The sequence below is a fragment of the Centruroides sculpturatus genome, unplaced genomic scaffold (assembly GCF_000671375.1).
Source record: "Centruroides sculpturatus isolate CEXI.00-Female unplaced genomic scaffold, Cexi_2.0 scaffold231, whole genome shotgun sequence".
NCBI classification, from domain to species: Eukaryota; Metazoa; Arthropoda; class Arachnida; order Scorpiones; family Buthidae; genus Centruroides; species Centruroides sculpturatus.
The window spans coordinates 499,744-612,799 of NW_019384443.1; the positions used below are offsets into that span (position 1 = coordinate 499,744).

The 113,056-nt window shown below is 32.5% G+C and overlaps 10 protein-coding genes and 3 long non-coding RNA genes across 13 annotated transcripts; 5 read left to right on the plus strand and 8 right to left on the minus strand.

Moving 5' to 3' along the window:
* The first annotated feature begins 2,126 nt into the window (after positions 1 to 2,126).
* On the plus strand, positions 2,127 to 4,873 carry LOC111620205. Its single transcript, XM_023362104.1, has 2 exons — positions 2,127 to 2,364; positions 3,695 to 4,873. The coding sequence occupies exons 1-2, from the start codon at positions 2,198 to 2,200 to the stop codon at positions 4,743 to 4,745; spliced, it is 1,218 nt and encodes a 405-aa protein (XP_023217872.1). The 5' UTR covers positions 2,127 to 2,197; the 3' UTR covers positions 4,746 to 4,873.
* Positions 4,874 to 8,851: 3,978 nt separating this feature from the next.
* On the minus strand, positions 8,852 to 9,669 carry LOC111620206. Its single transcript, XR_002755872.1, has 3 exons — positions 9,558 to 9,669; positions 9,302 to 9,450; positions 8,852 to 9,216 (listed from the first exon to the last, which is right to left on the minus strand). It is a non-coding gene; the product is annotated as an uncharacterized LOC111620206 (long non-coding RNA).
* Positions 9,670 to 15,755: 6,086 nt separating this feature from the next.
* LOC111620207 lies at positions 15,756 to 16,979 on the minus strand. Its single transcript, XM_023362105.1, has 3 exons — positions 16,770 to 16,979; positions 16,514 to 16,662; positions 15,756 to 16,428 (listed from the first exon to the last, which is right to left on the minus strand). Exons 1-3 carry the CDS (start codon positions 16,842 to 16,844, stop codon positions 16,275 to 16,277), a joined length of 378 nt encoding a protein of 125 aa, XP_023217873.1. The 5' UTR covers positions 16,845 to 16,979; the 3' UTR covers positions 15,756 to 16,274.
* A 20,892-nt stretch (positions 16,980 to 37,871) lies between these two features.
* LOC111620208 lies at positions 37,872 to 39,458 on the minus strand. The gene is made up of 2 exons (XM_023362108.1): positions 39,329 to 39,458; positions 37,872 to 39,228 (listed from the first exon to the last, which is right to left on the minus strand). Exons 1-2 carry the CDS (start codon positions 39,409 to 39,411, stop codon positions 38,523 to 38,525), a joined length of 789 nt encoding a protein of 262 aa, XP_023217876.1. The 5' UTR covers positions 39,412 to 39,458; the 3' UTR covers positions 37,872 to 38,522.
* A 543-nt stretch (positions 39,459 to 40,001) lies between these two features.
* Positions 40,002 to 40,730, plus strand: LOC111620209. The gene is made up of 3 exons (XM_023362109.1): positions 40,002 to 40,130; positions 40,207 to 40,370; positions 40,443 to 40,730. The coding sequence occupies exons 1-3, from the start codon at positions 40,041 to 40,043 to the stop codon at positions 40,612 to 40,614; spliced, it is 426 nt and encodes a 141-aa protein (XP_023217877.1). The 5' UTR covers positions 40,002 to 40,040; the 3' UTR covers positions 40,615 to 40,730.
* Positions 40,731 to 44,412: 3,682 nt separating this feature from the next.
* Positions 44,413 to 45,693, plus strand: LOC111620210. The gene is made up of 3 exons (XM_023362110.1): positions 44,413 to 44,672; positions 44,792 to 44,955; positions 45,026 to 45,693. The coding sequence occupies exons 1-3, from the start codon at positions 44,589 to 44,591 to the stop codon at positions 45,189 to 45,191; spliced, it is 414 nt and encodes a 137-aa protein (XP_023217878.1). The 5' UTR covers positions 44,413 to 44,588; the 3' UTR covers positions 45,192 to 45,693.
* A 3,224-nt stretch (positions 45,694 to 48,917) lies between these two features.
* LOC111620211 lies at positions 48,918 to 53,436 on the plus strand. Its single transcript, XR_002755873.1, has 4 exons — positions 48,918 to 49,179; positions 49,421 to 49,886; positions 52,546 to 52,767; positions 52,921 to 53,436. It is a non-coding gene; the product is annotated as an uncharacterized LOC111620211 (long non-coding RNA).
* A 1,426-nt stretch (positions 53,437 to 54,862) lies between these two features.
* Positions 54,863 to 56,528, minus strand: LOC111620212. Its single transcript, XM_023362111.1, has 2 exons — positions 56,080 to 56,528; positions 54,863 to 55,984 (listed from the first exon to the last, which is right to left on the minus strand). The coding sequence occupies exons 1-2, from the start codon at positions 56,259 to 56,261 to the stop codon at positions 54,886 to 54,888; spliced, it is 1,281 nt and encodes a 426-aa protein (XP_023217879.1). The 5' UTR covers positions 56,262 to 56,528; the 3' UTR covers positions 54,863 to 54,885.
* Positions 56,529 to 66,895: 10,367 nt separating this feature from the next.
* On the minus strand, positions 66,896 to 68,234 carry LOC111620213. The gene is made up of 2 exons (XM_023362112.1): positions 68,012 to 68,234; positions 66,896 to 67,917 (listed from the first exon to the last, which is right to left on the minus strand). Exon 2 carries the CDS (start codon positions 67,869 to 67,871, stop codon positions 67,278 to 67,280), a length of 594 nt encoding a protein of 197 aa, XP_023217880.1. The 5' UTR covers positions 67,872 to 67,917; positions 68,012 to 68,234; the 3' UTR covers positions 66,896 to 67,277.
* Positions 68,235 to 68,373: 139 nt separating this feature from the next.
* Positions 68,374 to 70,017, plus strand: LOC111620214. The gene is made up of 2 exons (XM_023362113.1): positions 68,374 to 68,451; positions 68,543 to 70,017. Exon 2 carries the CDS (start codon positions 68,589 to 68,591, stop codon positions 69,630 to 69,632), a length of 1,044 nt encoding a protein of 347 aa, XP_023217881.1. The 5' UTR covers positions 68,374 to 68,451; positions 68,543 to 68,588; the 3' UTR covers positions 69,633 to 70,017.
* A 496-nt stretch (positions 70,018 to 70,513) lies between these two features.
* On the minus strand, positions 70,514 to 71,370 carry LOC111620215. Its single transcript, XM_023362115.1, has 3 exons — positions 71,201 to 71,370; positions 70,919 to 71,082; positions 70,514 to 70,852 (listed from the first exon to the last, which is right to left on the minus strand). The coding sequence occupies exons 1-3, from the start codon at positions 71,294 to 71,296 to the stop codon at positions 70,672 to 70,674; spliced, it is 441 nt and encodes a 146-aa protein (XP_023217883.1). The 5' UTR covers positions 71,297 to 71,370; the 3' UTR covers positions 70,514 to 70,671.
* A 19,800-nt stretch (positions 71,371 to 91,170) lies between these two features.
* Positions 91,171 to 111,336, minus strand: LOC111620244 (zinc finger protein 883-like). Its single transcript, XM_023362141.1, has 7 exons — positions 111,281 to 111,336; positions 107,454 to 107,729; positions 106,057 to 106,272; positions 100,251 to 100,325; positions 94,537 to 94,812; positions 92,726 to 92,941; positions 91,171 to 91,773 (listed from the first exon to the last, which is right to left on the minus strand). The coding sequence occupies exons 1-7, from the start codon at positions 111,281 to 111,283 to the stop codon at positions 91,456 to 91,458; spliced, it is 1,380 nt and encodes a 459-aa protein (XP_023217909.1). The 5' UTR covers positions 111,284 to 111,336; the 3' UTR covers positions 91,171 to 91,455.
* LOC111620216 lies at positions 99,904 to 102,976 on the minus strand. The gene is made up of 3 exons (XR_002755874.1): positions 102,940 to 102,976; positions 102,797 to 102,866; positions 99,904 to 100,325 (listed from the first exon to the last, which is right to left on the minus strand). It is a non-coding gene; the product is annotated as an uncharacterized LOC111620216 (long non-coding RNA).
* Positions 111,337 to 113,056: the final 1,720 nt, after the last annotated feature.

Below are 113,056 nucleotides of genomic sequence, written 5' to 3' on the forward strand. Positions count from 1 at the left end.
CCAAGTTCATCTGCTAGTAGAATATAAATGTAAGGTCATGGAAGGTTATTTAAAAGAATAAGTTTACAGACATAGTGAAATCTCTGTATGAAGAAACTTTTATAAATTTAAACCGTTTTATAAACTAGCTGCAAGGATCCGCTTCGCTGGGTTTTTATTTGTGGGCAAAAAGTAACGATAGTGAAGATTAAGATAATTACATTATGGCCAATCTCACCCGTTTTCACAGAATGCAAGAATTAGGTCCACCGTTTCCAGACTAATTAGAGACCTGATTCCGATTCTATTTATGAACTTCTCTCGTTCACGTCCAGTCAAACGAACTATTTTCAACGTTTCTGGAACGTTTACAATCGTTTTATAATCGAACCAATATTCGAATTTTTGTTCGAATTCAAATTCGAATATTGTTCGAATTAAATTCGAACAAATTCGAACATAAAATTCGAAATAGAAAACCACTTTCAACCACTTTCAAGCCCATATCTCCCGCACCCTTATAGCTATCGAGACGCGACCACCATAGTGCACGAATGGAGACTTGGGGCTACTATCACATACAAACACCATTCATGTGTAGTTTTTGCTGAGAAGTGAAATATAGTGACACACACGTCCATATATATATATATATATATATATATAGAGAGAGAGAGAGAGAGAGATTTATCGCAGTTGTATTTCATTCTCTGCCGCAGCACTGATGAAATAAGACGATGTTTGTTTATTTTTTAATAAATTTTATGTATTCTAAGAAATTAAATGAAAAAATTGCTCAGAAGTGTTGATGTCTGTTTAATAACAATAATAATAGGTTAGTGGCATTACGTAGTTCTATTCTATTAATAGTATCATATCATACGTTTTTGAGGGGAATAATATTTTGATGTGCCGTGTTGAGTCATGGGTGTGCCGCGAGTAGTAAAAAGTAGCGAAACACTGCTCTAGAGCAGTGATTCTGTGTGTGGAGGTCGTGAAAAATATTTGGAAGGTCGCAGAAAAATTGATGACAGATCAATTTTTTTAAAGTATTTTATAAATTTACTATGGATTCATGTTTAGAAATAGTAGATTCTTTTTGGTTTAGTGTGAAAGCTGAGTATTCACTACACTCTGAATTATAAACCAGCGATGGCAGTTCTCTTATCAATTGCAACCATTTATTTATGCGGAATGGCATTTTTAGTAACGAGCAACACCAAAACAAAGCAGCGCTCTCGTCTTTGCAACATAGAAATCGCTATGAGACCTGCACTAACTGATATTATACCCTGGTTTAATTTATTGTGCCAAAATAAGTAGGCTCACCCATTTCATTAAATTTAATTTAAAATATGTTTAAATTAATTAATGATACTAAAAATAAATCTGCTATTAAAATTATAAGTGTTTCAATGCAATTAAACTAAATAAATTAACTCCTAAATTTAAATTAATCCCCTCCTTTGCGATGTTTTTCTACACATACCCATACTTCAGGGGTCCTTTGAAATTTTTAAGTGCAAAACATGGGTCGCGGACCAAAAACTTTGAGAAACACTGCTCTAGAGAACGTTTCGTATACGTTAGTATCTTACTAAAATCACTATAGTATTGATGTGACTACTAAAATGCAACAACTACTTAACTGTGACATTTATGTCCTTGAAACAGGATACACAGAACAAACTGAATATGAATAATTCCTGATATATACGGAGCTGGAGTCTGTGTACGTCAGGAACCTTAATTCAAGTCAGTTCAGAATTTCTCATATCTTTTCCGTTCTTAATATTTTGGAGTCCATTCCTCACCTCTATTAAACACATCACACTAATAATAGATATTCCCGTGTCTACACGGTCGAAAAAATGCAACACAAAAGAGATTTAAATATATTAATTCATAACTCATTGGATCTTTGATGACACGTGGTTGCACCCCAAAATTGAACTCGAAAAATTCCACGTGACAAGCGCGTGTTTAGGGACCAACCACCAGTATTTAGTGATTTCGTCCGCTCCACTCATAAGTTGAAATCATTAAATCTGAGTGATTCAAAAGATTCGTATTTCAGTTAATAATAATATTAATTGAAATATGATTCAATCTAACAATAACTTGGATTTTTTATTACTAAATAATAATCGAGTAATAATAATTTCTTCCCCGTTTTGATTGTTAATAATTAAAATTTCATGTGTTTTCAAAATTTTTAATGAATCCAGTTAATATACAGTGTTACAATGGAGAATTGAATGTCAATCTAAGGTACTTTTCTAAGATGGGCCGTGTGTTCAGATCATTTAAAAGTTCTTATCCAGGAAAAGGAACAGTCAAAATTTTCTTATCGTATTCATTTGAAATGATGGAAAAAGTTCATAAGTAAGTTGATCTAAAGTTTTATTACAGCTAGAAAACAAAATAAATACAGTAGAGCGTCGTTTATCCGAAAGTCGGTTATCCGAAAGAATTCCAGTCGGCTTAAAGTATAATTTTTATTTGTTTTTATATTTTTCAATGTATTTATTTCGTTTGTAAAACATAAAGAAATCATTTTTAACGATACAATAGTCTTCGTTAGGCTTAACAACGACGAAAATTCAACGCGAAGCGACACGCAACGGAGAAAAATTTCAACACGGGATAGGTTAATATATTTTTTCGTACATATTCGGTTATCCGAAAAATTAGTCATCTGAACAACCCCAGTCCTCAATTGATTCGGATAAACGACGCTCTACTGTATAAATTTTCTGCAAGTTTCTTCGCTTTTACTTTTCTCTTTTGATTCTTTCCGCCCTGTGGTAGAGAGAGGGCCTTTTTACAAGCTCACTGGCCTACTGTTAGTCGACCAGACCACGACATATTTGGAACTGATCCACGAAAGCTTTCTGGGATTTTTCGACCGCCCGAATTTGATCCCGGGTTCTCCAGATTGGTGTTCACCAGTGGTCGAATTGCTTTTGGATTCTCCCGGGTTCTCCAGATTGGTGTTCGAAACCACAGGTCGTGAGTTATACATGTGGAATTTTCTGGGTATTATTCACATGTAACACACAAATACGGGTCAGTTTCCTTTAGAAATTCTAGAGAGGCACCATTTTGGCAGATCGTCTATGCTTTGCGTTACCTTCACTCAACAATTGAGATCCTCCAGAGCGGTAGTCGGACTCCTTAACCATCTCGGCCTGTTTTATTGTTTCCATTGTATGTTAATATCTATTAAGTAACACTATCTATGTGTTGTTAGACCGACGGATGATCAAGGTGGTTAAGGAATCAGTCTACTGCTCTGAGGATCCAAAATTCAATCCGAAGGCCAAAATTATTTTTCTTTAGGACTGTGATATGGGTCGTCCGGCACTACCCGATTGCCCATTTTTGTCCTGTCATAACTCAAGATGGATATGAAAATTTGGATTGGATGGATGTGGATAACAAAACGAAACATATGGACAGTCTTCCAAGATGAGAATGTTTCCTAGGAGTATTTTAATATGAAAAATCACCCCTTTTACATGCGTGGCCCGAAAAAACACTTAGAAAACTTCATGGGGTCAGACCATTGGTAAGGCATGTTCATGCAACTATCGATTTTATCCGCTTAACCACTGATAGGCCAGATGTAAAAAAAAGGTCCTCTCACTCCCCAAGACTAGAAAACACCAAATATGTATAAGTTTATATAAAAACATTCAATGTTGTTTCTCAGATTTTTAAGAAACAAACTTTCTCGTATAACTTCAATAGAAGAGGCAATAGAACTGTATCAATTTGCATTAAAGCACGGTATTCCTGATTTAAAAAGGTTTTGTTACGGAAGTATTTTAAACACAGTAAACGTTCAAAATATTTTTATGGTTTACGAATTTGCCTGGGAAACGATGGATTGCAATATAGTATATTATTGCTGGAAACGTTTTGAAGATAAATGGAAAGAAATATTTGATCGTAGAGAGTATCTGAATTGTAGCGAGACCACAATAAACACTCTTCTTTCTCGCCCTATATACGAGAAATTACAGGAAATTGATTTGTTCAGTGTTCTGTACAATTGGGCTCTCAACAATGTCAATGCAAACACCACTCTACGGGGTGTAATTGAGCCATTACTTCACAAAATAAGGTTCCTTTCTATGGGAAAGGAATGTTTCGAGACTAACATATGTACTATTGCAAATGTCTTAACAACTGATGAAATTGATTCTATTAGAAATTACTATTCCAGCGAAAACCAAGACACGTCATTGATTCATCCAAACATAAACAAGGAAGAAAGAGGGAGAGATCCTCGCTTCTATAAAACTTTATTTTCTTGGAAAAATCGAATTCCAAGTAATATTCGTGAATACATTGCAGTGAATAGAAATACGGAATTTACTTGCGAAATTTCTTCGGCAGAAGATTGTTTTATTTATAAAACTCGTCTTCCCATAACCCATAAGGTAAAGGAAAGTATAAAGGTTTGCATGATTGTAAGAGTATTGGACAGTGATAAGAATTACAAGACATGCTTGAAATGTAATGGAATGGGACATGCAGAATTAAAGAAATGTATACATGTGAGGAAATATTCATCGATTCTACTTAATGCTAACATCGACGATTCAGAAATAATTCCAGAAAATCAGATACTAATTAATCCATGCACAGATTATTTCGATTTTCCTGAAGACAAAGAAAGTTTGTTTTCTAAATATGAACAGAGAAAAGAAGAGAAGGACACTCGAAATTTTTATTTTGAAGTTGACCTGTATTTTTGATAATTCAACCATTAAAGTGGATCCGCATTATATTCTTAAATCCCGAAATTTTTCAATTGTTTAATTATATAAAAAAGCTGGAAATTGTCTTGGGGAAGTTAGTACCAGAGTGGTTCCCCGTTGCCTGCTCTGGATAGTGGTGTTACGCGAGGGAAATAATGCCTTCCGGGAGGTCTTTTAAGGGGAACTGACCCCTATTCTGGTGGTTACAGACGTGGAGAAAACCCGCAAAACTCCACGTGGTCAGCCCACGACCTAACTCCCAGTGTTCAGGGAACGAAACCGCTTGACCACTGGTGGTCCGTAAAAATACTACCGTACATTAAAAAACAAAATATCTGGTTGTTGCAATAGAGATTTTCTTTGTACCAGAGGAAATCTCTGAAACACTGAGGTCGCCTCTGTCTTACACAAAACTGTGTTAACAGATCCTCGGAGGTAGTTTAGTGGATGAAACCACAAAATACTGGTAATTGATAGCAGGTTTGCGTCTGAACTGGCTGCAAAAAATTTTCTGGGTTTTCTTCACGTGTCTAATATATAAACAAGAGGCAGTTTTGCATAGAAAATCCACCCGGGAGGATTTCCGTGGCAGAAAGCAAGTGTGTGGCGTTACCTTATTCCGTCAATCCAATCCAAGATCCCTAGAAATTTGAAGACACTCAGGGAATTACAGACTCTGTTCAGAAGGTATCTAGTAATATCATTTATTTTTGTAAAAAATATACTGATAGAATCACATTAATATGTTTAATTCTTTATGAAACACAATAAGCATTTCTCCCATTCGTTTTTTATTTCATTAACTTTACAAAACGAAAATATATAGATTTTCTAAGGAAAAATGGTCGTATTTACATTTTGTTTTTCATTTTCGACACATTCCTCCTTGTATACTGAGGCCTTATTTTCATATACGAAGCCCAAGATATCTGGACTTTCTATGGGAAAGTGGTTCCTATTTAAGTGTTACACTTATAAAAAAAACCCATAAAACTTCACCTTGGCATGAGATCCAAGAGGCACGAACCCATAGAATTTATCATGGAAGAAATCGAAATGTTTCTTTGTGGCATCTCTGCTAGAAATTAGGGGCAAGCATGGACGGGAAAAGTTAGAAAGAATGGAAGCTGCTCTGATTTTTTGACTATGGAAGCTTGTCGTTCTCCTGCTAGTTTCTCATATTATTTTCTCTTGTAAATTTGTAGTTTCTTGGTGTGAAAATAAAATAAGGTAAGAGAATGGACTGAATTTTACGCAGTTGTTTCAAATTTAACAGGATTCCCAGTGTGTTTAATATGTCAAGAAAAGTTTTCTAATAACAAAAAATCAAATGTACAAAGGCATTTTTTAAATATCTGTATAAACGGCCAAAGAAAGTAGAAACTGTCATGAATATTGCACTTATTTAGAACGTTTTAATTTACAATACAAAAGCAAATAATATTATGTTAATTGCAAATTTCATAAGTTAAAAGAGAAGAATAATATAAATTAAATAATTTTCACAATTGGGAAAACTAAGAAAGGAAAATTAAGAGGAGGAATCAGGTTCACTGTTATTACAACGTTAGAAAACAGTGTATCACAAACACTAAAAGGAAAGCTCGCGGTTCCATACGATTCTTGGCTTAAAACTTGCATTCTCCTGAAGGATATATCCTTATATCATGGTTCTGCATTTACTTGTTTATCTACATTTCTGTTCCTCAAATATTTAAAAATTTTCTCACCAATATATACTAAACAGTATACACCCCAGACAACGATTACAACAGATGTAAGTGTAACTGTAGCCGCATAGATAACAAACATCGTATAAGATTTCAAGACTCTTGGATCGCGCCGAGGAGGGAAAAAATATGCCAATATAACAAAAATGGATAACGCAACAGGAAAGCCAATAATTGTAACTTTGCTATCGATCCTGCTAACGAAATGTAAACATTTTCCTAGACACAAAATACTGTCCTCGTCGACTGTAGTAGTAGTAGTATTGAGAGAAGAAATTTCCGCGTAAGTTCCCGAAGCAGTATATTGAGAAGATATTGAACGAATTTCTTCAGAAATTCCTGAAGCAACACTCTGATTGACCTGAGATATAGGTACTTCAATATCGTTTTCGTTAACAATAGATTGTCTTCGTACAGGTATTAGTTGAACATAGATTTCTTCAGATGTTGTATCACTAGTTGGGGTATCTAAATATCGACCAATAGGTGTTAATCGTATAAAGCTATCATCGGAATTTGAACTTCCGTTCGACATAACTTCTAAAGAATCACTCAGAACACGTAAAGAATCACTCAGAACACGATTAGAAAGTGCTTGAGCCATCCTACTGGATGAAAGTTATGATATTTCTATATAATGCTTCCTCTATTCTCAATCAATTCACCAGCTTTGAAATGAAAACACCTCGTAGACACACTTTATAATTGTATAATTTGAATTACAACTATTAATTACAATTTTGATTTATTTAAAATAAATTGTTTAATTTATATAAATGAAAAATGTAAATTATAAAATACCTAGTTTTACATAGAACATAGAGGAACAGGTTATAATTTACATAATACAACGAGTGCATCAAAATGTATCTTCTTTCCTCTGTTACTTCTTGTGTATTCTTATACAGCAGGCCTTTCTCATACTCGCAAATGGCGAATAGATAGCTTAACCCATTCCTAGTATCGGAATTAAAACAGAAATCCACGTTTTCCCAGCTTCTGTCCCTAGAGAACAATTGAACGTTACTCATTGTGGCGAATATTCTGGTTTATTTTATTTTTCTAGCTTGCTCTTTACATGAACGAAAATCATACCGCAGTTCATCAGAAGACTTGAAAATCATTTCTTTATCAAACGGTAGCTTATAATTAGTTTCTGCACCATATTTTATTGTAATATGCATTTTAGACATTCGAACCATTGTCAGTTGTCTTATTATTGTTCATACTAGGAAGAAATGGCACGGTAATAAACGAGTGATATCAGGAGATTGCCAATCTGATAGGTTTAACCTAAGCCGCAATATCCACCAATGCTAATTTCCCGGCAGATATCCAGGATTATAAAGCGCAAGACGAGAAGTAGATTTTAAAGTTCTATTCTTTTACTACTGAAGATTACAATGGAATTAAAGGCAACTCTAACCCATTAAGAAAACGCTGCTATAAGTCCAGATCATATTCATTGTAGCCTGCTGAGAAATTCGGTACGTCTGGAAACAAGCATACATAAAGTATTTGTAAGAAGAATCACCTAGTATACGATTTCTTTGATTGACCCATAAATTCCTCTGTCGTCTGTCCGTCCGTCCAGCTGTCTTTCACTGAAAGCTATTTGTTCACTGGTGATTTTCGGATCTTCACTCTTCGCAGCCTGAATATTGATGGTTACGAGTCTAATCTCTCGATAAGACGTTCCTCTTTTATTACGTGTAAATAAAATTTCTGTCGAATATTTTAAGCTTTCAATTTTTATACTCCCGATTAGCTTAAGTACAATATTTTAAAATGTAAATTAATTTGTAAATCCCTGAAGATCCAATTGTATATACACAATATTTTCAGAGTTACTAATGATCATCATAATCACGCAAGAGTTTTTCAATGATTGACGTTAAATTACAATTTTAATATGGAAACTAATAGTAAATTATAATAAGTTCTAGAGAATGTTTTACAGGATTGTATAGTAACTTCATTGCCCTGTTGACACCTTATATAATTTTATCTTGAGGGAAACAGTCAATAAGAACATTTATTACTGTGAGAAAATATTATTCTTTAATATTCAGAAATACAATTTATTTTATTACAATAAGTAACAATTCTTTTTGATTAAGCTTCTAACAATGTTAATTTAATTGGGAGGATTCTAACCTATTTATGTAAAGTTTCTTCATTAAATCATGAATTTAACAGATTCTTTTCTCCATGCTTATGTTGTAGCGTGTGTTCGTTATAATAGAACATTATTCTGTCTTATAATTCACACAATTCTAATGTTTCTACATAAAACTTTCTCATATAATGAAATCAATTTGTTTATAAACGAGAAGAGAGAATATTGATAAAATGTGTTTAATTTTCTATTCTCAAACTTTAAACATGGTAAAAAAATATATATATTTATACAAATGATACATAAATCTACAAAAACAGTTAACGATAAAGTATAAAACAAATTTAAATATTCGTCACGTAAAACAATACTTGTAAAAATAAAAGATTCCCGAAGCAGTTACATTCACCCGTTTGCAATAACAATGAAATTAAAGTCGTAACAATATAACGAGAATGTCTGACGTTCAAAAGGGAAAATTAAGTAGATTATCAGTTAAAATTATCAATTGCATTATAGGACAAACGAGAACATCGAAGAGCAATATTTCAAACAGCGCTATCGATACGTTAACTGGGTCGAAGAGATACGTTCGTCGGGCAAGTAGAAGATTGTAGATCTGGAAAAAAAACCATTACGTTTCGGGATTAATTTAGAAAATTCACTTAAGAATTAGAGGAGGAAAAAGTAAATATCCTACTTACAATATAATTTTAAAAAGTCTAGACATTCCCGATGATACGGTAAATATTAGAATCGCGTAAACCGTAACTGCCGTTAACTGAATCGGAATATGTTCGTTTATATTTACAAAACGTTCATTAAAATAGACGAAAATCGACAAGATGCCAAGCTGTATTGACAGAAAATTTACAGATTAAAAATCATTGTATTCATTATCATCAAATTCGGCTTTTAGTTATAAAATAATTCATTTAAATTGCTAAAAAATAATCTTACCTCTCGAGGTGATATACCGCATAAACTTAACATTAAAAACAATACGGTATTCAACGTCCAGTTAAAAACGACCATGTTAAAAGATTAAGAATCACGTAATCATATTATAAATATGTAGTTCTGAACGTCGTTGCTTCTTCCTTCTGTTCTTTATATTGTGATGTAGAATTTAGACCTTTTCTCAATCTACGAAGTGCGGATTACCCCGCTCGTTAAGGAATTAAACTTCCATGAATAGACGACCAATCAAACATTATAAAATTAATTAAATATTTATGAGACTTATGAGTACTTAAATGATGCTGTTATAACAGAACATTGTGTAATTTTCGCAGAAGAAATATTGTAATTAGAGCTAAGTATATTTAAATGAAATTATAGTAAATGGAAGCTTTAATGAAATTTGGATTAACTATAAATTCTTAAATGGTAAAAAATAAATTTAGAAAATTAATTGGAATTATTCTTGAAAGTTTGCATTTTTCCCTTATTCATGCAAATTAGTTATTGGATAAATTATAATAAATTCTGTTTTTACAAGATAATTATAACTGAAACTGAAATTTTTTAGATATTAAACAACATTAAAGTAAATATTTGTGAATATTTAAGAAATAAAAGCCAAGTTAAACTAGAAATCTACATAACTATAGCCTATATTGGGATAGAATCCGAATCAGTTTCTTTAATAATACTGTAATAATGCAATTTTTAATATTTATTGCAAGTCTAGTCCGTATTATTCCTCAAACAGACCTTACTGTAGGGTGAAGAGATAAAATATGTGATCGCGTTGTTAAAAAACAAAGGAACAACTAGTAAAAATGACACCGATAATTAGAACAATAATTAATTAAATCGTAACCGGAGAATATGCATTCAGGTCGGGAATCAGAAATTTACATTGGCTATCAATCCCGGATATGTTAATCTTTATCCTTTGTCATTAATCACTTACATTAAAACCTCAGCCGCACTCATGAAGGAAAATAAAAACACTTTTTAGCGTTCAGACGACGGAAAACTTAAAAGGAATTTATTAATCTGAATTTTTATAAATTGACATTTCAGAAAATGGATGCCAACGAGTAGTCGGATGGATAAAACTACAAAACGCAAACAAACTGTCTGGCCACGTTGAGTTTTCTGGATGTCATTTACGCGTTTTATATCAAAATAGGAACCACTTTCTCATAGAGTGACATCTTCCTTGGCACATCGCCCACGTATTACGTTGCCGCATTCCTCTTACGTATTCAAACCGATTCAAAAATTTATTAGAGTGTAATTGATTATAGGAAAAAATATCATGATTCATAAATTAGAAACACTACGAAACATTAATAATTTTAATGTTTTACATAATTTAAATCTTAAGAAGTATTTAAGTAGGGAAGATTTCATTTCAGCTAAACATTTTTCAACTCTTAGGGAAGATTTCAACTTAAAAGAATAGCTAATAGAAAGATCCAAACGAGTTGCATAACTTTCCCGGCAACGTTTGGTGGCATCGTCTGTTATTATATGTCATTTTAAAAATATGTTATATTTTTAACAATTATAAAATGGCAAAAAGATTAATTCAAGGGGTAGGGATGTGTATTACAAACAATTGTAATACACATCCCGAATAAATAACGAATAAAATAACGAATAAAATCATCATTACGTCCGACACTACTGAAGATAAACACGACTCCTTTATTTCCCCACCTCCTCGACCTTTAATCACCAAAATTTAATATCATCAGTCTCCGCAGCAATCATATTTTCAACAGAAAGCATATGAGTAATAATTCAACATTAGTAATAATAAGAAAAGAATATTTGGTTTAAAAATGTAAACTTTCAGCTGCATAACTAGAATAATTCATTCCAGAACTGGCTATTAGTTTGGTTAATGGGAAAAGGTATTGTAACACTAGATGATTTATTACGGATTCTTCTATGTTACGGGCTTACTAGGAAAACTTTCAAGGAAATACGCCCTGTCTAGGAGTTAAACGTGTGAAGAAAACCCATTACACTTAATACCTTTGTCAGACGCAAATTCTGGAGCAATCAGCAGCTGAATTCACTCACTTGCTGGTGAGATTTGCTAGTTTCTTATTCGTTGGGACAGTGTAAATTATGCGCAACCTCCAATCTGTAAATAAGAGAGAATAGCTGAAATATTAAAGCGTGATGAAAGACTACTTATAGCATAGCTATGAAACCAACTAAACAGAAGAATATTAATTTGTAAATAATATATTTTTTATCAAAGAAGAATAGATATTATTATGTTTATGCAATTGACAATTGAGTAGTTATGGATTGATATTGCTATTGTGTATTGTCCAGGGCTGTGGAGTCGTGTAAAAATCTATCGACTTCGACCAGGGGCGGACTTGTTACCGAAAGAGACCCGGAAATTCTGATGTCATTACGTGACCTTAGAATAAAAGATTCAATAAATAGAGTTCTAATAAAGATAGAACGTAGAAACTTTTTATTCCAAAGAGCTAAAAGACTCCTCTAAATAATATATAAATGTGTATGCGATAACTTTCACTTTTCCGGCTGTTATATATAACAGAGGGAAAGTTTAACGCTCGGTCAAAAAATGACCCTTTCCTAATTTTTACCTTTTTCGACTCAGGACACCTTGAAATTTCAAGATATGCAAAAGATTCGAGGTTTCCTTTCTATATGTGTTGATGTTAGGCTGTGTGGGGGGGCACGATATTGTTCACCCTGTTTGAAGCCTAATAATTTCTGTGGTCAGAGTGGTCGGAATCGGAGTCGGATGGTTTAACACAGGAGTTAATTATTAAGCATCAAATTGGTTGAACTAAATCATGTCCCCATATACATTCTAACGTCTTAGGTGAGAACATCTTAACGTGTTTTACTGTACTATCATAAAATGGCAAACAAGCTTACTTTGAGGGTAGTTTATTTTATTTTTTTTTAAATTATGAACGCTAATAACGAGTAAAATATTCATTAATTAAGAGATATGACACATGACCACTTTTATGTCTTCACTCTGTCGACATTTAATTAAGTTTTAATTAAGTTAAAATTTAATAGTATTAATGCCCCTTTATACGCAAGCCACAGTGCCACATTTCGCTTCTTGAACTTTACCCATTCTGACATATTGTTTAATATCTCAGAACAGAAAATAAAGAATTTAAACAAATTAGACGCCAACACAATACACGCACGCGAATTTTTCCCCTAAATTTTTATTGACTTTTTGAAGGGTTCGAGAGCACTTCAAACGTGTAGATTTGCAAAAAATAACCTGGAGGGTCAAATTTGACAAAATTCCAATACTTTTCCGTTTTATATACATAAGAAGTTGGAAAGTAAAAAGGAGTCGGAATCGGAGGATTTTTTTGACGACTCCGACCCCGGCTAAAACACCAAAACTCCACGACTCCGACTCCACAGCCCTGGTATTGTCTTATGTAGATCTATTGATATAATGTACTGTATTAAAATGATTGGTAAATGTGAGAACTTCTTCAGATCTTGGATTTTTCTCTTCGAAAACAGCTTAACTTAGACAATACTTTAATATAAATAGTGAAAAGACTGTTGGTTTTTCATGGGTCTAATATGTCCTAGTTTCCTATAGAAAGTCTTCTTGGAAGGCTTTTCACTTCACGCATCTCCCATAGTTTGAATATCCTTATTTAACCAAATCCAATCTAAATCGTACCTGTGAGTCTGCTTGGAAGACTTCAGTCACGGATTTAAAAGTAAAAATTAATATTAAATTTAAGATAATATCATATCATATTATGCTATGTTACATTCTGTTACAAAAATAATGAAAGTAAGAATACCAGCCGGATGGCCGAGGAATCGGACTTATCACTATGGTGGTTAGGGTTTGATTCCGGGCGGTTTGAAACACTACAGGAATTTTCAGAAAAAGATCTGTCCCGGATTAATCGGGCTCCATTTCTCATCAACTGGCCGTGTGCTTGACCCATTCATGGATTAAAAAACCCCTTTTAATGCCCAAGAGTGTAAAAAGTCCATAAAAGTAAAATTTTGAATATTCTAGATCAGTTAACAGTAAAAAGTTTTCAACAATTAACAATGATTTTATTATTAGTAATTAAATATTAATAATTATCTTGAAACTGCCTATAATCCAGATGAATTGGCCATCTGCAATATAGGTAGAAACTTCTTATTTTATTGCAAATTTTATGATATTTTATACATAAGTGCACATTAATCATATTTTAAGTATAGATTAAAGTGAATATGAGGAAAATATTTATTGACCAAACTTTTTATGAGATATAATCTTGCTTTTAACCGAGGAATAATATTTTTTAGTATTTACTGATCGTTATGGCAGTCCAATGAAATAAATCTTCCATCTGTTAATACATTCTGTACTTCAATGAACATTTCAAAATAAAATACATCCGAATATTAATCTATTGAGTTATGTATAAATTTTGAAGTTTGTAAATTTGTTTTAGTATATTCACTACGCCCTGTCTAGGAGTTAAACGTGTGAAGAAAATTCATTAAACTTAATATAGTACTGTATCTATATTTTGTACAAGCAGAAATATAATAACATTTCAACTGAATACTTGTTTTAAATCTATTGTAAAAAATACAAATAGTAAAGAGTAATACAAATAAAGATATTGACATCTTCCTTGTATCATTGCTGGAAAAATGAACCACATTAGCGGAGTCTTTACTATTTGTATTGTTTACAATACATTTAAAAGTGTATTGCGTCCTGAATTCTCTTTTTTGCAATTTATTTACAGAATGTTCATTTGTATAAATTTCTTTGCAAGTGTAGCAGTTAGCGGTGTAGAACAGGTTCATCTTACAATCGAGAATAAACAGTAGTGGCCAATGTAATTAAAAAAACTTCCGAAAATTTAGTAACAGATGGAAACTCTGCTACTAGTAACTTCGTTATCGCTATGATAAGAACAGAAGCACATATCCTAGCAGAAGTTTTATCAATAAAACTGTTCATCGTCCTATTTCATTCGCAATTAAAATNAGGCCTTTCTCATACTCGCAAATGGCGAATAGATAGCTTAACCCATTCCTAGTATCGGAATTAAAACAGAAATCCACGTTTTCCCAGCTTCTGTCCCTAGAGAACAATTGAACGTTACTCATTGTGGCGAATATTCTGGTTTATTTTATTTTTCTAGCTTGCTCTTTACATGAACGAAAATCATACCGCAGTTCATCAGAAGACTTGAAAATCATTTCTTTATCAAACGGTAGCTTATAATTAGTTTCTGCACCATATTTTATTGTAATATGCATTTTAGACATTCGAACCATTGTCAGTTGTCTTATTATTGTTCATACTAGGAAGAAATGGCACGGTAATAAACGAGTGATATCAGGAGATTGCCAATCTGATAGGTTTAACCTAAGCCGCAATATCCACCAATGCTAATTTCCCGGCAGATATCCAGGATTATAAAGCGCAAGACGAGAAGTAGATTTTAAAGTTCTATTCTTTTACTACTGAAGATTACAATGGAATTAAAGGCAACTCTAACCCATTAAGAAAACGCTGCTATAAGTCCAGATCATATTCATTGTAGCCTGCTGAGAAATTCGGTACGTCTGGAAACAAGCATACATAAAGTATTTGTAAGAAGAATCACCTAGTATACGATTTCTTTGATTGACCCATAAATTCCTCTGTCGTCTGTCCGTCCGTCCAGCTGTCTTTCACTGAAAGCTATTTGTTCACTGGTGATTTTCGGATCTTCACTCTTCGCAGCCTGAATATTGATGGTTACGAGTCTAATCTCTCGATAAGACGTTCCTCTTTTATTACGTGTAAATAAAATTTCTGTCGAATATTTTAAGCTTTCAATTTTTATACTCCCGATTAGCTTAAGTACAATATTTTAAAATGTAAATTAATTTGTAAATCCCTGAAGATCCAATTGTATATACACAATATTTTCAGAGTTACTAATGATCATCATAATCACGCAAGAGTTTTTCAATGATTGACGTTAAATTACAATTTTAATATGGAAACTAATAGTAAATTATAATAAGTTCTAGAGAATGTTTTACAGGATTGTATAGTAACTTCATTGCCCTGTTGACACCTTATATAATTTTATCTTGAGGAAAACAGTCAATAAGAACATTTATTACTGTGAGAAAATATTATTCTTTAATATTCAGAAATACAATTTATTTTATTACAATAAGTAACAATTCTTTTTGATTAAGCTTCTAACAATGTTAATTTAATTGGGAGGATCCTAACCTATTTATGTAAAGTTTCTTCATTAAATCATGAATTTAACAGATTCTTTTCTCCATGCTTATGTTGTAGCGTGTGTTCGTTATAACAGAACATTATTCTGTCTTATAATTCACACAATTCTAATGTTTCTACATAAAACTTTCTCATATAATGAAATCAATTTGTTTATAAACGAGAAGAGAGAATATTGATAAAATGTGTTTAATTTTTTATTCTCAAACTTTAAACATGGTAAAAAAATATATATATTTATACAAATGATACATAAATCTACAAAAACAGTTAACGATAAAGTATAAAACAAATTTAAATATTCGTCACGTAAAACAATACTTGTAAAAATAAAAGATTCCCGAAGCAGTTACATTCACTTGTTTGCAATAACAATGAAATTAAAGTCGTAACAATATAACGAGAATGTCTGACGTTCAAAAGGGAAAATTAAGTAGATTATCAGTTAAAATTATCAATTGCATCATAGGACAAACGAGAACATCGAAGAGCAATATTTCAAACAGCGCTATCGATACGTTAACTGGGTCGAAGAGATTACGTTCGTCGGGCAAGTAGAAGATTGTAGATCTGGAAAAAAAACCATTACGTTTCGGGATTAATTTAGAAAATTCACTTAAGAATTAGAGGAGGAAAAAATAAAAATTATACTTACAATATAATTTTAAAAAGTCTAGACATTCCCGATGATACGGTAAATATTAGAATCGCGTAAACCGTAACTGCCGTTAACTGAATCGGAATATGTTCGTTTATATTTACAAAACGTTCATTAAAATAGACGAAAATCGACAAGATGCCAAGCTGTATTGACAGAAAATTTACAGATTAAAAATCATTGTATTCATTATCATCAAATTCGGCTTTTAGTTATAAAATAATTCATTTAAATTGCGAAAAAATAATCTTACCTCTCGAGGTGATATACCGCATAAACTTAACATTAAAAACAATACGGTATTCAACGTCCAGTTAAAAACGACCATGTTAAAAGATTAAGAATCACGTAATCATATTATAAATTTGTAGTTCTCAACGTCGTCGCTTCTTCCTTCTGTTCTTTATATTGTGATGTAGAATTTAGACCTTTTCTCAATCTACGAAGTGCGGATTACCCCGCTCGTTAAGGAATTAAACTTCCATGAATAGACGACCAATCAAACATTATAAAATTAATTAAGTATTAATGAGACTTATGAGTACTTAAATGATGTTGTTATAATAGGACATTGTGTAATTTTCGCAGAAGAAATATTGTAATTAGAGCTAAGTATATTTAAATGAAATTACAGTAAATGGAAGCTTTAATGAAATTTGGATTAACTATAAATTCTTAAATGGTAAAAAATAAATTTAGAAAATTAATTGGAATTATTCTTGAAAGTTTGCATTTTTCCCTTATTCATGCAAATTAGTTATTGGATAAATTATAATAAATTCTGTTTTTACAAGATAATTATAACTGAAACTGAAATTTTTTAGATATTAAACAACATTAAAGTAAATATTTGTGAATATTTAAGAAATAAAAGCCAAGTTAAACTAGAAATCTACATAACTATAGCCTATATTGGGATAGAATCCGAATCAGTTTCTTTAATAATACTGTAATAATGCAATTTTTAATATTTATTGCAAGTCTAGTCCGTATTATTCCTCAAACAGACCTTACTGTAGGGTGAAGAGATAAAATATGTGATCGCGTTGTTAAAAAACAAAGGAACAACTAGTAAAAATGACACCGATAATTAGAACAATAATTAATTAAATCGTAACCGGAGAATATGCATTCAGGTCGGGAATCAGAAATTTACATTGGCTATCAATCCCGGATATGTTAATCTTTATCCTTTGTCATTAATCACTTACATTAAAACCTCAGCCGCACTCATGAAGGAAAATAAAAACACTTTTTAGCGTTCAGACGACGGAAAACTTAAAAGGAATTTATTAATCTGAATTTTTATAAATTGACATTTCAGAAAATGGATGCCAACGAGTAGTCGGATGGATAAAACTACAAAACGCAAAGAAACTGTCTGGCCACGTTGAGTTTTCTGGATGTCATTTACGCGTTTTATATCAAAATAGGAACCACTTTCTCATAGAGTGACATCTTCCTTGGCACATCGCCCACGTATTACGTTGCCGCATTCCTCTTACGTATTCAAACCGATTCAAAAATTTATTAGAGTGTAATTGATTATAGGAAAAAATATCATGATTCATAAATTAGAAACACTACGAAACATTAATAATTTTAATGTTTTACATAATTTAAATCTTAAGAAGTATTTAAGTAGGGAAGATTTCATTTCAGCTAAACATTTTTCAACTCTTAGGGAAGATTTCAACTTAAAAGAATAGCTAATAGAAAGATCCAAACGAGTTGCATAACTTTCCCGGCAACGTTTGGTGGCATCGTCTGTTATTATATGTCATTTTAAAAATATGTTATATTTTTAACAATTATAAAATGGCAAAAAGATTAATTCAAGGGGTAGGGATGTGTATTACAAACAATTGTAATACACATCCCGAATAAATAACGAATAAAATAACGAATAAAATCATCATTACGTCCGACACTACTGAAGATAAACACGACTCCTTTATTTCCCCACCTCCTCGACCTTTAATCACCAAAATTTAATATCATCAGTCTCCGCAGCAATCATATTTTCAACAGAAAGCATATGAGTAATAATTCAACATTAGTAATAATAAGAAAAGAATATTTGGTTTAAAAATGTAAACTTTCAGCTGCATAACTAGAATAATTCATTCCAGAACTGGCTATTAGTTTGGTTAATGGGAAAAGGTATTGTAACACTAGATGATTTATTACGGATTCTTCTATGTTACGGGCTTACTAGGAAAACTTTCAAGGAAATACGCCCTGTCTAGGAGTTAAACGTGTGAAGAAAACCCATTACATTTAATACCTTTGTCAGACGCAAATTCTGGAGCAATCAGCAGCTGAATTCACTCACTTGCTGGTGAGATTTGCTAGTTTCTTATTCGTTGGGACAGTGTAAATTATGCGCAACCTCCAATCTGTAAATAAGAGAGAATAGCTGAAATATTAAAGCGTGATGAAAGACTACTTATAGCATAGCTATGAAACCAACTAAACAGAAGAATATTAATTTGTAAATAATATATTTTTTATCAAAGAAGAATAGATATTATTATGTTTATGCAATTGACAATTGAGTAGTTATGGATTGATATTGCTATTGTGTATTGTCCAGGGCTGTGGAGTCGTGTAAAAATCTATCGACTTCGACCAGGGGCGGACTTGTTACCGAAAGAGACCCGGAAATTCTGATGTCATTACGTGACCTTAGAATAAAAGATTCAATAAATAGAGTTCTAATAAAGATAGAACGTAGAAACTTTTTATTCCAAAGAGCTAAAAGACTCCTCTAAATAATATATAAATGTGTATGCGATAACTTTCACTTTTCCGGCTGTTATATATAACAGAGGGAAAGTTTAACGCTCGGTCAAAAAATGACCCTTTCCTAATTTTTACCTTTTTCGACTCAGGACACCTTGAAATTTCAAGATATGCAAAAGATTCGAGGTTTCCTTTCTATATGTGTTGATGTTAGGCTGTGTGGGGGGGCACGATATTGTTCACCCTGTTTGAAGCCTAATAATTTCTGTGGTCAGAGAGGTCGGAATCGGAGTCGGATGGTTTAACACAGGAGTTAATTATTAAGCATCAAATTGGTTGAACTAAATCATGTCCTCATATACATTCTAACGTCTTAGGTGAGAACATCTTAACGTGTTTTACTGTACTATCATAAAATGGCAAACAAGCTTACTTTGAGGGTAGTTTATTTTATTTTTTTTTAAATTATGAACGCTAATAACGAGTAAAATATTCATTAATTAAGAGATATGACACATGACCACTTTTATGTCTTCACTCTGTCGACATTTAATTAAGTTTTAATTAAGTTAAAATTTAATAGTATTAATGCCCCTTTATACGCAAGCCACAGTGCCACATTTCGCTTCTTGAACTTTACCCATTCTGACATATTGTTTAATATCTCAGAACAGAAAATAAAGAATTTAAACAAATTAGACGCCAACACAATACACGCACGCGAATTTTTCCCCTAAATTTTTATTGACTTTTTGAAGGGTTCGAGAGCACTTCAAACGTGTAGATTTGCAAAAAATAACCTGGAGGGTCAAATTTGACAAAATTCCAATACTTTTCCGTTTTATATACATAAGAAGTTGGAAAGTAAAAAGGAGTCGGAATCGGAGGATTTTTTTGACGACTCCGACCCCGGCTAAAACACCAAAACTCCACGACTCCGACTCCACAGCCCTGGTATTGTCTTATGTAGATCTATTGATATAATGTACTGTATTAAAATGATTGGTAAATGTGAGAACTTCTTCAGATCTTGGATTTTTCTCTTCGAAAACAGCTTAACTTAGACAATACTTTAATATAAATAGTGAAAAGACTGTTGGTTTTTCATGGGTCTAATATGTCCCAGTTTCCTATAGAAAGTCTTCTTGGAAGGCTTTTCACTTCACGCATCTCCCATAGTTTGAATATCCTTATTTAACCAAATCCAATCTAAATCGTACCTGTGAGTCTGCTTGGAAGACTTCAGTCACGGATTTAAAAGTAAAAATTAATATTAAATTTAAGATAATATCATATCATATTATGCTATGTTACATTCTGTTACAAAAATAATGAAAGTAAGAATGCCAGCCGGATGGCCGAGGAATCGGACTTATCACTATGGTGGTTAGGGTTTGATTCCGGGCGGTTTGAAACACTACAGGAATTTTCAGAAAAAGATCTGTCCCGGATTAATCGGGCTCCATTTCTCATCAACTGGCCGTGTGCTTGACCCATTCATGGATTAAAAAACCCCTTTTAATGCCCAAGAGTGTAAAAAGTCCATAAAAGTAAAATTTTGAATATTCTAGATCAGTTAACAGTAAAAAGTTTTCAACAATTAACAATGATTTTATTATTAGTAATTAAATATTAATAATTATCTTGAAACTGCCTATAATCCAGATGAATTGGCCATCTGCAATATAGGTAGAAACTTCTTATTTTATTGCAAATTTTATGATATTTTATACATAAGTGCACATTAATCATATTTTAAGTATAGATTAAAGTGAATATGAGGAAAATATTTATTGACCAAACTTTTTATGAGATATAAACTTGCTTTTAACCGAGGAATAATATTTTTTAGTATTTACTGATCGTTATGGCAGTCCAATGAAATAAATCTTCCATCTGTTAATACATTCTGTACTTCAATGAACATTTCAAAATAAAATACATCCGAATATTAATCTATTGAGTTATGTATAAATTTTGAAGTTTGTAAATTTGTTTTAGTATATTCACTACGCCCTGTCTAGGAGTTAAACGTGTGAAGAAAATTCATTAAACTTAATATAGTACTGTATCTATATTTTGTACAAGCAGAAATATAATAACATTTCAACTGAATACTTGTTTTAAATCTATTGTAAAAAATACAAATAGTAAAGAGTAATACAAATAAAGATATTGACATCTTCCTTGTATCATTGCTGGAAAAATGAACCACATTAGCGGAGTCTTTACTATTTGTATTGTTTACAATACATTTAAAAGTGTATTGCGTCCTGAATTCTCTTTTTTGCAATTTATTTACAGAATGTTCATTTGTATAAATTTCTTTGCAAGTGTAGCAGTTAGCGGTGTAGAACAGGTTCATCTTACAATCGAGAATAAACAGTAGTGGCCAATGTAATTAAAAAAACTTCCGAAAATTTAGTAACAGATGGAAACTCTGCTACTAGTAACTTCGTTATCGCTATGATAAGAACAGAAGCACATATCCTAGCAGAAGTTTTATCAATAAAACTGTTCATCGTCCTATTTCATTCGCAATTAAAATACAGATTTATACATAATGGCTCATTAAATTTGTAATAAATAGCAATTCCAGATGTTCGTTCCTGGAAAAAAGTTATTATTTAAAGCCAAAGTTTTCAATTTATTTGTTCTGGATCTTAATAATTCTAGCTTTATGCAATAATTAAATAGATGTGTAAAATTATTTATAATAATTTTATTTTTTTATAAATTATTTTATATGAAGAAATACTTTTTATATATACAACAGAGGAAAAATGAGAAGCCATTTTCTACTCGTGCCAAGGCGTATTGAGCAGGATTCAGCGAAAAGAGGCGAGACACGATAAATACCAAACACTGTCGGATATATGCAAGAGCCAGAAATTCGCTCTTGCCAGCGAGATTTCTCGCTTCTTTCAGCCATTTACTTCCAGCAATGTGATGCACCTCTACACTGGGATTTAATAGTTTAGGACTACCTATAAGAAAAATTTCCTGAATGTTAGATTGGCTGTACAAGTCCAATTTCCTGACCGCCTAGATTCCCCAAGATTGCACCACTAGATTTTTTTACTTGGAGATTTGTCAAATACACGATGTACACAACAAAGGTTTACAACATTGAAGCGAATTGGTGAAGGAATAATTGCTGAAATGTTCTGTAACACATGGTACGAAATTGAATGCTGTCAGGATATTTTATGCGCTACATATGGAGCTTATGTAGAATTTATTTAAAGTGTAAAATATTTTATTTAATAACCTATAAAACAAAACAACATACATAACAATACTTTTTACATTCGTAGTCACTTTTTCAAAATTATGTTTTATGTAAACACAAGAATAAGATTTAAAAGTATAATTCAACATCCATATAAATTATATCAGTTGTCTTAGATGAGTGGCAAGGACAGAAATCATAGACAAAGCTGTCAGCAGAATGCAGTAAAAATATACGNATTCATAAATTAGAAACACTACGAAACATTAATAATTTTAATGTTTTACATAATTTAAATCTTAAGAAGTATTTAAGTAGGGAAGATTTCATTTCAGCTAAACATTTTTCAACACTTAGGAAAGATTTGAACTTAAGAATAGCTAATACAAAGATCCAAACGAGTTGCTTAACTTTTCCGGCAACGTTTGGTGGCATCGTCTGTTGTTATATTTCATTTTTAAAATGTATTATATTTTTAACAATATAAAATGGCAAAAACCTTAATTCTGGGGGTATGGATGTGTATTAGAAAATATTGTAAATGGTAATAACGAGTAAAGTCGTAATTACGTCCGACTGAAAATAAATACGCTTCCCTTTATCTCCCACCTCCTTGACCTTTAATCTCAAAATTTAATATCATCAGTCCCCGTACTAAACAAATCTGTCTGCCAAATTACGGAAATTTTCAACAGAAAGCACATGAGTTATTAAGCTTCAAACAGGGTGAACAAAATCGCCCCACACACACACACACAGACTATTATCCATACATACAGAAATAACTTCCGAATTTTTTCGCTCGACATTTCTAGGTGCCCTGATTCCAAAAATGTGAAATTCTGGGAGGGGGTCATTTTTGATCGATCGCCATACTCTTCCTGTTATATATAATAGTCGGAAAAGTAGTAATTTATTACTGAATTCATTGATAAACACGAATATTTTATAAAAATAATCAGTCGAAGAAGAAAAACTTTTAATGTACGATTATGATTTAATATCAGTTATCAAGTTATATATTATCAGAATACGTGTCGAAAAAAGAAGACAGATATATTTTATTTTCTTCCACAGGTATTAGTTTCGTAGGTCCATACTTTGACGTTGTCAGGAACTGATTCGCAATAGCACGCCAATCCTCCTGTGTAGCAATATCCATACTTGGCGCCTCTATAGTGGCAAGCGGAATTACACCATTTATCATTGATAACACAAGACAGTTTGCAACCCTTTTCGTCCACCGGGTATCCGTCTCTAGCGCTTTCGACTCCTGTTTGAGGGGGAAAAAAGTCAGTTTTTCTGCATCTAAACTTTAAAATAATAACAGAAATAGTGTAAGAAGGAAGAGAAATAAAAAATTAATGAAAATGATTATTTTTCGAGTGACTGTTTTTTAAACGAAATTGATATTTCTTATAAAGAAATAAATTAAAGTATAATTACTTAAAGACAACTAGGAATTGTGATCGCGTGATACTTAGACAATATGCTAAGCATAAAATAGATACCAAAACTAAGTCCATGGATAAGGAATCCGGATCATATTTTATATCCCCTATTAAATTTAAATGCAGTACATTATTTTAGTTGTAAAAATTTTCCTTGAACCGTGGAGTTTTCCTCATGTTTTTTTTCACCTGTCTAACACCTAACTTAAGGCCAATTTCTTACAGGAAGTCCTCTCGATAAATATCTGTCCTTAAGAGATCATCCGTACGTTTCATTGTAGATCTGTTTGATATTCTGTTAATATCTACCAAAAATTATTCTTCCAACGCTTATATTTTTTCATTAGATGAAACTAAGTAAATAAGAAGCGTTTTTGAAAATTCCTTTACAACGAGGATCAGCCGTTTGGCTTGCTGTTCTTGGGTTCCGAAATTGTTTCGGATTCCCATAGTATTTAAGCTGTATTTCGTCGTACTGAGAATGAGGTAACATTCTGATTCCAGTTATTGGACCTGGAATCAGTAGCGTATCGTGAGTATCAGCCGCCCGGGGCGGTGGAAAATTTCGCCCCCCGTATTTAGGTATCTCAATTTAAAAGACTAAAATTCAGTTTCGTCACAGAATAAGTAATGAAAAATTCCGTGCTAGTGTTGCCACTTTTTAAAGCGGCAGGTGAGGTTTGTTCCTGAGGACCTGACCCGGACGGCAGGTGAGGTTTCTTCGAACAGAATTCCTGACGCGTGCGTATGTCATTTTGCAATGGGAAGAATAATTTGCAGTGCATACTGATTCTAAATCAGTTACAGTTAGCGACGAGGGAGACTTGGATAGGAGTAACGCGAGTGACCTAGTTCTATTGGATATTGAAGGTGTATATATATATACGAATAAGTCGTACAAGCAGAAAAAAAAGGTCAACAGGTCGCGCACGATATCCCCTGACGGCCAGTCGATTCCCGGGCTGTCTGGATGGTATTCCGTGCTCATTTCAATCGGTCCGAATCGTAGGTGCACGAAAATATAAAATAAAATGATTCAAATTCTTACAAGATATTATTATTATTTATTGTGAAATTTTGCCCCTAAAAAGTGCCGCCCAAGGCGGGCCGCCCCTCCCTCCCCCACTACGCTACGCTACTGCCTGGAATCAGAATATATAAGTATAAAATGCAGAAGTGTCCTTACCTAAAAGTAGTAAAGCTGAGATGAAAGCAAAAGCAATAAATATTTTCATTGTAGAAGTGGATTTTATTTCAGTATTTTTCCTTGAAGGAACCGTCACGATTCGCTGAGGTGATTATGAACTCGTATAAAATACTCGAGCTATTTATATTATTTTCATTCAGTGGACCATCTGCCATTATTATTCTTAACGTATATTAAATGGAAATTGGAAAACAATAAAGTCGTAATTATTACTTTCTAATAAAAAGTAATTGCAGAACTATCCGCAACACCCGCGTAAACTCTATTTTTATACGTTTAAAAACTTCGATAATTTAAATAAAATCCATATAAGTTTTATTATTGAATCTACCACTCGATTCTTGCTAAACTTGGCAGTTTTGAAACTCTGAAGTGCTGTAGTATTATATTTTATACATAAACATTAGTTATAAAAAATAATTGATTTCGTTTTAAAAAAATGCAAGTTTTGATCTGTATAACGCCTAGTTCTGTCCATTACTGACTGGCCACGAAATCAAACTTATCGCTGAGAAGATTCAGGATCGATTCCAGGAGAGTTGAAAACATTCCAGGAATTTTCTGAGGATTCGTTGCGGATGTGAACATGTACAGTACGTGTTCACAGTCTCTAAGAGGCCATAGAAAAAAATCTAAGCTGCTTGCATCTAATATTATTGAAAATATAAATTAATATTAACATTTGAATTCTTCTAAATAATATCATTGAAGTAGCTCGTATTAAATCTTCTACAAAAATTTTATACCTTTCTAATTAAAATATTTAACAATAAGTAATTATTAATGGCACGTTTTAACGTAGGCAACAAGACATTTAACTAAATCTTCCAATTTTAAAAAATCAGTAAGTGGACCCAGCGGTATCTTTATAGATAAAAGTTGTGAAGTGTCTCTGATTGTTATTTAGATATAACAATTGCTTGCAAAACCACCAACGCAATATATTGCTTGCAAAACCACCGCTGCTTCGACCGCGGTGGTTTTGCAAGCAAACTCCATTTATATTCAGTATTTCAACAATCATAAGTAATTGTTAAATGACACCTACCGCTGAAAATAATGAGAATTGCCGAAAATCAAATTAACTATTTTCAATTTCTGTTATTATTTTAAAGTTTAGATGCAAACAAACTGACTTTTTTCCCCCTCAAACAGGAGTCGAAAGTGCTAGAGACGGATACCCAGTGGATGAAAAGGGTTGCAAACTTTCTTGTTTTATCAATGATAAATGGTGTAATTCCGCTTGCCACTATAGAGGCGCCAAGTATGGATATTGCTACACAGGAGGATTGGCGTGCTATTGCGAATCAGTTCCTGACAACGTCAAAGTATGGACCTACGAAACTAATACCTGTGGAAGAAAATAAAATATATCTGTCTTCTTTTTTCGACACGTTTTCTGATAATATGTAACTTGATAACTGATATTAAATCATAATCGTACATTAAAAGTTTTTCTTCTTCGACTGATTATTTTTATAATATAAAGTGGTGCCTCGTATAACGTACTTAATCCGTTCCAGGTGCACGTCCGTTAAGTGGAAAGTCCGTTATACGAAACGCATTTTTCCATAGAAATGTTAAAACATATAATTCGTACCGCAGCATAAAATAACCGTACTGTACCATAAAAAAAAAAAAAAAATTGAAAATGGAGCATTCCCCAATTATGCCGGGTAGTCATATGTTATGAGGGAGAGGTGGAGGAACACTTTCTTCGCACATTCATACAGATACAGACTTCTAAATATCACTTATGGTAGCTGCTATTTCGTTGTGAATGTGTCTCTTTAATCCGATCAATTCAGTTCGGTAGACTATTAATACAGCTTTCAGGTTAGATACTTTTATTGTTTTGACATATGCATTTTGGATTTATATGAATTTTAAGTCCCTCTTCAGTTCAAAACTGTTTTCTCCATCCATTTGTATCCAATATTCTTCTACACTCACAACGAAATAGCATCTACCATAAGTGATATTTAGAAGAATATTGGATACAAATGGATGGAGAAAACAGTTTTGAACTGAAGAGGGACTTAAAATTTATATAAGTCCGAAATGCATATGTCAAAACAATAAAAGAAGTATCTAACCTGAAAGCTGTATTGATAGTCTACCGAACTGAATTGATCGGATTAAAGAGACACATTCACAACGAAATAGCAGCTACCATAAGTGATATTTAGAAGTCTGTATCTGTATGAATGTGCGAAGAAAGTGTTCCTCCACCTCTCCCTCATAACATATGACTACCCGGCATAATTGGNAAATGACGGGCAAGGGTGTCATTGTAGAGATTATTGATCCTGTTTGCCTCAGCTCCATTCGGATAATGAGTGTTGGTAAACTCCTGAAACTCTCCCGATTTGACAAGGAAGTTTTTGTCAACTTTCACTTTTTCTGATGATTTCTTGCTTTGTTTCAATCGAAATCATCTTTCTGTTTTTTCGGAAGCCATGATTTGCAGAACACTTGAATAAATGTATATATTCTGCATTGAGGTGATGTATGTAATAAACAAAGGAGCAAGCCGAATTACAACGAGCGCTCTGTACTTCAGATATATCAATAATATATTCTAACTAGCTGTTACCCGCTGCTTCGACCGCGGTGGTTTTGCAAGCAAACTCCATTTATATTCAGTATTTCAACAATCATAAGTAATTGTTAAATGACACCTACCGCTGAAAATAATGAGAATTGCCGAAAATTAAATTAACTATTTTCAATTTGATCAATCGTTCTATAATCGAACCAATATGCAATAACAAATTCGAATTTAAAACGGTTCGAAAATTTGTTAAAAAATCGAAATAAATAAAAATATTTATAACAATGTGTGAAATGTTATCAATTTAATACACCTAAGTACTCAATGAAGACTAAACGTAGTTGAAAACAAACAATCGCATCTAAAATAGTAAAGTAGAAACCGTTTTTCCGGTTAAGCCTTAATCCTCTCCCTCCTTCCCGCGGGTGAATTTCGAAAAATCCCTTCTTAGTGTGCGTTTTCATGACGTATCCTAACTGTGTACCAAATTTCATCTCTTTAGGTTCAGCGGTTTGCACTGGGCGATAATGAATCAGTGAGTCAGTCAGTCAGGACAAGCAATTTTATGTATTTAGATAATACTAATATATTGTAAAAATAGCATATTGCCATTGGCAACAGCAAAAGAGTGAAAACATCATTCGCACTTGTTTGCAGAAAGTCCGTTATTCGAGGCGTACGTTTTACGAGGCACCACTGTATTTGTGTTTATCCTATAATTTAATAATAAATTATATTTTAACAGTTAATCTTAAGTTCATATCTTGCCGAATAACAGTTGCAAAATGTTTAACTAAATTGGAGATGTAACGACCTAACACTAAATTGGGTAACCGGCTCCAATTTAGGTGTTAGACACGCGAAGAAAACACATAAAACTCCACGTGGCCAGCCAATTGTCATTGGGGTCAGCCACACGGTCAATGTGGGAAACAGTATGCAAATGTCAATTTATAAAAATTCAGTTTAACATATCCTTTTCAATTTTACGCCCAGGGCACAATAAAAATATTGTTTGTTATTTCCCGTCATTTGTAAAGTCATAAACACTTTCAATTATCACAGTTTGTGATTTAAAATTGCGTTACTCTATATTTAATTTGTTCTATTCATATGCCAAAAGCCATAGAATAGCTTTGTGAACTCGATGTGGCATCGATTCCACAAATGGTAGAAGAATTCTCAAGAAATATTTCGCCATGTTATCTGAATATCTGTCAACCGTCTTCTAGTATTCGTAGGTGCAGTATCCTAAATGATAATGGACTTCAGCTCCACGTTCCTTAAGCGATCAATTGCATTCATGTTGAGTGAATATGGCCACGTTATTCATTTCATCGAACCCGTCCAGAATGCTCCTGAAACCAATTCTGGACAATGTGATCCCGATGACAAGATGCATTTTCCTGCCGGAATATTCTAATGTCGGGATAAAAGTTCACGAAAGACTGCAAATGTTCACCAAACGATTTAACGCAGCGGTTTCTGGTCATTGGTGTTTAATCACGAGATCGAAATGTTTCTGGTCGTTCTGACACGTCTTTCGTATATGGGAATTGTCATGCAAAAGTGAAGTGAGATATCTGCAGAATATGTGCCGAAGAAAATGGACCTTCTCTGTGTAATAACACTAACGAAAGCAGCCGAAAACAAAACGAGTTTGTTTTTCACTTGAAAGGATAGTTTCTTTCGGAGAGTTTCAGTTCAACGGTATGCATAATTAGCGACTTAATCAGGAATCTCGATAGGGACTGACTTCAATGAAAACTACTGACCCACTCCGGATTTGACAATCGTTAGACCAGAACAATCTCTTAAAAGGAGAGAAAAAGAAGAGAGGAGAAATTTCACCTGGATTGGCAATAGGAAGCGGAGGAAAAGAAATCTCGTCTGGATGGCCAGAAGAGAGAGAGGAAGATTAAAGATGTTACGTTACCGTTTGCGCCATGGTTTTGACGCTTTGCGAAATCAACCCTCTGCTTATCAATATACAACCTATACATAATTGTGAATTATGTATAGGTTTCAATTCTTTCAATACTTTCAAATCTACATGAATTGAATCAGTTTCGTGAAATTCTTAACAAGATGCCAGAGATGTGTGTTGGCATGTTTGTAATTTTGACAGAAGGCTGTGCACCTGTATTTATATTTTTATATTATTTTATATTATTTAAGTACACAGCTTATATTATCTCAGAAAGCATTTTTTTTTTGTAAAAGATAACCGACGTTTTCTGACCCTTTAAATGAATATTTTACTGAATGCAATGTCCATGTCGCGAAAGTCAAGAAATAAATACAGTAAGACCTCGCTTAACGCTGCCTCGATTAACGTTGATTTGATATAACGCGGTCTGCTCGAAGCCGAAAAAAACGTTCAAAATTTACTCCGATTCAAATTATCGAGGCATTTCATTGATTTCGTATATAATTATTTACGAACACGAATTAATTAGCAAAATGTGGCAATTCACCTGTATAGCACTGTACTTTCCTTAAATCTATATTTGTTTGGTGCAATTTTGGAAAAATATAACATCATGGATGCCATAGACAATATCGACTTCGTTTGGCATGAATTAACTAATAAATGCACGATCGAAGTGTGAAAGAAGATATGGCAGAAAGTATCCAAGAATTCTCAACGAGAAAAGCCTATAGCTGTATCGTTAGGTTGACCAAATTGTTAACCTAATCGATACAGCAGGGCTAGGAGATATAGACGAGCAGAATATTGAGGAGATAAGGATTCCTACAACGCGAAATTCGTATAACGAGGAACTTATCTCCGCGTTATAGAGGGGTTTACTGTATGTGATTATGTATTTTTCGGTTCGTAGGAAATGTACTTTACGACCCAAACTACAATATTTAGTCTTTTATTCACAATTATGTATAGGTTGTACATTGAGAAGTAGATAGTTGATTTTGTAGTAGTTTTAATTGAAGTCAGTCCCTATTGGGATTACTGATTAATTCGATAATTATGCATACCGTTGAACTGAAACCCTCCGGAAGAAACGATCTTTTCAGGTGAAAAACAAACTCGTTTTGTTTTCGGCTGCTTTCGTTAGTGTTATTATAGAGAGAAGATCCATTTCTTTCCGTCACATATTGTGCAGATATCTCGCTTTATTTTTGCACGACATATATGAAAGACGCGTCAAGAACGACCAGAAACGTGTCGACCTCGTGATTAAACACTAATGACCAGAAACCGCTGCGTTAAATCGTTTGGTGAACATTTATAGCCTTTCATGAACTTGTAATCCCACAGAATTGGAATATTCCAGCAGGAAAATACATCTTGTCATCGGGATCACATTGTCTAGAATCGGTTTGACGAGCATTTTGGACGGGTTCGATGAAATGAATAACGTGGCCACGTTCACTCAACGTTAATCCAATTGATCTCTTATGGAACGCGGTGCTGAAGTCCATTATCATTCAGGATACTGCACCTATAAATACCAGAAGACTGCTGGCAGATACTCAGATAACATGGCTAAATATTTTTCGAGACGTCTTATCCATTTGTGGAATCGATGCCACATCGAGTTCACCGGGATAATAGAGGTTTTTCACGATACTAGGAAGCTATTCTATGACTTTTGGAATATGAATAAAACAAATTAAATATAAAATAACAAAATTTTAAATCATAAACTGTGATAATGAAAAGTGTTTATGACTTTACAAATGACGGGAAATAACAAACAATATTTTTATTGTGCCCAGGTCGTAAAAGTGAAAAGGATATGCTTCTAACACAATAAAGTGCTATCAATTAAGACACTTGGCGGGTTTTCTCATCTTTATTTAGTTGATACGTGTGAAAATTTTACACGTTTCGGGCTCTTAAGCCCCTCTTCAGCCAACTAAAACATTAAAAAAGAATATAACATACAAGTGTCTTAATTTATAGCACTTTATTGTGTTAGAAGCATAAACAAATTGTAAAGCACGGTTTCATATCATCAAAATGAAAAGGATATGTTAAACTGAATTTTTATAAATTGTCATTTGCATACTGTTTCCCACAATGACCGTGTGACTGACCCCAATGACAATTGGCTGGCCACGTGGAGTTTTATGTGTTTTCTTCACGTGTCTAACACCTAAATTGGGGCCGGTTACCCAACTTAGGTAACCGGCCCCAATTTTGGTTACCCAACTTAGGTGTTAGGTCGTTCCGTCTTCAATTTAGTTAAACATTTTGCAACTGTTATTCGGCAAGGCATGAATTTAAGAATAGCTGTTAAAATATAATTTATTATTAAATTATGTGATAAACACGAATATTTTATAAAAGTAGTCAAACGAAGAGGAAAAACTTTTAATGTACGATTATGATTTAATATCGGTTATCAAGTTACATATTATCAGAAAACGTGTCGAAAAAAGAAGACAGATATATTTTATTTTCTTCCACAGGTATTAGTTTCGTAGGTCCATACTTTGACGTTGTCAGGAACTGATTCGCAATAGCATGCCAATCCTCCTGTGTAGCAATATCCATATTTGGCGCCTCTATAATGGCATGCAGAATTACACCATTTATCATTGATAACACAAGAGAGTTTGCAACCTTCTTTGTCCACTGGGTATCCGTCTCTAGCGCTTTCGACTCCTGTTTGAGGGGAAAAAACGTCAGTTTGTTTGCATTTAAACTTAGAAATAATACAAATAATGTAAGAAGAAAGAGAAATTAAAAATTAATGAAAATGATTATTCTTCGAGTGACTGTTTTTTAAACGAAATTGATATTTCTTATAAACAAATAAATTAAAGTATAATTACTTAAAGACAACTAAGAATTGGGATCGCGTGGAATTTTCATTATACGTAGAACATAAAATAGGTTCCAAAATTAATCTCACGGATAAGAAATCTGGATCATTTTTAAAATGTTCTATTGATTTTAAATGCAGTGCATTATTTTAGTTGTAAAAATTTTCCTTGAACCGTGGAGTTTTCCTGATTTTCTTCACCTGTCTAACACCTAACTTAAGGCCAATTTCTTACAGTAAGTTTTCTCAATAATGTTATCTAATGTTAATCATTAGATGAAATTAAGGAAGTAAGAGGTGTTTTTGAAAATTCCTTTATAACGAGGATCAACCGTGTGGCTCGCTGCTCTTGGGTTCCGTAATTGTTTCGGATTCCCATAGTATTAAGCTGTATTTCGTCGTACTCAGAATGAGGGTAACATTCTCGTTAGATTTTGCGTGTGGCAGTTATTGGACCGGGTATCAGAATATATAAGTATAAAATGTAGAACTGTTCTTACCTAAGAGTAGTAAAGCTGAAATGTAAGCAATAAATATTTTCATCGTTGAAGTGGATTTTATTTGAGTATTTTTTTCCTCCAAGGACCCACAAGATTCGCTGGCGTAATTAATGAACTCATCTAAAATACTCACGCTATTTATATTATTTGCAGTTCAGTGGACATCTGCCATTATTTTTTAACGTACATTAAATAAAAATACAAAAAAACAATAAAATAGTAATTATTGCTTCTTAATAAAAAAATAATTGCATAACTTTTTCAACACGTGTGTGAACTCTACTTTTTATACGTTTGAAAACTTCGATAATTTAAATAAAACCTGTGTCAATTTTTATTATTGATTCTTACTAAACTTTGTAGTTTTGAAACCCTAAAGTTTAACGTGCTGAAAGATTGCAGTTTATTTATCAACATTAGTATTAATAAGAAAAGCATATTTGGTTTAAAAATGTAAACTTTTAGCTGCATAACTAGAATAATTCTGTCCAGAACTGGCTATTAGTTTGGTTAATGGGATAAGGATAACACTAGATGATTTAATACGGGTCCTCCTAAGTTACGGGCTTACTAGGAAAACTTTCAAGGAAATACGCCCTGTCTAGGAGTTAAACGTGTGAAGAAAACCCGTTAAACTTAATACGTTTGTCAGACGCAAATTCTGGAGCAATCAGCAGCTGAATTCACTCACTTGTTGGTGAGATTTGCTAGTTTCTTATTCGTTGGGATAGTGTAAATTATGCGCAACCGAAAATCTGTAAATAAGAGCCAATGGCTGAAATAGAAAAGCATAATGAAAGACTGCTTATCGCATAGCTATGAAACCAACTAAACCGAAAAATATTAATTTATAAATAATATATTCTTTATCAAAGAAGAATAGATGTCATTAAGTTGATGCAATTGACAATTGAGTAATTATAAATTGATATTGCTATCGGGTATTGTCTTATGTAGATCTATTGTTATAATGTGCTGTATTAAAATGATTGGTAAATCTGAGAGCTTGTTCAGATCTTGGATTTTTCTCTTCGAAAACAGCTTAACTTAGACAATATTTTAATACAGTATAAATAATGAAAAGACTGTTGGTTTTTCATGGGTCTAATATGTCCCAGTTTCCTATAGAAAGTCTTCTTGTAAGGCTTTTCACTTCACGCATCTCCCACAATTTGAATTTTTTTATTTAACCAAATCCAATCTAAATCGTACCTGTGAGTCTGCTTGGAAGACTTCAGTCACTGGATTTAAAAGTAAAAATTAATATTAAATTTAAGATAATATCATATCATATTATGCTATGTTACATTCTGTTACAAAAATAATGAAAGTAAGAATACCAGCCGGANTAAAAGTAAAAATTAATATTTAATTTAAGATAATATCATATCATATTATGCTATGTTACATTCTGTTACAAAAATAATGAAAATATGAATGCCAGCCGGATGGCCGAGGAATCGGATTTATCACTATGGGGATTCGGGAGTGATTCCGAGCGGTTTGAAACACTACAGGAATTTTCAGAAAAAGATCTGTCCCGGATTAATCGGGCTCCATTTCTCATCAACTGGCCGTGTGCTTGACCCATTCGTGGATTAAAAAAAACCTTCTTAACGCCCAAGGGTGGAAAAAGTCCATAAAAGTAAAATTTAGAATATTCTAGACCAGCTAACAATAAAAAGTTTTCAACAATTAACAATGATTTTATTATTAGTAATTAAATATTAATAATTATCTTCAAACATTCCTGCTTATAATCTCCANACCGAGAATGAGGTAACATTCTGCGTGTGGCAGTTATTGGACCGGGTATCAGAATATATAAGTATAAAATGCAGAATTGTTCTTACCTAAGAGTAGTAAAGCTGAGATTAAAACAAAAGCAATAAATATTTTCATCGTTGAAGTGGATTTTATTTAAGTATTTTTTTCCTCCAAGGACCCACAGGATTCGCTAGAGTGATTATAAACTCGTCTAAAATACTCACGCTATTTATATTATTTGCAGTTCAGTGGACATCTGCCATTATTTTTTAACGTATATTAAATAAAAATAGAAAAAACAATAAAATCGTAATTATTGCTTTCTAATAAAAAAGTAATTGCAAAACTTTTTGCAACGCGTGTGTGAACTCTACTTTTTATACGTTTGAAAACTTCGATAATTTAAATAAAATCGGTGTCAATTTTTATTATTGATTCTTACTAAACTTTGTAGTTTTGAAACCCTGAAGTTTAACGTGCCGAAGAACTGCACTTTATATATCAACATTAGTATTAATGAAAAAAGCATATTTGGTTTAAAAATGTAAATTTTCAGCTGCATAACTAGAATAATTCTGTCCAGAACTGGCTATTAGTTTGGTTAATGGGATAAGGATAACACTAGATGATTTATTACGGGTCCTCCTAAGTTACGAGCTTACTAGGAAAACTTTCAAGGAAGTACGCCCTGTCTAGAAGTTAAACATGTGAAGGAAACCCGTTAAACTTGATACCCTTGTCAGACGCAAATTTTGGAGCAATCAGCAGCTGAATTCACTCACTTGTTGGTGAGATTTGCTAGTTTCTTATTCGTTGAGACAGTGTAATTTATGCGCAGCCTCCAATCTGTAAATAACAGAGAATGGCTGAAATAGTAAAGCATGATGAAAGACTGCTTATCTCATAGCTATGAAACCAACTAAACCGAAAAATATTAATTTATAAATAATATATTCTTTATCAAAGAATAGATGTCATTAAGTTGATGCAATTGACAATTGAGTAATTATGGATTGATATTCCTATCGAGTATTGTTTTATGTAGATCTATTGATATAATGTACTGTATTAAAATGATTGGTAAATCTGAGAGCTTCTTCAGATCTTGGATTTTTCTCTTCGAAAACAGCTTAACTTAGACAATATTTTAATATAAATAGTGAAAAGACTGTTGGTTTTTCATGGGTCTAATATGTCCTAGTTTCCTATAGAAAGTCTTCTTGGAAGGCTTTTCACTTCACGCATCTCCCATAATTTGAATTTCCTTATTTAACCAAATCCAATCTAAATCGTACCTGCGAGTCTGCTTGGAAGACTTCAGTCACTGGATTTAAAAGTAAAAATTAATATTAAATTTAAGATAATATCATATCATATTATGCTATGTTACATTCTGTTACAAAAATAATGAAAGTAAGAATGCCAGCAGGATGGCCGAGGAATCGGACTTATCACTATGGGGATTCGGGAGTGATTCCGAGCGGTTTGAAACACTACAGGAATTTTCAGAAAAAGATCTGTCCCGGATTAATCGGGCTCCATTTCTCATCAACTGGCCGTGTGCTTGAGCCATTCATGGATTTAAAAAAAAACCTTCTTAACGCCCAAGGGTGGAAAAAGTCCATAAAAGTAAAATTTAGAATATTCTAGACCAGCTAACAATAAAAAGTTTTCAACAATTAACAATGATTTTATTATTAGTAATTAAATATTAATAATTATCTTCAAACATTCCTGCCTATAATCTCCAGATGAATTGGCCATCTGCAATATAGGTAGAAACTTCTTATTTTATTACAAATTTTATGATATTTTATACATAAGTGCACATTAATCGTATTTTAACTATAGATTAAAGTGAATATGAGGAAAATATTTATTGACGAAACTTTTTATGACATATAATCTTGCTTTTAACCAAGGAATAATATTTTTTATTATTTACTGATCGTTATGGCAGTCCAATGAAATAAATCTTCCATCTGTTAATACATTCTGTACCTTCAATGAACATTTCAAAATAAAATATATCTGAATAATAATCTATTGAGTTACTTATAAATTCTGAAGTTTGTAAATGTGTTTTAGTATATTCATTACGTCCTTTCTAGGAGTTAAAGGTGTGAAGAAAATTCATTAAACTTAATATAGTACTGTATCTATATTTTGTACAAGCAGAAACATAATAACATTTCAACTGAATACTTGTTTTAAATCTATTGTAAAAAATATTTGTATTACTCTTTACTATTTGTAAAGATATTGACATCTTTGTATCATCGCTGGTTACAATACGTTTAAAAGTATATTTCGTCCTGAATTTTCTTTTTGGCAATTTATTTACAGAATGTTCATTTGTATAAATTTCTTTGCAAGTATAGCAGTTAGCGGTGTAGAACAGGTACATCTTACAATCGAGAATAAACAGTAGTGGCCAATGTAATTAAAAAACTTCCGAAAATTTAATAACAGATGGAAACTCTGCTACTAGTAACTTCGTTATCGCTATGATAAGAACAGAAGCGCATATCCTAGCAGAAGTTTTATCAATAAAAGTATTCATTGTCCTATTTCATCTGTAATTAAAATATAGATTTATACATAATGGCTCATTAAATTTGTAATAAATAGCAATTCCAGATGTTCGTTCCTGGAAAAAAGTTATTTAAAGCCAAAGTTTTTCAATTTATTTGTTCTGGATCTTAATAATTCTAGCTTTATGCAATAATTAAATACATGTGCAAAATTATTTATAATAATTTTATTTTTTTATAAATTATTTTATGTGAAGAAATAATTTTTATATATACAGCAAAGGAAAAATGAGAAGCCATCTTCTACTCGTGCCAAGACGTATTGAGCAGGATTCAGCGAGAAGAGGCGAGACACGATAAATACCAAACATTGTCGGATATCTGCGAGAGCCAGAAATTCGCTCTTGCCAGCGAGATTTCTCGCTTCTTTCAGCCATTTACTTCCAGCAATGTGATGCACCTCTACACTGGGATTTAATAGTTTAGGACTACCTATAAGAAAAATTTCCTGAATGTTAGATTGGCTGTACAAGTCCAATTTCCTGACCGCCTAGATTCCCCAAGATTGCACCACTAGATTTTTTTACTTGGAGATTTGTCAAATACACGATGTACACAACAAAGGTTTACAACATTGAAGCGAATTGGTGAAGGAATAATTGCTGAAATGTTCTGTAACACATGGTACGAAATTGAATGCTGTCAGGATATTTTATGCGCTACATATGGAGCTTATGTAGAATTTATTTAAAGTGTAAAATATTTTATTTAATAACCTATAAAACAAAACAACATACATAACAATACTTTTTACATTCGTAGTCACTTTTTCAAAATTATGTTTTATGTAAACACAAGAATAAGATTTAAAAGTATAATTCAACATCCATATAAATTATATCAGTTGTCTTAGATGAGTGGCAAGGACAGAAATCATAGACAAAGCTGTCAGCAGAATGCGGTAAAAATGTACGTTCATAAAACCGTTCACTTCCACAAATAAAAACTTTAAATAATGATTCAGAATCCTTTTCCAAAAATATCGGCTCAGTCAGAGTTATGACACCAGACGAATTGCATGTCAAATTTTCGATTTCTACACATAATTGAGAATTTCCAATTAGACCATTAAATTTGGTGATTATAAAGCTATTTTCATTGTCATCATAATGGATCGGCAATCGAAGACTACAAAGGAAGCAATCTTCACTAACAAAAATTTTTCACTCGAAATGATTTCTATTGTCGAAAGTTCTGGCGTGATCTTCTCTCAAACTTTCGCGATTTTTATACCTAAATAACTCGGAATAGAATATTTTCGATCTAGTATTACTTATTGTTGATATATTTGATAAAAACACTAGTAAAATGTCATAAAAATAGAAACATATATCGTAGATTTCATCGTGTTTAAGAATGTTTAACGGAAATACTACACTTTCTAATTCAATTTTCGACATACTAAGAAATCTGATTTTATTAATAAACGGTTCTAATACGTGTCGACAACGTTCTGCAAGAATTTCCTCCGGTGGAAGACAGAAGTTACTTCTTTCGTCGTAAACGATATTGACTAAAGCCCAATTGTAAATTGCTTTAAAGAGCCGAATTTCGGTTAGAGAGTCGGGATATATGGGACGAGAAACGTACCTGTCTATAGTTGTCTTTCTACAATGTAAAAAGTCGTTTCCGTTGAATATAATTGTCGAAGCACTTTCGAACACTTTCCAACAATAATACTGTATCAATGTGTCATTCTGGTCGCAGGCAAAGTCGTGGATCCGGCAGACATTCGAAATGCACATCTTCCGAATGAGGTAATTTCGACATTGCTTTAGTAATTCTGAATTTTTATTAAATTTACTTTGAATGTACGTTTCCATTGCATTTTCGATCGACAGATAGACAATACACTCATCTTGAAGATATCTGTAAATATCAGGTTAATAATACATTTAATAGGGAGTTAAATGTCAACAGGTTACTCGATAAAAGTAAATAACTTTCTCCAAAAAAGACTTGAGCTTACTGTAGGTTCTGTCTTGCTGTATCTTTATATGGACCGGTACATAGTTGAAGGGAAATATTTTGTGTAATTTCGTTAATTTCCATGTTATTAAACAGAAAATACTATTTCGTCAACGTTGGTATAAACGTAAAACTCACATCATACCCCTCATTTACACTTGAACTGGATCGTCCATTAAACTCATATATAGTAGGGTCAGACTTAATGATGATTTTACTCGTTATTATCATTTACAAATTTTTATAAAAGTCATCCCTACCCTCAAAATTAAGCTTTTTTGCCATTTTATAATAATTAAAAATAAAAGTTTTAAAATAAAATATTATATAGTTCCCCAAATGTTGCCTGGAAAGTTAAGCAACTGACATTATTTAATTTCAACCTAGCTTAAGTCACTAAATTCTTTAGTTGTTTAATTATATGCAAAAAATTGTATTTGCTACTAAAATTAAATAATTAAATAGATTTAATTTCTTCTTAATAAAATCCTTCTTCGGGCCTTAGTGATAGAATAGACATTAGGCTATCCTGTTGGTAGGTGCTACTGTCAGGATAGCTGCTCAAGTAGGACGATTCTACCAGCAGTATACTAAAATTCCATAAGGTCTTCTTGCTCTTAGGATGGCCAGAGATAGACCGAGAGACGGCGAGACAANCCACAGAAGTACTGTACAAATTTACGTTTTGCCAGCTGCTTTTATTTATTAAAAAAATGATTCTAACTATTATTCTAGATATAGTGATTGCAATATTAAAATTTGTTTTAATTACAGCACTCAATTCAGCCTCTAGAACAACCATCTAGAGTATTTTAATACCTTCAAGCTCTTTACTATGGTAGCTAAGTTGTACTTTATAGATATATATTTTAATTTCAGATGACGTGTTTATCGTGTCTTAGCTTTCTCGTCATGGTTATGGTCATTCTGAACGAATATATTTATGAGTTGGTGGGAAGTTTCGATGTTTTTCCCGTAACGATCTATTTCATGTTTATGATTGTCCTGTTATACTTTACACAGGTAACCAGATGGGTGATGAAGTGAGTACTATTTATTGTAAATAATTTCGTATAAAACTAAATTATTTCATCCCTTTTATTAAATGTTTTCAGAAAGTTTATTCTTCCTAACATGGCTGATCATAGAGATTTCGCAATCTTTATGTCGCTGTTGATTGAAAATTTAGTGTTTTTCAAATCCCTAAACTGGTTTTTGTTGTTAGTTTGTAAACTGACGGAAAATCATAATGATAATTCGAAGAATGTGGAAAAAGATTTGATGTAATGATCTATGGGAATGTATAGTCTGACGTTTTATTTTTAAATAAGATTTTAATCAAAAAATTAAGAATTTTTTTACCATCCTAGACTTGTATTTGTATTAAATCAGAAAAATAAAATTACGTGTTTTTTGAAAAATTTCTCGTGTAATTAATCGTGGACGATACTCTAAAATGGCACACTTTTAAGTTAAAATCCTGCTTTTATTACGTAAATCAATTTCTCAAATAGTAAATTCGTTAAATTCACTAAAATATGACATAAATTTTACATATTAAAAGTGGAAAAGACGTCAAAGTTACATCATAGAGCGCACGTTGTCTAGGCGGAAAAACCCGAGGCTCTAGCGTAAATTAAACCAATTTTTTTAGTAATGTTTTTTATCTGATTGTTCAATAATATTTATATTATGGCTCTAATACCAGGGCTATGGAGTCGCGTAAAAATCTACCGACTCCGACTCCGGCTAAAACACCAAAACTCCACGATTCCGACTCCACAGGTCTGTCTAATACGCAGTCTTAAAGCGAGCGAGCGAACTCGGGTAAATTGCTGATTTGTACCTGTTGCTTCGAAATCTACTTCACCGAGATATAAATTCATGGAAACGATGTGAAATTTGGCTTTTGGTTTATGTAGCTTAAATATATTATGAATATCATTTTATCAGCCGATAGATACTTCAGAATCTACTCATCACAGACTAAAATAAAAAACACGTGTTTATTTCTTTAGCATTGTCGGTAGATAATTACAAATTTACAGTTTAGAGAAGGTAATTTGACTATGCGAAATTGCTTTAAAATGTGAAATTATTTAAAAGAGTATGGATGATAAATATCACTGCAGACAGTTTATTTTCCATTGTTTTGTGTTAGAAATGGAGATAACTAAACAATACTGACGTACAGAAGAGCCCAGCTGATGTACGTGTAATTACAGCATGTTGTTGGATTAATGGAGTTTGTACATACCTGTACAGTAAAAAAAACACTTCGTTTACGGGTTAATTTGTCGTATTAATCAAGATTGCGAATGTTTTGTCGACCGCACGTGTAACAGACAACTAGCGATTGACAGTACTGTAGATCATTGTCTCTCCCATGCATCAAGCTAGAATACATGAAAATTTCACGTATATCAATCAACCTGCGGTGGAGTGTTGGATTAGTAAGTGATCGACAATAAAGAATCTACTGTATTTTATTTCGCTTTTAATCGGTGTTCGGGTAGTGAAGGAAAGAGTTAGGGACTCCTTATGTAATTCCTACTGACTGTTCTTTAATTTTAAACGTCCGTCCGTATGATACAATAGATAAGAAGTGAGGAAGTCTACTGTAGAACATTCGTGGTGTAATTTTGTAAGTGTACATTTATAAGAAGTATTTGTATTATTAAAATAAGTTTTACATTATGATAACTGTGTAGCCCCGTGAGTGTCTTTAGCCCATAAGACTAAAGCAATACAGAAAACAGGAAAAAATAATACTTCCCAAGTGTTTTAGGATTGTCTTTTAATCATACCCATCGTCAGTGCCGTAACTAGGAAGGTGTACCCGCACAGGGTCCTCTTGAAAGGGGGTCCAAATGCATATATATGTTTTATTATTTTCCCAAACCTAATTAATTAAGGAGCCTAAATGCAAATTCTTGCACAGGGCACAGGAATGGCTAGTTATGTCACTGCCCATCGTGAACTCGTCAGGCCCACAATGGGGACGAACCAGTAGTGAGACGGGAACTGAACAAATCCGAGACAGACCATTTCTAAAAAATTTCTGGGACTGAGCCCGTATTTGATTTCGGATCCACAGAGCTGTTGACTGACTGATTAACGTGACTTTATTGTATTCTGACGACTGACTTTTTCAGACAACACTCTCATACTTTAACAGATATTATCCTATGTAATTTTAGATTCAAAAACTTTTCTGAGGTTCATTTTTCACGAATATATAAACGACTAACGGTCGAGAATTAATTATAATATTTAAAGCACACTGGATAACACCAGTGATAGTAGTGGGGTTTGGGTCTGAGCAACTGAATAACTGAGTGTAGTTATACGGATTTCAATCACGTATTAAATAGCGTTTCTCATAAAAATTCCCGCGTGAGACAACACCTGACAGACGCCCACGTGTTGTGTTGCCTTATTCAATCAATTTAATCCAATTGAAAATCCAAAACTCGTAACTAGTGATGTAACGAATATTCGGTTACTATTCGGTATTCGGTCTATTCGGCCTATTTTTCACTATTCGGCCGAATACCAAATATCTAATCACTATTCGGCCGAATACCGAATACCTAAAAACAGGAGTAAAAAATAACAAAAACACAGTAAATTAATCATTTTGGTATTGAGATTTAATGTTATCGAGTTAGTGTTGTTTGTTTATATTTATTTATAACTTGTAACATGCACAAAATAAAAAGAAAATAATATTAGTCACATGTATTCACAATTTATAATTACAAAGATCAGCACACGTACTGTACACGTCTATCGTTGGAGAATCCTCGCACATCTGAGGGTCTGACCCTGCCTATCCTTCTTTTTAAGCGCTCGTCTTTGCTCTTCCCTTTCTCTTTCCTCTATCGCTCTAATCCAAGTATACCTGTGTATACATCATAATACGCGCTCACGATACTTTCGATTCGTCACTTTTCCGTCGTAGAGTTCCCATTTTACAATTACGTGACTCAGCCTGGTGATAACGGAGAGAAGAGACAGATAGGACGTCGATATAAGTCACAGTTATGATTTCACAGATTCCAGACAGCTTGATAGCCCGAACGGCCCCAGGCTTTCGCCCGTGCACGCTAAGTGACTTACATTACAAGCATTTAGTTTTCCGAAGACTATGACAACAATTGTTTGGCATTGACGGCCGCGAATTTCGTGCCAAAAAGCTGCCTCGACTTGTTCGATTTTGTTATCGACTCAATTTCATATTTATTTTCACATTTTCACTTCGCGGTCCTTCTCTGTTCTTTTTCCGTTATTTACACGTTTAGGTCATTTCATTGTTATCCACATTTGATATCATCATTTATCACATACTTCCATGACACTCTTGTCTGTCCGCTACAACTGCCAAGAATTAACGCGATTGGCGAAGCGTAGTGACAGCGGGCCAATAGAGAGCAGGATCCTTGCCATAATGCAGTTTGCGCGCCAATTTTCGTACGTGCGTTAATCAAGCCGAATAGTTTGGCCGAATATTCGGTATTCGGCCTGAGGCCGAATATACTATTCGTTACAACACTACTCGTAACCTTTTTCTATTACTGTATCCATTATTCCTGTCGTCTTCTTTGGAAGACAGGAATAATGGATATAGTACTGAATACAGGAATTGAATAAGGGATACACCACTTCATTGCTAGCTCTGTATCTTAGAAATGTCCTTTAGAGTTTACTTTCACGGGTTAACCAAGATCTTTCTTCACTAGTCAAGGAACTGATATGACACGATAACTATTAATTTCAGGAACTAAGGTATTCTTTATATTTTGGCATTATTGGTTTCTCCAGATTGAATGACTCAACCGAAGTTACTTATCCACAAATATAGTTTTGAGATTCTTCGTGACACTGAATATTTCTCGCTGACAAAGTCTCTATTATGCATATCCATTTTCTTTTATGAAAAGGTTTAGAAACGTTACTTCTTTTAAAATTCATGTAATAAAAAATTCATATTAAATTCATATCACGTGCATTACAATAGCGACGTAAAAATATGGAAATTAACTTAAAAATTAGAAAACACTTTTGTTTCATAACAATATAGAAATAATTTTTAACAAATTTATCAAAAACATAAGGTTATTATCGATTTAAATATTGATATTTTAATTTTTCTTAAATCGTAAGACATAATTTGCATACTTTATTAGTTTGAGATATAAATACATCAGAGCAGAATCTCTCTTATCGTCAAAAGGCAGATTTTGAGTCATATTTTGAAAATGAATGGTTTTACTGGAGATGATGTTGTGATGTGTGTTTTTATTCTATCAGTGTCACTCGATCGACTAGATCATGGAAACATTGTAAGTTTTCCAGCACCTATTTGCAATTTTGTGTAATTTCATCTTACTTGAGAGCTATCAAAATATGAAATAACCTTTTTATTGTTTTACATTTAACTTCTTGTTTGATAATTTTTCAGGTTAGATGTTTAACAAGTTTTGCTTTTCTCATCATGAAGATGGTTATAATTAACGAATATATTTATCGGATGGTGGGTAGTTTTGATGCCTTTCTAATAGCGCTCTACTTAACGTTCATACTTCATTTCTTATACGTTATTCAAATAATGAGATTGTTGGTGAAGTAAGTACTAATGTAATTGCCTTAATTTCTTCTATACAAGATTTTCAGTTATTTTATTCATGTTTTTCAGAAAGTATTTTGATAATCCAGGATACGTCGTGATACTCCTCTCTGCATTGTTTCTAACTTTTCTGATGTGCTTTTTCCCGAAGTTATTGCTGAAATTCGTATCCAAGCTTTCAGAAGAGCATAACAACAAACAGAAACTATTTCAAGCAACACAACACTCAAACTAATTATCAGGGATTATGCAATTGTCGCGTTGACGTTTGTTTTTAAAAAACCATTTTTGAAAATAAGATTTTAACCAAAGAATAATTTATATATTAGAGTAGTTTTATACCAACATCATTGTTTAAATTCTGACTCTTTTTTTAGTTTTAATAAATCGATAAACTATAAATGCAAAATTTTGTCTTTGTATTACCTTTTTCGTGAAGTTTTAATAGCAACGCAATTGTGAATAATTTTAACTTAATATTTGTTTCTATTATGTAGCTTGTCAGTTTTACGAAGCAGACAACTTAGATATAGACAATGTAATCTGCCATATTGAATTCAAAAATGGCGTTAGTAGCAGGCTTGTACTGTACGTCGCTTATATACGGTACTTTAATATCAACGCTACAAAATGTTCGAATGCTCGGCTTTAAATTGCTCTTTCTTTAAGGAGAGTGAAAAGTTTTAGGATATTCAGATTTTGAATGCAATAAAATGTCGTTAAATCTTGTTTTTATAACTGTTATTTTTGTGCAAAAATAAGTAAATTAAATTGTTTTTATATCTAAAAATATAAATGTACATCGAAATAAAACACAGCTCTCGATTTTATCTCTTTTTCTGATGCATTTTTGCACAGTTCGGCAAATTCGGAATCGGAAATATAAATCTGCGCACTGCTCAATAACTGAACTAAATTTTCTTCTTTCAATTCCTCTTTCGGAATAGAAGCTTCCAGAAAAGCGTTAGAATTCTTTTCCAAAAATATCGGTTCTTTCAGACTGATTAGTCCATCAGAACGGCACGAGAAAGATTCTAGGTTGACTAAAGTAAAATTAATTCCTACAATGCCTCGAATGTTCACCAAAATTCCTTCTACATTACAATGCGTGATGGGTAATTGCAAACTTTCAATAAAGCAATCTTCCATCACTACTACGTGGCAAGCGAAAGAATTTTTCATTTCTAAATATGTATTGCGTATATTACTTAAATTTCTGCGATAACTGTATATAAAGCAATTATTATACCAATCCTGTACTCTTCCTCTAGTCTCCTTATTAATTGTAGTTGGAAAATTTGTCGAATCGACGTTAATTCAATAATCACGTATTGCTTGGATTTCATTTGCTTTTAGTAAATGTAGTTTCTCGAAAATGTATTCCAGTTCAACATTATTCATGGTCAAAAACCTAACACAAGATATATTGGGGTCTAAGATAGCACGACATCTTTCTCCGATGATAATGTCATCGAGATTTTCGTTAGATTCTTCTTTCCCTCTAATTCTTAATTTCGCCCAATTGTATATTGCAGAAAACAGAACAAATTCTGTTAAATTTTCAGGATATATCGGACGAGATACGAATCTTTCGATAGTTTGATTTTTGCAATGAAGAAAGTCTTCGCCATTCAATATCGTTTCCCAGTGGGAATCGAACATTTTCCAGCAATAGTATTGTAATATCGTGTCACTCTGTTCGCATGCAAAATCGTGTAGCCGACAGACGTTCGTATCTGTCATTAGTATTACGAGAAAGTTGCGGCATTGCTTGAACAGTTCCGGAATTTCGAATTCTTTGCTCACTACATAAACCTCCATTGCGTTTTCAATCGATGTCAGAAAAAATTGCCAGTTTTGATAAAACTGTCAAAATTAAGTAAAATATTAATTTAACAATTAATCGTCAAACAGTTAATATTTTATTAATGATTATTTATAATTTAATACGACTTACTGTATAATTCGTGCTGTGGTAATATAAGACAAGCGTAGTTTAATGATGGAATTTTGCAAATGAGGATAATATACCACTCCATTAAACAGATAATTACTGTGTCTCATCAAACTATCGCTAGACACTTTAAATGTTTCCCCAGTAACGCATTGCACGTCAATCAAATTGTCTTCTGTACTCATGATTGGTTGATTAAATGATTGATTGATTGATGACATGATTTCATGAAGAATTCAATAAAACAATTAGAGTAATGAACGATTGTCACACGCTTATTGTTACGGCTAATCAATTAGTTTGCATTGGATTATAAAAACAAAATACTGGTTTTGTAAAAAACCAGTACTTTGTTTTTATGTCCATGTCTATTTTATGATATTTCCAAAATCTATTCGAATGACAGAATTACTTAAGCGCATCCAAAGCTTACCATTATTATTCTTAGCTATTTGAAAAACATGAATTCTCCTATATCATTTATACACTCTTTATTGTCTTCTCGTAATGTATTTAATTAATCTCGAGAAAGCTGTTAGATAGACGAAAGTCGAGACCAGATATGCCTTGGATCAGGAGGACCAGATTAACTATATATGAATATCAGATGCAAACCAGAAGTCACGTTACATCAATATAAAACTTTTTCCTGAACGTAGTTAGATAGATAACCGGCACAACTCTATTGCTAACAGGACATCTATAAAGTACAGGAGGAAGACGCCACTACACGAATCGAGAATGTTGTGACGAAAAGTTGCAGCCCGGCATTGCGACGACGTCACAATAAATAATTGCTGGTTAGAATTAGTTTTTGTTTATTTGGTTAGGGCAATGCGACACGTCAGCGATATCACGAGGGGAATGCATCCCAGGAAGACTTTTATTTTATAAGAAGCTAGAATCTATTTAGGTGTTATTAATGTAAAAAATCACAAAAAAACTTTAGCCCGTCGGCCATGCCCGAACCCCCGACTAACTGCCAGAGTTCAGTGGCTTGACGCACTCCGCTACTGGAAAGCGCTTATTAGAATTCAGAAATAAAAAATCTCGAGTTTATTATAATAGTTTATTATAATACAATCTGTTCTGATTTGAATCTATAATTTCTAAACTCTGGAAGCAAACCTCTAAGAAAAAAAGGCCTCCACGATGGACTTTTTAAGGGAAACTCCCCCAATTCATGCGTAGACACGTGGAGAAAATTCCGAACATTCTACGCTTCCACCCTGTTGATCAGCGTAAACCCACTAATAGTGTTTAGTAGATTTTCCACTAATAGTTTTTCTATTAGTGGCCGAGTTTGGAGTATATTTTTTACTGATTAAGTGTTTTTAAATCAGACTAAGTTCAAGCAAATACGCCATTATTTTCTCAATGATGATCTCTCAAATATTGGAAAAAACACTACAGGACATTATGCCACTTTTATTAGATATAATAATTAGAAAAATTCATACAGATCAACTCGACGTTGTTTCGACTTCATAAAAACTTTGGCTGTGAAATATCTATAAGTACAACTTATAAAAGAATTAACGTCAAGAAATCAGGTAATAACTTCACTTATTGCGAACTTTTTAAATCGATGTTTCAGATAATGCCAAAAATTTCCTCAATACAGAAACGTTCAGATTATTTTGTAATATACAGGGTGGGAAAGAAAGTCACTTAACACCCCTGAATACAGAATGTACCCAAAGAATGTACATTAAACACGTCAGGTAACGTACAAAATTCTGTAACCGTTTGAGGCAAGTCAATAAAATCGTTCAGCAATCATATCCTCGTGAAATTCGAACTCTAAATAATGACAGTTTCACAGTGGCCGTGCGTGTAACACACATCAATTTGTTTGGAGAATAATTAAGTTTATCTTTAGATGTACTTTACTAATTCTGTCATTAGAAATTTTGAAAGACCATCTAATACAGCTTATATTATTTACAAAATTAATATTTTATTTTTCGTTATGTAATTACTTATTAATTAATCAGTCGTAACAATAAACGTGTGACAATCGTTAATTACTACAATAGTTTTATTGGATTGTTTATGAAATTTGGTCTTTCATCAATCTAAGAAACACGAGTACAGACGATAATTTCATTGACGTGCACTGTGTTACTGGGAAAATATTCAAAGTGTCCAGCAACTGTTTAGTGAGACTCAGGAATTATCTGTTCAATGGAGTAGCGTATTGTCCTCATTTGCAAAATTCCATCATTAGACTACGCTTGTCTTATGTTACCACAGCACGAATTATACTGTAAGCCATATTAAATTATAAATAATCATAAATAAAATATTAATTAACTGTTTGACGACTAATTGCCAAGTTGAAAATTTCGTTTACTTTTCAGTTTTATCAAAAATGGCGATCCTTTTCTGACGTCGATTGAAAATGCAATGGAGGTTTATGTAGTGAGCAAAGAATTCGAAATTCCGGAACTGTTCATGCAATNTTTGACGACTAATTGCTAAGTTAAAATATCATTTAATTTTTACAGTTTTATCAAAAATGGCGATCCTTTTCTGACGTCGATTGAAAAGGCAACGGAAGTTTAATGGCGAAGATTTTCTTCATTGCAAAGATCAAACAATCGAAAGATTCTTATCTCCTCCGATATATCCTGAAAATTTAAGAGAATTTGTACTGTTTATCGTATTATACAATTGGGCGAAATTAAGAATTAGAGGGAGAGAAGAATCTAACGAAAATCTTGATGACATTATCATCGGAGGAAGATGTCGTGCTATCTTAGACCCCTATATATCTTGCATCAGGTTTTTGACCATGAATAATGTTAAACTGGAATACATTTTCGAGAAACTACATTTACTGAAAGCAAATGAAATTCAAGCAATACGTGATTATTGGATTAATGTCGATTCGCCAAATTTTCCAACTACAATTAATAAGGAGACTAGAGGAAGAGCATAGGAGCACACCAAAATGTTATTTTCCTCAAAAACGTATTATATAATACTATTAATAGAATTACATAATGCCGCGAACCTATTATTATTATAATTATTATTATTATTAAACAGACTAACGCCTGTGAGCAAATTTATTTTACATTTAATTTCTTAGAAAACATAAAAATGCGTGGCTTGTAATAAAGAATAAACAAACATCGTGTTATTTCATCAGTGCTGCGGCAGAGGATTAAATACAAGCATATAAAACACAGCAAGTATGATAAAAATATATAAATAAAACTTGAAATTAATAGAATATGTAAACGTTTACGTCACACCGGTTGCGGAACACTAGTGTAATACAAGAAGAAAGAATTAAGGTGCAAAAACTGATGGTCTACCGGTATTTATTTTAAAATGTCACAGTTAATATGGTTACGCTGTCGCATGGCGTTGACGATTCCGTTTAGGTTCCACAATACCGATATGTCCATTGTACTGGACTACGGTATATCCCGGTATTTCAGGCAGTGCAAGACATACTTATTTAACTGGAATGTAACGCTCAGGAGAGATGCTCCACACATATTGCTATCTTTTAATTTAAAAGCATTTAGGTCTGAGATACCTCCATGGTACACATTTGATTACAATAGTGATTGAAACGACAGGTCCTACACCGTCCTCAATAGGCAATTTTTTCTACTTCCATTTTTCTTCCTTTTTCTTAAATAGTGTACCAATTTTGGTTTAATTTGGGTTAAAAATGATTGGTTGTCGTAAGCGATAAATGTGTCGTCATAGTAGTATGAACGGTGTAAACGCGTATGAATGTGAGGCGAAAAGAGAGCTGCCATTGCCGTGTTGCTAAATAAAGATTTGTTCTCTTTATACGAAATGATTAGTGAATGATACAGCATGCAATTGCGACTGAAACCTGTAAACTTCTTATTTGCATTAATATAATTGAACTATGTTGCAGCAATTTTTATTATTTATTGTACAATAATTGATTAATAAACTGCCATCAACAGCAACACTGCATATAGTAATATTATTGCACAGATGCAGGTTCAGATGTAGCTATTGTCATTAATAATATTACTCTTTTTGCCATGTGAACATGAAAAGAAATTGCATTAGTTGTATATGGCAACACGACACGAGAAGAAGCGTGCCTCTTGGGAGAATGTTCAGTGGGAAACTGGCCCTATTTAGGTGTTACAAACATGAAGAAAACCCGGAAAATTCTACATTTTCAGCTCTTTGGCGAGGCGCAAACTATCGAAAAACTACAAATGTTCAGTGTTTTTCCACTCGACTACTTTTGGGGATCTCTAAAAAACCTTCAATCCTGTTTATTGTGGGTTAGACCATACCCACAAGGGTGAAGGACGGGCTCAATGTATCTGGGACAGAGCTTTCTAGAAAAATTCTTGAAGACATGCTCGCCCGAATTTGATCCCGACTCCTTCAGAGAGGTGAGCCGAGACATTTGCTGCCACGATCATCACTCTTTAATTATTATTACATACCTGTCCGTGTTTAATATTCAAAAATTAATAAAAACCAATAANACGAGAAGAAGCGTGCCTCTTGGGAGAATGTTCAGTGGGAAACTGGCCCTATTTAGGTGTTACAAACATGAAGAAAACCCGGAAAATTCTACATTGTCAGCTCTTTGGCGAGGCACAAACTATCGAAAAACTACAAATGTTCAGTGGTTTTTCCATTCGGCCACTGTTGGGCAACTCTAAAAAGCCTTCAATCCTGTTTATTGTGGGTTAGACCATACCCACAAGGGTGAAGGACGGGGCTCAATGTATCTGGGAGAGAGCTTTCTAGAAAAATTCTTGAAGACATGCTCGCCCGAATTTGATCCCGACTCCTTCAGAGAGGTGAGCCGAGACATTTGCTGCCACGATCATCACTCTTTAATTATTATTACATACCTGTCCGTGTGTAATATTCAAAAAATAAAAAAAACCAATAATAATCATTAAAATTTTCTATCTTCTTCAATTAACGCGTAACAAATAAACTCAACAATTGACCTTTCATTGTATTGCTCTTATTGCGAAGAGTGCGATTTCGAGTGATTGAAAAATGCTTTTTATTCTAGCGATTATCGACCCTTGCCTTCACCCTTGGGATAAGAAATTTTTCACATTTTGTTGTTATTTATGCAAATAAGAAATTCATTCGAAAAATTAATGGCTTTAAACAGAAATTGTGTATTAGGAATATCGATGCTATTAAATTTTGGTGGTTAAATGTCGAGGAATGGGGAGATAAAAGGGATCGTGTGTCTTATCTCGAGTAGGGTCAGTTCTAATGATAATTTTACTCTTTGTTAGCATTTACAAATCTTTTATAAAACCCATCGCTACCCTCAAAATTAAGCTTTTTACCATGTCATAGTTAAAAATATAAAAAGTTTTTAATAAAATATCGTAACAGATGGAACCACCAAATGTCGCCGGGAAAGTTTAGCAATTCGTTGCTGGATTTTTAAAAATAAATTTAGTCATTTTTAGACACGTTTTTCTCTCATTGTTCAAAACTCTCCTTGTTTAGGCGATGAATATATGGTCACTTCATATATGTAACACAATGATGATAATTATTTTTATATCTATCTATACCTATCTACACTAGAAAAGGTACAGGCGGCTACGTATTCATCGAAATTCTTTTTTTCCGCTTTTAGTGAGCGATTGGTTGAAGATAAGGAGGAGTATGGATTGGATAATAACGTTATGGTTCCTCCAACTAAGATGAAAATGGATAAAGATTTCAGAAAGCAAGAAGATAGCACGCAGAATAGTTTTGGCTATACTATTAGCTACACTATCGGATGTGCTATTAGAAATAGAAAGGCATTGAAAAAAGCCGGATCTTTCTTCAAGGCAGTATGGTAACCAGTCAAGAGGTAAGTTTCTGTGTATGTCAGTACAAACAAAGTTCGATTTAATCAATATAAATACAGCCGAACCTTCATATTGTACTCTCAATATGTTCTGATAAAATTCAAATTCAGATATAGGTTTTCAATAAATAATTAAACTTGTTTTTCACATTCCAGATCAGCGCAAAAAGTATGGATAAATATGAAAAGTGGAGAAACTGAATACGTTCAGTTTGAATAAGGATCATCATTGCATCAAGTATACGATTTACCTGCTTGATTTTGTCCGAGTTCGTCTCGGGTAAGTGTTTAATCGGAATATTTTTGTATTTTATACTCAGCAGTTAGGAGATTTTCCACTCTCAACTTATAAATTAAACTCCATTTCTATCCCCGATGTACAGTACCACCAACACACAATGGCCAGGTAACAGGAGAACAGGAAACGTATATTAACGTGAAGATACATTATGTTCTTCATACGATTCAGATTTTACATATAGACAGACTAGGAGCTAGAATTTTAAGCATTAGAATTATATATATACAGTATATGTATATTTTTGTCCAAGTATCGATAAAAATATATTCTGAAAGTGTACTAGTCTCGTAACATAGGAAAGCAACAGCGTAAATAGGAGTAGAGATTAAAATGTTTAGCAAGTTTATGTGAATAAACTTGAGAACGTGAAGATTTTAAGATTTGATGAATGATGTGGTCGGATGGCCGGGCGGTAATACCCTCTCGGTTACGGAAACTTGGAAAAATTGGGACAAGAGGGGAAGAAGGAGTAAAAATTTGAAGAAAAATGCGGACATAATTTATGGAGATCCTCGTATTAATATTTTCAAATGCAATAACTCATCAATAAACGTAATTTGTTGACCTTTAAAATAAAGAAGTTCTGTGAATATTTGTCTTACAGAAACATCACGATGAGCCTGATTATCTGATGTGGTTGGTCGGGCATTTGAGCTTCATCTGAATAAAACAGCAAATGATACGGATGAAAGGAACCAGTAGTGAGGGAGAATAGATTATTTATTTATTTATTTTATTTATTTGATGCTGCACACTCCGCTCATCATAAATATAATAGAGGTCTAATAGTTATATGTCGTTGGATATAAACCATTTTGTTTCTTTGCTTGTTTTTTTTTTAAATATAACATTTGCATGCAACAAAGGGCTTAACTATAGGGGTTCAGTGTTGACGAGCAGTGTTTCTGTCGCTCTAATTATTATTGTTTCTATCTTACAATTAGAATCTGATATATTTATCACTTAAATTTGGTCTTTCAATTTGATGAGAGATTTGGATTTATTTTCCGTATATGTCGGGTGTTTTTAAAATAAGTAGGCTATCTCTATTTGGAGCTGTCGATAGCTGGAAAAAATAACCCAAATGAAACCAAAATTGGTACATGTACTATTTAAGAAGGGGGAAGAAGAATGGAACGAGAGAAAAATTGCCGCTAGAAAGTTTGAAATGTAATGTGGAATTAAATCTAGAGAACTCGTACCCAGTACTTTAAAAATAGAAGTTTGTTGGAAATTTTGGGCCAGAGGCGAAATTTTGACACGCTACAGGACTTTCTGAAAGTCACTGTGTACAAAGAGATCTGATTATTTATTATTATTTTACTTTTAAATAACCTGTTGTTTCTTGTTGTTTCATTGTTATTAAGTTTATATTTAATATGTATATATAAATGAGATTGTGTGGATGTTTGTTTGGTTGTTTGTTTGCTATAGACGGCTAGGCCGTTTCACCAATTGCAATGTTACGTTTGTATATAGCTAATTTAGATAATGTCTAACATCCCACTCCAAAATATCTATTGAACTTCTGTAAATCAATTAATTTCTATCTTCATTCGCTTTGCCGATTTACACGTAGCGCCAATAGATCGTTCAATTCCGGGGTGGGTAAAGCTCACGACATTAAATTCGTATTAATATGAATTAATAAAAATACTCATATGCAGTTTCTATAAACATTCAGAGTGTTCTATAAGTCTGAAACCATAGAAGTTATATTGACCTTTGTTTACCCTTCTACAGTTGAAGCATGGCGCTGAGTTAATTCAAAATTACACAAGAAATTTTCAAATTATATAAAATTAAACGGTTTTTGATATCTAAAAATATAAATTTACATCGAAATAAAAGATATCCCAATCTTCTGTGTTACGTCCTTTTCCAAACAGCGACAATTCCGACAAATACAGATCATTAATATAACTATCCGCATTGCACGATGATAGAACTGAATTTTCTATTGTCAGTTCCTCTATCGGAATAGAAGCTTCCAGATAAGCGTTAGAATTCCTTTCCAAAAATATCGGTTCTTGTAAAATGATCAGTCCATCAGTACGGCACGTCAAAGATTCCAGGTTGACTAAAGTGGAATTAATTCCTACGATGCCTTGAATGTTCACCAAAATTCCTTCTACATTACAATGCGTGATGGGTAACTGCAAACTTTCAATAAAGCAATCTTCCGTAACTACTACGTGGCAAGCGAAGAACTTGCGCATCAGTAATTGTCCGATACGTGTAGATCCTAAATTTCTGCGATTTTTATATATAAAGAGTGGGTTATTAAAATTTTCGTCAGTATACGATTCTTGTAATCTGTTTGCAGTCTTCTCACTAATTGTTGGAAAATTTGATAAATCCTCATTAATCGGATAATCACGTATTGCATTGAATTCATTTGGTTTAAGTACGTGAAGTTGCTGAAAAATGTATTCCAGATTATCATAGTCCATAACCAAAAATCTAATACGAGAAAGGTACGGGTTTAAGATAGCACGACATGTTTCTCCTATGGTAAAGTCATCGAGATTTTCGTTAGATTCTTCTTTGTCTCTAACTCTTAATTTCGCCCAATTGTATATTGCGGAAAACAGAACAAATTCTGTTAAATTTTCAGGATATATCGGACGAGATACGAATCTTTCGATAGTTTGATCTTTGCAATGAAGAAAGTCTTCGCCATTTAAGATTGTTTCCCAGTGGGAATCGAACATTTTCCAACAATAATATTGTAATATCGTGTCACTCTGTTCGCATGCAAAATCGTGTATCCGACAGACGTTCGTATCTGTCATTAGTGTTACGAGAAAGTTACGACATTGCTTAAACAGTTCTGGAATTTCGAACTCTTTGCTCACTACATAAACCTCCATTGCGTTATCAATAGATGTCAGAAAAGGATCACCATTGGTCATAAACCTGTCAAAATCACGTGAAAGATTAATTTAGCAATTAGTAGTCAAGCAGTTAATACTTTATTTATGATTATTCGTAAATTATTATACGTAGCTTACTCTACAATTCTTGCTGTGGTTAGATAAGACAACTTTAGTCTAATGGTGCAATTTTGTAAATGAGGAAAACATTCTATTCTGTTGAATAGATATATACTGTGTCTCTTCAAACTATTGCTGGACAATTTGAATATTTCCCCAGTGACACATTGCACGTCAATCAAACTATCGTCTGTATTCATGTTTCTTCAGATTGATAAACAATTGTAGCAATGAATGATTGTCACAAGCTTATTGTTACGGCTAGTCAATCAATAATTAAAATCTTGGTTTGATAAATACTTTGCCTTATCGTCTTTTGAAACCAATGTTAAAGACTAAATTATCCTTGAGCAATTAAAGATTAATCTAATCATTTATTTGTCATTATGCTAAAACACTACTTCAATTTGACGTATAAAGTAGTGAAATCTGCCATTTTCATTCTGTTCATATATTAAATGTATATTTAATTCATGACTATCACTTCTAAACCCTTCATTTTTGTTTATTTTACGGGTATTTGTTTTCGTTTTCTGAGGCCACGTTCCTATTTACTGGTGTTTTACTGGACGTTTTGGTGTCCTGGTAACTTCCTTTTTATGCTGTTAGATTAGCGTGTGTCAATAAGTGTTTTTCATGATGACGTAGAGACTCCTTTCAGGAAATAGAAATATCCGTTTGAACCAGACAGTTCTGTGTAGGTATCAATGCAGCATCATATGCCATTTGTTTCTTTCAGTTGCAACAACCATGCTACTCTCTGTAAGGCGTTGCAAACTGTTATTTATCTTGATGTGTGGAATCTCTTTTACTTGTTGTCATTCAGCACACGTTTAGGAATAGGCAGGATGGGCTGTTTTGCAATTAGCACAGTTTGGAGTATCACTAATGACGTTAAGTTGCACACTTTGAGTTTATACTTTTACCATGGCAAGTTATCTTCGAATGGTCAATATTCTGACATTAGAAAGAGCGCAGTGGTTCTGGTACTTATGGTGAAACTATACTATACAGATATCCTGCGGTAACAGAAGATACGGTAACAGAACATTATAAACAATGTTGGCTGGTTGATAAGGATGGCATTCGTTGAAGATGAATGTTCGGTATGTTTTATGCTTATGACACAACCCATATCGAGGGGGAGATAATAATAAAATATCTTTAAACCATCCTTTGGAGATACCTTCGGATTCAAGAGATGTTTCTGGGCACGGGGGGAAAATTTACATAAGCTTCATGTAAATACATTCATATGCCAAAAGTCATGGAATAGCTACCTAGAATCGTGTTGCCCTGTGTCTTCATCCATTTGTGAATTCGATGTGGCATCGATTTCACAAATGGATGAAAACTCGAGAAATATTGCTATCTGAATATCTGCCCACAGTCCCCTAGTATTTGTAGGTGCAGGATCATGGATGCCACCACCACATTCTACAAGTGATTAATTGGATTAATGTTGAGTGAATATGGTGGCCACGTCATCGAAACTGTCCAGAATGCTCCTCAAACCATTTCTAGAGAATTTTATCCCGATGGCAAGATACATTTTCCTGCTGGAATATTCCAGCAGGAAAATGTATCTTGAATATTTCCTGAATCTTGAAAATTCAGGAAATATTCTCCTGAATCTCAGGAAATATTCTCCTGTATCATGAAAATTCATGAATGACTACAAATGTTTAACAAACAATTTAATGCAGCAGTTTTTGGTCATTGGTGTTTGGTCACAAGGAAAAGTTGGATTTGACATTTGAAGCAGCCTGGGTTTGAAACATAAGGACGAGCACGACAATGCATCTAACATGACAAAACAGTCAAGCAGTAACATCTCCGCGCGTTTTTCATCGATCATATTCCTCCAAGCCAAGGTCATAAATGACTTAACGATTGACTCAAATCAGACTATGTATACAGACTGCAATTTGCAGAGATCCATCACAGGAATTAATAGGAATTTAATTCCCATATAGTTGGATGGATCTAAATCAGGGAATTGCGTTGGTTCAGCGTTTGTCTACTATTATGAAATCGAAATAGATCAAATTTTTCTGAGGCATGTATTTTTACTGCAGAGTTGCAGGTTATCTACTTAACCTTAAAACATATAAGGAGAAAATGTCATCGTTTCTGTGTGATTTATACTGACGCAGTTAGTGCACTTCAAGCTTTGATTTCTTCTAAAACTATTTCACATTCAGTGTGTTGGGAAACGTGTGTCGTCCCTCAATTGGAAGGCACTCTAAAGGCTAAAGCAACCTGCAAGGTATGGCAAAAATTATACAGAATAGACTCTTGCAATTAAAATTGAAACAGTCCAAATCAGATTTGAATTGGAAGCATCGTTAATAAGCTGGTGCAGCAGCAAGTAACACGTCACTGCTCAGTCAACTTACGAAGCCGAATTTATTGCTTTTGCCGAAACTGGTAACGAAGCAATATGGATTTAAAAAAGTTGTTGAAAATGATACCATCATTTCCAGATAAAAATATTATAATATTTAGTGACAATATAGCATCCATTTGCGTCTCATTCCCTGTGGCAGAAAAACAAGGAAGTCACAAACGTATAAAGCATTTTGATATTGGGTACCAATATATTAAGATTTAGCAGCGACAAAGCAGGTAAGTTTAGCGTACTGTCCAAATGAAAAAAAAAAATGCCTACTGATGTTTTAACGAAAGGGCTGGGTACACAGAAACATGTTATGTGTGTGATATTACCTGATGCCCAAGTGGGAAATGTACAGTATGTGTGAGTGTGGGCATCTGGTTCATCGTCGCATAATTCCTTCACCTCACCGCGGAGGAATACAAGTTAAACAATGAGTCACCAGTATCATCCGGATTTTTTCCGGAGTCACAAACGGTGAGGTGGCTGGACTGACCATATAACATTGTTGGAGTAAGGATGTGTCTGGTACACCGTCTTTTAATCCAAGGAATCTGCCATTAACTCATTTAAATATAAAAGAAACTTTTGCCAGTTCAAATGTTATCAGATTGTGACAGAACCGTAAAGAAGTTATACAATTTTCTATAAAGTATTTACTGAAATAAATTTGTTACTCGAATTTAAATTAACCGAATTTGTTGTGTTTAATTTTTGACAGGTCTGTCAAACATACGACTTTGCATGCAAAAATAAAGAGAGATATCTGCGATATATATGTGGAAATAAATAGAAAACTCCTAGAATGAAACGTTTGGCAGTTTACATTTCATTAATTAAATGATGGAAAAGAACAGTGGACAGATTACAACCCATTTGTATTTACTGCACTGAAACTGTTTCGGGAAATGCTCGACACGTCTGTTAGATATGGGAATGCTTACACTAACATCTATACAAACAGAAAAACCCCCGAAATTTTTTGCATTTCTCAACATTTCAATGTGTCCTGAGCCGAAAAATATAATAAAAATGTTGGAGTAATTTTTTGGCCGATCGCCATACTTTCTCATTGTTATATACAGTCGACCCTTATAACACTGTTGATAATTCCGTTTTATATGAATTCCATGTTGTACGAGTCACTTAGAAAATACGTGTGTCGGGCTGTGAACGGCTCACGTATTTGTAAAATCTAAGTGACTCGTACAACATGGAATTCATATAAAACGGAATTATCAACAGTGTTATAGGGGGGACGACTGCTACTGTACCATCAAGTTTCATAGTTTAAAAAAATAGAAAATTAAATTGTGACCATATAAACAATTAAATATAAATATTTTCATATTGATACTGAAATTTGATTTTGGAGGGCGAGCAACAGCGAATTTTTCATATTTCTTCCCTCAAAAACCGGTCGTCCTCCTTTTCCATTGTAGACTTGGCCGAACTCTTAATGGGCATGGAAAATAGACCATTTAGTACCCATAGAGAAGAGAATCAAAAACTGAGTTTTAGCAGATCACTGCAAATCTGTATAAAGGTTTAAGCTCATCAGTGTCCGAATTGATAATACCATTGAATACTGGTAATTTCCTTATCAACAAGCTGACCTCGTGGAGTTTTCTGAATTTTCTTCACGTTTGTATCACCTAAATAGGGGCCAGTTTCCTATAGAAATTACATCTCGAGTCGCGTTGCCATACACAAATAAGAATCAAAACAAAACGACAAAAAATTTGAATTTATAGATGAATGAATTGACAAATTATACTCAAATAATAGAATATACGGAAAAAGTGAGAAAGATTGGATTGAATTGATGGGTAAGGGAACATCACACGTGGACTATATGCCTTCTGGAAAGATTTTTTTTTGGTACGAAGTGACCTCTGTTTATATTTTATACACGTGAAGAAAACACAGGAAGCTCCACTTGGCTAGCTCGTTGGTGAGGTGCGAACTCGCGACCAACTATCATTTTTTAGTGGTGTTAATCATTGCTAAGCTGAGAAAGAATATATTCTGTACAGTAGTGTTGACAATACTGAGAAAGAAAGACAAAAATAATAATAATTTTATCTTAAAAAAAAACGATTATTTAATATTCGTAAGACTTTAAACAATAAGAAATAATTACGAATGCAAAACGTCAATGGTTGCTGCTACTGTCTACAACGTTTTCGTTTTTCTAATTAGTTTTCTTTATAGATTTTTCGAAAATTAGTATTCTCTGTTGTTGTTAAACTTTTAAAATTACTTTTAATTAAACAAAACTTATCTTGTTTAATAATTTTATATTATTTATTCTTCTTGAAAATTGGTTTACTTTCTTTTGATTTATTAGTTATTTTCAATTGGATTATTATAATTCGATAGACAATTTTTAATCTAATAACAATGGATGTTATTTAAAGTTTTTTACTTATTCGATTAAATTTCCTCGCTCCAAAAATTTCGATCGAAAATGCTGTCTCTAATCTACTTACATGCTTCATAGACATTCTCTTGGTTGACTTTTATTTGATACATTCACTATTCTCTCGTCATATGGAATAATTATATTTGTTAAAAGATGCTCTAATAATTCATTTGATTAATTTTTACATTATGTTGTTTTTGTGTATAAACCACTTTAATATAATGAATGAGATTCGACCCACCAACACGTGCGAACCCACAACTAACGTGGAGTTTTTCGGAAAGTCTTCACGTGAAATAGAAGCATGAAAGTCCATTGGAACCCCTTTTTGGCAGATCGTCCACGTGTTGTTTTGCCTTACCTCATCACTCCACTTTCAATTCTTGAGATTGAACGACAATGCGAAAGATTACAGGATGATCCTTAATCGTAATCATGGGGATTTAGAGATAGATATCGACATGTTATTAACTAAACGTTAAGTTAAATAATCTGTATCTTAAGGCCTCCTTCTCATAAACAGTTTATATGTGTATAGCCTAATATTTTGTGAAGGAGGAAGGGTATTTTGTAACGTAAGGCAAATTCAGGCATGAAAGCATGGGATGGTCATATAGACATAGAAGAGAGAGTTAATCTGGTTTGTGTAATAAAACTCGTTCCTTGGGGGATTTTTCTGATTAGGAATGGCAATCGAAGTGGTCAAGCTGTGTCAAACGTCTGAGATCTTTAGATGGAATAGAACATTGGTTTTCAACGAGTGCCTTGGAAAGCCACTCGTTTTCAGGGAAGCCACTGGAAGAATATAAAATATTGAAGGCAGAGGAACTTCCNGGTCGACTATACAGTATAACAGAAGGAAAGTATGGCGTAAAATGGTATCCCGGTTTCATGAAAAACTTATTAAGAAGATCTAGTTCAGCAGAAAACCAACAAGAAATATAAATGTATTATTTTATTCTATCTAAATGTAAATAACATAAGAAACACTTTAAATATCAATCATACGTATTTGTAATTTCTATGCAAGCTTAAAACAATATAAAATAACTCTGAAAATTGATTTGTAACACAATTCTGTGAATAGAAAACTGGTATAACAGAAGTCTTCTTCATCAACATTTTCATTTATTGATAATATAAAAGTCAATGCTGAGCAGGCCTGATTTCTGTAAAATATCCAGTTTATAAGAAATGAAGTGCTTTATTCCTATAACAAAGTTGACTAAACATAGTATTGAGCTGTTCAATGACAGCAAATAATAAAAACGGAGTTTCCTTTCCTTCAATTCAATATAATACTCGTATATGCAATGTCACGAAAGTCAAGAAAGAAATATTACATATGTATTTTGAATAGCTTAGATAATGTTTTTATGTTGTTAATTAATCAGTATTGCTGTTTAAACTCTTTCTATTTATGATACTGCCCAGTTTGAGTGCATTATTCTATGGTGCTCACCAGTAGCGATGGATAAAACTCCTGAACAGTCACAGATTCGCTCCTTACTAACGGGTTTTCCGGATCGTTTACATGCGTGTAACATTTAGCTAAGAACCAGTTTTCCATTGAAAATCTTCCTGAAAGATCTCCCTCGTGTTTTGTTGTCTAATACTATATATATTAAATGCGAGAAATACAGCTGTAAGAATTGTTATTCTTTCTTTTAACAAGGCGTGAAATTTCACATGTGCAGTCTACATTGCTTACAAACTTGTTGACCTTGAGAACAACTGGAGTGGGCTTTCCCGGGTAGTTCTTATGTACCCTTCAGGGAAATATTGGTCTAAAGCAGGAGGGGAGCTAACTTACCGCATCTGTTCAAATATAATACAATATTGTCGATTTTAATGCTATTATATTACGAGGGGACCGAAAAAAACTATGGGGGAAAAATTCTACTGAACAAAAAACAAAAAAAAACCTGCTGATGTTATAAAAAACATCCAATAGCGTTTTAAAAAATTTTACCGAAGTCAAATCGGTTAAATAGAAGTTCAGAACAATTTAATTAATTTGATTAAAAAACTCCCATAAAAAACAATAGCGCGATTAATTACCTAATTAAACGTATAAAAATAGAGTTTACACAGGTGTTGCAGATAGTTCTGCAATTACATTTTATTAGAAAGCAATAATTACGACTTTATTGTTTTCGAATTTTCATTTAATATACGTTAAGAAGAATAATGGCAGATGGTCCACTGGAATGAAAGTAATATAAATAGCGCGAGTATTTTAGACAAGTTCGTAATCACGTCGACGAATCGTGGTGGTCCCTTCAAGGAAAAATACTGAAATAAAATCCACTTCAACGATGAAAATATTTATTGCATTCATTTCAGCTTTACTACTGTTAGGTAAAGCAATTCTGTATTTTCTAAATTCGAATGATAGAGGTGTTTTGAGGAATGGTTCTATTGTTCTGGGTCTCCAGGATCGAATCTGGATGGTTTAATCCCAGGAAATTTTTCATGAATAGACTTTTCAGGATATATAGTTTGCAACCCGGCTTACGTCCCGGTTACTTCATTCTGGGCCTGTTCGAACCTAAAATGGGTATGGGAAGATGAAGTACACTCTTAGGCCCACTTTTCGGAGTCAAAAAAACCCATGAAAAAAAAGATATCAAGTCGATTTCGTTTGCCGTCATATTCTAGTATTATTTTATAAACCAAATCAACCGAATAATTATTTGCATAATTGATAATGACCAGAAATTCAATGGATGAAGACCAACATATTTTACGCGTGTGCCACTCAAAACGACATAATTTAGTTATAGATGCTGAAACCAGGTTTTATAACTGCCATACGCAGGATCAAACGAAAGTGTAACCTCATCCTTAGTTCAAATCCCAGAAATTGTCAGTACTGACAAAAATATAATTTGCTGCTCTGGGGATCCAAAATAATCCCGGATCACAACAGATGCAATCCATGTAGCTGATCCTCGTGAAGCATGTAAAATTAATGCAAATAAGAAGTTACAGGTTTCAGTCGCAGTTGCATGCTTTATCATTCACTAATCATTCCGTATAAAGAGAACAAAGCTTTATTTATCAACACGGCAATGGCAGCTCTCGTTTCGCCCCACATTCATAGGCGTTAATACCGTTCATACTACTATGACGACACATTTATCGCTTACGACAACCAATCATTTTTAAATAATTTTTCGGCTGTTTTATCTTGAGCTGTAATTGAGCAATGTTGCAGTAATTATCACAAGCCGCCCACAAAAAGTTTTCGAGGTTGTTCGCCAGGATTCGATTTCGGGTACCGTACCGATTCTCAAACAAGTATGTCCGATTCTCAAACAAGTAAGAATAACCTCTGATCTCTTGTCGTAAACCTCATTAGGTGTCTAATTTTCTATCAAAGGTTTGATCTCCTTTAGTTTATTGTGGACTCGTTCATTCCGCATGTTCAGCCATCTTTCTTCTTCTTCGATGGTGTTTATATGGAGATTTTAGCTCAATGTAGGCTCTTTCTCCGAGTAGAATTGTGTATGTGTATGATCGCTAGGCGACCGATTAGCCGGCTGTATCGAACAGCCATACGTACGCGCGGGAAATAAATGCCTTCCGGGAGGACTTTTATGGGGAACTGGCCTCCTATTCAGTCGTTATAGGCAAGGAGAAAACCCGGAAAACTCCAAGCAGCCAGCCTGTCCGACCGTGGCGCGAACCCACGACGAACCTCCCAGTCTTTAGGGTCTGGTCACCACTACGATGAGCGGCAACGGAGACCACTCGCCCACTGGTGGGGGCCATGTTCAGCCATATCTCTGCCAGTCGTATTTAAACGACAGGCTTCAAATCGCGGCCTTCAACAGGCACGAAATACATTAAAGGACCAGATGACTTTGCAGCTGCATCAGCTTGTTCATTTCCTCTTATACGTGTGTGGCCTGGGACCCAATTGGAGAAATTCAAAACAAAGAGATGGCAAATAAAGTTTAATATAATTTAAATCTAGAATATACATAGGTTTTATACAGTAGGAGGTTAAATGCGATTAAATATAAAATCATACAAGGCTTTGACTATTCAAATTCCTATGACGCGGGTTGCGTGCCTAAGTTCAGGAACCCGGAGAGAGAGTTTACATTTATCTATACAAAATACCTCAAATCTTCGTTCATCGAGGATATGGCGTCGTTCTATAGTCTTGAGGAGGATTCTCTGTCGAGGGAATGGTGACTGTCTTCTCCGGGGTCTGGATTAAGTCCGTTTTATGGAGGTAGAGGCATATAGAGCTCCTTCTTGCTCTTCCTTCTGCACTAATGTATCCTCTATGGGACTTCCTTATAATAAACACCCGGACCTCTCTGTGTCTCGTCATTTTATACGTTTAGCCTGGGAAACTGATCGGCAATTGTTTGGAAACGAAGGTTGATTTGGCAGGTGCTAGTTCAGCTCTAATTCTTGTTGACTCAACGGTTTCACTTACTTTCTTCTCCTTTCACAATCGGATGTTATCATTTAATAACTAACTGTTTAAGGTCTCATCCATTTGTCTCATCCGTAGCTCGTGCGATGTTTTCTAACAATCACGACGAATGTTATATAAAAATGTTATTAAAAACGTAATCAACAGTGGAGTAGACAGGTATGGTTCTACCCCCAGTAGTGAAGAATAAACGTGAAAAATTTTAAAAATAATTTTTCGCGCGTTTTTTCTCATTACCGTTTTAGAAAAAAATTTTGTAAACAGTTATGTCTAGTAAACAAAAGCCTTTTTTTATTGTTACATAAGTCATTTTCTAGGTGAATTTTTTTCGCGGTAGTTTTTGGCTACTTTTTGGCCATACCCTTAAAAGAATTTAATGGGTATATCCGTCCTTCACTGTTGAGTGGTTAAAAAATCCTTAAAACTTGCGGATCTCACATTTATATAAAGCAAGAAGTATACCAAACCCGTGCTCTTCCTCTAGTCTCCTTACTAATTGTAGTTGGAAAATTTGGCGAATCGACATTAATCCAATAATCACGTATTGCTTGGATTTCATTTGCTTTCAGTAAATGTAGTTTCTCGAAAATGTATTCCAGTTCAACATTATTCATCGTCAAAAACCTGATGCAAGATAGATAGGGATCTAAGATAATACGACATCTTCCTCCGATGATAAAGTCATCAAGATTTTCGTTAGATTCTTCTTTATATGTAACTCTTACTTTGGCCCATTTGCATATTGCGGAAAACAGAACAAATTCTCTTAAATTTTCAGGATATATCGGACGAGATACCAATCTTTCGATAGTTTGATCTTTGCAATGAAGAAAGTCTTCGCCATTCAATATCGTTTCCCAGTGGGAATCGAACATTTTCCAGCAATAGTATTGTAATATCGTGTCACTCTGTTCGCATGCAAAATCGTGTATACGACAGACGTTCGTATCTGTCATTAGTGTTACGAGAAAGTTACGGCATTGCATGAACAGTTCCGGAATTTCGAATTCTTTGCTCACTACATAAACCTCCATTGCATTTTCAATCGACGTCAGAAAAGGATCGCCATTTTTGATAAAACTGAAAAGTAAACGAAATTTTCAACTTGGCAATTAGTCGTCAAACAGTTAATTAATATTTTATTTATGATTATTTATAATTTAATATGGCTTACAGTATAATTCGTGCTGTGGTAACATAAGACAAGCGTAGTCTAATGATGGAATTTTGCAAATGAGAACAATACGCTACTCCATTGAATAGATAATTACTGAGTCTCACTAAACAGTTGCTGGACACTTTGAATATTTTCCCAGTAACACAGTGCACGTCAATGAAATTATCGTCTGTACTCGTGTTTCTTAGATTGATGAAAGACCAAATTTCATAAACAATCCAATAAAACTATTGTAGTAATTAACGATTGTCACACGTTTATTGTTACGACTGATTAATTAATAAGTAATTACATAACGAAAAATAAAATATTAATTGTTTGACGATTAATTCCTTTCACAATCGGATGTTATCATTTAATAACTAACTGTTTAAGGTCTCATCCATTTGTCTCATCCGTAGCTCGTGCGATGTTTTCTAACAATCACGACGAATGTTATATAAAAATGTTATTAAAAACGTAATCAACAGTGGAGTAGACAGGTATGGTTCTACCCCCAGTAGTGAAGAATAAACGTGAAAAATTTTAAAAATAATTTTTCGCGCGTTTTTTCTCATTACCGTTTTAGAAAAAAATTTTGTAAACAGTTATGTCTAGTAAACAAAAGCCTTTTTTTATTGTTACATAAGTCATTTTCTAGGTGAATTTTTTTCGCGGTAGTTTTTGGCTACTTTTTGGCCATACCCTTAAAAGAATTTAATGGGTATATCCGTCCTTCACTGTTGAGTGGTTAAAAAATCCTTAAAACTTGCGGATCTCACATTTATATAAAGCAAGAAGTATACCAAACCCGTGCTCTTCCTCTAGTCTCCTTACTAATTGTAGTTGGAAAATTTGGCGAATCGACATTAATCCAATAATCACGTATTGCTTGGATTTCATTTGCTTTCAGTAAATGTAGTTTCTCGAAAATGTATTCCAGTTCAACATTATTCATCGTCAAAAACCTGATGCAAGATAGATAGGGATCTAAGATAATACGACATCTTCCTCCGATGATAAAGTCATCAAGATTTTCGTTAGATTCTTCTTTATATGTAACTCTTACTTTGGCCCATTTGCATATTGCGGAAAACAGAACAAATTCTCTTAAATTTTCAGGATATATCGGACGAGATACCAATCTTTCGATAGTTTGATCTTTGCAATGAAGAAAGTCTTCGCCATTCAATATCGTTTCCCAGTGGGAATCGAACATTTTCCAGCAATAGTATTGTAATATCGTGTCACTCTGTTCGCATGCAAAATCGTGTATACGACAGACGTTCGTATCTGTCATTAGTGTTACGAGAAAGTTACGGCATTGCATGAACAGTTCCGGAATTTCGAATTCTTTGCTCACTACATAAACCTCCATTGCATTTTCAATCGACGTCAGAAAAGGATCGCCATTTTTGATAAAACTGAAAAGTAAACGAAATTTTCAACTTGGCAATTAGTCGTCAAACAGTTAATTAATATTTTATTTATGATTATTTATAATTTAATATGGCTTACAGTATAATTCGTGCTGTGGTAACATAAGACAAGCGTAGTCTAATGATGGAATTTTGCAAATGAGGACAATACGCTACTCCATTGAACAGATAATTGCTGAGTCTCACTAAACAGTTGCTGGACACTTTGAATATTTTCCCAGTAACACAGTGCACGTCAATGAAATTATCGTCTGTACTCGTGTTTCTTAGATTGATGAAAGACCAAATTTCATAAACAATCCAATAAAACTATTGTAGTAATTAACGATTGTCACACGTTTATTGTTACGACTGATTAATTAATAAGTAATTACATAACGAAAAATAAAATATTAATTTTGTAAATAATATAAGCTGTATTAGATGGTCTTTCANTAATGGAGTGGTATATTATCCTCATTTGCAAAATTCCATCATTAAACTACGCTTGTCTTATGTTACCACAGCACGAATTATACAGTAAGTCGTATTAAATTATAAATAATCATTAATAAAATATTAACTGTTTGACGATTAATTGTTAAATTAATATTTTACTTGATTTTGACAGTTTTATCAAAACTGGCAATCCTTTTCTGACATCGATTGAAAACGCAATGGAGGTTTATGTATTGAGCAAAGAATTCGAAATTCCGGAACTGTTCAAGCAATGCCGCAACTTTCTCGTAACACTAATGACATATACGAACGTCAGTCAAATACACGATTTTGCATGCGAACAGAGTGACACGATATTACAATACTATTGCTGGAAAATGTTCGATTTCCACTGGGAAACAATCTTAAATGGCGAAGACTTTCTTCATTGCAAAGATCAAACTATCGAAAGATTCGTATCTCGTCCGATATATCCTGAAAATTTAACAGAATTTGTTCTGTTTTCCGCAATATACAATTGGGCGAAATTAAGAGTTAGAGACAAAGAAGAATCTAACGAAAATCTCGATGACTTTACCATAGGAGAAACATGTCGTGCTATCTTAAACCCGTACCTTTCTCGTATTAGATTTTTGGTTATGGACTATGATAATCTGGAATACATTTTTCAGCAACTTCACGTACTTAAACCAAATGAATTCAATGCAATACGTGATTATCCGATTAATGAGGATTTATCAAATTTTCCAACAATTAGTGAGAAGACTGCAAACAGATTACAAGAATCGTATACTGACGAAAATTTTAATAACCCACTCTTTATATATAAAAATCGCAGAAATTTAGGATCTACACGTATCGGACAATTACTGATGCGCAAGTTCTTCGCTTGCCACGTAGTAGTGATGGAAGATTGCTTTATTGAAAGTTTACAGTTACCCATCACGCATTGCAATGTAGAAGGAATTTTGATGAACATTCGAGGCATTGTAGGAATTAATTCCACTTTAGTCAAACTAGAATCTTTTTCGTGCCGTTCTGATGGACTAATCAGTCTGAAAGAACCGATATTTTTGGAAAAGAATTCTAACGCTTTTCTGGAAGCTTCTATTCCGAATGAGGAATTGAGAGAAGAAAATTCAGTTCAGTTATTGAGCAGTGCGGAGATTTATATTCCCGATTCCGAGTTTGCCGAACTGTGCAAAAATGCATCGGAAAAAGACATAAAATCGAGATCTGTGTTTTATTTCGATGTACATTGATATTTTTAGATATAAAAACAATTTAATTTATTTATTTTCAAAAATTGTAAAAATAAAGAAGAATATTTTCTGTATAATTATAAATTAAAATTGACATATGTAGTCACATTCGTTTCTCTTTTTTGCGTCTAACTATTTCATATATAGATAAATAATTTTAACGTAATTTTAAGCATTCGGCCAGAAAGTGCCAAACTGTTTAACGAGCTGCGACTAACCGTTGTGTATGATTGATGGAAATTGTGTTCATAGCCTGTTAAACTCTACGGATATTTTCCGCTGACTGCGAGTTCCCTCCATCAAAATAACGAATTCATTCCCGTATACTCAATTCCATCTAAATGATTATTGGCTAATTGAGCTTCTGTTATTTTTAATAACATGAAGCGCATACAGAGCATTCAAAGTCTGGATGAACAAATTTATAGATTAAACGTTGAAATATAATACGTAAAGCAAAGATTTCTGTTAGTATATGCTACAGTAATTTCAAGGGATGACCATAGGTTTAGTATGCGATCCAATGTCAGAATGGGAAATATTATTATAAATAATTAGTCTGCTTCAACTTGTCTCCCGACACTTCATAAACCATTCCTTTTTGAAATTTAAATATCCTGAAACTTCACATTCCTTAAAAAGCAATTTAAAGTAGATCATTCCAACATTTTGTAATATTGAAATTGAAGCACCGTATACACTCGACGTACAAGCCTGCTAGTAACGCCATTTTTGCATTCAATATGGCTGATTAGATTGTCTATATCTATATAATAAAAGCAAATACTAAGTTAAAATTATTCACAATCGCGTTGCTATTAAAACTTCACGAAAAAGGAAATACAAAGACAAAATTTGCATAAATAAATATAGTTCATAGATTTATTAAAACTAAAAAAAAAAGGGTTGAAATTTAGACAATGATGTTGGTATAAAACTACTCTAAATATATAGATTATTTTTTGGTTAAAATCTTATTTTCAAAAATGGTTTTTGAAAACAAACGTCAAAACGCGACAATTGACTATTTCCTGGATAATTAGTTTGAGTCTTGTTTTGCTTGAAATTGTTTCAGTTTGTTGTTATGCTCTTCTGAAAGCTTGGATACGAATTCCAGCAACAAGTTCGGGAAAAACCACAGCACAAAAGTTTGAGACAATCCCAAGAGGAGTATCACGACGGATCCTGGATTATCAGAGTCAGGAGGAACAAAATACTTTCTGAAAAACAAGAACAACAAGTTATAAACTGGTATAAAAAGAAATTAAGGCAATTACAGTACTTACTTCACCAACAATCTCATTATTTGAGTAACGTATAAGAGGAGAAGTATGAACGTTAAGTACAGCGCTGTGAGAAAGGCATCGAAACTACCCACCACTCGATAAATATATTCGTTGATTATAACCATGTTTATGATGAGAAAAGTAAAACTTGTTAAACATATAACCTGAAAAATTATCAAATAAGAAATTAAATGTAAAACAATTAAGTGTTATTTCATGTTTTGATAGCTTTCAAGTAAGATGAAATTACAAAAAATTGCAAATAGATGCTGGAAAACTTACAATGGTTCTTTGATGTGCTCGATTGAATGCTACAATTAAAAGACATTTTAATATCCCAATGGCTTCTTCACAATAAAAATCAGTAAAATCATTCATTTTAAAAAAATATATATATAATAAAATCTATCAAAACGAAACGTAAATCTGCTTTTTGACGCAAAGAGCGCCTATGCTCTGATGTATTTATAACTCAAACTAATGAATTATGCAAATTACGTCTTACGATTCAAAAAAAATTAAAATATCAATATTTAAATCGATAATAATATTAAGTTTTAGATAAATTCGTTAAAAAATATTTCTTTATTGTTATGAAACAAAAATGTTTCCTAAGTTTTAAGGTAATTTCCATATTTTTACGTCACTATTGTAATGCACGTATAAAATATCTTACCATTTTTCTAGAATTATGATTAATATGAATTTTTTTATTACATGAATTTTAAAAGAAGTAACGTTTCTAAACCTTTTCATAAAAGAAAATAGATATGCATAATAGAGACTTTTCAGCGAGAAATATTCAGTGTTACGAAGAATCTCAAAGCTGTATTTGTGGATGAGTAACTTCGGTTGAGTCATTCAATCTGGAGAAACCAATAATGCCAAAACATAAAGAATACCTTAGTTCCCGAAATTAGTAATTACCGTGTCATATCAGTTCCTTGACTACTGAAGAAAGATCTTGGTTAACCCGTGAAAGTAAATTCTTGTGGCAACGGGACATTTCTAAGATACAGAGCCTGCAATGAAGTACTGTATCCCTTATTCAATTCCTGTATCCAGTGCTATATCCATTATTCCTGTCTTTCAAAGAGGACGACAGGAATAATGGATACAGTAATGGAAAAGACTTACGAGTTTTGGATTTAGATTTGGATTTAGTTTTTCTTTTAACCCTTGAAAAAGGCCAATGGCCATAGGGTCGTATGATTAAATATTAAATATTAAAATATTAAATTGGATTAAATTGATTGAAGAAGGCAACACAACACATGGGCGTCTGCCAGGTGTTGTCGCCTTAGAGAATTTTTATGAGAAACGCTATTTAATACGTGATCGAAATCCGTATAATTACACTTAGTTATTCAGTTGTTCAGACCCAAACCTCACTGCTATCACTGGTGTTATCCAGTGTGGTTTAGGTATTATAATATACAGTACAATCGAAAAACTTGATACAATATTGCTGTGATAAATGGAGAGATATAAAGATATCGCCACATTATCATAAAAACTTAAGTTAGAAGCAGTTGTGCATTCATCTTCTAAGAAGATCTCAGCAACTTACTAGGATTTCTGCATGTGATAAAGCTAAGAATATGATTCAAGAAAATACAATACAGTAATACCCCGAATTTACGCGATAGGTGGGACCGAGCGGTAACCGCGTAAGTCGGAGTATAATTTCGCATATAAATACATACAAATAATTTTTAATTGGGGCCGGAGACTAAAGAAAACAATAATTTAGAAAAAAATGTTTAATAAAATCTTAGATAATATATATGTATAACAAATTAGGCCTATATTATTTTACAATCTTTCACATTTACTTGATTATTACGCCATAATTTTAACATTGTTTTCATCTCAGAGATAATACTTCTTCAAACTTCAAGATCAAACTTCTTTGCCAATTCACAAATTTTCATTTTTGTATCGAAGTCTTTAATAATGTTAACTTTACATTCCAAAGATAAAGTTTTTCTTTTCTTGTTTGATGCGGAAGAATTAGTTCTACTTTGTTTCGATGACATAGTAGAGTCTCTCGAGTCTCCCTAGATATAACAAACACAGAAATAAATAACACAAAATAAATTGTAGCTATGTGTGGATTCCGCGCGACACATCCGAACATGTAAGCCGAACATGTATATTCGTTGGGATTCGGCTTGCTCCCTTGTTTATTACATACATCACCTCAGTGCATGGTATTTAATTTATTCAAGTGTTTTGCAAATCATGGCTTCTAAAAAAAACAGAAAGGTGATTTCAATTAAAACAAAGCAAGACATCATCAGAAGGAGTGAAAGTTGACAAAAACTTCCTTGTCAAATGGGGAGAGGTTCAGGAGTTTTACCAACACTCATTATCCAAATAAAGCTGAAGCCAACAGGATCAATGATCTCTACAATGACACCCTTGCCCGTCATTTCCGAAAGGTGTTGAAGAACAGAGAGAAACCGACCACCTTGGACATATTTTTCAAGAAGTCAGCTGCCAAAAAACAAAGGATGGAACAAGAGGAATTGACCCTGCCAGCTCCGGTAGCCACTCCTGAATCTGACTCCGATTAAAAAACAATAAAAAGAGACCTGCTGCAATGTGTAAAAAGTCTGTATCTGTATGAATGTTCGAAGAAAGTGTTCCTCCACCTCTCCCTTATAACATCTGACTACCCGGCATAATTGGTAAATGCTCCATTTTCAAATTTTTTAATGGTACAGTACGGTTATTTTATGCTGAGAAACGAATTATATGTTTTAACATGTATTTCTATGGGAAAATACGTTTCGTATAATGGACTTTTCACTTAATGGACGTGCACCTGGAATGGATTAAGTACGTTGTACGAGGCACCACTGTATTTTATAGTTTTTTTAGAATTCTCGGCCGTTAGTCGTTGATCAATTTGTGAAAAATGAACCTTAGAAAAGTTCTTTTAATCTAAAACTACATAGAATAATATCTGTTAAATTATGAGAGTGTTGTCTGAAAAAGTCGGTCGTCAAAATACAATCCAGTCACGTTAACCAGTCAGTCAACAGCTCTGTGGATCCGAAATCATATCCGGGCACAGTCCGAGAAATTTTTTGGAAATGGTCTGCCTCGGATTTGTTCAGTTCCGTCTCACCACTGGATCGTCCCCCCATTCTGGGCCTGGACGAGTTCACGATGAACAGTGCCGTAACTAGCCATTCCTGTGCCCTGTGCAAGAATTTGCATTTAGGCTCCTTAATTAATTAGGTTTGGGAAAATAATAAAACATATACATGCATTTTGGACCCCCTTTCAAGAGGGCCCTGTGCGGGTGCACCTGCCTAGTTACGGCACTGACGATGGGTATGATTAAAAGACAATCCTAAAACACTTAGGAAGTATTATTTTTTCTTGTTTTCTGTATTACTTTTGTCTTGTGGGCTAAAGACACTCACGGGGCTACACAGTTATCATAATGTAAAACTGATTTTAATAATACTTCTTATAAATGTACACTTACAAAATTACACCATGAACGTTCTACAGTAGACTTCCTCACTCCTTATCCATCGTATCATACGGACGGACGTTCAAAATTAAAGAGCAGTCAGTAGAAATTATATAAGGAGTCCCAAGTCTTTCCTTTACTACCCGAACACCGATTAAAAGCGAAATAAAATACAGTAGATTCTTTATTGTCCATCACTTACTAATCCAACACTCCACCGCAGGTTGATTGATATACGTGAAATTTTCATGTAATCTGGCTTGATGCTTGGGCGAGACACTGATCTACAGTACTGTCAATCGCTACTTGTCTGCTACACGTGTGGTCGACAAAACATTCGCAATCGTGATTGATACGACAAATTAATCAGTAAACAAAGCGCGTGTACAATAGGGATGTACAAAATCTTTTAATTAATCCAACAACATGCTGTAATTCCACGTACATCAGATGGGCTCTCCTGTACGTCAGTATTGTTCAGTTATCTCCATTTCTAACACAAAACAATGGAAAATAAACTGTCTGCAGTGATATTTATCGTCCATACTCTTTTAAAGAATTTCACATTTTAAAGCAGTTTCTCATAGTCAAATTACATTCTCTAAACTGTAAATTTGTAATTATCTATGGACAATGCTAAAGAAATAGACACGTGCCTTTTATTTTAGTCTGTGATGAGTAGATTCTGAAGTATCTATCTGCTGATAAAATGATATTTATAATATATTTAAGCTACAAAAACCAAAAGCCAAATTTCACATCGTTTCCATGAATTTATATCTCGGTGAAGTTGATTTCGAAACAACAGGTACAAATCAGCAATTTACCCGAGTTCGCTCGCTCTAAGACTGCGGTTTAATATCTCGTATAAATCCGATATTAAACGGTAGTATTAAAGCCATAATACAAGTAATATTGAACAATCAGATAAGAAACATTTTGAAAAAAATTGGTTTAATTTACGCTAGAGCCTCGGGTTTTTCCGCCTAGACAACGTGCGCTCTATGATGTAACTTTGACGTCTTTTCCACTTATAATATGCAAAATTTATGTCATATTTTAGTGAAGTTAACGAATTTACTATTTGAGAAATTGATTTACGTAATAAAAGCAGGATTTTAACTTAAAAGTGCGCCATTTTAGAGTATCGTCCACGATTAATTACACGAGAAATTTTTCAAAAAACACGTAATTTTATTTTTCTGCTTTAATACAAATACAAGTCTAGGATGGTAAAAAAAATTCTTAATTTTTTGATTAAAATCTTATTTAAAAATAAAACGTCAGACTATACATTCCCATAGATCATTACATCAAATCTTTTTCCACATTCTTCGAATTATCATTATGATTTTCCGTCAGTTTACAAACTAACAACAAAAACCAGTTTAGGGATTTGAAAAACACTAAATTTTCAATCAACAGCGACATAAAGATTGCGAAATCTCTATGATCAGCCATGTTAGNCAGGCAACATGTGCAGTGACGTAGTGCTGTATGCTTATCATAAACATGAAATAGATCGTTACGGGAAAAACATCGAAACTTCCCACCAACTCATAAATATATTCGTTCAGAATGACCATAACCATGACGAGAAAGCTAAGACACGATAAACACGTTACCTGAAATTAAAATATATACATATAAAGTACAACTCAGCTACCATATTGAAGAGCTTGAACGTATTAAAACACTCACGATGGTTGTTCTAGAGGCTGAATTGAGTTCTGTAATTAAAATAAATTTTAATATTGCAACCACTATATCTAGAATAATAGTTAGAATCATTTTTTAAATAAATAAAAGCAGCTGGCAAAACGTAAATTTGTACAGTACTTCTGTGGTGAAGACAGTCTTTGCTCGTATTCTTTTATATGTCGAAGTATGAAATTATGCAAATTACAACTTACAATTCAAAATAAATTAAAATATATGAATAAAATATTAATTTTAAATTTTTAAATAAAATTGTCACAGTAATTTCTTCATTGGTGTAAAACGAATTGGTTTAATACTCTTAATTTTTATAGTTAATATCCATATCTTTACGCGAGTGTTTTCTGCCACTTGAAAAATTGCCAGATATTTTATAATTATATGAAATTTTTAACTAACTTATAAAAGGAAATATAATTTACTCAGTATATTTTGTCTTTTTACAAAAGAAAATGTCCATATACATTGTTTTGGTGAGTGAATTTCATTATCATTATGGATCTGAAAGCTATACTGGCGGATGCATACGTTTGGCAGAGAAATCCAAACTGACAAATCAAGGAATGGCCGAAACACAAAAGATACCTGAATTACTCGAGTTAGAAGTTGCTTTGTTAGATCAATTTTTGGCCAGTGTAAAAACTTATTGCTTACCTTGTAAAATTAATATATTGTGAAATTTAAAAACAGGGACGACAAGAGGACAGATTTCACCGCCACAGCTTTCAAAGAAGGAAAGAATAATGGGATTAAAAAGGATAATTAGTACTGTAATTTAAATTAGTTTGGATTCATGAAATAAGGCAACGCAACACGTGGGCAGTCTGCTAAGAGAGCACCACTCATGAGGACTTTCTATGGGAATGGAACTATTTCACACGTGAAGAAAACCCGTAAAATTCCATTTAGGCAGCTATTTGCTTAGGGCCGACCCCTCGACGAGATATCGGTGTTTAATGGTTTTATACAATGTGGTGGCGTTGAACATTAGAATATAAAATAAACAAAAATTGATATAGTATTTTTGTTATAACTGGAGAGATATAATGTGAATATTATCATTTTATCATAATATATTACATTTGAGGCAGTGTGCATTCATCTGAGAAATATCACTGCAAACTTCTAGCGTGGCTGCATGGGATAAAGAGCACCCAGCCGATTCATGATTGGCGTGAAAAATGCCTTCTTTCGGATCAAGAGGCGAAATGGTTAAAAATAGGCACACTGGTCAATTGTCCCACATACTGGGACGATTATTCCTTTATAATCTTCCGTAAAACTAAGATGAGTGTAACCTTTGACCATGGGCACAGCAGACAGCGCATTGTACATTAAGCAAACTTGTAAGCCAAAATTATAAACGAATCGCGTAAGTGACGAATTCATCGAACGTTGTCGTTTGTCGTGAAAAAATTTAAATTAATTCTGAAGTACTCAGCACTAACTGTAGAATGGACAGCATCCTGCCNTGAGTGAATTTCATTATCATTATGGATCTGAAAGCTATACTGGCGGATGCATACGTTTGGCAGAGAAATCCAAACTGACAAATCAAGGAATGGCCGAAACACAAAAGATACCTGAATTACTCGAGTTAGAAGTTGCTTTGTTAGATCAATTTTTGGCCAGTGTAAAAACTTATTGCTTACCTTGTAAAATTAATATATTGTGAAATTTAAAAACAGGGACGACAAGAGGACAGATCTCACCACCACAGCTTTCAAAGAAGGAAAGAATAATGGGATTAAAAAGGATAATTAGTACTGTAATTTAAATTAGTTTGGATTCATGAAATAAGGCAACGCAACACGTGGGCAGTCTGCTAAGAGAGCACCACTCATGAGGACTTTCTATGGGAATGGAACTATTTCACACGTGAAGAAAACCCGTAAAATTCCATTTAGGCAGCTATTTGCTTAGGGCCGACCCCTCGACGAGATATCGGTGTTTAATGGTTTTATACAATGTGGTGGCGTTGAACATTAGAATATAAAATAAACAAAAATTGATATAGTATTTTTGTTATAACTGGAGAGATATAATGTGAATATTATCATTTTATCATAATATATTACATTTGAGGCAGTGTGCATTCATCTGAGAAATATCACTGCAAACTTCTAGCGTGGCTGCATGGGATAAAGAGCACCCAGCCGATTCATGATTGGCGTGAAAAATGCCTTCTTTCGGATCAAGAGGCGAAATGGTTAAAAATAGGCACACTGGTCAATTGTCCCACATACTGGGACGATTATTCCTTTATAATCTTCCGTAAAACTAAGATGAGTGTAACCTTTGACCATGGGCACAGCAGACAGCGCATTGTACATTAAGCAAACTTGTAAGCCAAAATTATAAACGAATCGCGTAAGTGACGAATTCATCGAACGTTGTCGTTTGTCGTGAAAAAATTTAAATTAATTCTGAAGTACTCAGCACTAACTGTAGAATGGACAGCATCCTGCCACTAGAATAGATTATTCGCCTGGTAAGATTATTTTAATTGCTTTATTTTACAGCAATGAAGCATAGGAGAAAGGCAAACTATTTCTCACTCTGCAGTTCAAGTTTGAAGCAACAGCAAAAAACACAACTTCTCGATCCATCATGTCTTTTTCAACATGTACAACATTTAACATTCACCAAGGCACTGCTTACCGACTCATTCACAACAAATGGTTGTATAATGACTAAGACAGAAGAGTGAATCTGGCGTACAGGGTGCAGTCTTCAGGTTCTGATGGTTCAGTTCAGCCTTAGACTGAAAACCATCAACTCCAATCGCTTAGCTAAACAGATGCCAGGCAACATGTGCAGTGACGTAGTGCTGTATGCTTTTATATTTATCACAGAGCAAAGAGCAGTCGGGAATGTGGCACACATGCCGTTCTCTGTGGATCAAGAAGTACCCGAAATTACTTGCATATCACCTAATAAACCAGAATTCTGAGTTCAGCAACACGATTTCGTGTTTTATAATCAGATTACATATTATTTTCAGTTTACTAACGAAAGTTCATTCCTTTATAATTGGAACAGGATACATTCTGTATGTATACTCATATGAGAGCAAAACACACACCGCTATGTATACTAATGACGACTAGAAGTATCTCTTATATTTTTTCACAGCAGTGCCTTTATGTTTTTATGTAATTATAATAATCCAAGATTTACAACTTGTCTCGCCGTCTCACGGTCTNTGAAAAATAGGGTATGTAATTTTTGTAACTATAATAAATACAATTTTACAACTTTTCGTGCAATTTTTAATTTTATATTTTCGTATGTTTTTAAACAAATTCTAAAACTACATTTTTTCATATGTATATATATTGTTACCTAATCAATAAATCATCAGAAAATATTTATATATGTGGGTTGTTCATGTTATCATGTATGCTGTTTATATATCTTTATTTTATATTTTTTTTGGGGGTCGCGAAAAAAATCACAATCATAAATGGGGTCGTGAATAAAAAAAGTTTAAGAAGCCCTGTTTTAAACAATGTTTTGAAAATTATAAAAAAAAACTGTTTTAACAGCGATATACTTACAGTTTCTATCAAACTTAAAATATCATTTGGGAACTAATTGGCTGTGAAAAAGATAAATGTATTGAAATTTATCAAAAACTTTTATTTTTAATTATTTCAAAATGGCAAAAAAGCTTAATTTTGAGGGTAGGGATGACTTTTATAAAAATTTGTAAATGATAATAACGAGTAAAATCTTTTATTTTTAATTATTATAAAATGGCAAAAAAGCTTAATTTTGAGGGTAGGGATGACTTTTATAAAAATTTGTAAATGATAATAACGAGTAAAATCATCATTAAGTCTGACCCTACTATATATGAGTTTAATGGACGATCCAGTTCAAGTGTAAATGAGGGGTATGATGTGAGTTTTACGTTTATACCAACGTTGACGAAATAGTATTTTCTGTTTAATAACATGGAAATTAACGAAATTACACAAAATATTTCCCTTCAACTATGTACCGGTCCATATAAAGATACAGCAAGACAGAACCTACAGTAAGCTCAAGTCTTTTTTGGAGAAAGTTATTTACTTTTATCGAGTAACCTGTTGACATTTAACTCCCTATTAAATGTATTATTAACCTGATATTTACAGATATCTTCAAGATGAGTGTATTGTCTATCTGTCGATCGAAAATGCAATGGAAACGTACATTCAAAGTAAATTTAATAAAAATTCAGAATTACTAAAGCAATGTCGAAATTACCTCATTCGGAAGATGTGCATTTCGAATGTCTGCCGGATCCACGACTTTGCCTGCGACCAGAATGACACATTGATACAGTATTATTGTTGGAAAGTGTTCGAAAGTGCTTCGACCATTATATTCAACGGAAACGACTTTTTACATTGTAGAAAGACAACTATAGACAGGTACGTTTCTCGTCCCATATATCCCGACTCTCTAACCGAAATTCGGCTCTTTAAAGCAATTTACAATTGGGCTTTAGTCAATATCGTTTACGACGAAAGAAGTAACTTCTGTCTTCCACCGGAGGAAATTCTTGCAGAACGTTGTCGACACGTATTAGAACCGTTTATTAATAAAATCAGATTTCTTAGTATGTCGAAAATTGAATTAGAAAGTGTAGTATTTCCGTTAAACATTCTTAAACACGATGAAATCTACGATATATGNACATTGCACCAAGATTTAGTTTGTTATGCAGTAAAAAGCAAGCACATCCGTCTCATTAAAAAACAATTTCCCTTTAATTTTTGTATACTTAAACCATTTAACGGCTGCGCTATATATGCTGGTATATTTTGCCCAATATTCTCTTCTATTTATGTTATTGCAAAAAATGCAATTTTGATGAAAAATAGGGTATGTAATTTTTGTAACTATAATAAATACAATTTTACAACTTTTCGTGCAATTTTTAATTTTATATTTTCGTATGTTTTTAAACAAATTCTAAAACTACATTTTTTCATATGTATATATATTGTTACCTAATCAATAAATCATCAGAAAATATTTATATATGTGGGTTGTTCATGTTATCATGTATGCTGTTTATATATCTTTATTTTATATTTTTTTTGGGGGTCGCGAAAAAAATCACAATCATAAATGGGGTCGTGAATAAAAAAAGTTTAAGAAGCCCTGTTTTAAACAATGTTTTGAAAATTATAAAAAAAACTGTTTTAACAGCGATATACTTACAGTTTCTATCAAACTTAAAATATCATTTGGGAACTAATTGGCTGTGAAAAAGATAAATGTATTGAAATTTATCAAAAACTTTTATTTTTAATTATTTCTAGATATAATCTGAGATGTATGGACATATTTTATGATATATTTAAAAAATAACAAATTTCCATAAAATTCATATACAGTACCTTTTTAGAATTAAGGAAATCAATACTTTCATTGAAAAATTTTATGGAAATTACAAATTAAAATTAATAGAAAATTTTAATTTTGACACAAAAATAATCTTTTCACAGGAATCGCAAGAAAACAAAAAACGAAAAAGTTCAAGTTTCTAACTCACTGCTATTGTTGAGAAAAGGAGGATTGACCAGAAGATTGGAAATGTCACAAGCTGACAAACAGCTTTTTCATTCAGATAAACATTCTTCTGAACAATAATTTATTAATAAATTATTGTTCAGAATGTATGCTTTGTGATCGATGAAAAGACAATCTAGTAAGAAGACTTATCAAGAAAATTTTATATTTTATTTACTTCTTTGTCCAAATCATCAAAATAATTTTTTGTTCTGTATTATTATTGTTATTTCAATAAAATAATCGCGAATTACATAGGAGTAAAGAATAACTCGTGCCGTAACCCAAGGGAAGGAAGATACCTATTTCCCACCTTTAGTGTATTAGTTGCACTTTACGTGCAAATAGTTCTTCTTCTTCTCTCTTTTTTCTTGTCAACAAGTTGCCAGATCAGCTTTCTGTACTAGTCTCAAAATTGGTATTAGGTAAGTCCGGATTTTCTAATTAGTGACGTATATCTGATAATTGCTGCAAGTTTGCAATTGCTGTATGCTTTGAGATCGATGTATATTATGCTTGTGTTGATCTGTTGTATTGACCACAAACATAGCATCTACAAGCACTCAATTGAGTATAAGCGATGTGTGTATAGCTGCGTGTTTCTGAACAAAACTGATATCAATGTTGGATTCTAATCAATCTATGTATCTCTTTATGTTTTTGCTACTATTTCTGTTGCTCCTATTACTATTGGAAGAACAGTCGTCTGTGTATTTCACAGGCAGTGTGTGTATTTCACAGGCAGTGTGTGTATTTAACTTTCTATTATTATTAAACTAGAAGATAGGCCCGGCGTTGCTCGGGAAAAACGTAACGATAGCGAAGATTAAGATTATTACGTTATAGTCAATCTTACCCGTTTTCAAAGAATGCAAAAATTAGGTCCTACTGTTTCTAATTAGTAAATTTTTAGATGGGTTTAAAAAATGTTCAATTTCCCGCAAAAACGAAAAAACTGCATCTGCGCCTGTAAATCTTGCACGTCGCTTTCTCATAAAACTTCCATTGTCGAAACCTTAATCCTGTCTCTCTTTCCCAGAAGGGGGAATTTCGAAAGATCGCTTCTTAGTGTGCGTTTTCGTGACGTATTCTAACTGTGTACCAAATTTCAACTTTCAACTCCTAACCTGTGCGCTTATTATTATTATCATTATCATTATCAATTCGTCTCGATTATATATTAGATTGTTTATATTATTACGATTAAAATTATTTTTTGTTTCAAATTATAAGGAAATTATTTTTATTATGTGTGCTTAATAAAAATGTTTAAATTATTGGAAATCTCTAATAAAATTTTTAATAAAAAAACAGCATTTATTTAATCAATTATGCATTTAGTTGTAAATGGAAATTTGTTAGACTTAAAATAATTATTATAAGTAAACAATAATTTTTCACATAATATGTGAAATGAATATCCAGTTTTTCAAAGTGAGATCTCATACGTTTGGGTAGTTTGCTCATGAATTTTATTTTAGTATTGTTTTTATATCAATTGCTAAAAGTTTCATTGGTGTCTTCGGAATTAAAACAAATTTTTACATAATTAGTTTATTCTTGTCACTTTACGTTTAATATTTTTTTTAGAAAATAAATGCTTGAAGGAATCTTCTCGACATTGATGTGAAAGAAATGAAAGTAGAAAGTCGACTGCACTATATTGAAAGTTAACCGAAGCTTTGTATTCTAAAATCTCTGTTATATCTATATATACCACGTATAATTGAGACGGATTGATAATAATAATAAGCGCAGAGCCCAAACGGTTAAAAGTTGAAAGTTGAAATTTGATACACAGTTAGGGTACGTCAGGAGAATGCACACTAAGAAGGGATTTTTCGAATTTCCTTCCCACGGGGGAGAGGGACAGGATTAAGTCTTAACACTTCTATCAACAATGGAAGTATTACTTAACAATGGAAGTGTCAAGTAACAATGGAAGTGTCAACAATAAAAGTGTTACGTAACAATGGAATTGTTAAAGAAACCGAGAGAAAAATAATAATTAGAACGGATTTGTGTATCTGATCAAGAATTAGAAGGAAAGAACTACAGCATCAAATTATAGTAAAGTAAACTAGTAAAAATAAAATATTAATAAGAGATGATTTGTATATTAAGGATAATATAATATATACATTTGATACGAATACAAACAAGATTATTCAAATGGATCGTTTTTTAGAAATAGACAGACGACTAAAAAGAACAGGACTGGCATGATAATTATACCGAATTTACCAGTTTCGACCTTAAGGAATATTAACTGGGATCTTTCTTTTTCAGGTTTTCGATGAAGGTTTACTTTTCTGGGGCAAAATGTCCAAGAATTTCCAGAAGAATTAGTTTTAGCTTTAACATATTCAATATGATGTAAATAGTATTGCTTTAACCTTATGCTCGTATCTTGTTTTACAGAGCTTTTTGTTAATTACAGAACCACCATTCACCAATTAAGAGCATTTCCGATAAGAGCTGAAGAATGTGTTAAACTTTTGTTTACAGAAGACCAAAACTGCAACCAGTGATTAGAATTCATATCAGAATGAATCAAAGGAAAAAATATATTTCATGCGACGGAGGAAAAGCAAACAATTAAACAAAGATGATTATCTATATATAATTTTGCAAACTGTATATAAATTTGTTATTAAAAAAACTGTATAACTCGTAACTTCCATTACTTTTTGACAGTATTTATGCCTGTTGGTAATATATGTGAACACTTGTGTACACTGTTAGTGTTTGTTGCGGTGAAATCACGGGAATAGGTTGTAACACTCAAATTTTAATTTTTTTTTATTTAGTACAAGGAAACCCTGTATGTATGGGCTATTATAACTAAAATTACAAACTGTAATAAATAACAATACAAAAGAAAATTAATACAATATGTCGCGTGACAATTAGACTGAAAAGAAAAAATAAAAGATAGCACAAGGTTAATATCATTCAAAATAATATCATTTATATTCTTCTAAGAAAAATATATGAAAAAGACAAATGAAAAATAAAATGGCAGCGAATGGTCGGCGTATAGAAAATAAAACAAATAAAAGAAAAAACAAAAATAAGCAATTACCTGCAAAAGAGTAAACAATTATTTAAAATACGCCCAAAAACGCCGACCATAAACGCTGCCAACTCTCAAACACTAAATCGTTCACTTAAATACAGTCATACCCTGAACTTACGCGATAGGTGGGACCGAGCGACAACCGCGTAAGTCGGTGTATAATTTTGCATATAAATACATACAAATAATTTTTAATTGGGGCAGGAGACTAAAGAAAACAATAATTTAGAAAAAAAATGTTTAATAAAATCTTAGATAATACATGTGCATAACAAATTATATTATTATACAATTTTTCACATTTACTCGATTATCACACCATAATTTTAACATTGTTTCTATCTCAGGGATAATACAGTGACGTTTACGAATGATGCTTGAATGTAAAGATTGAGCATATTTCACAGCTTCGAGTTTTTTTTTCTTTACCTTTTATAATTGTTCTGACCATCGATTCGAGTAGATCAAACTTCTTGGTCAATTCACAAATTTTCATTTTTGTATCGAAATCTTTAATAATGTTAACTTTACATTCCAAAGATAAAGATTTTCTTTTTTTGTTTGATGCAGAAGAATCAGTTCTACTTCGTTTAGATGATATAGTAGAGTCTCTCGAGTCTCCGTAGATATAACAAACACAGAAATAAATAACACAAAATAAATTGTAGCTATATGTCGATTCTGCGCGACACGTCCGAACATGTAAGTCGAAGAATAGTGTGGGGGGGAAGTGAGTAATTAAGAGTTGCATGGCGCCCAAACAAAAGACGAATCGACGAGATTTGAAAATCGCGTAACTCCGGGTTCGCGTAAGTCGGGGTATTACTGTAGTTAATTTACACCTGGTAGTAAGCATCTGGAAAGGAAAAGTTTCTTAATCTTAACAAATAAATAGTCAATCATTTAACTTAGTTACAAAACTATAAATACAATGATATTTATCCCAGTCCTGCAACAACCGTTTATATGATTGAACCGAAAAACAATCTTCACCAAAACACTTTTGTCTGAGTGCAGTCAACGCCTTACATTGTTATTACATAAAAAGCGTCAAAATTAACAGTAGTATTACAAAATTCACAGTAGTCCATACATGGACTTAACATTCTTCTAATCATATTACATCTCACATATAATACTGCTTGTGTAATACAAAAAGGTCTTTCTATATTCAGATAGGTCATCGAACCCCATTCCTTAAAAACATCCAAATACCATTAATTATATTTTTAATTAATCGCCTTGTTTTTAAACTCAGTTATATAATTATTCGCCAAACTCATTAAAATATCAGAAGTCTTACTTTCATTTAACATTATCGGATCATTTCGATAACCAGATTTCTGCAACAAACACACAATTCGATCTCCCCACGAAACTCTTTGGGAAATTAAAAATATTTTAGCGGACTCTGTAAGTTTACTAGCAGACTGCTTACGTAACAATTTTAAATTATTTTTTATTATATTAAAATAAAGGGGGACTCTTTGAAACTCCAAATATATAATATACGATGGAATCCATCTCTTTAGAGAATATAAACGCTTAATAAAATTAATTTGTATATTATCATCTTTATCTCTCCAATCAAAGCCCCAAATTTCGGATCCATATAACACTACTGATTGAATAAATGACTCAAATAATTTTAATTTATCTTTCCAACGTACCAATCTACCAGATACACAAGCTTTAATAATCTTATCATTTCCAAAGGTCGCTTTACTGTGAATATACTTTAAATGTTTTAAAAAACGTCCATTAGACTGGAAAACTACACCCAGATACTTGCACTCATCAACAACATCTATTTTGCGATTTTGTAAAAACCAATTCTCATTATTAGAATGTTTTTCTCCATTTCGGAATACCATTATTTTAGATTTGTCAATGTTAACAGACAGTTTTAACTCCTGTAGTGTGTGTCCTAAAAAGTTAATCATTCTCTATAGACCTATAGGCGAATCTTCCATAACAACCAAATCATCTGCATATGTCAAGATTTTCACCTCCGTTCCTAAAAGATCAATCAATGCCCACCAAATTAGAGTCATTCAGTTTACTTACAAGTGAATACAAATATAAATTGAATAATATTCGGCTCAATACACAACCCTGTTTCACACCTTTTAACGTGAAAAATAGATCAGTCGTACCCTCCTTAGTAGACACTCACGTCTCTGTATTAGTATACAACTGAATCAAAAAGTTTACAAATTTATAGCTCAACCCAATCTTCAGAAGTTGACTCCATAAAAGATCTCTATCCAACGAATCAAATGCTGCCGTCAAATCAACGAAGAAGGCATAAAATTTACCTCGTTTCTTCTTTAAAGACTTCTGTATTAAGGCATATAAAACAAAAATATTATCCAATGTCGAAAAACCAGACCGGAAACCAATCTGAAAATCTAAAAATATCTCAAACTTATTCAGCCAAGATATCAAACGCATACATAAAATTTTACAAAAGACTTTAGAAATTGTCGGTAGTAACGAAATTACTTTATATTTATCAAGTAAAATCTCTAAGTCCCTTTTCAAATATAGGAATAATCTTACATATGTGCCAGTCTAAAGGAATTATCCCTGACTGATAAACATTATTAAACAGACCTACCATATATCCAATCAGATCTGGGAAATTCTTATATAGTTCCACCGGTATACCATCAATACCTGGAGCAGTACCATTTTTCATAGTAGCTAGTATCTTTTTGACTTCCTGTTCTGTTATCTCCGTGTCCAACACCTCGTCCTGCCAATTCGTACACCAATTATATACGGACATACCCGGTAAATATTTACTAGAATGAATTTTTTTTTAAAAGCTACCCAATCAAGATCTGGAAGTTCCCTGTATTTACTGTTAAATGAAAGACGTATATCGAATAATGGAGTTTACACTTAAAAATTGTGAAATTTTGTACGGAAGATTTCCGAAATGGTGTTAGAGCGAAAACGAAAGTAGTGTTGTACAGAGGATATCCGAAATTTTTAAACTGTGTTTTTGAAGTTCCGTGTTGTACGAGGTATAACTGTATATAGAAAATACATCGACGAATTGCCTAACTTTTCCGACTGTTAAAAAAACTTTTACAGTATATTTTTAATTATTATAAATAAAATGTGTATTGCGGCATCTGTCGTTAAAAGTTTTTACATAATTTTAATTATTATAAAATGGCAAATGACTTCATATTAAAAGTATTGATAGATTTCATTAAAAATTGTAAATGTTAATAACGAATAAAATCTTCATTAATTCTGACTCTTCTCGAGATATGCCTTATGACACCATTTTATCTCTTCACGTCCTTCCTTCAACCACCAAAATTTAACAGCATTAACGCCCTCATACACAAGCTTACCTTGCTAAATTTCGTTTATTCATCATTACACATTCTGAAAAAATAAATATAATAGATGTAAGCACGCATAAATCAGCAAATTTTTTTTTACTTCAAAAAATTAAAACACGTGGAGATTTGCAAAGAAACCGAGGATCACATTTCTCACGGTTCGAATACGGTAAAATTTCGCTTAACGCTGGGAAAGCGTTTTTAGAAAACAAAGTAGTTGACAGACTGAGTAGTTGACTGAGTAATTGACAGATTTATCGTCGCCCAGAGCAAACCGCTGAACCTAAACAGGTAAAATTTGGTACACGGTTATATGTATGTTATGAAAACGCACACTAAAAGATTTTTCGAAATTCCATGCGGAAGGGGAGGAAGAGAATTAAGGCTTAATTCTCTTAAAAGCTTAAAAGAGTAAGAGGCTTATCCAGAGGAACGGCTTCTAAGCCGGAGTTCCTCTAGATAAGCCTTACTCTTTTAAGCTCTGTACTCTTTTAAATGCGATTGTCTGTTTACAACTACATTTAGTCTTCATTGAGTACTTAGGTGTATTAAATTGATAACATTTCACACATTGTTATAAATATTTTCAGATATTTCGATTTTTTAACCAAATGTTAGAACCGTTTTAAATTGGAATTTGTTATTGCATAGTGGTTCGATTATAGAATAGTTGTAAACGTTTTAGAAAATTTAGAAAATTAAAAACAGTTTGTTTGATTCGCGGCAATTCTCATTATTCTCAGCGGTAGGTGTTATAAAACAATTACTATGGTTGCTGAAATACTGGACATAAATGGGGTTAACTTGTGAAACAACCGCAGGCGATATCGCGGGTAATAGCTAGTTCTTTATAATTCTTATACTCGTTGCAATCATTAAGTGAAAGACTTTTTATTTAACATTCAAAAATGTTTATGTATATTTTGGAATATACATTTTTCCTTTCCAGCATTTGTAATATCTGATATGTAAAGTTTAATTTTTATTTTTAGATTGTCTCTGGAACATTGTCTCCATTTTCCTCAGATGACAACATTTGACAGATAATGGAAGAAACGCTTTCCTGAATTCGTGTTTATTTGGAATATTTAATGACATTACTGGTTCTGTCTGTATGGCAGTATTTAATTTTAATTTATTCTCAGAAAATCAACATTTCATTAGAAATGCTAAACATATTAGCAGTGGATGTGTTTAGCATTTCTAGCTAAGCACATCCACAAGCAAATTAAAAAAAGCGGATGAAAAAAATATATTCCAAATGAGGATATAACAAAATACACTAGCGTAATCATGAATGATCAATATATAAATTACATGTAAACAAAAAAAATAGGATTTTTTTTGTTTACATGTAAAAAATTTGATCACTTTTACTGGAAAATCGCTCGACAGCGTCGATTGATGCCAAGAATATAATCATCTATGACGGTTTGAGATATCTGGCCATTCATCTTCATACACCTGAAAAAGCAGACCTGCTTAGATGTAAAAGATTCCGGGAAGGATCATGCACAAAAAACAGAATGTCTCCCAAGTATATCCCATATATGCTAGATGGAATTGACGTCGTGATTTCGCTGGCCATTTCAAAGGAAGCAGTGTTTCAGAATCTTATTACTGGTCGACAATGCGAACAATACGGACAATAATGGCACCAGGGTCCAGTGGTAGATACAGGGTATGAGCAGATCGCCCCCAAAGTAAAAAGTAAAGAAACACTAGTAAATTTTCCAAAAAAATTTTGTTGATTAAAATTCATATTTTATTTATATTGTGTCGTTTATTTGTATATTACTTAGAAATTGTCTGTCACATAAGGTGGGAATTTTATGGAGTTTGCATCAGAAATTTTTTCATCGATCAACTCGGCTCATCAACGTTAAACCCAGAATGCGCCACTGCCAGGGTCCATATAGGCGAAATTTTTGTGCAAGGATGTCGTCTCTATATCGCGCTGCATTTACACTGCTGCGAGGGAAGATGTGGAGAGTGGACATTAGAGTGGCCGCAGTCAGCAATTCCTGCCCAAACCGTTAAATTACCGTCAAAAAGCGAAAAACATCAAGTATATGGACTAACAACGGAAACGTTTATATTATCATATATAATGTTTATATTGTTTTATATATAAATAAAGTTATACAATAACTATGAATTAGTACTCGATCTTTTATACTGTAACGATTATTGTGATATTACAGAAATAACTTTAAACAAAATTATGATAGTTGCAATTTATAGAACTGCTTCTAACTGAAGCTCATATTTTGATATACCAAAATCAATTATTTTCACAAAAGTCTTACTGACTAATGATTATTGGTAATTATAATTTTGAGTTAATAAATGAACAATCTGAGTGTATTAATAAACTAATAACTTTAATTATTCTGAAAATTTAACAATAATAGCACATCATAAACAATCCACTCGAATGGATAAATACATTCGTTGGTTTACTATGGTTTAACCAAAGTTCGTGAGTTTAAATTTTCCTTTCATAAAAATTTACTTTTATTCCTGTTTTTTACAGTGGAAAGAATCTCTTTGGTTACAAAGACAATAAAGAAAAAAAGGATAATTAACACATACTCTAAAAAATGTCTATGGCTTACTTTTTATTCGTGTTTTTCATGGAATTATTACTACAATTTCGATTTCTTATCTGAACAGTCAGTTCATTATCAACTGAAAAAAATTTGCTATTTTTTTCCGAAAAATCGCCTGTGTACCAAATAATATATAGGCTAATTAAAACGGTTTAGTAAAAAATAAAATCTGAAAACCTACAAACAAGTTAAAGATCTATAAAAAGCTTGAATTATGTTTAATTTTGTATGTTAACTGTTTTTTCTGTATGTCTGTTATGGTCTATTTTTATTTTCTTTCTACACTAATAAAAGCTAATGGCTTACATCGTAAATAAAGTAAAAAAAAATAATTAACTTGAAACAGTATAGTTAAAAAAAAAACAGAAACGTGCAATACTTTAAATTTAATTGAAATTTATTCAATTAAAGCTTATCGGTTTTACAAATGTAAAATAGAAATTAAGTGCAACTTCGATGTTCAGATCTTTTCATTTCTAAAGCATTAAATATAAAAAATAACTTAATAAATTTGGTTTCTTCCAAATAATTTTCGCTATAAATTAAATTAGATGTATATTTCTACGACGATTTCACATATTTCGCGAACTGTAACTAAGCATCTTCACTAAATATTTAATTTTTCCTTTGTTATTAAATGTCAAAATATTAATAATCTGACATCTTAGTAATTAAATATATTTTGAAAATTATTTGTCCAGAATTAATTAGTCAAACGGATGGAAGTTTCTTTCGTGTTCTTTTAGTGAAACTTCGTCTGAAAATTGTTCACTACAAAACGGACATTCCAAATAATTTTCTTCAACGTCTATTTCTGGAAAAAAGTCCAGTTGCGACGATGATTCCAATTGAATAATTTCTAAATTGACGTCAACGTTTTCAAGAAATTCTTCACTTTCTTTTGAAGTGAAAAAATTATCTTCTGATGAAATTTCTTCAAATTCTATTGACTCGGGTATTTGAAAACTTGTTGATGGTTGTTCAAGCGATTCTTTCTGCTCTCGTTGAACGTCTTGTGTACTTTCCTGAAAGTAAATAACTTAAATAACATAACTGTACACAATTTACTAAAATATGAATTGTAAAAAATATGTAATATATAATTATATACTGTATTATATATTTGTAATGTTATAAAAGTTAACAAATTTTTAACCTGATTAAAGTAAAATATTTTATATTTTATAACAAAGTTGTTAATTTTAATTTTAAACAAATTTTGAGTAATCGGTAAACAAATATAAATGATTTTCCGTAAAGACAATTTATTAAATTATGTGAGAAGATAACGGCGTAAAATCAGACGATATATTCACGAGTGAAATACAGCAGTTGTTAATTTCTGTGTGGAAACAAAATAGTCGTCGTTTTTTAATTATTCCATAGATATTTCTGTAAATTCACAAAACAAAGAATTTCATACATTAAAGTAAATTTCCCTACACTTACATAATTAATTTGTATTTGAGTGTATATAACTTCATAATTATACTAATAGAAAAACAAACGAAATTCGATGTCCATAAATTGTCATTAAATCGTAATGAGTAAAAATGAAGTTTATTTGTGAAAATATCGATTTTCTGAAGTAACATTGTACTTAATAATTTGTAATTTGGAGAATTAATTCTAATATCTCGTGTTGAATTCATAAAGTGATATAAACGTTTCTTTTCCGGCTGCTAATCGAATGACTCGTAGTTTATACAAAAAAAAATTCTGTCTGCGCGTATTGATGGCTGATATTACACGAAAAATTCAGAATCGTTGTATATTTTTAATACAGAATTTTTCCTGTTAATTAAGAAAAACTCGGACTACCGAATTCAACAAATACACGTGTTTAGAAACTATACGATGAATGAATATTGAAACAATGTTTGCTCTTTAATTAAGTAAAGTTATTAATGTAATGTTTTCAGTGTATCACACGAAAGTGTGTTAAAAGTTTAGTCATTAACATATTTATATACTTACTTCGGAGCAAGATAGAGTATTTTTTTTCGGATGAGTCTTTTTCACGTGTCTGTTTAAACTACTTTTGGTAGGGAAAGTTCCGTTGCAAAAATTACACGAAAATGGCCGCTCTCCGGTGTGAGTTCTAATGTGAGTCTTTAAAGCTGCAGGACATGCACAAACTTTTGAGCAGGTGTTACATTTACGGCTTATTATCCTCGGGTCGTTCGGTAAAATCTAATTATTTAATAAAGTTTTAGTTTATTGTTAACAATTTACAGATTGTATCTGAATGACGTTTTAAAAATTTGGGGGATTGTAGATGAAATTTTGAACGTTTTGATATCAGGAACTTATAGCCGGAAATTTGAACTAAAGTGTCTAGAGCGGTAGGAAGTGCTTGACCGCCCTTCACTTTGGTAGATACTCTTCCGTCCATTGACGTCGTGTTATTGCTGCAAATGGATGACTCTAAACACACAACTACAGTGGTCTAACTGAACCTGTGTACAGGACGTTGTGTACAGCATTTAATACCATCAGAAGAGAGCCTGGCATCTTACAGAGTGTCGGACAAAACATGGTTTGTCGTTGCACATTATGTATTGAAATTGATGGTTGTCACATTGAACATTTACTCTAAAGTAGTGTAGCCACTGATTCGATGTACACTTTGCTTGTACTCTACCGTCTTGTCAATAAAACTTGTCATAAATACTGTATTCTGCTGCTTCATTCATCATACCGACTGCAAAGTGCAAAGTGCTGTAGAAACTTTCTATCACATTTCCGGCTATAGGTACCTTATATCAAAACGTTCAAAATTTCACCCTGCACAATTTCCGAAATTTTTATTTTCCCAAATTCAGACACACCCTGTATAAAAACATAAAACGTAACTTTTTAAACGCAAGAACTTCATGACAATTTTATATAATACAGTTTTCAAATGATTTTTACCATGTATTTCATTGTGATGATGTTGGAGTTATTTGTAAAACATTTTGTTCAAGTTTTATTAAATTATATGTATGGAAAATTATTTTACAAAAATAGAACTAACGAGGTGCTGCAGAGTAATTTGCTTACATGTTCTTATTGACACTAGCAATTACGCACATTACGAACAACTGTTTTTTGGAAATTTTTTCGACTGTAATCTGAATTTAATCTTAAAAAATAATAACATTTTATAATTTTAACGGTGAATTAATAATACAGCGAACAATAAAATAAATTTTTCTGGTGTTTTTCATTATAAAATGCAACCTACTAAATTAGAAAATAACAATACGAAGATGTATCAATTTTTATCAATGAGAATATCATTTATAAGAGTAATAATTGCGAAGAATGATTCGCTTAATAATTTAACATTGTTGTAATTAAAATTTTATATTAGTCAAATTTATCATAGGTTATTAGTTACACCGATAAATTTATTATGAATAACGTCTATCACATTTTATAAATGTTTATGTGTGATTAATTAGCAAAGGTTAAATACAGAAAACGGGTTCGAACAAAAAATACAAAGAAACGTAATTAATTTATGCATTTTTATCGAAGGTGAAAACTAATATAAAACAACGAAAATTTCCAACGCCAAAAGAACAATAATGGTATTTACAGTTGCTTATTAATATTATTATTTTAATATTTGTTCCTGTAAATAAACAGAGTTTCATCGATAATTGTTTGAAATATTAATTGAAGGTTTTATATTATCTTATACAATTATATTTTGTCTGTTTATTTTATAACTATTATCGCTTTGATAATTGAAAAATAAAAACGAAAATGAAAATATAGGAACTTGTTGTAATATTTACATTAGATAAAATATGATCAGAATGCCGTATGTACGTGTGTTGTTCCAACTGGGATTTACGTTTAAAGCTTTTTTTACAGTCATTGTAATTGCACCTGAACGGCTTTTCAACGGAGTGCACTTTCATGTGAGTTGTTAAATGACTCTTCTGCGTAAAGCTTTTTCCGCACAAATTGCATTGAAACGGCTTTTCTTTCGTGTGAATTCGCATGTGTACTTGCAAATGACATTGATGAAAAAATGTCTTCCCACATGTCGGGCATGGATGTTTTCTGTCCTTTTAAAACAATGCGTTGAATGAATATAAATAATTAGTAAAAAACATATATAAAAATTATTCTCGATAATATAAATTATTGTTACAATTTACAATAGTACGTTAATATTGTATTATTATGTAGTAATATTATAAGATTATGTTAATATGTAGTCTACTATCGATATAAAATTGAAATTGTTAGTTTGTGTTATTTCGTGAATTTGTAATAAAACAGTTTGAGAAATTCAAAATGTATTAAACGAATAAAATGAAAGATTTCACTCACCATTGTGATTTTACTTATTTTGATTCAAATATCAAATTCAGTTTATTAATTTCAAGACGAAATTTTGTTAAAACAGATTACAACAATGCACCGAAATAATGTAATTTTCTGATTTTTATGTTTTGATTATAGTAAGTATGTTTAATTGCGCATGTCCCCGAACCAAAAAATAATTGAAAACACAAAACGATATATGAAATATCTTTTGTATTGGAGAAACGCATGTGAGGAAACAAACAGAGTAACGCCATGACTGCTGTTTTCTGTTTAACTTATTTTTGAGTTATTATTATTGTACTAAATCTGCACAATAAGCAGTAATAGGAAAAGCACGGTTTAATAATACTCAATAGGAGTGTGCGAGTTTACACGAATGGAAAACCCTAGAATTTTTGGGTATTTAGACTGCCGAAATAAGGAATATATTCAAAATTATATTTTTCCTTTTATTGTTTTAAATTATTATTATTATTTATTTATTTATTTATGACACTAATGCCATAAGCACATTAAAAGTAGTTCGTTCGGATGAGGAGCTATTCAAGTACAATTATAATGGCTGTGAATATAGTTATGAACAGAAAGATCAGTTGAAACAATATACGTTTGCAAGACATCAGACGGAATTTTTATCCAACGTAAATGTACGAGAAGTTTCTACATTATTATTCTTAGGCCGTGAACACACACGCGTAATAATCGGCGTAAAATCTAGCATAAAACAGAAAGCATAAAAATTTTTCTAAAATTTTGGCTGAACAATAACTGAAAAAAGAGTCGCACATTGTCCCTACTTTTTACCCGCATAAAATTCCCCGATAAAGGGATGTCTGTTTTGTGATGTTAAAGTAAACACCTGGTTTTTATTCTAATAATGGCGACAGTGGCTACTAGCCCTAGACATTCTCCAATAAACGAAAAATAAATGAAATAAAAGACTGAATTAGTACGTATATTAAGAGAAACAAATTAATTAGTTTGCATTTTTTATTTACATATTTTTATTTACATCAAAAACTAACCATTGTGCAAACTATACACTGCAAATAAAAATGGTTTTAAATTTTATATATAAGATTTTCTAATTGTAATGTAAAATAACTGGTATTTATAGTGCACGTCAGTTTATATTACGTTTGCAAATTTGGAAAAATGGAAAATTATGTTGCAAATGTTTCGTTTATCACTTTTGGATGTTAATATGTAAATTAAATTTATTATTACGTTTTTAATGTACAAAATTCTAAAAATAATAAAAGTTAAATTTCAAGGTTTATCGCACACATTGTTAACAGCAATCATAAAATACAATACAATACATTCATTTATCTGTTATGAAACTGTAATGAAGGTGATTCGTACGTAGAAATGAATAAAATACAACTTGATCACAATAAAATCGTAAATCTAATCTGATTTATAAGTAATACGATGCCATATTTTTAGAGTCTACAATTCTACAATATAGAGTAAACTGCATTGCAACATGTTTCGTTACAGAAATAATGTTTGGAATTAGATTCTGGAAAATGACGATTTGAAAATTTTAATTTGTTTCACAAAAATATATATACATTGTATATGAAACTTATAAACAAAATATAAAATGATACAAAAATTTTAATTTCGTTTTGTGAATTCTTCAAAATATTTGAAAGCTTTCTGATTGAGCTTATAATAATCACGTTTCAGAAAATTTTGCAATTATTCCCATAGGTTTTCTATATTGTATTCGTTTTTTTGCTTTGAAGGGTTTGATTAATGTTTACATTAATCAGACCCTTCACAGCAAAAAATTCATTTAGTTTACCGACGTATAACGGAATAATTTCAGCTTCTCAAACACAATTGTAGATGACAGAAACTTTATTAAATGACTGTAAATATAATAATCAGCGGTAACCGTTTCTTATATATATTTGTCAGTCTATGTAGATAAATATGATAAATCGCACTTATTTAATTAATCAAATTTACCGAACATTATGCACAATAGCCACACCAGAAAAAGAAATTTGATAAATAGTAAATTTTTGTCGAGTAACATTACGTTCGAAAGTAACAAAACCGAGAGTTAATTTGGGAACTCAATCTCCAGTTAAACAGTTAATTTATTGAAATTTATCAAAATATTTCTTTTCTAAATAATGCCCGGAATGTATTTCAACTGTACAAAAATTTCGTTCATGACATTTTAAAAAATATGTTTTTATTATGTTTATATTCGCAGAACACGGTTTCGAAAACAACATAGAAAATATCAATTATAGAAACGGCGACATCCATCCAAAGAATAATGTGTCCAGCCCATCGGATTAATACAATCGAAAAAATACAAGGTAAGACGTTATTTTAGTTCTGTTTGTAAGATATTTTATGTAATGTTTTAAAAATTGTATATATAGGGGAGACCGGGGCAAGATCGGCATGTTAAGTTTACTTAAATTTTGTGTAATAAATACTGCTGTAAACTGAAAAAAAGCTTTGCATATTGTCTATTGAAATGTTTTCTTACTATAGAACTGGTTAAAATCAGTTTGGATATAAAAATAATTAAAATAATTATAACTTTACAAGAAGAGAGAAATTGACGAAGTTGCCCCGGGTATAGGGGCAAGATCGGCAACTTCTCTCTTTTTGTAAAGTTGTAATTATTTTAATTATTTTTATTAAAGTTGCCCCTGGTATAGGGGCAACAGTAATGGGGCAAGATAGGCACGTATATAAAATTATGTTATTAACAATGTATAAGTTGGAATTCACTATTAAAACAAAGAAATACAAATCCAACACCCATTTAATATTATTACAACGAAATGCAAGTTCAAAGACATATATACATGAATAACAAATGCAAACATGTTTTCATTTATCATCTGTTTGATTTTTATCCTTTGCTTCTAATGTGGCTTTATGTTGCCGATCTTACCCCGCTAGTCATGATTTCGAAACATTAAGTACAACCCTGAGAACAGAATGCCAAGCCACGATCTGGCCACGTGAATAAGTTGAAGTTACATCCTTCTAACAGGAAAAGTAACTTTCGTTATCATGGAATTATAACAAAACCTGCCAATTCAATATAAATGGAAAAAAAATATTATATGGAATTGAACGAAAATGAAAATTTGCTTGATAATTCAACTACGCTTGTTGGAGAACAATAAAAACACTACACTCAACAAGCCACCAATAAAACTCAACTGCCTAACCTATAACCAAAGTCTCTTTTTATAAAAAAAGCGCTTGACAAACTTGCCCCGCATGCCGAAGTTGCCCCGGTCTCCCCTATTTGTTAGTTGACTGATGAGGGGCTTTATGCCCGAAACATGCTGTTGTCACGTATCAACTAAAATGATGGAAATAAAGCCAAGTGTTTATTTATAACTCAATGTGAGTTCGAAATCCAAATATGTTTTTATTTACATATAAGAATTTAAAAAAAAATTAAACGCTGAAAATAACAGAAAATTCGAATTTTGTTACTAAGATCAATTTCTCACAGGAATCACAGGAAAGAGAACGACTAACTAGAAGTAAGTCGCATACTTCTATTATTCAGCAGAAGGAGATTCGAGACGTTACAAGTTGAAGAGGCTTTTCCTTCAAGTTATTTCACCGGTAAACAATACTTGATAAATAAATAAAAAAGACAACGTAATAAGATAATTTCAAATAATTTTTTTGGGGGCCAAATTATCAAAAACATTTTTATTATTTGTGCTTGATATAAATATTCAAATATTAGTAACTTCTGATCAAATTTCTATTTAATAAACAGCGTTTAAAGAACTAAATATCAATAAAATTTTGAATGAAAATTTGTTAGACTTATAATATTTATTACAAATATACAATAATTTTTCACAAAATATGTCGAATAAATAGCCACAGCTTTTTAATGAAAGAACCCACAGGATGCCAGCCGTTTAAGCACTCTATACTATGTGTTTTAACATAAGAATAAACAAAAAATTTCACCTGGAGTAAACAAAATAATAGTAGTTTCACAGAGAATTTACTTACACACACATATACAGTTTAAGCCTATATATTGAAAAACACTAAGATCTTTCTTTATAAACTTTCCTTATATAGTACATTCTGAGTAAACACTGTACTGTCTTTTAAAAGATTTCCTTGTCGTCCTCGTTTAGTAATAGACACTTTAATATTGTTCGGATAGTTGACGTTCTGATTTCTCTTCTGTACTCCTTGACATAACAATGTCTTAATTCCACGTTGATAAAACAAAGATAAACTGAACTCTTTTTTTATACTCGTTAGATCGTTACTTCCGCCTACATAAAATTAGAACGATTTGTAAAATATTTTATTTTTTTACAAGTGACACAATGATGCTATTTTTTTAAAGTTTAAATTTTAATTTTAATGCAGTTAGTTTAAAATACCGCATGTGCCAAAAATTGTAGCATTAAAAAAATTTCTTTTTCCTGCACGAACGTTACGTGTTCATTAACATCACTGCAACGTAAGATAATTCAGTGATACAAAATCGACATAACGTTTGTTCTATAGCTAAAATTTATACAAAATAAATAGCCCTTACTTTCTCTCAGAAAATAAAATGAATATAACTAAAAGTTTCTCTGGATTAAACAAAAGTCACACACACAATCATACAGTCTACGTCTTTTAGGTTAGCAATTCGTAATTCTATCAAGAATTGAATTTTTCACGTATTTTTTCACAATTTCACATCAAATCTAAAGTTTTAATGAAATATACCAGATCAAAATTACAAAATTTTTAAAAGTATTTTAAAATCAATTGTATACAATTTTGAAATATGTGGCTAATAATGATGTATGCGCACATTAATATCATTTAAAATAACGTTAAAATTTTGTCATTAAGTTTTTTTCATATAAATTTCCATGATTGAAATCGTCTTCCTTAATATTTTCAGTACTTAATTGAATAAATGCCGTTCGTTGATTGTATATTTAATTAGTGTGTTACAATATTTTAAACATTTGTATTAAGTACGAATAATTAAATTTATTTCGATAATGTGCCGAATAAAGAAAATGTAATTAAAATTTTTTTTGATTAATCTTCTTATCGTGTTGATATTTCTTCATTTATTTAAGAATTATTGTTGAGAAGAAGGCTTATCCTTATGAAAAGGCTGCTGGTCAGCCTCTACCATCTCTAATTTCTTTTTCTTCGATCCTCCTTCTCTGGCTGCTTGTGCTTCTTCGTTGTCTCTTTTTTCTGATTCCTGTAAGAAGAAATATCATTGTGATAAAATTAGAATTTTTGTATTAATTTTAATGTTTTATTTTGTTAAAATTCTTATACTTAAATACAAATATTTTTAAAAAAATTTCATAAATGAAATTTTCTTTCATCAAAATATTTTCTGAGCATTATTACATATAAAAATTGTTTACAAATTTCATAAATATCATAAAATTCTCGTCTTTTCTCTGTTGTAATAAAATGTGTTGTAGACGTAATTTATAATAAAATGAAGTAATAATGTATTGTATTTTATTAATATTAAAAAGATTTAGTAAATAGAAGAAAACTACGAATAATCTGTTTCAGCTTACTATTAAAATTATGTGTAGAAAAACTCCGAAATATTACATTAAAATAGTATACAACTTTAATAATTTTTACTGTTTATTCAACTATAATAAACATCGTGACATTTTTAAGTAAATAATTTTTTTTTTATTTTGATTCGTTTTGCAAAGGATGAAATTATATTTTTCTCCAAGAGTACCTTTGTACTCCATACTTCGCGAAATCGATGTTTTACTTTTTCACTCACGAAGAGTCTAGGATATGTACCAAGTATCACTCTGTATATTCTGTTTAGTCACATACACAAATAGTTTTATGGTATACAGCTGTAAAAAATGTCCCTTATTTGTTCCCAAGTGATAACACTCGGGAATTTTAGCAGCTAATATTACAGCCAATATATATAACGGATCTCTTCATATCCTGTTCATATCTCTTGTTCTTACATTACTGCATTCTGTATTTTCGGTATTGCGAACTTCAGCTGCGATATTTTTTCAATTTCGTGGCTTAAACTTCTAATTTTTTCAATTTCGTGGCTTACACTTCTAATTTTTTCAATTTCGTGCCTGATCTTCTAACACTTCATTCGCATTTGCTCGCTTCTTCTCAATATCTTTCTGTTTTTGCAGTAGAAACACTAATCACTTCCACACTACACTCTTTTTACATTGACGAATTAGGGATAGTCACATCAGGATTTGTGAATGACGGCTGTTCATTGTCAATAGTGTTTTTAAAATATATTCCTTGAATCTTTACAATTAGCAGTGACGTTGATCTAATAATTCAATTATTAGTTGAAGCTAATCTTCGGTGCAACTAGCATTATTAAGGAATGTTGTCTTCAGTCTAAAATTAAAGTTAAACCAACATGGTTACATCAGTCCTATTTAATTCCTCGATAATGTAATCTGTTCTTCATGAACTGCACAATTTTGTAACTCTAAAAAAATATTACTCGACGAGGCTTTACTATTTATTAAATTTGTTGCATTCGAATGGCGATTGTGCGTAATGTTAGGTAAATTTGATTAATTAATTAAGTACGATTTATCATATTTACCGATATGAACTGACACAAATGGTAAATTATATTTACCGCTGATTATGTGATTTACAGTCGTATAATTAAGTTTCTTTCTTTTACGATATTGTATGAGAGACAAACTATGGTTTGTTGTTAGGCCATTTACAATGATTTTTCTGCTGTAAATGTCTGAATAAAGTTTATATAAATCATTTGCGATTATGCCACTATCTCAGCTAAATAAAATACTTGATTCGAAGTTAATCAACGAACCATTAATTACACTAATTATGTTACAAGAATTTCATAGATTCGAACAGTTAATTGTAAACTGTTAAATTTAAATCATAAACCAAAATGTACAATTCTATTTAATTAAAACATGAATTCTTAAAAACACAATGCGACGTATTAGCTTGTAAAACAAAAAGGAAGCAAAAGAAGCGCCGACCTCGCTAATTTAATTCAAAGGTTGTCCAGTTGTAAACAACATGCAAGGTGAAGTAATCAAGTGGGTGACACCATCAACCGATCCAAGCTTACCTGGGTTACAGCTCTTTGCAATGAAGATCTGTAATTGGTCTGGATTCCTGCCCAAAAAGTCCTTAAGTTAGAGAGCGAGCAGGAGAAAGGGTAAGAAAGTGCTCTGATCTGGTAACAGGGAAGTCTCATACACTTGAAAAGTTTGCTGAGGTTAGAGAGAAAGAGAGAGAGAGAGTATACTCCCCTATCTCTCTCTCTCTCTTTCTGCGGGATATCTCAGGGACAGCTAAATGCTGAAACCGGACGAACCGCGGAGTAGAGCAAATGTACAGGCTGACGAGGACCTCTCCTAAACTTAATCGTTCTCGAAATCCAAACTAGTACGTGAAGCACCACGCTTTGAGTATCCTGTGTTTTCTGTATTTCCCAACTCGTGTAGACTATATATATTTTGTAAATAAACTGTACATACTGTCTGTCTTGATTGTGGAAGTGAACTTTCATCGAGCCTACATCAGAACAATCTCTATTCGTACTAAATGCGCGAACCAACTCCAGAAGATGGAGTTTACGAGGTAAGTTCACTCAATTAAAACCTGAATTCTTAAAAGTGCAATTTATTTCTAAAGAATGAATAGAATAAGTACCGTTGACGTGGAAGGAATGTCTTCAATATGACACTGTTTATGTTCTAACCATTTCTCATTCGAGCGAGTGCTGAAGGAACATAAGTGACATTGAAATACTATTACCGACAATCTAGGTTTATCGTCTTTGTAGTCTGCTTTACATTGTTCATCGTCCTTGTTGTCTTTATTTGAATTTCGTTGTGCGGACAATATTTTATTAGAAGACGTCTTCAAAAATTCTCTTCTTCACTCTGTTGTTCAGATTGCTTGAAAAAAAATTATCAATGATGAGCAAACCAGCAAAACAGTTTTATATTATTTCTGCATTAAAGCGAAAAACTGTAATTATTAAAATTATATAATTCTTATATATACATATTACATAGTTATAGTTTATCATACTGGATCTATGGTAATGGATATATTTAGGATAGTTCTAATTTGACACGATAATCTATTTTTTTATCTTTGTTTTCGTTATTAACTTAACCTAACATGGGAAAAGGAATCTAAACCAATCGGAACCCTTAATTCGCTGAAATACTATTTAAACTGTGTACTCAAAGACAGTGGAATTTTTCCTAAATTCTTCAGCTTATTCGCTTCCTGCTTTCTCCTTTCGCTTTTGCTTAAAGTTAGTGCAAGTTCTAATATTTTGTTATCGGGTCGTGTGTTACGGCTACAGAGACGAATTACCTTGAACTATTTCCAGCGCATTTCACCTAAAGATACAGCGAAGAGTCTTTAGGTCACTGTGTCTTGTGAGTAGACACAGAGACCGTTACTTTCTCATTTAGGCGCGAGCAGTCGCGTCTGTGGGTTGGACTCGGGATAGAGACCGCTTGAGAAAGTGCACCCAACACAATTGTACCAATAACAAAATTCGCTTATTAAAGTAGTTCTACAAAAATGTATTTTCCCTAAAGTTTTTTCGCAAGAACCGAGTTGAAGAGAGAGAGCTTACCTAACAACGCGGGTCGTTATAAACACCTGAAGCACGGTGTACGGATTTCCAGATGTCTGTGGAGTTGTTGGGGAGCCTAGAAAATGTCTCTGATGTTTTGGATGGCGGTTAAAGTCTATCGAAAGTTGAGCTCCGTTAGTTCTTCATAGGTGTTCCGCAGAAACACAGGATATTCGGGAGGAGCGCTCGGCGACGCACGTTGATGATAAATCCTTTCGGCTGGCACACAGGGAATACTCTCGATGACTCTTGACCCATTACTGTTCCTTGAGTTCTCCTCTTTATTTCCAAGTCATGTTGTCGTTTTTTACCAATAGTGAATTTTAAGTTGTAGTTCCCAGTGACACATTCTGAGTTCCCTGGGAAAGGTAACGACTTCAGGAGGAGAAATGCACTCATCCTCTGGTAATAAAATGGAATTTTTTTTCTCTGAGATTTAAATAAATTTCTTTTTCAAAACGAAAAATGAATTTCTTTTCGTAAAATTTTTGAATAAAATTGTGGGCTCCTTTCCAAGTCCGACCTTTCACATACTTATTGATTTATCTCTTATAAAATGGAGTAAACGTTTGCTATGTTGGGCGTTTTGGAAAATCCCTTTTGAGTGTTCAACAGTACACCAGCAAACATTCTAAAATTCCACTGGCCTTGATAATTTTTTGCCAATGTAGAGATGTTTTGATTGCAACGCAGCATGTGTTCGTCACTGACAGCCTTACCAAAATTGTCGGTAAGAATCTTAGGTGGCATCCACGACATGCATTTTAAGTGACATATTTCATACTGTATCCTTATAAAATTGTAAAGGTTCATTCACAATTTCGCAGTAATTTGGAAGTTTCTGATTACCCAAGAAATTTTGTGCAACATCTTCGATTGACTTTGATTTTGACTTTTGAACCGCGCTTAACAATCTTTCAAGTTTTTCGTTTTTAATTAAAGTACTTATTTGTAAACCAACGAAAATTCCAGATTTGATTTCAGCATCAGTTATATAGAGAAATTTTTCCATCAAATAATGATATCTAGCATTGTTTACGATCATTACATTGATAAAGTTTTTGAATAGTCTTAACTTTACATGAAGTGGAGGTAGAAGAACCATGTAACCATTGACTAATGATGCATAACGATTTTATTCTGGCCAAAAATAAGCATTTCAGTCGTTGGCCATTCCTTCTTGAAGTAATGATTTTTCTTGTCTCTGCTGTCCCACCCACACAAGAAGCATTTAAATTTAGTATAGTCAATTAATAATGCAACCATTTTTAAATCACAACATGTGATTCAATTGTACTTTTGGTAATGACTTTTTTTAAAGCACGACTTTCATATTTTCATAGCTTTTTTATTTTTTTAAATAAGCTAATGGCACAGAAGTAAATTTTTTTCTATTGGATAAAAGGACAGCCTTAAAACTAATTTTAGACGAATCAATGAAAAGTCTCTATTCTGTGGTACTCTGTTTATTATCAAGTGCATTCACCAGAGCACTTGTATTATTGCAATAAATTAAACCACTTTCTTTACAATACTAATGTTGAAAACCATCTTGACGATTATGAAAAGTTGTTCGATGAAATAAATGACAACCGTTTAGTGGAGAAACTAAAAGTTCAGCCTCTATTTTAGACACGATTAGATGCCTAAGAAATTCATTTAGCTCACCTCGAGTTAATAAGTGGAGTAAAGGCGTTAATTTCCGGCTATAGGTTTCTTATATGAAAACGTTCGAAATTTTATTTTATACAATTCCCCGAATTTTTAAAATGTCATTTTGATACACCCTGTGTATGAGCCATCGAATAACATCACTCCTTGCCACCTCGTGCTGAAACTAGAAACTTACGTTACTGAAACCGGACGTTTCCAGTGACCGATAAGTGACTGCTCGTCGGAGAAAGAGCCGAATTAGTGCTGGACTCTCCATATAAAAAGAAGAAGTTGAGATTTTTCAAATAATTTCAAGTAATTATTGTAAGCCTTTTAAATGTTTCGGTGCCCCACATTTTACATACTCACCCACATCACTCATCCATTTCAACCCAGAGACGAAAAATCTAACCCAATCCGATAAAACTGGAAAACTAAATGAAAACTTTTCTTGGCACACATATCAAAATACCTTACTTTAATAGAATATTTTATGCTGTTACTTTTTAACAAGAATTATCCTGTTAATTAGGAAAAAACTTATTTTCTGGGAGTATCGAATGAAACAAATATACGTGTTTAAAATATATGCGATGAATGAATACTGAAACCATGTGTGTCCGTTAAATCAGTAAACTTATTATTATACTTATATACTTACTTCGGAGCAAGATAGAGCTTTCTTTTTCGGATGGAGCTTTTTCACGTGTCTGTTTAAACTACTTTTGGTAGTGAAAGTGCCGTTGCAAAAATTACACGAGAATGGCCGTTCTCCAGTGTGCGTTCTAATGTGAGCCTTTAAAGCAGCAGGAGACTGACAAACTTTTTCGCAGATGATACATTTACAACTCATTAACTTCGGATCGTTTAATGGAATCTAATTATTTAAAAAAGTTTTAGTTTATTGTTAACAATATATAAAAACTCAAAACGTAAGTCATTAAATACAAACACTTTATGATAAAGCTTTTTAAACATGCATTTCAACGACTTATTTTATTGTGATGAGTTGTAATTTAAACTAAAAACTTTTGTGTAATTTTTATTAAAATCTGTGTTATAAAATTATTTTTAAAAAATGCGTCTAACAAGGTTATGCAGAGTAATTGGCTTAAGATCTTATTATTAACATTAAAAATTGAACATATGCTTATAAGAATCAGCCGTACACTAGGTGTTCAGCCGGCAGAAAAGAGGGTAAGAGAAAATGTAGGGGCAGAAGGAGGGACAGGAGCTAGACAGTATAGAAAGATAGGATCCCTCTGAACGGCGTACTGTACATATGGCTACAGTACCCTCAATGTTTGATGTTGACGTGCAGTTTTTAGGCTGCAAAGCCGTAGTGTTCCGAAAGGTCTAAGAGGAATCCCGAGTGTAGCGAACACCAATAATTGAGTACCGCCACGAATAGCTAAGTGTAAAAGTTAGTGCCAAGTGGCTGTTAGTAGGAAGACTTATATCTATTAAATACTGATAAAATTGAACGTGATCGCGAATCTTAATACTACTGACAGCTAGACAGACAGCGTGAAAAGCAAACGAACACAATGACGAACTAGACGAGACGAACGAAATGGGAAAGGCAAACAAGCAAGACACGAAAATTTTGTCGTTTTATTTTTATTAATTAAATAATTTATTATACATTAACTTACTAACTAAACTAACTTACTATAACCTAAGACGAACCTAACAAGATGACTAAAGCTAAGAAGCGCTAATCTATTTTAATGTAAAAATTTAACAAGAAACCAAGCTAAGATTCCCGAATCTATCTTACAACTAGGACCAACCAAATTTAATCTGAAGAGATAAAGAAACATTAAAATACAAAGTTGAATGGCAATTATATACCTTCTGTTAAAATAAAGCAAAGGAAAACTGATTGATGGTTTGCACGAATGGCTTCTAAAACACTTACTCCAGAAGCCAACCATGCTTTCGGAGTGATTGCTGTCAGGAGCCCCACAAAGAGTGATTTACGTTCTGTTATAAATTTCTTTGCATCAACTATCGAAATATAAGAATAATAATATAAAAACTTTTCGTAATATTTACGTTTGAGAAAACTTGGTTAGAATGAAGTACGAACGCGTGTTGTTTCAACTCATTTTTCCGTTTGAAGCTTTCTTCACAGCCATTGTAATTGCACTTGAATGGCTTTTCATTCGAATGCACTTTCATGTGAAATGTTAAATTGCTGTTAGTCGTAAAGCTTTTTTCGCACAAATTGCATTTAAACGGCCTTTCACCCGTATGAGATCGCATGTGTATTTGGAAATCCTGTTCACGAACAAATGTCTTCCCACATCTCGGGCATAGATGTTTTCTCTCCTTTTAAAATAATTCGTTGAATAAATATTGAATAAATATAAATAATTAGTGAAAAACGGAAATAAAAATTATTCACGATAATATAGGGGAGATCGGGGCAAGATCGGCATGTTAAGCTTTACTTAAATTTTGTGTAATAAATACTGCTGTAAACTGAAAAAAAAGCTTTGCATATTGTCTATTGGAATGTTACCTTACTATAGAACTGGTTAAAATCAGTTTGGAAATAAAAATAATTAAAATAATTACAACTTTACAAGAAGAGAGAAATTGACGAAGTTGCCCCGGGTATAGGGGCAAGATCGGCAACTTCTCTCTTTTTGTAAAGTTGTAATTATTTTAATTATTTTTATTAAAGTTGCCCCTGGTATAGGGGCAACAGTAATGGGGCAAGATAGGCACGTATATAAAATTATGTTATTAACAATGTATAAGTTGGAATTCACTATTAAAACAAAGAAATACAAATCCAACACCCATTTAATATTATTACAACGAAATGCAAGTTCAAAGACATATATACATGAATAACAAATGCAAACATGTTTTCATTTATCATCTGTTTGATTTTTATCCTTTGCTTCTAATGTGGCTTTATGTTGCCGATCTTACCCCGCTAGTCATGATTTCGAAACATTAAGTACAACCCTGAGAACAGAATGCCAAGCCACGATCTGGCCACGTGAATAAGTTGAAGTTACATCCTTCTAACAGGAAAAGTAACTTTCGTTATCATGGAATTATAACAAAACCTGCCAATTCAATATAAATGGAAAAAAAATATTATATGGAATTGAACGAAAATGAAAATTTGCTTGATAATTCAACTACGCTTGTTGGAGAACAATAAAAACACTACACTCAACAAGCCACCAATAAAACTCAACTGCCTAACCTATAACCAAAGTCTCCTTTTAATTTGTTTTTTAAAAAAAGCGCTTGACAAACTTGCCCCGCATGCCGAAGTTGCCCCGATCTCCCCTAAATCGCGTCGTTGACTGATCATATCCCAATGAACATAATTTTTAATTGACGAATAGTTTGTTTTTCTAGGGGTGAAGACGAGAAAGCTTTCCAGTCGATGGCGGAGTGTGTTTTGTCTACAAAAAATCGAACATTTTTTCATATTATTTGCTGTTTTATTTAGTATATTATGAAATGAATACATATTATTTGAGTATATATAGTACATATTATTTGAGTGCATTATAAAATAATAATTGAGTACATTTACAAAATTAATTTTCGTTACAATCTCCAAAATACACCATTCACCTCGCGGAGTAATAAAAACTTTAACTTATCTGAAAACTTACAACAAATTTGTGATTAAAATTTAATTTTTATCAAAAATATTTTAAATTATCGCTCACTTCGAGAAGTAATAAAACTTATCTGAAAAATTACTTACAACAAATTTATATGAAACAAATTAATTTTGTTATTAGTATATAAATAAATATTATCACTCACTTCGAGGAGTAATAACTTATCTAAAAAATTACTTATAAAAATTTTATCATATAATTAAAACATATATTAAAATTTATATGATTTAAAAATAAATTTTGTGGTTAGTATGTGTCATATTAATTTTGTGATTAGTGTATTATATGTATACTACTGATGTCAATGGACAAAAGGGTAGCTACCAGAGTGAAGGGCGGTCAAGCACATCCTACCGCTGTAGACACTTTAGTTCAAATTTCCGGCTATAGGTTCCATATATCAAAACGTTCAAAATTTCATTCTCTATAGTCCCACAAATTTTTAAAACGTCATTCTGATACAACCTGTATAATAATTAATCACAAACTATTTCACTTCAAAAGTAGTTCTAGGGATCACTGACCATCTGACAAAAACGAATATGGCAATGGTACACTACGTTTAGAATTGCATACATTTTGCTGAAATAACAGTCTGGTCAGCTTTCACTGACGTTTCCTTTCGCCCGTTAATCAATAAGCACCGGGTATGAAATATAATACAGTATTTACTTTGGCAAAAGATAAACAATTTCTGAAAGATTATAAAACAGAACTTTTATAGAAAAAATAACATTATACATATTTCGTTTCTTCAAAGAATTGCTGGTGGTGAAATATTGCTTATCACTTAATGCCTTTGATAGGTTCTTGGAAATTATGATGTAAACGAAACCATGTATGACGGCACCAATTTTACTATAAGTTAAACCATATAAACAAGCTATAATGTGCTAAATATTATTCATATTGAATGGTGTTTGCTACTTCTAGCATAAAATTTACACATCGTACAATCAATTTTACTATATATAAAGAAAATTCGACAATAATAATAAACAGAAACAACTATACAAATAAAGAAACGAGTGCATTTATCAATGAATGCAAACGTACAATACTATTCTTAAAGAAGCTAAGCGAGGTCTTAATCTATTTTAAAAATAGATTTAATTGAAGATGTAAAATATAATTCGAACTTTACCATTTTCAGGTTCGATTTAAAAGAAATTGGAAAATATGGCAAAGTCATGTCTTTCTACGCCTTGCATTTTGTAAATGATTTTAAGAAGTTGTTTTCTACTGTTTTTTCATTAATGAAGCCAGGAGGATATTTTTTCTTCGTTTTTATTAGAAAATGTCCTATGTTTTCCATCGTACGGGAGCTAAGTACCCACCAAGAATGGATGAAGTATATAAAGGTATTTGTACGTTTGTATAAAATTAGTATAAACTACATTTTTACAACTATTTCGACTAGAAAGTGGTTTGAGTCACTCGGTGCTCTCCTGTAGCATTTTCTTGGAGTGAGTTTCTGTTATTTGACTAAACGGATGTAGTATATTTAGTGTGTATCGTACGATACCATCCGGGAATAGCCATGCTTATTTGGCTGCAATTTTCAAATTACAGACATATACATTCTTTTCGTTGTTTGTCTGTCTCTCTGTCCTTCGAGAGCGGAGTTAGATCTCTTGAGAGATCTCTGTACTTGGAATTTGAGACTTGATACGGAAAGTTTAGGAACTGGACATCCGATTAACTATGTACGAACTAACAATTTGGACTGGAGTTCATGTAAATTTTCAAATTAAAAGATGATTAAAAATTGCATCTTGCATTGTGATCATGTCACAATAAACAATTATTATTCGTTCATATATATATTTTGATGGAAAGAGGGATGANAAAAATATTATATGGAATTGAACGAAAATGAAAATTTGCTTGATAATTCAACTACGCTTGTTGGAGAACAATAAAAACACTACACTCAACAAGCCACCAATAAAACTCAACTGCCTAACCTATAACCAAAGTCTTCTTTTAATTTGTTTTTTTAAAAAAAGCGCTTGACAAACTTGCCCCGCATGCCGAAGTTGCCCCGATCTCCCCTAAATCATTGTTATGTATTACAGTATTATGTTAATATTTTTATAATATGTGTTCTATCTTCGATATAAAATTAAAATTCAAAGTTTATGTTATTTTGTAAATTTTCAAATAAAACAGTTTGAAAAATTTAAAGTATAATATGCACATGTAATGAAAGTTTTCACTTACCATTATTATTTCACTTCTTTTAATTTTCTTATTAAATTTTGTTTTTTAATTCAAAGTCGAAATTTTGTTAAAATAGAAAACAACAATGCACCGAAATAATGTATTTTCTCCATTGTCATGTTTTGATAATATTAAGCATGCATAATTGCGCGTGTTTCTGAATCTAAGAATAATTGCAAAACAGAACGATATAATAGATTGTCTATTAATGAAATGCATGTGAGGAAACTAACAGAATAACGCTATGACTTTTGTTTCTTGTTTAACTTATTTTTGAATTATTATTATTTTGCTTTTTCTTCCCTATACTCTGGAATAGTAAAAGCGCGGTTTGATAATACTCAATAGAAGTGTATGAGTTTACAAGAATGGAAATGCCTACAATTTTCGGGAAATTTGCACTGCCCAAATAAGGAATGTATTCAAAATTATCTTTTTACTTTCTTTTTTAAATTATTAACGTTATTATTATTTATATATGACACTGTGGCCATAAGCGTATTACAAGTATCTAAGACAAATATATAAATACACTATAACAAATCCACAAAAAAAATAATGACAATAAAACAAAAATAAAACAATCAACATACAAAATCGATCATGATTGAAGCTGCTGATACCATCTTTAAACTGTTTGTAAGTTTTCTCACGTTTCTGTTTTTTTTTTTTTTTTTTAGTCAATTCCAATTGTATAGCATTAGAGAAATAGCACAGTTCTTTAGTTCAGAGCATCTAATATTCAAATGGAAATGCCGGGAATTCGGACGGACGAAGTCTTTATCGTGATTCATTTAGGGTCATTCTTTTGCTACTCCAATGCCCACGTTGGGTGACGATGATTGTTGCTCCAATCCGCGATTTTGCCTTAGTTTTTCTCGGTGAGTAGGTTTTGGAACCTGTGTGACTCACAAAAGAAGTACCGTCTGTGTGAAAAGATTATGAAGTTCTTTAACTATATCCATGTCATGGAAAATTTGTCTTTTATTGTTTATGATAAAATGAAAATCGTTAAACTATCTACAAAGATATATATATATATATATATATATATATTTGTGAACCATATCAACTAAGCTTCAGAAATCTGATAAAATATATGCCTGCAAATCATTGCTCAAACATAATCAGATGTATTCCTTTTTGAACTAACTAATTACTGGTGGAAAAAAAAATACAGGATTCCAACTCAAATAACTATTTTAAATTCCATGACTTTTCCTGACCAACTTTATACAAATTCTGTGACCTTCACATCCCTTACAGTATAGCACAACAACAAAATGAAACAGCACTTGACTTATTATAAACAAATGCTATAAATTCATTTACATATGCACAAATTCCCTGACTTTTTGACAAATTTCCTGACTTTCCATGCTGTTTTTTCCTGACTTTTCAGTTATATAGAAACCCTGAAAATAGATTGTTTATGATAATGTGCAGCTTATAAATTGTGAAGAAAGTCAACTGACCCCTAGCAATGCAGTCAAAAGCCAGTTTACATCTGATAAAGGTTATGCTGAGCATATGGAAAAACGAGCTATGAATTGATATATCAAAATAAGACTATTAATACAGAAAAATACTGTTCCCAACTTAATAACCTGAAGGCAGCCATTGAAGAAAAACAGCCAGCATTAACAAGAAGAAAAAGCTGCTTTCCAGTATGACAATGCAAGACTGTATACATCTTTGACCATTGAGAAAAATTATTGGAATTTGGATGAAATGATTTGGATGTCATCCTCATATCTTGCAGTTTCTTATCACCAC

Coding starts and splice junctions, on each gene's coding strand:
- LOC111620205 (XM_023362104.1), top strand. CDS start 2,198: ATGAATCCAGTTAATATACAGTGTTACAATGGAGAATTGAATGTCAAT. Junction 2,365..3,694: donor ATGATGGAAAAAGTTCATAA/GTAAGTTGATCT, acceptor GTTGTTTCTCAG/ATTTTTAAGAAACAAACTTT.
- LOC111620207 (XM_023362105.1), bottom strand. CDS start 16,844: ATGGTCGTTTTTAACTGGACGTTGAATACCGTATTGTTTTTAATGTTA. Junction 16,663..16,769: donor GCGGTATATCACCTCGAGAG/GTAAGATTATTT, acceptor CTGTCAATACAG/CTTGGCATCTTGTCGATTTT. Junction 16,429..16,513: donor AGACTTTTTAAAATTATATT/GTAAGTATAATT, acceptor TTTTTTTTCCAG/ATCTACAATCTTCTACTTGC.
- LOC111620208 (XM_023362108.1), bottom strand. CDS start 39,411: ATGGAAATTAACGAAATTACACAAAATATTTCCCTTCAACTATGTACC. Junction 39,229..39,328: donor ACAGCAAGACAGAACCTACA/GTAAGCTCAAGT, acceptor TGATATTTACAG/ATATCTTCAAGATGAGTGTA.
- LOC111620209 (XM_023362109.1), top strand. CDS start 40,041: ATGATTCTAACTATTATTCTAGATATAGTGATTGCAATATTAAAATTT. Junction 40,131..40,206: donor CAGCCTCTAGAACAACCATC/TAGAGTATTTTA, acceptor TTTTAATTTCAG/ATGACGTGTTTATCGTGTCT. Junction 40,371..40,442: donor GTAACCAGATGGGTGATGAA/GTGAGTACTATT, acceptor AAATGTTTTCAG/AAAGTTTATTCTTCCTAACA.
- LOC111620210 (XM_023362110.1), top strand. CDS start 44,589: ATGAATGGTTTTACTGGAGATGATGTTGTGATGTGTGTTTTTATTCTA. Junction 44,673..44,791: donor GACTAGATCATGGAAACATT/GTAAGTTTTCCA, acceptor ATAATTTTTCAG/GTTAGATGTTTAACAAGTTT. Junction 44,956..45,025: donor ATAATGAGATTGTTGGTGAA/GTAAGTACTAAT, acceptor CATGTTTTTCAG/AAAGTATTTTGATAATCCAG.
- LOC111620212 (XM_023362111.1), bottom strand. CDS start 56,261: ATGAATACAGACGATAGTTTGATTGACGTGCAATGTGTCACTGGGGAA. Junction 55,985..56,079: donor ACCACAGCAAGAATTGTAGA/GTAAGCTACGTA, acceptor TGATTTTGACAG/GTTTATGACCAATGGTGATC.
- LOC111620213 (XM_023362112.1), bottom strand. CDS start 67,871: ATGGAGGTTTATGTAGTGAGCAAAGAATTCGAAATTCCGGAACTGTTC.
- LOC111620214 (XM_023362113.1), top strand. CDS start 68,589: ATGGAGGTTTATGTATTGAGCAAAGAATTCGAAATTCCGGAACTGTTC.
- LOC111620215 (XM_023362115.1), bottom strand. CDS start 71,296: ATGAATGATTTTACTGATTTTTATTGTGAAGAAGCCATTGGGATATTA. Junction 71,083..71,200: donor GAGCACATCAAAGAACCATT/GTAAGTTTTCCA, acceptor ATAATTTTTCAG/GTTATATGTTTAACAAGTTT. Junction 70,853..70,918: donor ATAATGAGATTGTTGGTGAA/GTAAGTACTGTA, acceptor CTTGTTTTTCAG/AAAGTATTTTGTTCCTCCTG.
- LOC111620244 (XM_023362141.1), bottom strand. Junction 106,273..107,453: donor CTAACCAAGTTTTCTCAAAC/GTAAATATTACG, acceptor TTAAATAATTAG/ATTCCATTAAACGATCCGAA. Junction 91,774..92,725: donor ATACTCTATCTTGCTCCGAA/GTAAGTATATAA, acceptor ATTTACTTTCAG/GAAAGTACACAAGACGTTCA.